The 144,179-nt window shown below is 46.0% G+C and overlaps 1 protein-coding gene across 1 annotated transcript; it reads left to right on the forward strand.

Annotated features, from left to right (window-relative positions):
* The first annotated feature begins 29,257 nt into the window (after positions 1-29,257).
* LOC142591443 (uncharacterized) lies at positions 29,258-91,580 on the forward strand. Its single transcript, XM_075703771.1, has 3 exons — positions 29,258-29,559; positions 30,637-30,798; positions 91,519-91,580. Exons 1-3 carry the CDS (start codon positions 29,325-29,327, stop codon positions 91,578-91,580), a joined length of 459 nt encoding a protein of 152 aa, XP_075559886.1. The 5' UTR covers positions 29,258-29,324.
* The last annotated feature ends 52,599 nt before the right edge of the window (positions 91,581-144,179 follow it).

The following is a 144,179-nucleotide window of genomic DNA, read 5'->3' on the forward strand; positions in this document are numbered from 1 at the left end:
AATATTAAAGTTAAACATTAAACTGGGTATGATAACAAAACTATAAAGAGCAGCCTGCCATAAAATGGGGTGGGCAATATAAAACTAGTGAATAAAGGGAAAATCAGACATCCACCCGTTCGTAGCAATTGCTACAAAGGAAACACATACAGGTTCCTCGAAAGAAAAGCCTCATACTTGAAGAAAAAATCGTCCTGGTCCGGGACTCGAACCCGGGACCACCGCCTTTCCGGGGCAGCAGCTCTACTATCTGAGCTAACCAGGCGGCTAGCAGATGGCAGGGCGTAGTCGAATTTGTCGTCAACGCGAAGCAAAGCCAAGTGTTTGACGTAGTAGTTCTGCGTAAGCTCGCAAGGTGGAGAGAATTAATGAATAAAGGGAAAATCCAACATCCACCCGTTCGTAGCAATTGCTACAAAGGAAACCCATGCGGGTTCCTCGAAAGAAAAGCAGGGCCCAAAGTCGGGTTTGTTGCATGCAAGTAAGTGGTAGTATATCGGGTCCCCTTGTCGTGCGGCAATTGTTATATCGGCCAAACCAGCCGATGCGTAAATGAGAGGCTAGCAGAACATCGCCGCAGGGTGAAGCAAAACATGAAGGCCACGTGGCAGAACACTGCAAGTCATGCAGTGGTTGCTATCTTATCTTTCACAAGTGCACATTTTTGTGTTCTCACATAGATCGATTTACGAGGGAGATAGTCGATGCGCGAGAAATCCATCGGCGTGATCAGAGTCGGGTGAGTTCCCCGTCCGCACCATTAAGTCATAAGAAAGTGAGGTTTTTGGATGGTGAAACGGTATGATAGTGAGATGTTTTTGTTTTGGCGGCACATGTGGCTATACAGTTTTTCAGTTATTTTTAGCTGTTTTAGTTGTTTTCTTGCCTTCCTGTTTTTTTCGTGATTTTGAAAGCGTAAATATATGTCGCTGTAACAAGAAAAGCCAGCTGAAGTTTACGCATGGTGTGTGTCCCTTCTTCGTTCGACGTCATGTCATTGTGCGCGCATAAGTCTCTGAAGAATCGCCAGAAAGACACCAGCTTATGTGGAGTACACCCTAGCTATATACACCAAATAAAGCAGTTGTTACCACAATACTTAGGCACCATATGAAAGTAACAATCAACGGCTTTCAGAAGAATATTCACGCAACTAAATAAATTGGGCCTTGAATATTCTCGATTGGAATCCTCAAGAACTTTTTCTGGCATTTGATGTGTTGAGATCATTCTGTATTCTCAAAAGCCGGCACTCTGAAAGCAAGCTCACAGCCACAACTTCTCTAAAGGCCACATCAGCTTAAGTCTCAAGATAAGGTTGACCTGCAGATAAAATGGATAACTGACGGAAAACACCATAACAACTTTTACATGTTAACCAGTGGGGCCACTCATGCAGCCATGAAATTATGCGATGCAGACGTCCGATATATTGAAGCTGATTTCCTGAAATGTCGTATGCATCCAGTTGTGAAAGCTGTGTCCACAACAGAAATTGAGAAGAATAAAAAAACAAAAGCGATAAGAATAAAAATAGAACATGCTAACAATACGTTGGCCATTTGCAATAATCCAGCAGTCTTTCTGGCTCCTAACTTGGCTCGTCCAAATCTGCTATGCCACAGTACTTGCTTTCCCCAGTACCAGCAACTTTAAAATACAGGGTGTTCAGAGCCCTTCTCCTCTGTTTATCTGCTTTGGAAACAGTTTACCATCTGTTCAGTTGGTGTCGAGACAGGGAACACATTACACCGTGTACCACTGATTTCTGATATGTTTTGCTGGATGCCGCTTACTGCGCCAGATGTAGGTGAAGCCAGTGAAAATGCGGTTTCGTGCAGCGGGTTGTCCCGGAAGCAGGGCGTATGGTGAGCTAACTATTGCGTGTGATCAGTTAACGTTGCTACTGTAAAACTTTTTGTTCGTGGTTTTCAACATTTTATTAGATGTTGTCTCTACATGCCTAGTAAGCGATTTTATGACAATCTGAACCCATATATGACAGTGTTTTCTTGCGTAAAGTGTTTTCGCATTTACCAGTGTTACCAGTGCGCGTCATTTATTTTATCGACGCTGTGGGCGCTACAATCGAAAAACTCTGGACATCTTCTCGAAACACTGCTGTGGCGTGCTTGGGTAGCTTACGGCACAATAGGTAGGTATTTAAGGAATGCCATACACACGTGCAAATGAAGTGCTGCTGCAAAGTCGTGAAGCGCCGACTTCCGGGACAAGGTTAGCTTCAGTTGAGGGCGCTCGATGTGCTATCTACCCCCTGTAGTAGAGATCAGTGGTGTGAACCCTTTTAAACTGGTTTTGCTTTCTGGTCGGAACATCGGCAGCAGCTGACACTTTAATCTTTAGAACCTGCAACACGTGGAGAGAAAGTCACATCACTCTGCGTTGATCCTATGGCTTTATTTTTCTATGCGAACTGCGTACATTTTCTATCACATCATCAAAAAACTACTGTTGGCACATTTTTATTACTGTTGCTAGACATGTGAAACATGTTACCGGCCCTCTGACATAATCCAACAATAGAAGGATAAACTTGAAAGCTACACTACAATTTAAATTTACGGGACACTATATGAGCATACAGTATGGTTACTGCATGCCTTAGCCCTGTGTCAAATGAAAGTTAATTGTCATGTGTTTATGGCGTATTTATACTTATTCTGAGTCATCAAACTGCACAATCAATGTTCCAAGTTTACACATTGTTGGCTTTTCATTGCCCATGTGATTTGTTGCCTACTTACACATGCAGCAATCCCACCACCATAACAAAACTGAGTCAGATAAAGAAACGCCTCCATATTATTACACATTTGCTCAGGGCAGGACCAATAGCCAATAGCACGTCTTTGAAGCTGCATAAATATACAACTTTCACACAGCCTGATTGTTCAGCAAGCTATAAAGAGGTACGCTGTGCACCTCGGCATAACCAATGTAATCTGTCTATTTGAGACTGCACTAAGGCTGTTACTTGGTACTGTTCGGCAGTTCGGATTTGGTATTCTGCTATACAACATTATGTAGGTACTAGTAGCTAACTTTGCAATAAAATGTAACGTGGAGCACGTCTTCTGCAAATAAATAATAAGACTGCAAATTTAACGCACGCGAAGGACTATTGATTTCTTAGAAAAAGAACATATATATTCAGATTATATTGTGATATGATGCCACAATGAAACTGAAAGCAAAGCATAGAAGTGGATGGTGCTTCCATGCTACCAAGGTGATTGGACAGCCAGTACTTCAGAAGTGCCAGCGACACTGTCAAACTGGGCTAAGTTGTTTTTTCTCGAGTGTGTTTGAACACAGCTCCACAGGTGCTAGCGATTCCACATTGCAGCCCAGTTGTTTACCTCGCCGCAGTTTGAAGTGCCAGAATGTATAAAGACAGAAAACCTGCAATATATTATTGTCGCGAACAAGAATATAACGTGAAGTGTATTCCCATGCCAGTAACTATCAAAAAGATCTAGCATTACATTAATTCAAATTTGTAAGCTGCATGTCATGTTTCACATGATAAATTTTTGATGATGGACCAGTGTGCAGGGTTTTATAGCCAATGCCAAATACATTTAGTGCAAATACCACACTATGATGGTACGCAATAAAGTAATCTCTCACAATATAAAAGACATTGCTTAAATGCTACAACAAAAGTTGACATTATTATATCGGAGCCCTGTAAATTTTAGCATGCACGGTCGCCACTTGGTTAAACAATAGCGCTGTAATATCTATGTATACAAGTGTTACCCGTGCATTTCGGTCATTTTCCTAAAAAAGTTCCCATTTATGTCTGCCTCCTACAAGAGTAGAACTAAAGCACAAATTATATGTAGTCACCCTAACAGGAACACCCTATATGAACTTCACAGCAAATAGACCTGTGTTTATGCCAGCTTCTTACAATGCTGAGTCTTGATGCATGCTTTACAGATCAATTATAGTGGTATCATTTAACTCTAAAGCATTCAGCACTGCAGCATTGTAGAACACACCTACAAGTGTACCCGTTCATGTGTAACAGTTTAATTGATTTGTCTGAAAAACTTAACGCAAATTGAAATTACTTCGCCTTGTTTAGCACTTTTGCCTGTTAGATCACAATCGAATAACATCACTATATTAACATATTAACTCAGAGAACCTGATTTGGCTTATGCGTTGACACCCTTGCATACTGCCATGGCTGCACTCTGTTACATGTGAATGAATGAATGAATGAATGAATGAATGAATGAATGAATGAATGAATGAATGAATGAATGAATGAATGAATGAATGAATGTGTGTTTAGTGGCGCAAGGGCCAGGTATGGCCGAAGAGCGCCATGACTGTCTGTTATATGTGGTGCAATAATGAAGGGGTGTTTGTCCACCAGCATTCCAATCTCCCTAACCGTGATCGAATAAACAGCTAAGTAGATGGTCATGATTGAGGTAGCAAAATGCTGAGAGAAATAAAAGTCCACTCACTTTGAGAGCAACAATACCGCGATAATTCGAGAGAGATGGATTCACTGCAGGCAGCAGATCTCTTCTCAGCTGCAGCAGGACAAAAGAACTAGTCTTTCAGTAAAAGAAAATGATTAAGTAGTGATGATGTTACCCTGTTCCTACTGATAGCAGAAGAAGCCAGCAAACACTGACACCAAGGACAACATAGGGTAAATTACACGTGCTTAGTAAATGAAACTAAAACAATAAATTAATGGAAATGAAAGTGGATTAAAAAACAATTTGCCGCAGGTGGGTACCGAACGCACAACTTTCGCATGGTTCAGTTGTTTTTTGATCCACTTTCATATCCATTAATTTATCGTTTCTCTATTTCATTTATTAAGCACCAGTAATGCCCCCTATGTTGTCCTTGGTGTCAGTGTTTGTTGGCTTCTTATATGACTAATAGAAATCGGGCCCTTTGGCTGACCCTCTTTTCGTTCTTGTTCCTACTAAGTATCAATGGAATCAGACTTCCATGCATAGCTGCTCTCTGATTTAGTAATACAACTGAATTCTTCGTAAAATACAGTCTATAATGAGGGCATCCGCTTCTCTTGTAAGTCAAATTTTTTTGCAACTGATACAACATTTACAACTTGCTTACTGACTCGAATATCTTGACTGCCCAGACATCATTCGAAGCAAAACCTCCTGCTGCACTGCAAGCAATTGCGCCAAGGAAACACAGCAGAGCAACCAGAGTGAAGAATTTTTTTTGGTCAGTAAAATAAAAGCGTGCATGCAAGCAAGAAACTAATCATCGCATGAAGTCAGCCACTGCTATTATCTCGAACGTTTAGTTCCTTATTCTATCAGAAGTTATTGCGCTATCGGATACAGTATGCTCTGAAGTCGGTACAAGCGTCAATACAAGTGCGCAAGTGAATGCAGTTTTATTGTACGCTTTTAACGCAACAGAGCAAGAGGTTAAAAGTGTCACGCGGAAAATCGCAATTGCGATCGAGCTGATCGCGCTACCATCGAAATTGACCTGAAAAGATAGGTGAAATTTTCCCCATTCATGCGTCATTTCTGCCCTAACGCGCTGCTTATTGACCTTTTGAAACACTATTTCTGTGCGCTACGCCGGCTTACCACACATCATTTTAACACCTAAGTTATGCAAATCAAATAAAATCAAATGTGCTTACCTCATGAGCAAGTCACGAGCGGGCGTAGAATGTTGAACATCAGTTTAAAGCAGGCTATTGCGTGTCCAAGAGCATAAGTGGTACCCGAGCACAGGACAACCTCGATGCGTGCAGTTTTGTAGACGACGCGAAAACATTCAGTGCAAATATCCACGCGCTAGGACGGCACATGACGTGCATCACACAGCAACAAATCCGGAACTTTTCCCATCCGAACATGCCGAAACTCAAGCAGCGTAACTATTCATCGGTTCTGTTCTTCGCCTGATGTGTCAATATCTCTTACTTTTGGAGCCTGCTCCACTCTTGAGCACAAATCAAGTCATATTTACGGTAATCTAACAATTTTTACAACATGAAACGATAAATACGGGCTAACTACACATGTGCAGCTTTGTCTACCGCTCCTTAGTTTGGAAGCACAGTGCGCGCCTGCCCCTGGTCCCGGACTCTGTGAGCACACAGAACAAAAAAATGGGTTTCACTTTTCGCAGTTGTGCTCTAGTTGCTGGAACAGTAAAATAATGGCATGTAAAATAATTTAATTCTGAAAACGAGAACGCTTTTTCTCCCACAAGGTAGTGCATTTTATACAGTGATAAAGAATACAAGAAGAAAGGGAGGGAGGTCAACCAGACGGTTTACTGCTGGGAATAGCAAACCCCAGTGCTGCAATGAAGTGCACAGCAGTGCACTGTGATGAGTCAATAAGCTCTAGTATAGTGCGAACTTGGGCTCGTTGGTTCATGTAATGAACGAGTAAATAGTGAGTTATGTCATAATATTTATCCATGGATAAAGCACATGGAACAAAAGGCGTTGCATGCTGGGTCAAAAAGAAATAAGTAAAATCATTACGCAAACTAGGCACTGGGCGTTCTTTCTTTTATTTGTTTTTGACAGGACACACAGTACTAGTATGGTACTGGGTCCTCCATTTTCAGTCACCTTCCCCTAGTTCGCGCCCTTGTCGGTGCAGGTTCGCGATCATTATTCTGCCGTACAAGAACATGTGCTCTCAGCGGTCTTGTTTCAAGGTGAAGCGCCAAATATTTCGTTTACATCTCACCGCAAGAATTGACAACACATGGACAGCGAATATTATGAGTAATCACTGTGCGCCGATGACTGGACAGTTACTGACAGAGACGAGATATTCTGGAATTATTATGGTAATGAGTTAAACCAACTACATTACAATTCAGCATTGCCCTTTCACTCTTGTGGTAATAGCTTCCCGCACTCGAAAATTTCATCCAGCTGTTGTACTTCGATCTATAGACCGTCAGCTCCCTTCGATACAATTTGTTGCTAAATGTAAATGCAGTTAGGGTCATTATGCCTCTCCCTGCGTTTCGGTACTGACTTACGATGCGCACAATTTTTAGCGTAGAGCGCCAGTGTCATTTACAGTGCACCAGCATCGGAGCGCCGCAAGTTTGTTTATATTGGCACGTATGACTACGGGTCTTCGTTCACTTAAACATAAATGCTGTAACATCAACTACAAAGCGCTTAATTTCAGAGCATTGGAAACACACGCGTATATTTGCGCATGTGATCAGAGTTACAAGGCCCGTATGTGTGACAAACTGTGACTCGTATAGAGCATGCGTATATATATTTATGCAGTCTGTTATTGCAGCTTTTGGTAGAACGCTAGCTCTCACCTTTTGTACGTATCTTCGTAATGCGTACAGTTCGCGTGTTCAAAAAGATATTCTTAGATGAAACTTTGTGTGCACAAGCGCTCATTCAGACAGGGGGTGTAGCTTTCCTCGCAAAAATACGGATGTTCGTATAACAAAAAACACGCAATTCTGTCTGTTTTGCGCAATACAGTGTAGCCACTGTATTATTACTGTGAAATGTCTGTAAAATAAGAAACGTGGTGAATTTCCGTATTTAATGGTAGCTTTTGCCGTATTTTAAAAAATGCGACATACTTTCCGTATTTTTACCTTTACTTCCCTTGTATAATGGCGGAAATCCTCCGCATTGTGACGCAGTTTCTTACAGCGTAAGTCAGCATTCGCAACAACAACGAGTCACATTATTAATGTCTCGTGCCTTAAACAGTACCACTCTCGACCCGAGCCCTAATTGCACCGGGACGGCGCTTCTGCCGCCAACGGTTAACGTCACGGGAGGCGATGCTGAGGTCGGTGCTTGGAGTATGACAACGGTGCGGCTATCTGGTGCCCACGCACCAATCCTAGCAATGCGGCATAGTTGTGCGCCTTGCCTTGTAAATATATCATTTGTATTAAATTCTCCCAATAATAATATTATGTGACCTAATAAACAACCAAAATACCGATGGCAACTTATGTCAATAATATTGACAGAATTTAAAGATGTCATAATTCAGATATGTTCAACACGCTGCCACCTCTGTACTAAGTGAAAAATAGTCATCATTCTAAACTATATGGGCTTTCGAAGGCAGTCAAACTACAGCAAAGTTCGTGGTGACCTATGCAATTACCGGAAGATAATTAAGCACATAAGTAACGTGAAGAGACAGCAATATAGAGGTTTGGATCAGATAGAAGATGTGGATAGCCGTTAATGCTGTTGACACTAGGAAAAAAGCGAGCTGACCACTCCATTCAATGCCTAGGGCGAAGAGCCGGTAGACCATTATAGCTGTAGAATGGGTGACAAGGGGAGGGAAACGCAGTTGAGGACTACAGAAAACTAAGTGTGGTGGTGAAATTAAAAAATTTTGCGGCGCAACAAGCGATCTGCTAGCGCAAGACAGTGGTGATTGAAGATACTTGGGAGAGGCCTTCGTCCTGCAGTGGACATAAAAATTAGCGGATTATAATAGCGCGAGAAAACAAAATAGGATGACTCAGAGGTAGCCCGTGTTTAAAGCTTTAATATGCTCACAATCCTCAACTAGCTGCGTTGACAATGAAAGTTTTTTTCGGTGCAAGAAACAGACCTCCTCTCGGCGGAGAGGCAACTCTGCATAAGCAGTAGCATTGCGTGAGGTCGCATCTTTTGCTTATAGGCAAGCGAGCACCCAGACTCGGAAATGGAACATGATATTCAAGAAAGTTTTATCTTCTATAGGTGCGCGTTTCATTGTGAAGTCATGTGTTTAGAAGCGGGACTGGTTGCTAAATATTCATCTTTTTCTTATTTTTTCTTTATAAATGTGTCATTCTCGCCTTATTATTACCAATCCTATATTTTATTTATTTGTTTGTTTATTTATTTATTTATTTACTATACCGTGAATGCCAAGTGACATTACATTAGGTTTTACAACCTGACAGCAAATATGGTCACTGTGAAGCAGATAAATAGACGTCCCACTTTTTAATAACATAAATTAACAAAATATAAATCTTCGAGCGCGCGTAGAGGCTAGGCCATCATTTTATATTCCCTATTTTGCAAGAGTGTTTCATGTTCTGTGGAAGCTAAAAAGTGTGCTCCAAATAATTGAATCATTCAGTGTGTTTGTTAACATGCCCAGTGTTAGCAGACTCTGGTCGTCAGAATGATTAGCTACTATAATGTACATACCTCTCTGTCGCGTCGTGGTCTTAGTTCCACGAACATTTTCAACACATTTTTGCGTTTTAGTTGCGCGTTTATGTATAAAGCACCACTTAGTCCGCATTAGCATTTCATGATATCCATGACAAATCTTTACCACACAACTGGTTTCATCAGCATCAGTGATGTAAGAATGTGTTTCATTTACTTTTAAATAGATGTCCTACTGATAGTCGTCGGACAGTTGTTTCTGCTACGGGAGAAGACAACGTTTGTTCTTACCCAGAAGCTGTTATGACTAAGCAATTCATACATTTTCACCGACAACAAGTAAATTTCAAAAATAGCCTACGAATCAGCTTGCTAAAATGCACCAAAGCTTTGATAATATTGATTCCCCTGTGCGATGGTAAATACAATTAGCTTTTTCTAGGAGAAAAAAAAACGTTTTAGTAAAAATACGAGCGAGAACAGCTATGAATGACGAGAAGAGTAAATCTTCGTTTTGAATGTGCCGCAGAACATAAGAAACGACGAATAATTGTTCAGTAGTACGAACTTATTGCAGATTTACTTTGAAAAGCAAGAAAAATGCAATCTTGAGGTCATTTGCGGGTTCTGAAATGGCACAACAGAGTTCCACGCAAATAATTGATATGGATTCTCCTTGAATATTGTGGAATCAGTTGCTGTCAGTGTGAAGGTCTCCGCCTATGTGTGCGACCAATTATTTCCAGCCTTCATTTCAGTAGAGGCAAATATTCTAGGAACAATTAGTTTCCAAGCGAGGCCTGGAGTATGGGCGGCATCTTGTGCGTGCGCGCTTGGAGTACAGTTGTGTGTTCACAGCAAAATTTTGATTATTCAGTGCTTTCAGTTATAGCAGATGGTATAACTTATTCAATCTCAATATTTTAAGTGGCCAATCCCAGTATTTCTTTCTTTTCCTATCAGATGTACCACTACTAAACCTGCACCATATGGAAGCTGCGTGCACACACGTAAAGCTGGGCGTTATCTAATTAGCTGAAAATGGGAGCAAACTTGTTAGTTCCCACTAAGTCAATCTATCTTCGCGTGCCAGTAATTCTCACATATCTTTTTGGATGAAAAGATCATAAGGTGTCATTTTATGTCAACTGTCATATTTTATGCACTTTTACCTACATGCAGAAACCCAACATCTTTATGGAGTATGTGCGGATAAATACTTGCTATATGCTTCCCATAGAACCATTGTTGAAAGATTGAAACCGTATTGTTTTCTGTGAAGAATCGGAATGTCGAACCTGCTGTGAAGCACGTAACTTCATTCGATCCATAGCATGCCTAACAAATATCCAATAGCATAATTTTGACATGGCTAGGTTTAAGTGGCGTTAACCCAATGTAAGGAGGACATAAATGCTGAATATCATCATTTGTTATCGCGACACATCGTTTTGCCACCGTCCAAACGAGCTCTGTAAGAGGCATGTGCTGCAGCAGCACTCCTGCGTAGCGTTTCGCTCAGAATACTCGACGCCATCCAGCCTTGCCGTCACAAAGCCTAAGCGTGGCATCCGATAAGCATCGCACGCCGGTGTGTGAAAACGCGTAGGAACGCGTCATGCGACAACCAGGCTCCTCTCTCACGCTTCTCCCTGAACGCGCTGCCACATCTAGTGGCAGTGCCGTGAAGTCTCCATGTGGCCTCTGATATGAAAAGCGTGGCTTTCCGGCGCCAGCGAACGCTGAAAATTGTTCCCGCGCTTCCAGCACACTCAGTAGCGTGTACTCAGTGACCCGAGTTCGCGACAGGTTCACTGAAAAGCGGCCCATAGCCAGTGCATTTGTGGCGCAGCCTACTAATGCACCTGGTTGCTGTCCTTGAGGAAAACTTGTGACGTGGAGTCGAATCCACTAAGCGTTGGAGAAACGTAAGGGACCGTTCTTTAGTTATTGCAGAGAAGCCCATTCCGAGTACTCCATACCCAGTTACGGAAGTTCCCCAAAACAGACAGGTTAGGCAAACAAAGAGACAGGTAGGCAATGGACAAATACCCGAACTGCGTGAAGTAGCTTAGCAATGCGAACGCAATAAAAATTTATTTTTGGCTGCCTACCAAAAGCATGATACCACTTCTTATTCTGCGTGATCGTGTTCACAATTATTACGCTGCCGAAAATTGATGCCATCAGTGAAGTAGAATACATTTGGTAATCTGCCGTAACAGTTTTGTGTTTGTCTCGTTGAGCTCTGCGCCATGAGGAGACTGCATCGTGCGGGCTACTCACGTTTACGCCTCCACTCGTCCGATATTCCGTTAAATATGCCAGCGTTCAGTGGAACACTGCATAAGCTAAAGCTTTATCAAAAAAATCTATTATCAAAAAGAAGGTGCGCTCGAATCCATGCTGGGAAAGTGCCTGACCACAGAAAGCATGGTATCATCTGATCCGATGCACCAAGATGACGTAAACTTCCAAAGATCATCAAATGACTGACAGCAAGACAATCAAATGCACTATGCCAAAACTTTATTTCTTTGAAAGGAAATTGGCAGCTGCTTTGTTATCGCTGCGGTCAACACTGACGTTTGCCATGGCTACTTTAGGGCGCTATTACAACACAAACGAAACCAGTTGCTAGGCGGATTATTATAAATATTAACGTGTAACGAAGTCACTCTGTGCTTTGCATGCTACAGTTTCCGCTTCCCAGCTACTGCACCTTTACCGGGAAAGGCAAGCGGTGAGGTCCACGTGCTTCGCATCGTTAGAGCGCACCTTATAATGTGGTTTTGATTTTTTTGTGCTTTCAATCATTGAAAGAAATACTGGGGTGTGTCTTTCGTGCATAATCCTATAGGAGGTAGCACATTTCGCTTAAATTCGTAGAATTATTTTTTTTCGACTATTCTCATGACGGAAATTATAAAATCATTGGAGGTGAGTCGTATACAGCTTCGCTGAAAGACGCCCAGCGTAATGTGGACCGTAACAGCACGGTGTTTTTCAAGATTTATTCACCGTACACTTTCGGGTAGTTAAAGCCCGGCAGCTTTATTTCATTTTTTATTTCATTTTTATTTATTTAAGCACTCAACACCGCTTTATAGTTTTTTTCCTGTTTTTTGTAAATAACGACACAAACATACTTTATTCGGCTACTTTCAATATTTTATGTAAGGCGGTTACTCCACTTTACTACAATGAGAGAAATTTGCATAAGAATGTTCCTTTTTTTTCTCATTCTGAAAAATACAGGGAGAACATTCTTTGTGCCGCTGTTTTGCTGGTCTGAGGAAATAAGGCCACAGTAATTTGTCCATTTCATCAGTAGATCATTTTTAAAATATATAACATGTCTCATTTTTCTATGACACCAGGGAAAAATCAGACTTGTTAAGGTGGCCGGCTTTGTGGCATTTGTCAAGGCAGAGCTTTCGGTCTCTGTCGAAAGTAAGAACAAGGGGAAGGCAATTTCAGGTAATGGCAATGGTTGGAGAGGCTCTTGGAAGAAACAAACTAGCGATTGCATTGCAAAGCACTATGGCCTGAATTTTATTGAACTAATCTCTAATATATAAATTTAGAAAATATTTTTTGAACATCCTCAGCATTGCTCTTTGCAACTGCTGTACCTTAAAAATGTGTTTTGTATCTGACACGTTTACGAAAATTGGTTGCACATACTGAACGAAAAGAAAAGTGTTCACTGCAATGCCTTTCTTTTAGCTCTTAAAATCGCTTAGACAAAAAGTTCAAAATTCAGGCTTGTGCATCAAAATTTGTTTTTGCGTGTCATCACAACCACATTTTAGTTTTCGTTGAGAAGAATGCTCATTGCGTCAGAGATCAATCGAGCTTCAACTGCATACTAGAAAAAGGTTTTTAAAAGTTCCCTACCCGAAGAACAGTAGAGTGTAATATCCTAAGTACGTTTCATTATTTTTGTGTAATATTCGGTATTTTGTTAGATTAGGGGAATTAAAGAAAGCATGGAATCTTGCATCTCGTTAAAACCTCAATTCGTGGATCCGTCAGGTGCTTATCCCTCTCTGACATGCCGTTTCCATTGTCCTCAGCGTAGGATAGCTCGAAATCGCCTCCGTTCACAAGCTATCACAGCTTCGGGTTAATGTCAACAGAAGTTACCTTCAGGCACGTATTAAAGTAGCCCTTTCGAAGATGGGGTCTTTGGTTTTAAAGAGTATTAACTCATTGCCTCTTTCGCGCCGTTCTTGTAGATCGTTTATCGTCGGTAGCAAAAACCTTTGGAGCATGCTAACATCGCTGGATATTTGTGCGTGTAGCTGGTATTTCCTCATGACAGAAGACGCTGGTCAGGTGACGCAAAGCTCGACTCTGTGCGAAAGACCGGATGGGGTTGCCTTCCACAAAGCAAGGGATACGAAATAATTACTTGCAGAAAATCATGAAAATGCGGCCTGTTATTTTGCCGCCACATAGCTATGCTGAAGTATTATTTAGGAAACAGCACGTCAAGATTGGAAACGCAGATCAAGATTGTAGACGTAAAGCATTAATCTTCCACGCCTCCAACGCTTACATATTCGCGTTACACGCTCGTAACCGGCGTGTGAGCTTACTGCAGCGAATATTCTCACTTTATCGTGCTTCATGCTTTTGTATTTGCTTGCACAAAGTTATCGTAGTCTTCATCAGTTTGAATGAGCAATGATATTTGAAGGGCCTACAGATATATAAAACCTAATTACTTCAAGAAGACGGTTCTTAAGCTTACCGTTTGCAGGCGGTATATCATCTAGGATTTTTTTTTACAAAAAGAACAAATAGAACGCACGAGTAAGGCATTTTCTCAACTCCACTTTTTTTAAAAGCCGCGTTTGAGGGAGTTTCCCACTTGCATTTCTAGTAGGACAAGGCTACCTCACCTATTACGGACTTAGAAGTTTGAAAGAATGCTGAGACTGGGGCAGTCATGGCGTGAAGAACAATGGCGATTCAATTCTGGCTTTCGCAAAACAACTACAGCTCTTAGTCAGTCTTATTCCTCGCCATCCAGGAAATGCATGATCAAGCATATACGAGGCACAGGTTTTCTGTTTACTGCGACAGGAAGTAAATGCGCGAAATTTTGTTTGTCCTGCATCCTGTTCATTCTCTTATGAAGCAACAGTGCAAACGTACAGCAAAAATTTATATCACTCAGATCTCGTTGGTGGCACAGCGTCAATTTGCGTGTACCATCAGTTGCAGTAGAAATTGTCACGCCAGAGTTGTTTGTTCCCAAGACAGGGCATTCACACGGACTCACTGAGGCTGAAAAACATGAAGCTTTTAAAACAGCAACTGCTTGATTAGAAACGGCTTAGATATGGATATACACAAAAGCTGAAAAAATTGCTTGAGGTAACCTGAAATTTGAAGACCTTCTCAATTGTCCCGCTGCACTAACGTGGGTGAACGTTGTCCTACTGAACGATGAAAATAAACTGAACTCTGACTGTATTATACAAAGTGAATGAGAAAAAAAACATGCACTGTTATTATTCGAATCAAATCTATATCGATATTACTAGCCTAGCAAATATTGCCATTACTCGTCGGCCTATCGTCTGTGAATACAAAATTCCATGAAGTTATGTAATTAAGATAAATAAATCTAGCCAACTTACTGTGTGGGGGACTCCAGCAGGCACAGACGTGAGCACAAGGAAAAGAAACGCGTAGGACAACGCTAGCCTTACAATTAAAGTTTATTGCAATAACAATCCATAAATCTCCGCCATGCATGCGCATAAAACCTAAAAATATATGTAATTCTCCATGATAACATGTGTTGAGGAACTTTTCGGGAGGGGGTGGGTGGCTTGGCTTTCTTGCGTGTTCTTTCGCTATAAAGTTTTGTCACTGCACATAGTTGTCTACGCATGCGTGGCGGAAATTTATAAAATGTTTTCGCAATAAACTTCAGCCGTAAGTCCAGCGTCGTCCTGTACATTTATTTTCGTTGTGCTCGCGTCAGTACGCGCCAGAACACCCCCTCCCCCACACACACACACGCACGCGCACTGTCAACCTGCACGAAATGGCCCAACAAATCACACTAGTATATTAGCCAACTAGGACCGGGCTAGTCTGAAAGTATCAGGTATCTCCATGTGTTTAGTTTGGATTAAGCCAGATGCAATACTATGCCACGAAGAGAGGAACTTGTGTACATGAAAAAAAATCACAACGTACGTTTTTATTCTACTCTCACTTCTTTCGGTTCTCGAAATTAAATGAGTTTTATATATTGTTACGGTTAATGTTAATCCGGCTTTATTTAAAGGACGAGATTGATGGTGAAGTCAAGATGGCGTCCCGAGGCTGCACCAGCTAACGTCTTCTTCCTCTTCTGCTCGCCCGGCTCATGCCGTAGCAATCCCCGGCTGCCAGACGAAGCCCGCTGGGCATGTCCAAATCACTCAGAAAGCGCAGGGTGAAACCGCTTAAGACGGGCAACATGTGCTAACTGGGTCCGGCTAGACCGACGACCACCGGATGTCAAGCGTGCCACCACGTACGTCAAGTCACTGAAGCGATCTACAATGACGAATGGGCCCGTGTACTGGGGTAAAAACTTTTCGCATAAGCCACGTTTACGTTCCGGAGTCCACAACCACACAAAGTCTCCTTTAGCGTACGAGACAGACTGGTGTCAGCTGTCATAGCGCTCTTTCGATCGGTGTTGCGATGCCACAGTACGAAAGCGAGCATACGCCGGGCTTCTTCGGCAAGACAAAGCGTCTTGGCAACAGAGTACTCGCTGTGAAAGTGAAACGGTAGTATAGTGTCAATGCAGCTTAGCGGTGAACGTGCGTAAAGGAGATAAAAAGGACTGTAATCGGTCGTCTCATGCTTTGCAGTATTATAAGCATAGGTGATGAAGGGGAGTACGTCATCCCAGTCCACGTGATCGGAAGATACGTACATGGCCAGCATGTTAGAGTTCTGTTCGTACGTTCTACAAGCCCATTTGTCTGAGGGTTGTAAGGCGTGGAATGACGGAACTGCGAACTGCAGAGACGAAGCAGCTCTTCTACGGCGTCCGCAACGAACTGATGACCGCGATCGCTAATAATGACACGGGGGGGACCATGTCGAAGAATAATGAATCGAAGCAAAAACGTGGCAACGGACGCAGCTGTTGAAGATGGTACAGCCGCCGTTTCCGCGTAACGGGTCAGATGGTCGACACCTACGATCACCCATCGGTTGTCGTTAGACGATCGGGGAAATGGGCGCAGAAGATCGATACCCACTTGTTCAAATGACAGGCAAGGTAGCGGCAGAGGTTGGAGAAGACCTGGCGGAGCGGTCGTAAGGCGCTTGTAGCGTTGACATAGTTCGCAACTGGCGACGTAGTGCTTGACTGTGTCCCGCATTTTGGGCCAATAGAAACGCTCCTGTGTCCGGTTCAAAGTTCTGATGAATCCTAGATGGCCAGAGGTCACATCGTCATGCCTGGCTCTCAGTATGTCCGTTCGCAGACTCTGCGGCACTATGAGAAGGAAGCGTGCGCCTTTAGCTGAACAATTGGTCTTGTAAAGCAGGCCGTCGCGGACACAAAACCGCCCGGTGGCTCCAGGACGCGATGCGGCTACAAATATAGGTTCCAAACTAATATAATTTTCCTGCTCAGCTTTGAAAGTCATCGAGTCAGGGAATGTAGAAGAAATGGGAGCAAAACAGTCATCAAAATTGTCTTCGTCACACTCCGTCGTCGTCAGAGGAAGGCGGGAGAGACAGTCCCCATCTGCGTGGCGAAGCCCGGACTTGTAGGAAGTAACGAAGTCGTACTCCTGCAGTCGAAGAGCCCAACATGCCAGTCGTCCACTCGGGTCACGGAGATTCACCAACCAGCATAACGCGTGGGGGTCAGTAACGATAGTGAACGGGCGTCCGTAGATATAGGGCCGAAATTTGTGGACAGCGAAAACAGCTGCCAAACATTCTTGCTCGGTCATAGTGTAATTGCGTTCCGCCTTAGTCAAAGAGCGACTAGCATAAGCCACAACGTCTTCAGCTCCATGATGACGTTGCACTTGTACGGCACCGATGCTGATGCCACTGGCATCAGCGTGCACTTCCGTAGGTGCGGATGCATCGAAGTGACGCAATATGGGCCCTGACGTTAGTAGAAATTTTAGCTGGCGGAACGCGTCGTCGCATGCCGATGTCCAGTTGAAAGGGATGGCTTTTTTGAGAAGACATGTTAGGGGGTACACCACGTCGGCGAATCTTGGGACGAAGCGACGAAAATACGAGCACAGGCCCAAGCAACTCCTCAACTCCCGCACTAACTTCGGTGCTTCGAAGGAGCTGACTGCCTCAATCTTCCGTGGATCTGGCCTCACACCGTTTCTGTCGACCAGATGCCCAAGTACTAACGTCTCAGTTTCCCCGAAACAACATTTCTTGGAATTTAGTATCAAGCCGGCTTGTTTGACACAATCCAGAACAAGACTGAGACGGCTGTTATGATCACTCAATGTGCTGCCAAAAATCACGACATCATCGAGGTAGCACAAACGAATTTCCCATTTAAGTCCTCGGAGTATAGTATCCATGAATAGTTCGAATGTTGCTGGCGCGTTACAAAGGCCGAACGGCATAACGTTAAATTCATAAAGACCATCTGGTGTCACGAAGGCCATTTTCTCCTTATCGTCTGGGTGCATGGGTATCTGCCAATACCCTGATCGCAAATCCAGTGATGAAAATTAGGCAGCGCAATGTAACCAATCGATGATATCATCAATTTGGTGACTGCATTCAGTTTCCTGTAATCAACGCAAAACCGCTACAATCCATCCTTCTTCTTTACTAAGATTACTGGTGCTTCCCACGGACTAGAGGACTCTTGAACAACATTTTTCCGCAGCATGTCTTTCACCTGTCCAGCAATAACTGTCCTCTCTGTTGAAGAAACGCGGTAAGGCTTTTGCCGAATGGGGTGCGCAGATCCGGCGTCAATTCTGTGGCGAGCATGAGAACGCGGGAGTGAAGCCTGCTTGTCGCCTTGTGTGAAATCAAATACAGAAAGATGTGCCCACAAAACTTGTGCGAGAGCGTGGCGCTCGTGTGAGGGCAGCGCCTTGTTGATCATCCATAGGATCTGCTCTTCAGAAGTGCTTTGTTGAGGATCGCTAGTATGAGACTGCTCCTCCTCGCTTAGAACTGTAATGGAGCTGTAAGTAATCTCGTCAAATTCAGTGAGCTTCATATCACGCAGATGAAGAGCAGGGGCGCAAGAACAATTGAAAGCCCACAAATTTGAGGCGCCATTCACTACTTTCACGACAGAGCGTGGTACAAGTACATCTTTCTTCGCGCAGCTCGAAGTAAGTGGCTTGACTTGCGCGCAAAACGATGAAAGGTCGGCAGCAGCGAAGTTGACAGGGATGCGTGACAGCGACAAAGGCGGTAGCAGCAAATCGTTGGAGACCACACAATAGTTTTTCACTGGTAAGGATGTGTCGGCAAGGGCGGCGAGAAGCGCGCTATTCAAAGTAATTTCGCCTGTGCCACAGTTAACGGATGCACCGCAATCCTGAAGAAAGTCAATCCCGAAAATAACATCATGAGTGCACCGCGTTAGTACGAGAAATTTTGTTTTAAGGTCTCCTCCGAATAAAACACTTGCAACACAAATACCAAGGGGAACTAGGCACTCTCCACTGACACCACGAAAGTCACATCACCATTACACGGGAACATAACTTTCGGACCCAGCCTCACTTTGAAAGTCACACTCATGACGGAAACGGTAGCACCAGTATCCACTAATGCTATTGCAGGTATACTATTAATTAACACACGCACTTTGTTCTTCACCATCATAATAGGCGGAGGAGTATTTCGAAGAGACGCAGACTGTCCGGCGACCTCACCTCCATCGGCCGCACCTGCTAGTTTCCCGACGGCGGTGGTGACGCAGCACGTCACCGTGGCGACGGTGAACGGCGTTGGCGACTGGTTTGGGGCGTCAGGCGGCGGTCTGAAGCTGGCGAGCCACTCCTTCTACTATATTGACGGAAGGTATTCCGGGGTGGCGCACCTGTGGTGTTTGCAGTATCAGGGTCTGCCGGCCAACGGTCGTCATAACTGTCACGTTCGAAATTAGGCCAAGTTGGTGGTGGGCCATATCTTGTTGTCTGTCGAGGCCGGCGACAAAAACGAGCAATGTGTCCTGAGGCGCCACAGCTGTAACACACAGGTGATACGCGACCGTCGTTGTAAACCTCGGGGTCAAACCTGGGACGCTGCGAATAATAAACGCGATCTTCCGAATTCCGATTCGTGGTGGTAGCTCGACGAGTTCGTTGATCGTGCGTCATGTCGTCGGGAAAGGTACGTCGGTGCTGTCGCAGCTGATCGACTCGATACTCTGCAACGCCTGGCATGGCAGACAATGCGTACACAGGAGATGCATGTTCTTGAGGTTGGTTGGGAGCGCCGCCAAGCTGTTCGACATCCGCCCCTTTGGTGTGTCTTTCAAGTTGTTCGCGGACAATTTGCCTTACAGTTGCCGCAAGGTCAAATTGAAAACTGTAGTTGTCATTGTCTTCAACGCTTGCCACCGTTGTGACATTTGCTAACCTGCCGAACTTTGGCGTGATACGGCGCAGCTTCAAGGCCTCAAATGTGCGGCAATGCTTGATGAGGTCGGTGACCGAGGCGAGACTCTCCTTTCCTATTAAATGATTATACACATCCTCGGCTATACCTTTGAGAAGGTGTCCAACCTTGTCTTTTTCGGACGTTCGAGGATTGGCCGTTCTGCAAAGCTTCAGGATTGCCTCTATGTACGTAGTACAGGTCTAGACTAGAGCGCGCTGAAGCAATGTCTGCTCCGCCCGCTTCGTTTTCGTGGTGGAATCGCCGAAGCACTCTGTAAGGTGAGAAACGAAGCTGTCCCACGTTGTGCAAATATCTTCATGGTTCTCGAACCACACTAGCGCAGTGTCTATGAAGAACAGAACCACATTGTCGAGCTGAGCCGTGGAGTTCCAGCCGTTGTACTTGCTCACACGCTTGTAGTGGGTGAGCCATTCCTCCACGTCCTCGCCGAATTTTCCTGAGAAAGGGCGGGGCTCCATCTGATGCATCCAGGCGCCGGTTGTTCGCACTGAAGCTGCCAGAGAAGGCTGCTGGTCACCGCTGTGGGACATCGGGATCTCAAGTGGTGTTGGGGGCAGTCGAGCGAGGCGTCGGCTCCGGCGTGGTACATGCTGCAGTAGCTCCGTCGTCTTGGTCGATGTACACCGCACCTCCACCACAAAATTGTTACGGTTAATGTTAATCCGGCTTTATTTAAGGGACGAGATTGATGGTGAAGTCAAGATGGCGTCCCGAGGCTGCACCATCTAACGTCTTCTTCCTCTTCTGCTCGCCCGGCTCATGCCGTAGCTATATTATATATCTTTGTTTGTAATCGTGAGGTTTAAATTTTTTGGTTTTTTATCCCATGGCAAATTACAACTCCCGCTGTAGAGTTCGCCACCTAAATGTTTCCTTCATAGATCTGGTTTATACATGACTGACCTCTGCTCCTTGTGTAATGAGCCAGAAACTATTGAGCTTTTCTTTCTTTCTTGTCGCCGCTTGCCCTACATCTGCAGAATGGTCCTCATATTTGAATCTAGTGATCTGCATTTAGCATTTACAACACCAAAGAATTTGTCCTTGCTTCCTGTCAATAAGGCACATGCCATGGTTCGATGATGTCTGCTACTCACAAGTTCATTGAAGCATCCGGAAGGCTACCCTTCTATGGTACCGACCGTGGGGCATTTTATTTTGTTTCTTATTTTCTTCTTGTATAATTTTTTTAATTTATTTAATTTAATCATAGGTCCTCCCAAAATCTGCGATATCGTTTAGTTGCCAGATGCTTCGTTCTGAATGTTCGCATTTACTCCTTATGATATGCTGTCCGGTGTACGTTTAATCCATCCAGTGGGGCCAATACCCTTCGTGGGTACGAGCGATGTTTTTAAGCAACAAAAGCAACAACAACAACCACTCTGTATCACTACATGTTTGCCGTGTTTTTAGCAGTCGGTTAGTGCAGTTACTTCAAGAGAAGCTGACAAACAAAAATTGAAAATGGGATAGTAATGTTTTCCTTGGGAGAACGCTGCTGCCGCGGTAAACGAGTTCATTGCTGAAGGTGTCGCTAGTGCCTGTTGTCTCTTGGGTAAATATAGACGTACTGCTTTATCTGAATCGACGTTTTAAATTCAGTATTATACATACAAAGAAACCACACGAAACACGCGCGGAACGTCACAAGCGCCTGGGAATACTTTAAATATAAATAAAGCACGCACGTGTAATAGTCTGTTAGCGTATTCTTGTTGAAACATAAACTATACCCAGATAAAATATTGATGGTCTTTAGTGAGTCTGACTCAAAATAATTTTACATCCACATGTATTACATACATTTATTTTACCTCTATTGCATCTAACCTTGTATTGCAATGAATAATATATATGCAGCATAATCGCCACAGTATCACATCGCCAAGGTTTCGCTTTTAATCGCAGAACAGGGAGATGCGGTGGTGCGCTGTTGGCTACAACTAAATTATACCGACGAAAGTTACGTTAGAAATGCGTTCGGTACCTATCTGCAAAAAAGCACGCATTTCTCTTCCACTCGGTAACGAATACCTGAGCTGCGGACACACTATTTTAGAAATATTTGCAGTTGGCCTCAATTTACAAATGATTACTAACAGCGAAAGGCTATCGCTATGCGGCCTGAGGTCTGGCTGTAGCAAACAACACCTAGCGAAATGGCGCAGGACATTTTCTCAATCTATTTTTGCAATGTTCACGTGGGATAACGGATGGCGGCTTTGAGCGGCATTCGTTTAACGACCTTCCAAAGCCCGCTGCCACGCAAACATATGGATGCAAGAGTGATACTGCCGTCTAAAGCAAATGCAATAGCAAAGCCACAGATTGACGTGCACGAGGCATCGATTATGCGCTGTCTGCATCTACCCGAATCCCAGAACACGCAGACAAGTTGACGAGCGTTACTCACAGCATTCGTCGCACGGCACGCAGACGCCGCTCTTATTCCTACACGCTGTCGCCAGGCAGGCACAAGGGCGTCTCCTAGCAGATTCATAGTTGTGCTTATCGCACCATGACCATCCAACTTCTGGGCAATATTCTTCGCTTATTCCATATAGGCCACAATCTCCTCTATATTCAAGTGGTCCCGGGCAAGGAACTTTTCAGAAAAAAGGCAAATTTCCACTTCAGAGAACTGTTCAACTTCTACGCAATGCGATATGTCGTTTCTACAGGACACGGTGAAGATGAAAGAGAATATTGCGCTTAAACGCACCCACGACAAAGGACGAGCGGATGAGAGGGAAAAACTACTGCCTAAAAGGTGATGCAATCGGCATTATTACCTAATTTACAGAAATATAACGCGAATGTTTTCAAATGATTTTTGGCGAATAGAAGGCATTCATCTTTTTTTATTTCATTATTTTCAATTAAACATCTATTAGGCGGCGCTACCGTTTAGGAACATACCATGTTCTCGGCAGCCTCCGAAAGCCACATTCAGTTTTTACTAACGCGTCGAGCGGCCGTTTGGCAATGTGCTGATTTTTTAATCCTGCTAGTAGAGGCTCTAGCGCTTTGTGCCTGCGAGTTGTTGATAAAGGCGCTAACGTACGCGCTCGTCACTTTCTTTTAATGTTTCACTTGGCAACTATTGTTGTGTTTTCCTAGCTGCATGACCATTAAATTATGTGCAAGAGGAACAATAAACAGCGGGTGCAATCATAATTTGAATTCTTTGTCACTCTTTACACAAGTGAATCAGAATTTGTGTTAGTGATTGTATGGTAACGTGGCGCAATAGGGCGACACATACTGTCTTTTCTTTTGTCGAGATCTCATCTTTCTTGCTTTTCTTGATTTTCTTGCATTTCAGGCTGTTTTTTAGCAATATGCATTCTTCAGTGCTGTACAAGGTCACAGCAAGTAGAAATATATGCACGTATTTGTTTAATCATTGCTACTCCAAAAAAAAAAACGCACTACCATTTGTGTTAGTCACTGCTTAGTAATATGGCGCGTTTTGGTTCTAACGATCGCATGCTTCCCTGAATCAATGCAGTCCAGCTTTTATAGTGCGTTCAGCGTTCCTTAAAAATTGACTGCTCTTTCCCGTGACCTTCTAACCATTATCGTGGGCCGACCCCAATAAATCACAGTTTCGCCCCACGCATAAGCAGCCATCAGCTCGTACTACTTCGAACACCACTTTTTCAAATACCAATTCAGAACCCTGTGCAGCATCACCAAATCAATAAGTAATCCACCCATCATACATCACGTACAAGGCCAATACCATCAGCCACAACACACAGAGTGACGCAGTGGCACAAATAAACACCTATAAAACGCGCTAAACACATTCTTCGATAGCACCCGGCATTCATTCTTCATAAATTTTATATGTGAATGTCGTAGTTTGCCGCAAACGGCCAACGCCGAGCGTTCAGCGCATAGCTAGTTACAGTGACAAGCACGTATTTGCCCTACAATGTGGTACGATATTACCAAATGTTAATATACAAATGTATTATTTATTTTAAATATAAACGAAATAATAATTCTCTAATGACTGACAATTCCTTAACTTAGCGCAATAAGCCAGCAACAATTTTTACAGCAAAGCTGTTAAGGGCTAGTTCCCTCAGTATCATGTCCGTAAGCATACACAAAACTCTCCATACGTAGGACGATACCGCAGTTAGCGCAATACCGGGCTGAGTCGCGACGGAAGTGAAGCAGCCGTTAAGCAATCCCCATATGTGGGCCAACCCGTGGCGGAGAAGAAGCACGCGTTAAGAACTCTCGCTCTGTGCGCCGATACCGAAGATAGTGCAATGCCGAGCCGACCCGCGTCGAAGTCATTAGGGGCCCACATACGCAGCTTCGCTGGTCATCCTTCTTTACAGAGTGGAAGGCCGCTGAGTTTTTTAAAGGGATTTTCTCCATATAAGCTTCCATATAGGCCTAATGCTTTCACTTCGGCTTGCCCAAAAGCGGTTGAGACAGAAGTTTACATTGTGCATTTCGCGCTATCTTTCTTCTCCAGAAAGCAATTTTGAAGCGTCAGTGTGCTTCCGGCGTATAATTTACAACCTTAAGCAAGACGATCAAATTTGTTATGCAGGTTTGTCAATCATGTTGTCACTCGGTTGATCACCAGACGGTGCCTGAAAGGCTCCGGGTGCTCGATTGTATTAATGGAATTTCTGAAGTACTGATTTCCTGAAAACTGTAGTTTCATGGAAGCTGCAGCCTTCTCACCGCCAGTGCCAAAGACGTCAGCAGTAACAAGTAAATTGTGCATACATATGCATCGTTTCATTTTATTTTGCGACAAGAGTATGTAGTAACTATGAATATATAGCCTTGCGGTCAAGTGCTTCTTATGTTTTATCCTTTTTCCTTTACGGCGTAGCTCTGCGTTACAAATCTAATATTTTTTTTATGTTCCCTCACATACCGAAGGCCTCCCTTCCTTTGTATTAGTTGTCGCGACATTTCCGTGTATGCAGATTGTTCTGTTCAATTTTGATTGCTTTATATAGAAAGCTGCTGGGCCATATTCGTATTTCGCAGTTACTTTTCAGAAAAGATAGCACACTCGGCGTAGTTGATTGATTGACTGAAGTTATATTTTATCCTACACAAAAATTATACGAGCCGAATGGGGATCTAGTCGGATCTGGTCTTCGCCTATGTTTCCTCTGCTGCAGGGCGTGACCGACGAGCCATTCCAGTGAGTGAGAGTCGGCGCTATGGAGGATGGCCTCCATTTGCTCGAAAGTGCGGTTTTGGCTGTGGTCATCCACGGGCAACTGGTGATAGCGTTAACCACAGTGACAAAGCCAGAAGCAAATATGCCCACGGACTCGTAGCAGGCTTGCTGATACCCAATCACCTGCCACTCCTCGAACATGTGCCTGGAACTTAGTCTCTTGACACTCTCAACTGGAAAGTCTCTTGACAGTCTCAACGGCATTCGCGCGATAGAAATGCATTAATTAATCCACGCTAAGCAGAAACTGCCACCTTAAAATCGAGCAACGCAAGTAAGAATTTCGACCGTTCATTTGGTTCAAGTTGTTTTCACTTGAAGAAGTCATGCTTTCATTATATCCATAGAGCTCCCAATTCATAGCAGTAATTTGCGGTTCAGCTTCATCATGTAGTCAAGCAGGTGCGTTTTCGTTAGACGCTGTCAGGTTACAATGGTGATGTAAAAACACGCCATTTCAACGATAGAGAGATGACACGTACATGTGGTTCTTACAAGTCTTACTTTTAACTCGTAGTGTAAATTTCATACCGAAAACTTCAATATTGTCACCTTAAAATTATCAGGAACACGACAGGCAAACATTGCGACAGAACCCATCCAAAGATAAGTGTCGACGGTAATGCAATATGTTTGAAATATTATGGTGAGACTGCGCACGGCATTCCAAAAGCATGGCGTATCACTGCATGTGAACGCTAAGAAACGCGTCATGCATCAACCGGGCTCCTCTCCCGCTCTTCTGCCTGAAGACGCCGCACCATCTAGTGGCGCTAGGTGTGAAGCTTGTTCCCTCGCTTGCCACACACTCACTGACACATACTTAGTGAAGCAAGATGGCGAGAGATTCATTGAAAAGCGGTACGTTCGCACTGAATTTGTGACGCAGCCTCCTAGTGCGTCGAGTAGCTGTCCTTTAGGAACCCTTGTGATCGGAGGTCGATTCTGCCCAGCATCGGAGAAACTTGAGAGTTTTCTGTATTGTACAACTACACTTTCTCAAGGTTTCGAAGAAAGTTCGTCTAGTCAGGCAGGGAAATGAAGGGGATCACGGTCACTGACGAAGTCTTCTGAATAATCCGTCGTTCCGGAACCGCGTACGGGTTCCTTTTTCACTGAGTTGGATTGGAAATCGTCGTCACTTATACAGCCAGCACGTGACGTAACGAACGTGCGTAAATGGCAAGCACAGTCCCTGGTTTCCGGTTCATCGTAGCTGGCGTCGATTCGACGCCATGGCGACAGGTCTCAGCTATATGCCGGATGTTGCAGCGTTTCCCACTTGAACTTTGCCAGATTTGTATTAACCACATCGGAAACATGGAAACGGGCATTGTCATGTAGCAAGATGACGCCATTCCTCAATTTCCCACCTCGCTTGCTCTTGACTGAGAGACGCAGCCGATCCGTCGTTTCGCAATATCTCAAACTATCGATAGTCTCTCCAGATTTAGCAAACTCGATCGACACTGGCCCCCGACGATCGAAAAGAAATTCGACAACACCTTTCCGGCAGAAATGACGGCCTTTGCTTCGCTTGGGGGTGGTGAATTCATACGTTTCCACTGCAAGATTTGTCGTTGTGTTTCAAGCTCGTCGTAGTGGCACCATGATTTGTACCCGGTCCCAATTGCAGACAAAAAGTAGTCACCATCATTGTGATACCAGATTAGATGAGTCAAGGCAGCGCTGAACCTGTTCGCCTTGTGGCGGTGGTTATAAATTTGGGCATCCGTCGCGCACACATGCTCCGATAACCGAGATGTTTATGAATAATGGTGCGGTCTGAACCGGGACCTATGTTCACACGCCCTGCCAATTCGCCAATACTTATCCTCCGTTGTTGTCTAATCAGCTCATTAGCCTTTGAAATTGTTTTGGGGGTGATTGCGCGGTGTGTCTGGCCCACTGTTGCATTCTCTTTGCATCTTTCACTTCCTTCGTTGAACCGTTTGCTCCAACACTTTAATGTGGCGAATGAAATGCGATATTCTACGTACACGGCTGCCATACGGCGAATAATTTCTTTTTGAGACACAACTACAGCTGTCAAAAGCCTCACGACGCCACGGTCTTCAAATTTTGGAGCGTCCATTATGTCACGCAAACATGTTCAATTCATTGTATGAGAGAATTAAAGAGCCTTTATACTCACACCAACGTGTCATTTTTGCAAATGTGAGATGCCTTTGTGCTTCGCGCATGCCTCTCACATAATGATTCGAACAATTATAGCATAGGGTCGGCTGCCTCACTTTCATTTGACTCACCCTCGTACATTAGGAACGCGAACATACAATGGAATATATGAATGCAAAGATACAGCTTGATTAAGGGCAACAAAATTTTACTGAAAGGAAAGTTCACTGCGCGTATGCAGAAAACCTCCCAACAAGATATTTCAATATATGTATATGCTCCAATAAATCTAGGTTTCTAGGAAAAAGCCATTATACACAGTGCGTCAAACAAGGCAAATAAACATGTTGCGCTACCACAGATCCACAGATCGCAGCTCCCCTTCCTTCCGCTTCCCTGGATGTATCGCGGGCGACGGAAGGCGGCGTGCTTCCTCCCTGCTTTTCTCCCTTGCACACACAAGCCTGAGACTCAATCGTCGTCTCACCCATGCTACACTTTCACTGCACATACAGCATGCGGCGCGCACTCACGACGTTATCACCCTTGGGCTTTATACTGAACATGAGGGCGACGGCGATGGCAGGTATGCGCCTGCAGTGTCCATATAATTGCTAACACAATAGTATTATAAAAGTATGCGGCTACTGTAGCGACCCATGGCCCATTACTTTCCGCAAAAGAAGAACTAAGAAAATGGAACTGTCACCATGCGACAATTCGCTGCGCCGCACCAATGTATAGATTTTTTTTTCGGGCGCGGGAGACCGAAATGGAAAAAAATGCAAAGGAAAGCATGTTGGCCACAATCGAATGCCTACTTTGGGCCCCAAATGTAGTTACCGAAGAAATATCGAAGCAAACGTGAGACGCCTGGTCCACAGAGAACTATACGCATAGTGCGTTATCCTACGCCGGCCAGACAAAGTTTTCCGGAGAGGCTGTGCTCAAGCGAACGCATTGCAATCCGTCGAGTCCCCGCAGTGATGTCGGCGAGCGACCTTGCATTGTTTCTTTTTCTCGCCTGCTAACCGGAAAGCGTCCAAAACTCTGCGAGGCGAAAATCCACTCGGCCAGAAAAAAATGAACGCGCATCAAAGTGCGCCGTGCCGTGATCGGGGCAACACAAGAAAAGCACATGCGCTTTGGCTGGCTGCGGCAGCCCGCGTGTAGCGTGAAAAAAAGAAATGAAGAGGCTCAATTTGTCTTCGCGAATAAAAATCAAAGTAGAAAAGTAAATAAGAACGTAGTTACCTTTGCTGGCTTTAGTGTCTTGACATGGACCCTTTGGCGTAGGCGGGAAAAAAATGTTGATGTTCTTTCCTGTGACCTTACGGCAAAAAGGAACCACCACAGCGCTTCGTCTCATCGGACCTCGCTGCGTGCTTTGTCAACTTGTCGGATAGTGTGATTTGGCTTGTCTGGTTGTGTGGTCCGATGTACGACTTTAGGAATGTCAATGCACTTTTTGCGTCAAATGTGTATAACAACAATAAACCAACAGAGTTCCGGAATTGAAAATCTAAAGCACGACTTTAGAAATGCCAATGCACCGGACGTATATGAGAACTTGATGTACATAAAATTTCAGAATGAAATCCATGCGCTCCGTAGATTCCATGGTCTCCACGAGACGCCGCGACGAGCTCACTCGCCATCAAAACGCACTTAAAGCTTTCTGCTCCTATGGGCGCAGCTACTGCGGGTTACGGCGAGCATGGGCTTGGTATCGCAACAGAGTGTACGATGGTGACTTGCTGCTGGACGGTCTTCAGATTCCTTAGTAGACTCACTAAGGGAAGACGACGCCATTAAAAACGGAGACTCTTCGAGAGTGTGTACAGATGGTCCTGATGTGAACTCGGACGTTTACCTTGCTCTCGCATGGAGTGGGCTACCTTAAACGGAACCGTGTATCTACAGCCCAATAAAACCTTTTCCCTTCATTTTTCAGAATCTGACGTAGCAGTCGATGGACTTGGTGGATTACATACCCTGAACGTCACCCTAGTCACAACAAACTGGTTGGAAGTGGTGAGATCAAGAAGGCAGTCCTCATGATCTGGGATTGGCGGGATTGTGCTGGTGGCGCGGTGGGACATGAACTTCTCAAGATCGAGGAAAAATACGGACGCAAGAGCAGCTTCTGTGGATCCGGGATCAGCAGACCTCCTCTTCGTGGCTAGGAGAGGCACAACCGACGCAGACGGCATGGAGTCTTGGACGACTCGGGGAAACTGGAAGGAAGAGCAGCAGAAGGAAGTTCCACCATCTTGGATCGGCGGACCTGGGAACGTAGCTCCGGAAGGCACTGCCTTCGCAAGGTCAACGTTGGGTGAGTGCTTGAGCGGCTACGTTTTGTCGGACGATAACGACAGGGTTCTATTATGCAATTAGCTGTGACTGATCGCCACCGTGTGCGCGGGCAACACAGGGGAAGTTGTAGTGAGCTCTCAAAAAGCATGGGGATTACAGCGTTAAAGAAATAGGAGCTGTTGCTCTTGGGAGTAAAGCTCGGTATGGAGATTGGTCATAGGTTGAGGAAACCCGAAATCCGGATGGTGATTGACAAAGTGGGTTTTGATGAGGACGAGCTCACACAGGCATGGTAAAAGATATGTCGCGTTAGGGAGGAAAAGGAGCGCAAGAAGAAAGAAAGGGAGGAAGAGAAAGAGCGCGAGAGGATAGAAGGAGTGTAAGAGAAGAAGTGCGAGATAATGCAGCGCGAAGAACACGACAAGCAGAGGTAGCATGAAATGGAGCTCGCGAAAATATGACGAGAGATAGCGAGATTCACGTGCAGGGCGGATACGGCACCGCCGCAAACGCGAAGCGTGGAAATCACGAGTTTGCTTCAGCCGCACGAAACAGGCGATGACATCGGCGTCTACCTGATTAATTTTGAACAGATTTGTGAGAGGTGACCATTTCACCAGGATGCATAGCCAGAGTGGTTGTTTGAGTTGATACCGGGAAAAGTCGCGAAGGTCGTAGTCCGACTAAGCGCAGCCGAGGCAGGCACGTGCAGTTTAGTGAAGGCAGGTTTGCTCGCTAAATACAAGCTCTCCGCAGAGGAATGTCGGAAGGAACCAATTTCCTCGACCGCAATTAGTGAAGAAAATGTAGCGCTATGTTACGACGTGGCACAGAGTGCAAAGAAAGAGGATGAAACGGCTAGCTCCTTTAGAATTTCGCGCGTGCAATCAAGCGTGTGGAGGCCCTTGAAGGGTCTTATGAACACCATGTAATTTTTTTCTCGTCATCGATAATCGCATGTAAAAATATTGATTCCAATATTTTAACAACTTTCCTGTCGAATATTACTCACATTTTCTTTAGCATTTCCCTTTGCATCAGGAAGTGAACGTTAGGGGGTGAAATATGTCTCAACGTGTTCTTGTTCGCATCGCAGAGACCTATGCAAAGGAGAAGCTGGGGCCGTATGCTGTAACGGTTCTCTTTGGAACCGGTTCGCTCTGGCTGTTAGGTCGGCATTGCGTCACTCGCAGAAAGAGTGGAACGTCGCGGTGCGAGGGAGACGAAAGGAGACGAACGAGAGGCGTTCTGCCGCAAGGTCAAGTTCTTATTTTTGCTTGTATTTTGGGAACGTTGTAGTAATTGAAGAACACTTTCTTTAAAAGAAATATTGGTTTGTGCACAACACTTCTACATTTGATTTCCAGTAATACCTGTCACCTTCCGGCACGTATAGCTAGTAGTTTAAATTAGCTGCGCTGTTTTATTTTATTCCTTTGTTGCTAGGCGGTGCCCCATACGTTAAGCAGAAAAGCGGTTCTCTAGGTGTAGGCCTCGGCTTTACTAGGGTTTTGTTTAGCTTTAGGCCGGAAGACTGTGATCACAGCTCCGTCCACACATCCTACAACACTGTTAATCTTGCCGCCGTCAAGGAAGCGTTCACAGCTGCGGATATCTCTATCTCCGTGTGAGACTGTGATCACGGCTCCGTCCACACATCCTACAACACTGTTAATCTTGCCGCCGTCAAGGAAGCGTTCACAGCTGCGGATATCTCTATCTCCGTGTGAGACTGTGATCACGGCTCCGTCCACACATCCTACAACACTGTTAATCTTGCCGCCGTCAAGGAAGCGTTCACAGCTGCGGATATTTCTATCTCCGTGGAGATAGAGATATCCGCAGCTGTGAACGCTTCCTTGACGGCGGCAAGATTAACAGTGTTGTAGGATGTGTGGACGGAGCTGTGATCACAGTCTCACACCCAGTTTCCTTTTCCCTCAACCGCAATTGCCCTAGCGATGGTGCTCATCATGCGACTGGTACTTTTGCTACTACCCAACACTTTCTACATTCCGAACGTACTGCTGTAAAAAAACGTGGCAAAAGAAAAACAAACAAATGGGCACGCATTCCACCCTGAAGGTGGGCTGCAAGCGGAGCAGGAAGAAAGACAAAGCACACCACTTAGTGTAAAAGCCTACTTATTTCGGGCTTTTCCCTTCCGCGTCTGTAGAATACTCTGTGAACGCACCCAATCGCAACTAATAGCGACTCAACCTGTCTAGGGGCGCGATAACGTAACTCTATTCCAAACAAAACGTATTCCAAACTCCGGACGTCAAAATGACGCGACTGTTTCTGCGTACGGGGGCGGGAACCTGCGACGTTTTTTAATCTGCCCAATCAGCAACCTCCGTCGTTGCCGGAAGCATGTTTTGCTTGTTTTTTACTTGCAAAGGAACCGCATAGCAACTAACATTTAGATAGTAACGCCTAATAAAAGAACAATTGTATGTCGCTGAGAGCAAAATTCTTTTGTAATCTTTTGACGCAAGATAAGTTGAAGCGCGCTTGAAACTAAACACAAATATTTTAATTTTTCGAGTCATAGCCACACATGCGCCAATTCCGCATCCAATCCATTTCGCTACGCACACCTAAGATGGCGGCTACGTGAAAACAGCTGATCGGCTGTGTGGGCCGCACTTGGTGTGTTTTTGCCCGTAACGCTGCCTGATTAGATGAAATCTCGGCGTGCGAGATGTACTTTCGCCCCAGAAGAATTTTGGAAGCTGCGAACATCATGAATACTTTGAAAGCGTAGTGCTCGGTGAGTAAACGCATCATTCTTTCTTGTGCTTAATAACTGAGCAGTAGCATCTGAACATCTGCGGTGATCGCATGGTGTTCACTTTTTCTTTTATTCGCATAGGATACGGAAGAATTGATGAAGGTTAGAAGGCATCTCAACAGATAGCTGGTAAGTAAACGTTTTCTATAGACGATCGCAACTATCTCCGAATGTAGGTCATGATTTAAATCGAAGGTGGTCTGTAACAGAGTCTCATTTTTTTCTTCTCTGCGACACACAGCTGCACAGTGGTACATTCCTCCATGCGGGCGGTACAGAGACTCCACCAACCCGCCAACAGCCGCTGGAGGATGCGGCCTGCAGGGCGGCCGCCGAGTATGCGCAGCAGGGGCAGGGGCAGCTCGCTGAGGCAGCGAACGCGGAGGCCGCCAGTTTCCAACAGCTGCTGCTGCAGCAAAATAGGCAGGTACGTACAACTCGGCCAGGTCATTCTTTAAAGACGTGATCAGTGCGCATGGTAATGTACATTACAACCACATTACACATCAGAGCCATCTGTAGTCATTTGGCTCATTGGTTATTGCACGTTTATACATCTCCTTTGAGGTGTTCTTTAACACATAGCAACTTACAAAACATTTCCATGGTTGCATGTATCACCACAGCATGATTTTTTTTTATTTATTTATTTCATAATACCCCTAAAGGCCCCCGAAGGGGTATTACATAGGGGGTACCGATACATGAAAAAAATGTGAGCTTTGCGCGTTACGGAAAAAACAACTGAAGTACACAAAAGTTATACAAAATTTTTACAAAAGAAAACACAAAAGTTATACAAAAGTACGATATTTAGCAAAATACACATGTAAACAATATACGAAACACAATATACGAAATACATTAGGCAAGTGAAACTCAGATAGAAAATACAAAACTGACAGAGAAAATAAATTAAGGGAATTAAATAGGTACAATGTAAAAGAAGTAAAACGGGGTGTTGCTCTAAACTGCTTCAGTTGTCACGTTAACAAATTAATGGGACATGAATCCACTTGTACAATGTGCACGCAGAATGGTAAGACAATGATCAAAACAATATATACAGTGAACAACGTATGAAGAAACGGTACATAATGGATATTTACATGTAACTATTGCGTAAAAGTTCCTGAAAGGTTGCGAAATCGGTTTGAGTAGCAATGTGTGATGGTAGGTTATTCCATGCAACAATTGTTCGGGGAACGAAGGAGTTAGCATAGTTAGCTGAGCGACAACTGATGCGTTTTATCTTGAAGATATGGTCTGTGCGTGGAAAGAAGGCTGTCGCTGGTTCGAAGATATGGTGAAGGTGCGGATGATGATAAAGTTTGTGCAGCAGTGAGAGGCGGGCAATTCTGCGGCGATGAGATAAGTCGTCAAGCTGAGCGCGAGCTTTTAGTGCTGAAATGCTAGTATAGGTGAATAATCAGAAAAAATGAAACGGACCGCACGGTTTTGCAGTGATTCGATTTCTTGGGTGATATATGTTTGAAAAGAATCCCAGATGGCTGATGCATACTCGATTTTGGGGCGTATTAATGCGATATACGCTAGTCTGCGTAGTTTAGCTGGAGCATGCTTAAGGTTGCGTTTGAGGAGGCCTAAGGAGCGGTTAGCTGATGCCAACGTCAGGCGGATGTGATGATGCCACGTTAGATCAGACTGTAAGTGAACACCAAGGTACTTATATGAAGTTGTAAGTTCAATTATGTTGTTAGATATTACATACGATGTTGGAATACGGTGGTTGCGCCTAGTAAATGATAATAACTTCGTTTTAGCTGTATTAAGAGTCATCAACCATGTTGAACACCATGTGTTAATAGCGTCAAGATCGGTTTGAAGAATATCTTTGTCATTGTCGCATGAAATTAATCGATATACTACGCAGTCATCGGCAAAAAGTCTGATGTGGTAAGACACACAGTTAGGCAGGTCATTAATATAGATTAAGAAAAGTAAAGGGCCAAGAACGCTGCCCTGCGGAACACCGGAGGTTACTTTGGTAAAGAGGAAGTACTGCTGTTACCAGACGTATATTGTACTCTGGATGAGAGGAAATACTTAATCCATCCAATAACGGTTGGGTGTATGTTAAGGTTCATTAGCTTCAGTATTAGTCTATGGTGAGCAACGCGATCGAAAGCTTTCGAGAAATCCAGGCAGATAGCATCAACTTGAAAGCCTAGGTCTAGGTATGAATGTATGTCATGTAAAAAGCCGGCTAACTGTGTTTCGCATGAATAACCACGACGAAAGCCATGTTGGTAATCAACAAGAATTTTGTGCTCTTCTAAGTAGTTAATGATTTCAGTATACAAGATGTGTTCAAGTAATTTACAAATAGTACTAGTTAAGGAGATGGGGCGGTAATTTAATGGGTGAGTTCGGTCTCCGGACTTAAAAATGGGTATGACTTTTTCCACCTTCCAATCGTGCGGAATAGTGTTAGTTGATAAAGACTGCGAGAAGAGTGCACATAATATAGGTGATAAACTAGGTGACAAATGTTTTAACACTTCATTATTAATGCCAGTGTGATCAGAGGCGGAAGAAAGTTTAAGTTTATTTAGTAAAGAAGAAATACCTGCTTCGCTAACAATTATTTCTGGCATTGATATGTTAATGAGATTGTCAAGGGTTGGTGAAGATATGGTGTCTTCCTGTGTAAATACAGATGAAAATGCGCTATTCAATAAATCAGCACATTCCGAGTGGTGGACCATATCACCGTGCTCATCAACTAGTGTTAAATCGGGATAGCTCTTCGGGTTTATTACGCGCCAAAAACGTTGAGGATTGTTAGTGAGCATAGAATATAGGTCATGGGCAAAGAAATGTCGTTTAGATGATTTTAGCAGTGACTGATATTGCTTATCGCAGGTCTTATAACGGTGCCAGGAATCTGAGTCGCGGGCTTTATCGGCTTTACGATATAAACGCTTTTTCTTATTATTAAGGCACCGAAGCTTTACGGTAAACCACGGGGCTGTCGGGGTGCAGGCTATTTTGGTTAGAGGAACGAATCGATTAATTAGTTCAGTAAGAGTGGTTTTAAGTTCAGCCCAGTTATGTTCGATGGTTTGAAATTGGCATCTATTGAGGAAATGTAAAGAGAAGTCAGATAGCGCGGAGTTTATGCTGTCAAAATCCGCTCTATTGTAACATCGGATGTACTTATCAGAGCACGGACGTCTTGGAAGGGAAACTGCAAGACTACCTGTTATGATATCATGGTCAGATAGCCCATCTTGATGAGTCAAGTCGAAGCACACGTCAGGATCAGTGGTTAATACTAGATCTAAAATATTAGCGGATGTAGCCGAAGATCGCGTAGGACGGGTGATAAGCTGTGTTAAAGAAAAGTCGAGACATGACTGCAGGAAAGTGTGGGCCTCAGATAGGTAGGTTGCTGTTGAAAGGTTAGCCCAATCAACTTCGGGGAAATTAAAATCACCGAAAATTAGTACTAGAGATTTAGAAAAACGAACAGTAATGATTTCAAGGAGCCATTGGAATTCACGAGAAAACGTATTGCCCATGTCAGGAGGTCGATAAAAAGCACCAATGATTATTAGGCCTGCTTTATGTTTTATGGAAACCCACACACGCTCTAAAAAAGTGTCAAGGTGAATACGTGTGGCGAAAAGATTTTTTTGCACTGCCACCAAAACGCCACCACCTATTCGATTTGTCCTGTCACATCGAAAGTAGTTAAATGAAGTCCAGCTTTCCAGAATGCAGGTATCGGGGACAGTATCGGTAAGCCATGTTTCGGTTAGTATCACTATCGATGCTGAACATGAGTCAATGATGGATGATAGCTGTACTGTTTTAGAAATGACACTTCTTATGTTTGTGTAAAGAAAAGGAATGCGGTCTTGGGCGTCATTCTTCCTCGATATCGGTCCAGTGGATTGATGGTTAGTGTGATCACATAACACTCGTCATTCTGTAGCTCTTTCAGACACTGGCTTTGCGCGTTTCTGATCGCTATCCCAGATATAAACGTCATTATTAATAAACAACTTGTTGAACACAAGTCGCACACGATCGCCTTCCTTTCGTATTGTTTTGGAAAATAGCAGAAGGTTGCGGCGTTTATTTCGCACTGTTTCAGAGTAGTCGCGGGAAATGCTAAAAGGTTTATCTTTTAGTTTGTAACCATAGCCAAGTAGTGCATCAATTTCTTTGTCATTGGAAAACTTCGCAATAATCGGTCGCTTTTTATCGTTAGAGAAACGACCTAATCTGTGCGCTCTTGCTATTGAGGACACTTTCATACCAAGATGATTGTCGCAAAATTCCTGAACCAGGCGCTCAGAAGTTTCCCATCGTTCGCTCTGTTCAGAGTCAGAAAGCCCGTAAAATAGTAAATTGCACCTGCGGGAGCGGTTTTCTAAATCGTCGACATTATCTTCTATTTTGGAGATGCTCAATTCGTGAGTTGGAAGGGAGTGCGCATTAGCCTCCCCTGACAAAAGCCCAGAAGTTATCTTTCGCTCGATATCATCGAGTTGATTCTGCATTTTAGAAAAGCGTTCTTCGCAGTTTAGTGCTACTTTCTCAGAAACATTGGACAGAATTTTAGTTTCAAGTTCAGAAACACGTCGACTTAGTTGGTCTAGGTCGCTTTTTATGCCGATATGGATTTGTAGTACCTTATTAACAGATTCTAAAATACCTATACTATTAGAATCTAGTCTCCGAACAGTGCTGAATACAAAATCAAGTTTTTCTTCTTGTGGTTTAGTCATGGGACCCGGGTTTGCCTCTACGTCGCCCCCAAGCAGCAAAAGGCGCCATAGATGCAAGACACTATCACAAAAACACTTCATTGAATCGGGTGGCCACGACACCGCTAATAAGAACACGTCGTTGTTACGAAAAGAAAAAGCACCATTTAGGCTCACCTGCACAAGCATGTAAAGTGAGCGTGGCATCACAGCTGCGGTGTCGTGGCCCGAAGTGCTGTCGAAATGGGTGTGCTTTAGTACTGTGCATGTCGTAGATAAGTTTCATGTTGCCAGCCGAGTAATGCAGTCGTATCCAGAACTGGTGGTTGATCCGGTGACGGACTCGACGATTGACTGCGCATCCAACGTAAACCTTTCAGCTCGGTGTCTCCATTAGGTCCGGTATTTTCCGATGGATAAGCCAGGCGCTGCAGTGCGACGGCCGACGGTGAACCGAGTATCGCCATCAACACCTGCACAAGCATGAAAAGTGAGCGTGGCATCACAGCTGCGGTGTCGTGGCCCGAAGTGCTGTCGAAATGGGTGTGCTTTAGTACTGTGCATGTCGTAGATAAGGTTCCATGTTGCCAGCCGAGCAATGCAGTCGTATCCAGAACTGGTGGTTGATCCGGTGACGGACTCGACGATTGACTGCGCATCCAACGTAAACCTTTCAGCTCGGTGTCTCCATTAGGTCCGGTATTTTCCGATGGATAAGCCAGGCGCTGCAGTGCGACGGCCGACGGTGAACCGAGTATCGCCATCAACACCTGCACAAGCATGAAAAGTGAGCGTGGCATCACAGCTGCGGTGTCGTGGCCCGAAGTGCTGTCGAAATGGGTGTGCTTTAGTACTGTGCATGTCGTAGATAAGGTTCCATGTTGCCAGCCGAGCAATGCAGTCGTATCCAGAACTGGTGGTTGATCCGGTGACGGACTCGACGATTGACTGCGCATCCAACGTAAACCTTTCAGCTCGGTGTCTCCATTAGGTCTGGTATTTTCCGATGGATAAGCCAGGCGCTGCAGTGCGACGGCCGACGGTGAACCGAGTATCGCCATCAACACCTGCACAAGCATGAAAAGTGAGCGTGGCATCACAGCTGCGGTGTCGTGGCCCGAAGTGCTGTCGAAATGGGTGTGCTTTAGTACTGTGCATGTCGTAGATAAGGTTCCATGTTGCCAGCCGAGCAATGCAGTCGTATCCAGAACTGGTGGTTGATCCGGTGACGGACTCGACGATTGACTGCGCATCCAACGTAAACCTTTCAGCTCGGTGTCTCCATTAGGTCCGGTATTTTCCGATGGATAAGCCAGGCGCTGCAGTGCGACGGCCGACGGTGAACCGAGTATCGCCATCAACACCTGCACAAGCATGAAAAGTGAGCGTGGCATCACAGCTGCGGTGTCGTGGCCCGAAGTGCTGTCGAAATGCATCATCTTTGTTTAACAGTTGAACTAGTCACGAATACTGTCTTCTGACAGGCAGAGGCTGCTTGGTAGGATCTGCTACGTTTCACATGTTTTAAACATAACAGACCATATACGTTTGCACGGCCATTTCTCATGTCATATGTAAATGATCTCGCTGCCTTCAAGAGTAACCTTGCTGAACCTGTAACACTTGCAAACAGTGCGAATCAAACGTTTACATTGCATAACCTGCAGCTGAAGCGAGTGAATTTGTTTCGCAGCATCATCAGCAGCTGGTGGAGGAGCCGAGGTCGACCCGGGTGGTGCAGCAGCAGCTGGCAACAGAGATGCGTGGTTTGAGAGAAGCCACTGGCCTCATTGCGACAACACTGCGCCAGCTCCTGGCTGCCCTGGCTCGCCACCGCAAGCAGCCTCAGCCATGAGGGACAGTTCCCCCCCGCCCATATTATCCTTTAGTACTAGTAGGTACAAGTGTTGCCCATCTTTCCGTTCAAATCACCGCTGCAGCATTTGGTGGTGGTGCCCATACGTCCTCGAAAGCTGTTGTGCCGAGTTGTAGCCAGTCTTGTGAAATTATGTGCAGGTCATGTGCGACCGTGGCAGCGAAAACTGATATTGCTGTGATGTCACTTGAAACACGAATGCGTTTTCTTTTGTATGTAGCACTAAAGGATGATATGACTGTTTTCCCTATATTTCTGTCCCTAATCATATTTTTTTTCAAGGTAATTTCTTTTCATGTGTATTTTCACTTGCAGTGCAAGTTTGCCCAAGTGAGACGTTATAAATTATATGTAGAATTTTCGCCATATCTCCGTTAGGTGTTGTTCACTTCTGTTTTGCTGTTACTGATATGTTTCAATGCGCACCGTTTTTCCAAGGAAGATATACACTATGGAATCACTTTTACAGCAACTTCGACATTGTCTCGCACACATACAGGTGCACTTAACTACAATGCTGTGATAACTGGAAATGAATTTTCATGCCATATGCATGTCGTGTTTGCAATGTCAAACATTTCGTACCTACGCAATGCAAGGTAGCCGAATTGGAATTTTTTTAACACCAAGCGCCTGTTACTTGTGATAGTTATTGTGATATTTCAGGTGTCCTTACCTATGATAGCAGTAGAATGTATTCCCCATTGTAGTTGAGCACAGTTTGTGACATACATAATGGAGCTATCGATGTGGCCACTATTTTGACATTCGCTGCCAGGCTACTCTCGCAGCCGTTATATGAAATACCGTTGAAGTGCCAAACGATTTCTCACTTGTCCTTCCTTAAAAGCATGTAAATGACTTTTTTATATTGTGATCTTATTACGGCACTATTCATTGAACTATTCCGTGCTACAAACACGCTCACTACATAATAGACAAGACATCTTTCTTGCTGTTAAGTTGCCGGATGAAGATAAATGGTTGTGTGCGAGTTGAAAAAAAACATTATGCTCGTGTCCTATTTATGCAGTTTAACATCGGCCAACAGCCCATTGGTAGTGTACTGGGTCCCATGTAGGGAACATCACACGGCTATTTTGGCGCCATGAAGTCATGCTCTGTGTGCTTGTCTGTCATTTGCTTTGATGAAAGATAGCATTGAAGATCGATCAGATGGTTTTATTTACAATGCAGATATAAATAAACGATTTTAAACAATGCAAGTGGCACTTGAAATGAATATTTACAATTTATGTTCCTTCAATTTCAGAACTATTAACATATGTACACTCTCCCAAAGGAGAATAACGTGCTTGCCATGCCAGGCCATTGTTTTCGGCATAACTTGGCCTTCTGTCAAGGAACTGTGCGGTGGCTGTGTGGCGAAACAGCGCAGGGCCTACAAGGTTCGTGAGAACAGTACAGATTGTAAAGCGAGAAGTGTTGTGCTTGGCAGCAGCCCAAATAGGAAGCGAGGAGACGAAGACCAATATCCTCCCATGCGCAGTGCAGATGGCGGTGACAGTGTCGTTGATTACAGAAGCAACAGCAGCAGCAAATCATTTGGCAAACCCCAGCTGCCCAGAGAATTGGCTACAACATTCTGCTGATGAACACAAAGTGTTCTATCCACAGGTACTAAATTAAAGGCTCTCATGTAGTGTCACAGTGGAATGATGCAATCATCTCCGGTAGTGACAGCTCACTGGCAGAGGACACGTGAAAACGCTGGTTATGATTGAGCAGATTCGATAAAAAAACAGCACGCTATCCATTAATTGCACACATTTCTTCACATTCGTTCCTGCTCTCTATTAGGTGTGTAGACAGCAGTAATAAACATCTGCCTGCAGTGTCAGGCATGTGTTTATTGCTGCTGTCGGTGCTGCTCTCGACGCAGCCGCCTTCGCACCCTTTTCAGGTAGTGCTGGTGCTGCTGTCGTGTCGTGCCGAATGAGCTAATAACATTATCCCGGGCAGCACAGCCTGTCAAGTACATTATGCGTGCTGCCCTCACTCGGGGAACTCTCTGTGGGGAGGGGTTGCCACTTTCATCGTCACTACTGCTGCTGCTGCTGTCATCACTAACATCATCCAACACGCCACCTTCGTCAAGACACAAGTTGTGCAACACTGCACATGCTGCAACGATGTTGGCAGCACGGTCTAGTTCGCAGTTGAGGGCGCGGTACCGCTGAAGGCAGTGGAAGCGGCTCTTCAGAAGCACAATGCACCGCTCCACTACTGGCCGCATGGCAGCATGTGCAGTGTTGTACCTGCCTTCCGCAGTGTGTATGGGAGGGTGGCCTGTGACTGGGGTCAGGAGCCATGGTTCCAGGGGGTAGCCGCTGTCACCTGCAGGGTCATAAAACATGGTATGAAATCTGCACAAAGTTTAGTAGGCGAAGCACGGGTCATGTAAAATGCACCTACTACAGAAGGGATGCAATAAAGGACTATACAGGCTGAGCACCTGACGCAGCTGTGATCACAGATAAGAATAGCTGGGACATAGTAGCATTCATTTTGCAGCAAGGCAGCTCTTTCTGTAGTCTTCATTCACAAATGACTATCAGTGTAAAAAAGAATGTGACAACGCGTGCACTGTACACTCACATTAAAGATTAGTTTAAAGTACAGCGCAGCTGTGTTGTCACTTGTTTCGTGCAGATACCATTGGATAATTTCTACATCTCACCTATACTTAATAACCTGACTATAACATAAGGGGTTCGGGCTTGAATATTCTCTTACGGCGCGAGCACGCTTTGCTGCATGCTGCTAGAATTGCAACTGTAAAAAATTTTCCCGCTGCTCACCGAGGAGGTGTTCGCCGGCCTTGGCAATATGCCCCTCCAGGAGCCGACGACGCAACCACGTAGTTCTCCAGACGTAGGCGTCGTGGTCTGACCCCGGTTGCAGAGTGTCGGCGGATGTCGCAGATCTGACGAGAGCGCGCACAGCATAAGTCACGCGTTGCTATGACGGGCAAATTAGACAAAAATTAGGATACTTACGAACATTGTTTTGAGGGCGTAGTAGCCTTTGCGGAACCTGAATGCCGCCTTCTGCTCGCCCTTCGGTGCGATGATGGCTATAAGGCTGCCGTCCACGCATCCGAAGACGCCAGGAATGGAGCCACGTCGAAGGAACCCTTCCTTGTCAGCCGCCTTCTCCTCCGACGTCCTCGGGAAATGGACCCACTAGTTCGGGCTCCGGCGTGGACGATTGCCTCCGCCACGCGTCGCACACACTTGCTGACCGCAGGCTGGGTCACGCCGATCGTCTCCTCGCTCCCTACCGAGGCTCGAAAGCTGCCCGTTGCGAAGAATCGCAACGCGCACAACACTTGTCGCTCCACCGACAGCGCCGTTTTTATCATGCCTCCGAGTTCCTCCGTCACTTCGTCGCACAGCCACCGCACAGTTTCTTTCTTCAGGCGAAAGTGACGCCGAAACAGTTCGTCTGGCATGTAAAACGCATCCTCGGGCTCCCTCCTCCCGCGCCCGCGCTGACGAGCCGCCGGCGCCGCCGCAACGCAATCAAGAAGGCCGCCATTTTTTTTCTATTCCAACCGGAACGGGGCACTCACCGGTTATTCCACGAATTTGGCGGGTTTGTTCGGCATAATTTAGCATAATGAATGCGTAAACGTCACTTTTACGTGGCAGTTTTTGAGCATTCCTGACGTCGCTTGACAGGCAGGAAAAATGGGCGCGGCGTCAAAAATTCGGCCAATGAGCGAGCGATGTCGACCATTTCGGAATAGAAACAGAACGGAATAGTTTTACGTTATACCAACCCAAGTGTCCGAACTGAAACGCCCTGAGCGTCTCAAGACGCTGGCTTACCCGCAAGAAATTTACAAGGGCGTTCTATGCCGCTTCTTAACGGACGCCCCCGTGGAGAAATATTGGCGAGCAGCTCTGGTTCTAACGTCGGCATTGCGGACAGCCCTACTACATCTCCCCACTCTGTGCAGTACAATGATCATGAGTGGTTCGTGAGACAATCCATCTCCCTTATCGATAGCCAAAAACCGGATTTCTTGAGTGTGCAGCGGGAAATCTTTCTTTGGGGTCCTGTGTAGAATTCCTACAGAAATACAGCGTCGCAACTTTCTAAAAACACATGGTTGATTGTTTCGTCCGGTTTACATGTTTGGCAGAGAACTCCACAAGGCACAAAAAGCGTCCTTTCCGCAGTCCATATTTTCATGGTCACTGCTCGTGTGCGTAAACGAAAGAGACAGGTTTTAACATCTGGTGGTAGCAATACCATGATTCACAGATATGTTGAGCAAAAGTCACAAATACCTGAGCGATCCTGGTTGCCTTATGTATAATTACTTTCGAATATGAAATTTATTTAGAAATGCGTGCTCCAAGAAAGGAGAATGTTTTTTAGCACTTGCAATAGGTTAATGTATTTCTCTTGTGTTATCTTTGTCACATGTTATAAGAAATCAGAGGCGTCCGTCGCAAAATTGTTTCAATGTCAGGCATCCGTGCTAGTCGTCCTTTGCTTAAATCCAGCTAACGGTTCATTTTCATAATGATTATTTAATTATCTTTTACACAGTACTTTGTCGTAAGTGACGAATTTACAAAAACGAAAATATGTGTAAATCAAGAAGGAAGAAGTCTAAGCGAATCCATGTACTACTCATAAATCCCGTATGCTGGCTTAACCGCCCCAATTCCTGCTCCCGTAGACACAAGTAACAAAGTTCCCTCTGGTAATTACTGCGTGAAACTACTTATTGGGCCGTTTCTTAACTTTCCTCTCACTACGACAGGTGTCACCACGTACCTGACGGGTTTGCTTTGCCTTCTCGTAGAAGGCTTGAGAGCTTTGAGGCAAAGACAATGCAAAATGGACTGGAGGGTATACGTATACATTGCCGCACTACGAAAAATTATGCAGATCCCACGCACTGTGGGAATCAATGTAAGCGAAGCTTTCAGTGCTCGTTGCTTTGATTCACGATAACTAGCCGTGATGCTGACGGCGAAAGCTTCATTTTTTCAACGTTCAGTCTAACAATGGAGTGGTGAGTTGATGTTAAACGTTACCTTACGTGCGCCAATGCTGTTTGTCTGCGTAGTACACAGAACACACAGGGAGAGGTGTTGGATGAGTTGTTGTGTGCCGTATTTCATAACCTTAGATATGGTTGAGCATTGTCATTACCACACATGACACATCCCAACGCGGCAGAAGTATCAAACTTGAATTGGATTATGGAGCAGTACATGCCTAAACCCCAATCAGGTTATGAGGCAAGCCGTAATGGTGGAATTTTGACATCGTGATGTTCTTTAACGTGCCCCAATACCTAAGCGCCACCTAAACAACCTACAGACGTGATAGCGTCAACGTTTCATTATAACATACCAAAAAAATGCAATTCGTTAACGCTGCAACACGCACAAACCCCTTTTGCAGCGTTGCTGCCATCTATAGAGTGGCGCAGCCCGCTCAGTTCCTTCCAACACCATCGCGCTCGCTTTTACTCAGTCGTAAGAAACCTGTGGTTACTGGGAAGTGGGAAAAGTAGTCAGGAATCTTTGAGTACAAGCGCGTTCCAATTTTAAAGTCGAAGCCTAAGCGTCCTGAGAATGTTCCTACTCCTAACAGAACCTCGCGACTACGCCATTATCGTGGGCGCGTTCGTTGAGGCCATGCCTGCGCCCCTCCGCCGCAAGATCGAGCCATGCGGTTCCAGCTTTAGACCTCTGGTCGGACAACTTCACTTTCTGGAACAAATTGTGAAACAATCTACGCGAGACTATGCAGACCATGATGACCCTGTGGGCTCGTGCACTCGCCTTCTATTTCCTTGGCACAAAAAATCGTTACATACTAACAGGCGTACGCTTAAGCCATGGACCACAAGTGTTAAACGGACCTGCATTTTACTCTACGGCTATGACACTTTGTCGCCACGTGCAACAGGTATGTCCTGATGTAGACGTTCTTAAAAACCGTGGCGTGGATACAATGCCTTACTGCTTTCTCCAGTTCCCCGAGCGCGCCGTGCACGCTCCAATAATGTGTCGTGGGGTGCGATAACGGCGTCATTTCTGTCAGGCCACATACGCGACTTCATGTGGTGTCTAGGGTGGCGAGTGCTCCCAATGTGCGACAGACTAGAGTAGTGGGGCATAATCCCATCCTCGTTGTGTCTCAATTGCCCCCAACAAGAATCCATCAAGCATGTGCAATTGTAATGCATCATTGCTAGGGTATTTTGGTGAGCCGAGCGTGCTGGTTTCCGTGGCCTTGTAGTTAACGTTCTATTGCATCTGGTCGTTGCTCACGTGGACGCTTTGCGCGACTTTTATCTGCTTCGGGGGCCTTTTGTTCATGGTGTAACTGGTGTGAGGCCGTTGCCGCGGGACGTCGTCGCCACGCCCTGTTTCCACTTCTGTAGAGGCTCTACTTTGAGCTATTGCCGTTTCTGTCAGAGAACGTGCTCTTTCTCTGGAAAGAGGGGTTCGTTCGACAGTGCTCATGCCGTTTCCTGTCAGTGGCTGATGGACGCGTATGGCTTAATTTTTGACCAACCTGTTGCTAGTAGGCAGGCTATCAAAAATTGTCACTGAACATACATGTATGTAGGTGCCCGTGATTTCTGTGTGCTCTCGTATGCATGATCATGTTTGTATATACACATCTCATAGCATCGCTACAAAACCATGTAATGTCATATCATCATTGTACATAACCATGGTGTACACTGTATATATTGAACACCATTTTGTGTGATGTGACAATCAGTTCATGTGTAACTGTGCGTTTCCATGGGTCTATGTGGTTATATGTTAGTAAGTGTAGACTCGCACACTTGTTTCAAAACGTGCCATGTATACAATGCTTCGTACATTGTATATGTTACCTTCCTCATGGAAATGTCCCGTCATTGTGACTCGTTGTTTGTACCGTTGTTTGTTGAAATAAACTTTTTCTAAATAAGCAGGACGCTCACGCCGACGCCAGAGTTTCTGCAGCACGGGTTCTTTAACGCTATTGCGTTAATAATTGTAGGCATTTATGTAAGACACAGGCATTGCAGCAATTTTTAAAAAGCGACACACCCTTTTCGCGCAATATGTGACTAGGGCTTTCTGACCAGAAATCGATCCGAAGATGTCAGGCTCCAGTAGAAAGTCCAAGCTATTCAATTATGAGTAGGTGGGTGAATAACTTTCTTGAGGTCCCTCGATGCGCGCGATTAGCGCGAAGCGCGCCGCTCCCATGTCGGAACAGAGAGGTCATGTCCCTCCGCCGCGTCGCGGGACCGATGGACAGCCCAGAGCTTTGCTTCGAGGTCTGAGCTGCATAGAGCTCGGTCCCACTCTTGCTTGGTGGTCCTGGCCCCAGATGCCCGAGGGCGACCCCAGAGCATGTGAGGAAGGCTAGCTATATCTTTACAACAGTGGCACCCAAGAAGGCGGGGCATGGGTAGGTCCCCGTCTGAAGCCGCCTATACGTGACTTCTCTAGCTTTATTGAGTGGTTTGTGCGGTAGCGGCACGATTTTTTTTTGATTAACTTATAGTGCTCCGTGAGATCGTTGTAAGGGACGAGGGGGTGGCGCTCGCTTTTCCATCCTGCCGAGAGGGAGTCCGAGCTCACACGGTGAGTTAGGCCTCGTGCGACCTCACACGCCCTCTCGTTGATGTTCGGGAGCGGCCCCTCTATAATGGTCCCAGTAGCAGGGAACAAATCGATGTAGTGTGCGGTGGTGTGTTGAGCACCAAGCATTCTGCCGATGGTCAGGGATATGGTCCCTGTTCCGAAGAACAGAATTGACCTATTGGAGCTGCACTATACCAAACTTGAATGTTGGAATACCCTTTTATCGTCTTCTAGCAGTTCAAGGTTGATGGCCGCCTGCTCGGCCACCTCAGGACTATCAGTGCGGGACGTGCACGCGTTGACGACCGTGCCAGCTTTGCAGACCACCGCTGCTACATAGGCTCGTCTGCCAGGATATTTGGCTGCATCCGTAAAGCAGCATGCTTTCCCAGAGGCGGCTGCCTGTCGAAGGAGCGCTTTGGCTCGAGCAACTCTTCTGTGGATATTGTGCTCTGGGTTCATATTTCTGGCCAGAGGGGCTGCCCTGATTTTTTCCTCTGGTCGGCTGTTAGCCCGTGGCTGTTACACTCGATCTCCTGGGGCGCGACACCGAGTTCTCGTAGGATCCGTCGGCCCGCGCGTGTGCCGGACAGCCTGGTGATCTGTGCCCGTTCCTGTTCCTCCACAATCTCGCTCAGCGTGATGTGCATGCCTAATGCGTCTAGTGCATCCATGCTCGTGTGCAAAAGAGCCACCCATGGCTCTTTTGGCGACCTTACGCAGGAGCGTTTCAAGCTTGTCTCGCTCCACCTTGGACCAATTATGCATGGCCGCGATGTACACGAATTGACTGATTACGAAGGCCTGTACCAGCCAGGCAAGTTGTCCTCCTTGAGCAGATGATCCCGGTTCGCCACTCGTCTCAGTAGGCGTGTGGCGCTCTCGGCCTACGTCGTGAGCTTAGCGACTGCGATGGTGTTCGAGCCATTCGCCTCTGTTGTCATGGTCAACATCTTGATGTGACGGACCACCGGAATCGTGTTGCCTACTGCGGTGTACATGCGGATACATGGGTCAGTGGCTGTGTCCCATCCCTTCGGCTTGGGCCCTCGTCTCTTGAGCCTGTATAGCAGAAGCTGGCTTACTTGGCAAGCATCGCAGGCCTGTTGGTTCGAGGTTCTCGATTCGAGTCGGTTGCCTAGACAGTCCTGATATGGCCAGGTTTAAGAGGGTAGGGGACACCCCCAAGCCCTGTGGGGTATCCTTGTCGCACAATATCACTGGCTCCGACTGCAGGGAGCCGACTCGTAGCGAGGCCTGCCCTCCGCTCAGGAAGTCACGGATGTAGTCATGGAGACGTTGACCAAGTCCGAGTGTTGAGACTTGTTGTAGAATGAAGGAATGCCGTATGTTATCAAATACCTTTTCTAGGTCAAGGTCTAGGATGGCCTTGACGCCTCTTGTGCTGTCTAGTATCTGGCTTTTGACCAGCTTCATTGGCTCTTGCGTCGCCAGCCCCTGGCGAAATCCAATGATGTTGTGAGGATATATCTCGTTGTCTTCCAGGTAAGCATTCATATGGTTAAGCACCGCACACTCAATGGTCGTACCCAGTCATGACGTAAGCTAGATTAGACGCAGATTGTCCATGCTTATAGGTTTGCTGGGTTTCTGTGTTAATACCGTTCTGGCCGTCTTCCATTCTATGAGAACTCTGCCTGAACGCCACATCTCATTAACTATCGCAGTGAGCTGTTCCGCGCCGCCCTCGTCCAGATTGTGGAGGGCCTTGTTGGTGATGCTTTCCGGCCCCGGTGCGGATCGGCTGTTGAGACCTCTGAGCGCTTGTATGACCTCTTCCATGGTGAAGTCGGCATCAAGCTCCGCATTACGTCGACCCGAGTATTGGGAAGTCGCGCCCTCGGAAACAGCCGCATCCAGCACGGGGAAAGACTTGGCCGTCAGTCTCGCTATGAGATAGCCCAGTGTTTCGGTCTTGCATGCCTCGTATAGCAGCTTGCTCATGCGTCCCTGCGCTAGGTCTTAGTACTCGCGCCATCCAAGAGGTGTTTCAGAAGGTTCCAAGAGCCGCCTCTACGTACCTGCCCGTCAGTCATGTTGCCGATCTGGTCCCATTTCTGCCTATCTAGTGTGGAACAGTGCTGTTCGATGCTTTGGTTCAGCTCCGCAAACTTCTTGCGCAGCCGATGGTTCAGGCGTTGCCCTTTCCATCTTTGCAGTAAAGATTGCTTGGCTTCTAGCATATGGGCGAGTCTACTGTCCATCTTCTCAGTTTCCAGGTCGGTGGTGACCGTTCACGTTGTTGCCTCGAGATCTATCTGGAGTGGTGTCATCCACCCGTGTAGGGATGCGTTCGAGTCTTCCGCGGGCCTACCGGTCCCCAGCTCTCTGAACTTGTCCCAGTCTACTAGCTTGAATATCTTTTCCTCGGTCCTGTGCGAACCTACCGTCATCGCTGCGATGTAGTGGTTGCTTCCCAGATACACGCCTGTGTGAGACCACGACTTTCAATTAATGTCCTTGGGGAAGGCGAGGTAGGGTGTGGTGTCCATGCTGGTGGAAATTCGTCGTCTTCTGTGTTGTATCGAGTTTGTTTTGAGTCCGAGGTCTGCCTCGATGCTCTCTTCCCATAGATCTTTGCCCTTAGGTGTACTCTGCACGTATCCCCACGTCGGATGCGGGGCATTAAAGTATCCCGCCACGAGCATGGTGTTACGGCCTGCAAAGTGCATGGCCTTAGCTACGAAAGCCCGAAACCTCTGCCTGTGCTGTTTTGGGCTGCTGTATGCATTGAGGATAAATATTGGCTTGATACATACATCTCCCCTTGCCTGCTATCTCTGCCATCAGATATTTGATGTTATTAGACGGCATGTGGATGTCGTGCTGTACGAAAGTGAGCGTGTTCCATACCAGAATGGCGACCACGCTACCGTCGGAATGCTTGGCCGGGGTACGATAGCCTTGGATTTTAATGTGCTCGGTGAGCGTCTCCTGTAGCAAGATCACGCTAGGCATCATTTCGTGTGTCCTGAGGTACTGCTGTAGCGTTTGTCCCTTGCCTCCCAGTCCTCGACAATTCCACTGCCATAGTTTATATAAAGCCTGTGATGGGTTCTGGCATCATGAGGGGTTCTATGCATGCTGGGATGACTGCATGGCATTACTCGTTGTTTGACTGGTCGCTATCCCAGAGGCGCTGGTTGCTCGGGGTCGTAGTGTAGGGGCCACCACATTGTCTAGGAAGGCCTCAATCTTTATGCAGGGTTTATTGTATCTTTCTTCCATAGCCACCATATTAGTTTGGAGACTGTTCATGTTAGTGTGTAGGTTGGCTACATTTGTTTCGAGACGAGCGATATTGGATTGCATGCCGGCTACCGACTCCGTTAGCTCCTTGACACTGTCACTGAGCCCACTCCGCATCTCGCGAATCTCGGAGCGAGCGCACCAGGCCGCCGTCGATTCTTGTTCGCCATTGCGAGCCCTGCGTTTGGTGGACCTCTCGCTATCGATTTCGTCATCTGCGTCGTTACTGATCGGCCGTGCTTGGGATGTAGGCTCGACCGTAATACTAGCCGTATTGCCGCTCCTAAGTTCCTCTACTTCTCTCATGAGGTTTTGAATCACGGTCTCATTTCGGTAAGCGGCAAGCATTAGTATTAGTTCATCTTTTAGATAAACTTCGCATCCCACTGCATCCACAGAACACTGAAGCCGTTGAAGCGTTTCAAGAACCACCCTTTCTTCTGCCGCTTGATTCAACGGTTTGCTGTTGCTGACGTTGCTTACACGCTGACATGTGCCCTACGAAAAGGTGTACCCTTCGATAGGACAGCCGAGATTGACGGCTCTTTTCGACAGCTTAAGTTGCTGGTGAGGCCACACCCTATTCTCCGAAAATTTGACTCTCTGCGCCAACAGAAATTCACACAGGTGCAAGTGGTATTTGTGCTATTCTGGGTACCGCTGTGGTGGCAGAGAACAACTTGTTTCATGGGCCAACTGCTCGCTAAGCAAGCAAGAACGTAATTGCACCGTAACCGAGCGCGAATTTCCTGCCATATTCTCAGTAATTCAAAGGTTGAATTCGTACTTGTACTACCGGCAGTTTACGGTTGTCACGGGCCACCACTCATTCTGCTTGCTTGTGAACTTGCGTGATTCTTCTGGTTGACTTGTGCTCTTAGACTTCACCAGTATCACCTCAATGTCTTGTATAATGCCTTCAGCGCTCAACAGCTGAAGGACCAGAATTTGCAGTCGTGGTTTTTCGCCACGCGAAATTCGTGATTAGGCGCCGATCTTGTGTTTACGATGGCTTTCTGCAGCTGGTGTATCCTACTGCCAGTCGTTCCGGAGGTCCTCCGCTCTTTTGTCCTATATATAAGGTACGATGACCCAACCTCCGGCCACTTGGTATCAGTGCAGAATTCGAACCGAGCCACGCAACGCTTTTATCAGGCGGAAATGCATCAGACTAACGAAAAATAAGTTGCCAGCTGCGCAACGTGTCAGCGTCATAATGCCAGAAGAAAGCTCCGGCCGGTCAACTACCTGCTTGAGCAAGTTGGCGTTGATCTTCTCGGCCCTCTTCAGCGATCATTCGCCAGTAACCACTAGATAACCGTGTGTGTCGACTATCATACCCTTTACTGCGATACGGAAACCATCCCTCCGTAACTGCTACTGCGATTCCTCCTTTCTCGCTTCACTCCATTGTCTTCCCACATGGGCCGCCATGAGTGATAATCAGCGACCTTGGGGCCGAGTTCACCTCAAATGTTATGGATGAACTGCAAGGCACGTAGGCGTCAACCTTCCGACATTCGACCTCATACGAGCCTGAAAGAAATAGACTATTAGAGTGCACCAACCAAACGCTACCCGCCGCGGTTGCTCAGTGGCTATGGTGTTAGGCTGCTGAGCACGAGGTCGCGGGATCGAATCCCGGCCACGGCGGCCGCATCTCGATGGGGGCGAAATGCGAAAACACCCGTGTACTTAGATTTAGGTGCACGTTAAAGAACCCCAGGTGGTCGAAATTTCCGCAGTCCTCCACTACGGCGTGCCTCATAATCAGAAAGTGGTTTTGGCACGTAAAACCCCATACTTTAATAACCAAACGCTTGCCAACATACCTGAAATGTACGTCGCGTTGTATCATAGGCGTTTGGATGCGATTCTACCGTCAATATCGCATGCTATCAACACTGCGAGGCACGACATTACTTGTTGCGGCCCCTTCTTCCTTCTGTATGAGCGCCCGCCTCATTGTGCTCTACATAGCATCCTCCTTTGGTCGATTACTGACAATCATTCTATATCTGAGACACTGTCGCAGCGAAGAAACTTGTAGGCTTCCTTATCTACGTATGCTACCTTCGCAGGATAGACACAGGGAAGACACGACAGGTGTCACCACCCCGTTACCCATGCCACTGATGAATCGGTCTGGTTGTGGACTCCAATTCAGAAGCGCGGTTTGTTCACAAAGGTTTCGGGGCAAACTATGATGGCCCGGTTGTGATATTCAACCACTTGAGCAAGGTTAACGAAAACAACAGCGCGCATCACCGCCAACGGCGGAAGTTTTGACCGGACTCTCACCGAACGCGTGTCGCCAGGCTGAAACCATACACCCATCACGACGCCACTTTACTCGCCGAACTGGTATCGTCTGCACGAGGAGCAATGTAACGGCGCATTTGTACCGACGACGAAGAGGATAAGCAGCAGTGGTAGAGAAGAAAAACGGGAACATTGCATTTGGTCTGGCGGCCATGCCCCATGTAGTGCTTTAGCGCCGAGCTTTCTAAAGAAACGCCTGCCGCCTTCTAGCAATATTATTTCCAATTCGTCAGTCCGGGATCAATTCGTCATCGTCATAAATTGTTTTCATGCCTCCAGGCGCACGGGCGACCTTGGCGAGTGACTTCTAGAGCAAAGTTGGACGAAACCTTAATATGTGTCATATAGCCGATGTGACGAAAGTATAAGAAAACAACTACACCCGACTTCAGGACGCGATTTCAGATATGTGATCAGTCGGTAAATTGCTTGAATGCTATTCGCATGACCGTCGACAGTCAATACAAGGTGAACGCTGATGTAATTTTAGTACACACGTTTTAATTTCGCGACGTTTGCGACAAAATTGCTTCAGTTTTGCAGAGTTGTGTTGTGAACTCCGGCTGCGTGTATTTATCACTAGTTAGCGCAACCTCCTTCTTCTATATTCTCTCTAGTCTGTTAGTGTTTTGTTTTGTGTACGTATACTGAACAGCACTGACATATTCCAAGCATGATCTCCCCTAAATACCTTAAGCAAATATTGTATTATCAAGTGTTTCTAGCTGCAGGCGGCACCGTATGTACGTAAGCCTCTTGAAAACAGTTAAGGTGACGTTCTCTACGTGAAGATTTCATCAAAGCTGATGTGCATTGCTAATCCGATGTACTTATGGTATTCCACTGAAAGTAACACTGAATCATCTATCCTGTATTCATCGATGGACTTTTACTGGACGATGGATTTTTACTGGTTCATTGAAGCATTGCGCTCTTACTAGCAGTTCAAGATCGCAAAGGTGCTGCCAATACTTCAATCAATTTCAAGGAACCTGACTGTAAAAGTTACTGAATTGCAGTACATTAAGGATACTGTACAATTACTTTTCTACCCATCTCCGAAAACCACCTGCGACATGGAGCCAACTTATAATCTTTTGTGCCCTCCAACAAATTCGCAGGCGCCATTGCGAGCATCGGTTCTTGCTCATTCCTCACAGCAGCAAACGCAAGAGCACTTGTCACAACGCTGTGATATTGCAGAATTTGGTGTCCGAAGCATTTAGGAAAAAAAAACATGCTCTATCAATTGTTTCAGCATTTTCTTCTCCTACCATAGGTGTTGATGCTCGGTGCGGCGCCAGGCTGCGTCACAATTTTTCCGGAATAGCTGATCAAATGCGGTAATTCTGCCCGTCATATTTTTCATATTAAGTGGAAGCTTTAGCTCGGGTGCTCCTATCTAAATACATGTAAAAGCAGAATTCGTTTTTCTCAGCAACCACTGCACCAAATTTGACGAAATTTGTTGCATTTAAAAGAAAAACATAAAATCTAGTGACTGTTGGTTTCGGATTTTCAATTTAGGTCGTCAATTTTTTATTAAAATTTGGCAAAAATCGAAAATTTTTAGAAAACGAAACTATCAAGTTTACAACTCTGTAACTCAGCAACGAAAATTGATAATACAATTCCGTGAACTGCATCTAATAGTACATCTAAAGCGGAGAAAATTGATACGTTACACATGAATGTCAAAAAATATAGTAAAATGTAAATACAGGTTTTGAAGAACCCAATGTAAACAACGTAATAAATTCACGTAAGATATAAAATGACTTCTCGAATTTGTCCGCTTTCAATGATCTGATGGATCTCGTTTACAGAACCGCGATATCTGCTCTTGATGCAGAGTTATGAATTTGTAAACTTCGTGCTTCTATTTTTTTTCAAACTTTCGAATTTTTGAAAATCTTTTTAACGAAATTCAGGACTTAAATATAAATTCCGCGACCAACAGTCACTACAATTTCACTTGCCCTCTCAAATGCAACAAATTTCATTAAAATTGGTCGGGGGGTTATCTCAGAAAAACGGTTTTGCGTTTTTACATGTATTTGAATAGGCCGCGTCGGAGTTGGGCCCGAGCTAAAGCTTCCTCTTAACATAAAATATATTGTCAAACACTCTGTGCGGCTGGTGGGGTTGACGAGATATTGTCAACTGGTAGCCACAATAACCAAAGCGCAACCCTCGTTGCATTGTGACGATGGAAATCTAGTCATGTCGTGTATTGTGCATTATGGAGCATGCGTAGAGAGGGCTTGGCCAGTTAGCGCGACTTGCAGCTAAAGCGGAGGCTGTGGCGAGCCAGCGCAGCAAACGCACGGCCGCGAAACATGTGCAGCGTGAACGTTTGTTAAAGCTACTGATGCGCTTGAAGGTTTGCTTTGAAGCTTTTGTAGCGTGCATGTTATTCTTAAGCCTAAATATTGATATATCGTTTCGAAGTCCAACAGCACTTCTTCCTGGTAAGTAGCCGAGAATAAAAGAGGAGGCTACGGTTTTTTGTAATACCGGACATTCACTCGTATATAGTGTGTATTTTTCTCCACTGGCCGTTATTTATGCAGTAATAATTATAAAAAAAATCTTGCGGTGTAAGATGTGGCATCGTCCGTCGTAATTTTCTCATATGTTGTTGGCATTTCTATAGCGAAAGCAACTTGTGTAATCAGATTTCGTGTATCATGATAATTATGTTGTGCTTTCTGAACCAAGCAATATCGCCAGAGTATAACCTGGAATTTAAACGATGATTTACGTATGGATAGCCGATAGACTTGACCCGTTAGTCGGAATTTGACAACTGACAACTTTGACGTTATCTATGTGAATTGAGCGTTGGTTTTCTTGTGCAAAATTACTTCAAATAAAAAAAAACAATTTTGAACTAGATCTATTCGCCGTTTCTATTCCTCCATGTCACTAGGAGGTGTCAATACTGTCCCAGAAAGAAAGGGCATTGATATAAAACCAAACAGGACGAAGTTCGGCATCACCGTCTTTAGGGCGTAGGCGCTATATTTTACGTAAGCATCAGGTCGGGAAATGTAACTGTATCCTATTCTAGCCCTTTAGAGAATTCAGTTCACAGAAGGTACACAAGGTTGCTGAATCACAACAAGCATACGAAACATGGAGTTTTATTGTCAAGAAAGTTTACTTACGCCATGCGTCTTCAGGAGGAGATGCTCCACAGATTGCCAGAAAAATAAGCAGAACACACCGATATATCTTCATTTTCTGCTGCCACGAAAGCAATCGAATTCAAGATGTTTGAAGGAGGTCAGGAACAGTTTCTTGTTGGGCGAAAGCTAATTCTGGAAAGCACCCGTGTGGAAATTACTGCATTGTAAGCTTGTGTCGAAGCTAGCAAAATGACCGTAGCGCTGCTCGTCATTGAGTTGCCTAAGAAAAGTTTGCGCTGCCGTATCGACATGAATATCCGCTGTGAGAGTTGCGTTTTTTTATAACGACGACGCCATTTCTGGGGTGTCAATGCAGAACTTCGAAGTAGCACTGGGCGACAGGGCTTAAAACATAAAGTTGGAATGTAGTTTGCGACACTCTTCGACACTTTCTTTCAAAGGTGTTGAAAGAAGTGGGTTGACGCAGATGTCAGATGCATGCGCCATGAAAATATTTGGGTAAATGCTTACAGTCAGAAAAAATTCAAATCGCACACAACGTGTTGAATGGGGAAAGCGAAGCTGTCATGAGTCGGCAAGGGAAATTGATACAATACGACGAGAAAACCATTGCTGATTTCAGTGAAAAACGTGTGCTTTCGCCACCATAGAGAACGTTGCAGATAAAGTGGAAGATTATTGAGCAATAAAAGACCTTTGATCAATACATAATAATAATTTAGGTTCCCAGTTTAATTTCTGATACTGAAGTCCGTCTACTTACGGCTTCATTCATTACCTCTATGTTAAATTCACGTTCATTCTATAAAGCTACATGTTGCCTCATGCGCATCAGCCTGAATTAGACTGCTTATATGCTCACTCCATCTAGGTTGGCTTGTTTCTTCTTGACTAATCTTACTTTTTCTTTTTGCAAGTTGAGAGAAATTCAGGACCTCACTAACCTATGGTCCCTGCACTTTACCCTACATCCTAATTCTACATCCTGCACTATGCGGAGATCGGCAGAGAGTATGACATCCTTTTCATTTCTTGTTGCTCCATTCGATCTTTTTCAGGTGCACTTCCCGGTACTGAGCTTCCTGGGAAGGTATTCATAAATTGGAGCGTGTACCTCTCCTTCAGTTCTACCGACATCTCTCCTCTAGTGCTCCTAGAAATGATGCCTTAGTTGGCAATTGCTTGTTCCCAACGTTTGCATTCCGGTCTCCCATGACGACAGTATATCCAGTTTGCAACCTTCTCATCGCTAATTCAACAGCTATATAAAATTGTTCTCGTTCATCATTGGGACCGAAGCTTTGAGCGTAGGAGTGTATGTATATTACTTCGTTATATCACATAATTGCTTATAAGGCTGCTACCAACAATTCGGTCGAACGAAGAAACGCCACCTTAGTTTCTATACGGAAGTTGCGTGTGGATCAACCGTCAGCGTGGCCGAACAAGCTCAAAGAACCTGCATTTGCTATTAATAACAAATAGAAAACCAGCGTATGGTGTGACATTTCGTGGCGTCACCGGAGAGCTTCTTATTCTCCTTGGTATTTGTCCTGCGTGTGTTTGATTCTGAGGAGAAAGTTTTAAAACAGAATTTCTTGAACTACTGCGTTGCACTCATCACGTGATTCTTGAGATTCACTTGGTTCAAGATTGTAATGCTTCTGTGAACTGCGGCACAGGCAAACTTACTTTGAAAACCGCGCTTTTCTACATGCATGCTGACATATTCTTGTCAGAGAAAAAGTATTTTGTTGTTTCGAAGAATTTTCTAATAGCGACTTGGTCACTGTCACATGTCCCTATCGATCTGGCTGCTGTCAACCCTGTCGATTGTTTGACGCGCAAATCTAATCACTTAAGTCATGCTGCGCAAAGAAAGATGTACTTGTGCCACGCTCTCTCGTGACAGTAGGAAATGGCACCTCAAATTGGAGGGCTTTCAGTTGTTCTTGCGTCGCTGTCGTTCTCTTGCACGATATGAAGCTCCCTGAATTTGGCGAAATGACTTACAGCTTCATTACTGTTCTAAGCAAGGATGAGCAGTCTCTTACTAGCTATCCCCACCGAAGCACTCCCAAAGAGCAGGTACTACAGATTATCAAGAAGTTGCTGCCCTCACGTGAGCACCACGTCCTCGCACAAGCTTTCCTGGCACACCTTCCTGTGTCCGATTTTACACAAGGTGACAAGCAGGCTTCACTCCCGCGTTCCCGTGGTCGCTACAGAATCGACATCGGATATGCAAACCCCATTCGGCAAAAGCCTTACCGCTCGTCTTCAACAGAGAGGACAGCTATTGCTGAAAATATGACAGATCAGCTACGAAAAAGTGTTCTTCTCGAGTCCTCTAGTCCGTGGGCGGCACCAGTAAACTTAGTAAAAAGAAGGATGGATCGCAGCGTTTCGGTGTTGATTACAGGGAGCTAAACTCGGTCACCAAGAAGGATGTGTATCCGCTTCTTAGAATTGACGATGTTGTCGATTGTCTACAATCTGCTCCATACTTTCCATCACTAGGCTTGCGACCAGGGTATTGGTAGATGCCCATGTACCCAGACGATAAGGATAAAACAGTCTTTGTGTCGTTGGATGGTCTCTATGAATTTAACGTTATGCCGTTGGCCTTTTGAATGCGCCAGCGACATTCTAACAATTTATGGACACTATCCTTCGAAGACTTCAATAGGAAATTTGTTAGTGCTACGATGTGGGAATTTTTGCTCGTACATTGAGTGAGCACAAAAGACGTCTTATTCTTGCTCTGAATTGCGTCAAAAAAGGCTGCTTGAGACTGAATTCCAAGAAGTGTCGTTTCGATGAAACTGAGACGTTAGTGCTTGGGCATCTGGTTGATAGAAACTGCGTCAGGTCAGATCCACAGAAGATGGAGGCAGTGAGCCCTTTCGAAGCATCGAATTCTGCGCACGAGTTGAGAAATCTCTTGGGCCTGTGCTCATATTTTCGCCGCTTCGTGCCAAGGTTCGCCGACGTGGTGTATCGCCTAACAATTATTTTGCCAAAATACGCACCTTTCAATCGGACATGGGCTTGCGATGACGCGTTCTGCCAGGTAAAATGTTCACTAATTCCGGGACACATATTGCGTCACTGCGATGCATCTTCGCCTATGGATAAGCAAGCTGATGCTAGTGGCATCGGCATGGACGCTGTACTACTACAACGTCATCAAGGAGCTTAACACGATGTGGCTTATGCAAGTTATTGTTTGACTAAGGCGCCACGTAACAAAACTGTCACAAAACATGAATGCTAGGCAGCTGTTTTCGCTGTCCACAAAGTTCGTCTCTATACCTACGGACACCCGTTCACTATTGTTACCGACCACCACGCCTCGTGCTGCTTGGGCAGTCTCCGTGACCAGAATGGTGGACTACCGCGTTGGGCTCTTTGACTGCTGCAGTACGAATGTGTTATTTCTTAGGAAATCTGCACTTCGCTACGCAGAGGAAGACTGTCTCTCCCGCCTTCCTCTGATGACAGTGGAGTGTCACGAAGAAAACTTTGATAACTGTTTTGCTCTATTTCTCCTACTTTCAAGGACTCGGCGACTTTCAAGGAAGAGCAAGAAAATAATAATAATTTGAAACCACCATTTCTCCTACTTTCAACGACTCGGTGGCTTTCAGGGAAAAGCAAGAAAATTATAATAATTTGGAACCACTATTTGTACCTTCATCGTGTCCTGGAGCCACCGGTCGATTTTCTGCCCGTGACGGTCTGCTTTACAAGACATACGCTCTGTTCCTTTATCTGGCTGACTCGATTTGTTTCTTCCGTTGTACGTTGCGCTGTAGCACTTTTAGAATTACAAGAACAATTATTCGGCCAAAGGCGTGCGCTTCCTTCTAGAGCTGCCGCTGACTCTGCAAGCGCACATACTGAGAGTCCTGCACGACGATGCGACCTCTGGCCACCTAGTGTTCATGAGAACATTGAACCATCCACAAGAGCGTTTTATTGGCCAGAATGCGAGGCACAGCCAAGCACTACGTCGTCAGTTGCGAACAATGGTAACAATACAAGCATCCTAGACCGCTGCACCGGATCTTCTCCAAACTCTGCCACCGCCTCGCCTGCCATTTTACCAAGTGGGTATCGATCTCCCAGGCCCATTTCCACTATCACAGTCGATATGTGATCGTATGTGTCTACCACCTGGCCCGTTAGGCAGAAACGGTGACCATACCATCTTCGATAGCTCCATGCGATGCAACGTTTTTGCTTCGATTCGCAATTCTTCCGCATTGTCCCCCTGTATCATCATTAGGGATTGTAGTAGTCAGTTCGGTGCCGATGCCGTAAAGGAACGCCTTCATCTGTGCAGTCCACAGTTCTGCCATTCAACACCTTATCACCCTCAACCAAATGGGCTTGTGGAACGTACGAACAGAACATGCTGTTCATGTACGTGTCTTCCGATCACAAAGACTGCGATGACGGTCTCCCCTGCATCACTTACGCTTATAATGCTGCAAAGCATGACATGACTACCCGCCGTGGTTATCAGTGGCTATGGTGTACTGCGGCTGAGCACGAGGTCGCGTAATCGAATCCCTGCCACGGTGGCCACATTTCCATGGGGGCGAAATGCGAAAACGCCCGTGTGCTTAGATTTATGTGCACGTCAAAGAACTCCAGGTGGTCAAAATTTACGGAGTCATCCACTACTGCGTGCCTCGTAATCAGAGAGTGGTTTTGGTACCTAAAACCCCATAATTTATTTTTTTAAGATCAGACGACTGATTACGGTCCTTTTTACCACCTTTACGCACGTCCATCACTCAGTTGCATTCACATCATACTACCGTTCGACTTTCACAGCGAGTACTCTGTTGCCAAGACGCTGTGTCTTGTCGAAGAAGCTCGGCTCATTGCTCGTCTTCATACTATGGCATCGCAACACCGATTGAATGTGGGATATGACAGCCGACATGAGTCTGTATCGTGAGCTAAAGGAGGGTTTGTGGCGTTGTGGACGCCGCCACGTAAACATGGCGTATGCAAAAACATTTACCCTAGTACAAGGGCCCATAGGTCATTGTGGATCGCTTGAGCGACTGGACGTACGTGGTTGCACGCTTGACATAAGCTGGTCATCGGTCTAGCCGGACCCACTTGGTACATGTTGCTCGTGTTAAGCCGTTTCACCCTACATTTTACCAGTGACTTGTACTTGCTGAGCGTGCTTCGGAAAAGGGAGATTATTACGGTATCAGCCGGGTAAGGAGAAGAGGAAGAAGTTGCCAGCTGGCGCAGCCTAATGACGCCTTCTTTACCTGACCATCAACCTCGTCCTACAAACAAATACTGTTCAACTTTGGCCATTACAATATACACATGCATTTACCAGGAGAAACGAAGCCGAGAGGCCCAATTTTCATTCATCTTATTATATGAAGACAACAAAAAAGACACCAAGGTCAACATAGAGGCAATTACTTGCACTTAATAACTGAAATAAAGAAATTATAAATTAATGCAAATGAATGTGAATGAAAAACAACTTGTCGTAGATGGGATGCGAACCCACGTCTTAACATTAAGCGTGCCATGCTGTTAACCATTGGGCTTCTGCGGCACCGCCATGCAACCCGCCTTTTTGGGTATTTATGTTTTACTACTGCAACTAACCATGAGAGTGTTAGACGTAAGTACATCCGCAAGAGCATGGTACGAGTAATGCGAAGACGTGGCTTTGTATCCCTACTGCGGCCAGTTGTTTTCCATCCACTTTCATTGCGAATAATCTAATTTTTTCTTTATTTCAATTAGTGAGCACAACCACCTTCCTCAGTATACATATATATAGTAACAATAAAATTCATACAGCGCTAAACGAACGGGACCACAATGAGGAGGAGACAAACACGGCGCTGAACTTACAACTGATTTATCTGAAGTAAGAAGTCAACATTTATACATACAAAACTGGGCACTCATGCGCCCAGTCATACATCGATGATCAGATACAAGCACCGGACAGCCAACATTCGCACGCGCTGTACCTGCCTTGCAAACTACCCTTTATGCAGCAATGCCATTTCTTTCGCTGACAAGATTAAAGATGTTTTGCTAACGCAACTATTAGAATTTCTGATCATAGCAAATGCTTGAGCGACTTCTCTGGTAGTCTTGTCACTATGAAAAAATAACAAATATATATATATATATATATATATATATATATATATATATATATATATATATATATATATATATATATATATATATTTATATACGGATCACATGAATATATTTACGAAGTCAACTCGAATATGCCTCTTCCATCTGGGATTCCGGCACTGTTCTATTAACCTCTGCTCTCGAGCTTGTCCAAAATAACTGCGTCCGCTACATTCTAAGAAACTACAGTCGTACTGCCAGTACCACTTTAATGAAAGAGTCCCTACAGCTTGCATCACTCGCCTGTCGCCGCAAGTTTTCTCGCCTATGTCTCTTCCACAAGATATACTACAGTCTCGCCCTACACAACGACCTTATTCTTCCTCCATCATACATTTCCCCTCGTTTCGATCATGCAAAAAAGGTGGGAATAATATCGTGCTTAACGCAAGCTTGTTATCAATCATTTGTATCCCGCACCTCACAGGACTGGAACCACCTTCCGGCAGCAGTCACGTCCACTGTTCACTATTCCCAGTTTCATAATGTTTTAAACACAAGTGTATTGCAATGTAACTAACCAACTATGTGATTATACTTGCTATCGGTCAATTGTTCGAATTTAAGTTGCTTCCCGCAATTATCTCATCGTTTTAGCTAACATTGTATTAGAAGAAGAAAAACCTGTATAATGTCTCTTTTCCCGTATGTTCCACTCCCCTCTGTAATGCCTCTGGGCCTGAGGGTAATACTAATAAATAAATAAAGTGATCGGTGGGCCTATTGACGAGATCGCATGCAGTCGAGCCTTTGTTGTTGTTCTTGTAGCCTATCACATGCGTGACTCAAAAAAAAAGCGCGACTCTTCCTCCGGCGCAGACGAAGGTCATTGTGCAAGTTTCAAATTAAATTATGGGGTTTTACGTGCCGAAACCTCTTTCTTATTATGAGGCACGCCGAAGTGGAGGACTCCGAAAATTTTGACCTCCTTGGGTTCTTTAACGTGCACCTAAATCTAAGTATATGGGTGTTGTAGCATTTTGCCCCCATCGAAATGCGGCCGCCGTGGCAGGGATTCGATCCCGCGACCTCGTGCTTAGCAGCCCAGGACCATAGTCGCTGAGCAACCACGGCGCGTCGAGCAACTTAGGAATCCCATTATTGGTAGTTCTTGATTAGGGAACCATATTATGGCAGTGCTTCCGGCGGGCCACATGAACCACTTGAGCCTTCCGCGACCGGCGATTATTGGCGGTCAGTTTTGCAATGACGTAGTTGACGTCACTTATTCGGCTGAGTCTCACAAATGGATCACTGCAGGTGGAGACGAACTTGCGATATAAGCACTTCTTCCGTAGAGGTGTCCTAAGTAACACATGATCGCCAGTAGCGAAAGTAACATGCATATGCCGGGCTTCATAGCATGCCTTGGTTCACACATGCGAAGACAGTGTTCTTAAGTGGGCGAGCCGACGCGCTTCTGCGGCAGGACACAATGTGTGTGGAATGGATGTGTCTTCGTTCAGTGGTAATGGCAAAATTGTCTCCAAAAACGTTTGGAGACTGCGAGCGTACAACAGACAGAAAGCCGCATACCCGGCTACTTCGTGCTTGGCTATATTGCATGCGTACGTGACAAAAGACAGCATGGCGTCCGGATTCCTGTGATCAGCTGAGACGTACAGTGACAGCATGTTGGTAAGCGTACGATACGTATGTTCGCTGAGGCCATTTATTTGTAGGTGGTACGGCGTTGAATGGCGATAAGGCAACCACGAAGGTGCAGCAGTTCTTCAATAACGACTGCGCTGAATTGCTGTCCACGGTCACTTATAACAACAGGTGGAGCACCGTGACGCAGGATGACAGAATTACGCAGAAATCATGACACATCGGCGGCGGTAGCAGATGTGAGCGCCGCAGTCTCAGTATAGCGTGTCAAGTAGTCGATGCACACAATAATCCTGCGACGACCGGTAGAGCTCATGGGAAGCGGGCCGAGCAAATCACTACCAACTTTTTCAAATGGTAATGCAGGTGGTTTCACTGGTCGCAAAATCCTGCAGGAGGCGTCCCCGGCTTCTTATGGCATTGACAACCTGGACAACTTGCAATGTACTGTCTTGTGCTGTTCCATAGCTTCGGCCAACAAAAGCGCTGGCGTAATCGATGAAGTGTGCGAGCAAAGCCAAGGTGACCCGATGTGATGTCATCATGCATGGGGTGAAGAATGGCACTACGCCGGCATTCGGGAACGACTAAGAGGAACGAAGAGCCTTCGGCAAAGTAATTCTTTTTGTAAAGCCCGCCTTTGCACAGCGAGAAGGGCATTGTCTGACCTGGCGCGCGGGCAGCATCCAATAGGGGTATCAGTGTAGGATCACTACGTTGTTCACGTTTAAAGGTGCTGAGGTCAGGAAACTCGGTAATCCTGGCAAGATAGCCGTCGAAGCCATCATCGTTAGCGACGGGAGACGAGACAAACAGTCGGCATCCGTATGACACCGACCGCTCTTGTAACAGACAAAAAAGGTATATTCTTGAAGGCGTAACGCCCAACGTTCCATCCGTCCGGAAGGATGCCGCAGTCCAACAAGCCAGCTGTGAGAATGATTATTCTCACTATCTTGAAATGGTGACCTACAAATATGACCGAAACTTCTGCATGGCGAAGTCTGCCAGGCATTACGATTCGGATGCAGTGTAATTTAGCTCGGCTCTCGTCAGTGTTCGACTTGCATAACCAACGACGTGCTGGCGCCCACGAGGAAGTTGAACGAGGATGGCGCCAACGTCCAGACCGATAGCGTCAGTGTGTAGCTCATTCATGGCCTCGGGATCGAAATGGCGCAAGACAGGCCCAGAATTTAGTAGATAATTCAGCTGACAGAATTCGTCCGCGCACCTTGTAATCCATACATATGGATTGTCTTTGTGAAGGAGGCACATGAGTCGGTGGGCAAGTTGGGCGAAGGTTTTAATAAACCTACGGAAGTACGAAGACAGGACAAGAAAACCACGGAGGTCATTCGCTGTCTACGGTTAGCTAAAATCTTGCGCTGCATCGATCCTTTCAGGGTCGGGTCGAATGCCATCTTTGTCAACGAGAATACAGAGCACGAGAGTCTAGCTCTCACCGAAGTGACACTTCCTGGAGTTTAAATGCAGTCCAGCGTTTTGTATGCGGTCCAGTACGACGCCAACGCGCTGATTCTGCTCCTCAAGTGTTTTCCCAAAAATGATTACATCGTCGAGGTAGCACACGCAGACTTCGCATTTAAAACTGCGCAGCACTGTGCCCATAAACCTTTCAAATGTTGCTGGCGCATTGCATAAACCGAAAGGCATGACATTAAACTTGAAGAGACCGCCTGGATTCACGAAGGCAGTTTTCTCTTCTTCTGCCGGGTGCATCGGTATTTGCCAGTATCCTGATCGCAAGTCAACGGAGGAGTAGTAGGAGGCTGCATGAAGGCAATCGATAGCATCGCCGATTATACGTTATAGATTATAGGTTATACGTCCTTCTTTGTGGCTGCGTTAAGAGTTCGCAAATCGACACAGAATCTCCAAGAATTGTCGTTTTTCTTAACTAATATCGCTGGAGCTGCCCAGAGACTGCAGGACTCCTAGAGGACACCATTCCACAGCATTTCTTGAACTTACTCAGTGATTACTTTTCGTTCTGCGGGAGATACATGGTACGGCTACTAGCGTATAGACATCGCTTGGCTCGTGTTTATGCCGTGTTGCGTTCGCGAGTCAGGAAGCAAAATTGAATGCTCATCTTGCGCGAAATCGAATGCTGGCGCATAACGGACGAGCACCCTTAGCAATTCTTTCTGCTCTGAAGAGAATAGCAACTTGCTCGTAACGCGGAAGAATTCCATAGGGTAATCGCAATTTGCTGCCCTCGCGTCGGTAGAAGGGTCAACGGCGTCTATACTGACGGTCGCTTGTGAGACAAAGGTAGCCAACTCCAGTCCTACCGGCCGTAAAACTTGCTCTAAACACGCGTGTTCGCCGTCCACACGTGCGCACTAGCATCTACACATTCTATACCGGATCGAGGAGCCAGTACATGTTTCTTCAACATAGTATGGCAACACGGCTCAATTAAAACGTGACAGCGAGGTGGAAGGCAATGTGTGGAAGTCACCCGAATGAATTCCGCAGTCTGAGTCGGTAAAAGAGCATCATGAGACACAGAAAATACACTCTGCTTGCCCACTCCAGATACTGCTGGTGTGGGTGTTATCACGTGACTTCGAAGAGAAATTTCACCAGCCCCACTATCTAACATTGCACCACACTCACCAAGAGAGTCAATCCCAAGGATGATGTTGTGAACGTTGTGTTCCAAAACAACAAATTCAGTTAGAAAATCTTGTCTACTCACACTAACTATAGCAGTGCAAACTCCCATGGGCCGCAGCGGTTCGCCCCCAACTCCACGAAAAGTAGTCTCGTGGTCCCATGCGAACATCACTGTGTGTCCAAGACGATTCTTAGACAAACGATTCCTTACAAAAACTGTAGCTCGAATATCGACTAATGCATCAGTATAAAGCATCAACAAATACATACACTTTGTCTTTACGCATGGCGACAGGCGGAGGACTACTTGACCGTCCCGCGACCTCACTTCCACCGGTCGCACCAGCTCGTTTCCCAGATGGGATGGTGGTGAAAGTGAGTGGTGGCGAGGCGATGGTGAACGTCGATAGCTGATCGGAAGAGGAGTAAGGCTGCGGTTACAAGCTAAAGATTCACACCGGAATGCACGTTCACGCGGTTGTCGTCGAAAAGGAGCAGTGTCTGCCACGGCACGCTGTCTTGGCCTCCACATTGATAATCGGGTATGCCTGAAACTGGCTGCTGCCGTCGGCGACAATACCGGGCGGCGTCCACGAATACCGCAGTTATACCGCAGGTACAGCAGGTACCGCATTCCACGGATACCGCAGTTAAGCAAATAGGTGGCTCGTCCTACACAGGATAGTGATGAAATGGGGCCTGGGGCTGGCCATACCAGGGAGCAAGGCGTGGAGGTGGTGCGTTGTGACAATGTTGGAAGGTACACGAAGGATGCTGTAACTCCGCCGTGTCAACGTGGACACGTTCACCATGCAAAGGCCGAATTTGGCTCTGAGTTTGCAGTTGGCAAAGCACCGGCTGTTCAGGACAGTGTACGTCAAGCGTGCATTGGGGGTACTCCCGTCCTGTGTCTCTTCCTCCACCTTGTGCTTGAAAGTGCGCCAATTCTTCTTTAACGAGTTGACGTACTAGCAAGGCGATGTCGCTGGTGTAGGAGACGTCCACGCTTGCAACCGTGGTAACGTTGTTCAGTCTACCAAATTCGGCACTACACGATAGTGACGTCTTAGATAAGATGGAGCACGCAGATCTTCCATTGATATAAGGAAATCGTAGACATCTTCAGCGATGCCCTTCAAAAAATGTCCAACCTTATCTTGATCCGACATACCCGTGTTCACAACTCTGCACAGTTTCAATACTTCTTCATTGTAGGTTGTGCATGTTTCTCCGCGCAAGTGTGGTCTACGCGAAAGCGTCTGTGGAGCCTTCTTTCTTTTTGAAGGGGATTCTCCGAAGCAACTCCGAAGCAACGAACCTTTCCCTCGTTGTCATTGTGCTTTCGTTATTATCGACCCAGAGATGTGCGGTTCCAGTGAGAAAGAAAACGGCGTTACCAAGTCGCGCTGTTGCGTTGCACCCTTTGTGACCGCTTACGCTTTGAGTAAACTTCAGCCATTTGCCGACATCCTCCCCAGCTTTGTCGGAAAAGCTGCACGGTTCTTTCTGAGGGATCCAGCAGATGACTTGCCATGGGTCATCGTGCATGCTTGCGTCATGGCTGCCGCCAGCTGCTTCAGGTTCGTTCATGCCCGGGTCTTCAGGCGGTAGTCGGAGCAAGCGCTGGCTTCGTCGGAGGGTGTGTAGAAGAACGTTGTCCAGAGTGATTACCGAGCACCTCCACCAAAGTTGTTACGGATGAGATGGATCTATTTACAAAATGATCGAGGGGCGTAGAGACGAGATCGGAGGCAGTCGGCCTCTTTCTACACCACGCGCAGTTCTTAAGACAAGCATACATCACCATCAGCAACGGGTCATACGCCCGCAAGCAAGCCAAAATGCAATAGCTCATACCCCCGAAAGGCAAAGGCTATAAGCGCTCAGAAAAATGACGCAGACGGTGCGTACATTCATTGAAATCACCCAAACAATAACGACAAGCATACGTTTCAGTAAAGAACAAGCTTAAAACAAGCATCTGACCGGTCAATAAAGCATTGCATACTCCTCTATAAAGATTCAGCCAGGATGGTGAGTCAATATCTCTGTTTCAGAACAACGCAGGCTAGGCACTAGTACTTGCGTGAGCTTTACCCGTACACAATGTATGCACCAAATATTTGTTGCACCAGTTAGGAAGATCTTGGTTTCCATATAAAGGGCGCACATTTCCGACCATGTCATAGAAATTTGAGCACAATCCATGTGCCTACTCACCGAAGCTCACAAGATCGCCTCAGCGATCAGTTCACCTGCAATGGTTCTCTTTACTAGGTGCTCGCTCCGGAGTAAAAATGTCTCGAAGTGAAAATGTCTCCAGTCTTATAACGCAGGCTGACGCAGATGGGAAGAAAGTTCAATGTTATTTTAAGGACTGCAATGGAATTTATTGGGCGTTTTTTCTCATGTTATTTTTTGAAAGCTTTAAAATTCATCTTCGTTGACGCTCTGCGCGTTCACAGCTGGTACAGCGAACGACATACCTAACCGCAGGCTTTCAACTGATGCGTCTTCAGAACAGATGACGCAACCTGCCCAGAGCATTAACACGAGCGTCCGCACTCGCATGCTTTCATGGAATGTCATCATAGCACGGAGGACAAACAAAACATCTTGTACGCAGTGAAAGGAATCTAGTGGTATGAATACCATCGACCGCGACCAAAAGCCATAGGGGTAACCGAGCTCAGAAGCATTTTCGTGGATGTGTACCTTTCCTTGCGCACAAGGCCAGAGTTAGAAAAGCAATAGGGCAAAATCCAAAACGCAGTGATAGCAGTAAAAATAAGATTAAGATGCCAGTGCACTCTAAGGTTTTATAGTCAATTATTTTGTAGGAAATAAAGCGATGTACTTGGTCACGATTCATAGACGATCTATATAAATAAATTACGGCAGAAATAATTTGCCCATGACTGTCGACATCGTCGCGATCGACATTCAAGCAGTCTGTGGCACACTGAATTGCTGAAGGTACGTTTACATAGAATCTGTACTGGTAGTTTTCATGATTTTGTTGATCAGCTGTATGCGACATAGAGTGTCACCATATTCTCAAAAGTGCCTTGAGTTGGCTTGAAGATCTGATTTTTATAGAAGCAAAGGTCTTGGGAACATATCATCACAGCTCATCAGCCCAGAAACTGAACGAGCACTTCTGTAGCACATGTTAGCGTAAAATTTTACCCACAGATTTAACAATACGCTTACTTTTTCTCTACAGCATTTTAACTTTGCGCTTGAACCTTTATATATTTATCTAATCTTGCGCCAGGCGTAAAACGGACATCAGGCAGCAAACTTTGCGATAGAGTCATAAATTCTGCCGATACTGATCCGACTCTAATTTTATTCATCGTAATTATCGTACATTATAAAGTACAATAAATTCAGGAACTTTTGTGATGGAGAGAAAACTGTACCTCTAGTAAAGCATTGGCGCACCCACATCAAAATGTTATTCCTTATTTTTACGTAAAAATGGGTACAAGAAGTCCTAGTTCATTAAACTTTGTTCTCCCGTTGGTTTGAGTAGCTGTACTCGAGAAGGCCTCGCTGTAATTATGCCTAGAATGCGCAGAAGAAATGCAGGGAGGTTCACGAGTCTGGCAGGAATAAAAAGAACAGCTATCCATCCTGGCTCTTGACAGTAGTTTTCATGGCATATGAGCGGCACCAACGTCAACAGCGCAAAATGTCAGGGGCCCCTATAACGTAAAGGAATTCTAATCTGTTTCTGTTCCAATTACCTGATGTCATCTTTGTGTACCCGTAAACGCCATGATCAAGCGGTGACACACCGAGTTGTTCGAATCGCCCAACGAAACCCTTTTCTCCATGAGAGAAGGTCACTTTTGTGTGCTTCCAAAGCTAATGCGCCGCTTCTCGTTGTTTAGATTGCGGTAGCTGGTGAAATAGCACGATGGCGTGCAACGGAAGCTTAAAAATGCCGCTCTACTGGATCCGCAATGAAAAAAGAATTGGCAAAGCGATTTCTTTGGCATGCCGAAAGGGCTCATGAACGTTACCCTGCCGCGAAAGGTTACTTATTCTGCGCAAACGATCCATTTTCCCCGACAGCTTCACGCAGAGCGTAACAGAACGATCAGTAGACAGACGTGTTCCTTTCCCTTCGGAACGGGACAGCCTCCCGCTATTCGGTAGCAAACTTCAGTTTTGTGTGGCCTAATAATAAATATTTAATGCGTACACGCAACCTTGACGTGGTGAGGTTTCTCGGCTTAGTCAGTTCTGTAGAAAGGTAGATGAAGAGGGCAAAGTACCAAAAACATTTTGTCTAATCTCGAAAGGCTAATGGTGAGAAATGCGTGGAACAGAAAAAAAGTCTTATTTTCCTTCCTTCGGTGTAACCATGCGCAATAATTGCGTACACGTTGTATCAAATGGTGAGATTTCGCCCATTTTGTTAGTGCCCAAGAGGTATAAGCAAGAATTTCCAGCACCTATAGGTGGTCGTCATGTCTTTGTTATAGTGATAATAGTGATGATGTCGATGAGTGAACAGCGAAGACAGCGTGAGTGGTAGCGGGCAATAACGCGTTAATAGATTCCAGTCGCTGAGGTGAACGGAGCGTGAACTAAATGGAGTGAACAGACCATGTGCTACATAGCTGACGCTGGTGTGTCCCATTGGGCAAGTGCCACTCCTACGTGCCGAAGAGTACATGTAGCATTTTCCCCGTTCTAGCCAGAAACTAAACCGCCTAATATTGACGCGCATTCGTGTTTATAAATTTTTGGTAACTCTTTTTCAATTGCTTACAACTTACAAGCTTGTCGTTGACCGTATTACAACGGTTGCAGCCTTACTTCTTAGCGCCGGGTGCGCCTTCATCACGAATGTGGTCGTCGACACTGTCGTGATGGAGGTTTCTCTAATCTAATGACGTGCGCGAGGCGAAGAGCGGTATAAATTCGGCGACGTACCCGAGCACTAGCAAATATTCCAAAATGCATGACGAGTAACGTATAAACAGCCGAAGCCCATGAACCGGACACCCTAGTTCGACAATCGAAAGCTGCGCTAGCCGCCATTGTCGTAGTTCCAGTGTTTCTTCTTTTAATGCGAAAGCATTAAATGGCCCATTGAGCGTAAAAGCCGACGTCTGGAGTTTCCTATTGGCTGTGGCGGTGCGTCATGTGCTTGCCTCTACGAAGCAGAGTGGGTAAAATGGGAAACCGCTGCCACATGGCGTTCCATGCGTTGCGTGAGAGGACAAGGCATTGCTCGATATAAGGTCACCCTCGCCCTCGCGCTCAGAAGCCAGTGCTATCAGTGCGTTGCATGGCAGCGTAGGATCTCGCGTCCGTTCTAACTAAGCCTTCGTATTCGCTGTTAAGAAATTAATGTGTAAAAAAGCGTAAATTCAAACAGCAAAAACATTGGCGATATCCAGTTTTGAACTTAGGACCGCACGCTGAGAAGCAGAGTGTCTTGTCTACTTGGCTTAACCGGCGCCTTATAGACACTAAACCTGTGTCCTCTTCTTTTTTACATGGTAGTATTTGGAGGAAAATTTCCATCGCCAAGCTCGGCGGGTTGAAAGAGGTCAAAATCACAGCGGCTTACTCGAGAGCATTCTCATTAGGTTCTATGGCAATGGGGCAAAGTCGCATGACGTCTTGTATCGAAGTGCACCGGTCTTGTTCTATCCAGGAGGCGTTGGTCACGTGTCTCAACGCGCTCGCTTGCCACAAAGAGTTGATAATTCGCAGAACCGCTCAGCTGTTTTCAGATGTACCAGAATACTTTCGCATTCCGAACTTGTAAGAAATACTTGGGAGTTCTCTTGTGGTTTTTTTTTCTCCGGGCGAAAATTCATCAACAGTCTTCATCTTTTCTCAAACGTTTGGCAATATATTATTCTGTGCAATCACGAGAACGTGGCAATGTATGATCTGACATTCTTGCTTAAATAAATAATGACACGCCTTCTTAAGCGCGGGCTTCATAGCATCACTGCTAGATGACGCGGCGTATCCAAAACAAAGCGAGAGTGAAAAGCCCCGTTCGCATACTTGCACTCGCCTCGTATTTGGCGCTTGACATGTTTCCACAGTTGTGAAGTGTTTGTCAGTACACTGCTTAAGGGGTAATGGCAACAATACCGAAATTCGTCGTGATCGGCTTTCTGCAGGATTTATTTCTACAATCAGTGACTGTCGATGAGAACGTCGGTGAGACCTAAGGCCTCTTCGACGTTCTCGTAGGATCCTCACGTGAGATGCAGGATCATCACATGAGAACTCTTCAGCGAGAATCCAGCAGTGCAGCTGAAGAACATTCTGCTGAACCGAAATTTACCGAAACATTATTCGTAGTTCTGCACGTGGTTTAGTCGACTGTAAATACTTTCTGAGACAAAGGCCTGGTCGATAGATGGCTGTCAATGTACGCACTGCAATGCGACATTTTTTTTCTGTCGCCTACTGCAAGGTTCTGTTCATCAAAAAGATCAAGTATATCGGAACCGCTGTAATCAATATGTATGTATGGCTATTCCAAGTGCGCAGTCAACAATATCACTTTGATCAACCTTCCAAACTCAATATTATCGCATCTGCTACGCTCAATCAGCTCTGCAGTCAGACCTTACTTATGACTAGTGCTTCATAGGTAAGCTCTACTCTCAGCCACGCCTTGTCCTTTCCCCTAAGCCCGTATTATCTAAATGTTCCTTGCAGGCGTCTCTTACCTATTACCACTTTCTACAGCGCCTAATTATCATGCCTACGCATCCTCTTGTTTTGGGGGACAAGTCAATCTAGTGCCCCCTTTACATAAACACTTCTCAATATGAGGCAACTAGGGAAAATCTGCTAGATGCACTTCGTTAAATCTGTAAGCGCTGTTAGCTTGGCCATTCAGCTCTTTAAACTTGCACCATTCATTCTGCTTTCGAGCACCTTCTTACAATAAACAACTAGTAATATCTAAGTAATATTCTTTTTTGCGTTTTTGTCTCACTTATTGTTTCAGTTGAGTTGCTAGGTGCGGAGTGTCTATCTCCAATATTTATTGCATCTTTCTCATTGCCACAGGTCTGCTAATGCAAGTGATTAGCGAAATTAGTTAACGGACGTCCTACCGGTACAACTACATTCTCAATGAAGAAACATCTGGTCTCGCTTAAGCAGTCGTGGCGGGTTGCTCGGTGAACTTTGCGGTTGACGTCAGTGATTTCAAAATTCTGTTTATCGCAAGCGCTGCTCTCTCAATTTCTCAACCGTGCCTTTCAAAGCGCCGTTACCTCGCAGAGTGCCGTGTGCATTTCCCCGAAAAGATTTCTGAGTTCGGTAACGCTTTAGCCAATTGCTTCGCGATTCCTGCCCCCAACCATGGACTACGTCGATTGCCACTACGTCACCAGCATATTTGTTCCGTCTTCATCACATGCCCATATTTTTCATAAAGGTAATGCCGTTTTAGAGGAATTCATTACGTGGACAGCATATAACCGTTTAAAGACAATATGAAAGTAATAACTAAGGCTTTAATTTTCATTCAATATGTAGGAATCTTTCTGTAAAACGTAACGTTCTTACTCGCTGCTCTGAAGTAGGGCTCGTTAGCTCTAACAGGGCTCTCGGTGGGCATTTTTTACAAGCATTCCAATGACGTGACTGAGTCCGCGCTATATTACAAATGTTAGGTGGGATAATAAGAAATCTGAGTCAAAACTGCTAGCAAATTCTAAGTAGGGAAAACTCTATATCTATAATTCCTGGCTTGTTTCGAATCTAAACTAGTCATTTGGTCTAGGAGGATACTAAAGAATCAGGCCTCTCGTGGCTATTAGCAGTGGAAATAAATTTGTAAGGATAATTGAGAATGTTTCAATTCTGCATCCTACTGCCCAGCTGTTTAAAAAATATAGAACAGTTATAGCACAAGGCACTATTCAGTGCAACTTGCTGCGTGACTATCACGTGAAATGTGACCCCCATAATTATCTTTTGATGGTGTTATTAAATCTCCACACGATTGAAGTATGCTATCTTTCTAATTGTCGCGTTAATAGCGGTAAGAAAATGATTTACAATAAACTTTCGTGTTTCTTAAATGAGTATAATAAAAAATAGGCATTCGCGAACTAAAATTATTTGACCTGCACGCGCTCTTTACCGACTAAGCGTGACGTGTAGACCAGTCTTTAATTTGTATATAAATATGCTGCTACATGCCACTATGGCAAAGCGTACGTTGTAACGAAGAGCTTTGCTGATGTATGACGCTTATATCAAGTGATGTATGCTAATGCATGACGCTGTGTATAGGGCGGTAACAAGCCAAGTGTTTATTTTGGTGCTTTAGTCAAAGTGTATGAAAATGTTGTGCACAATCCGATGTTTTTGTCAAAGTGTTCAACTATGTAAGCAAACTGCTTGTGCCTCTGCTGCAGTATTTATCAGTATGGGGGAGAGCTCCGTAAAGCCATCCCTGAATGGCTTTTTCCTTCGCCTCCCATCACATATATTGTGATAAACCAATAAACAGTCAACCAATCAATAAATAAATCAGTTACTTCAACGATTCGCATAACTAGGTTCCCTGCCTTATTGTTTCCCACACGTTTCGATGCAATTAGCATTTTAGGGCACTTCGCCCAGCTTTCTGCGGCTTGCCCGCTTCACGCCAACTTGTGTTACTATGTGCCACTGCTGATATACCGCTCCTAAATGAACATATTGGACGCCAACATGCGTCCATGGTTATGTGCCAGTAGGTACATGCCGCCCTTCAATGGACTTCGATGGCCATTTCCGTAACTATCCTCCATTTAGTATATGCGCCTCTTGAATGGCAAAAGAAATAATGAAAAATTTTTCGGTGCATGGGCGCAGTTGAATCCGCATCATCTTTATTCATAGCAACTTTTTCTGAATACATATCAACAAATGTGCTATGCGTGCGCTTCGCCGTGACGCCGCTGGATAACACAGGGTGTGCAGAGGCGAGAGCGAGAGAGGAGGCCGGCTTCACATACGCCTCATTCATGACGCGTCTCCTTGGTGGCAATACGGTGCCTCACTGCCTAGCTTCATGGGTAATCGTATAAACGTTGAATTTGATGAAGAGATGGGTTCAGCCGCATTGATTTTTGCCTTGGCTAACCCTTGCCTGGAGCAGTTTCCATGGAAGCATGCTAATCTTGGCTCCCTTATCAGCACCTTCGGTGCAAGCAGCTCCATCGAGTGGCTCCACCAAGAAGTCCGTGATGGGTCAAATTAAGTGCTCTAATCTACGTTTAGTGCATTACACAATTACTTTTGGCTTGCTCAGCAGGTGTATGTAGCTTTAAGGGGTTGTCATGCAAACAAAATGGACTTTTTCAATTATGGTGCCCTTAAAATTGTACACAAGTACCCATAAATAATCTGAATGCAGCCACAGAAAAGGAACTCAAGTTCATCTCCTTTTTTCAATATCACCGCGCGCTAAAAAGTTCAGGCATTTTCTAATAGATAGGAATCAGTATAAGCTATTGAAGGGCAGCTTAACCAGTTCAGAAGCAGGGCCACTGTTTGCTGAGCATATTTAGTGTTTTGCCGTTGAGGCATATGAAACTGTATTTTTATATTTTGTATAAGATTGAAAGCGTAAAGTCTTGAAAATGGAAATGAAAATTATTGTGATATCGTGCAGTGATATTTTAGCCTCATAAACATTTGGCCTGACTGTTTGCCACGCCTGAAGGTCACGCAGATACCTGTACATAGTCTATATTACTCCACCCTTTGATGGTGACATACCGCCTACTGGGCAAAGTTCTCGTCACAGGAATAAATACAAACCTACATTTATGAACTAAATTTATTAAATCAGTAAAGCAGCCAGTTTCAAGTCGGCCACATATTGTCCACCATCGACGTGCGGCGCCTGCCACACTACTAGTGGTGCTCATCTCGCCAGCGATGTGAGTAGCCTCGTTATTAGTGGAACGTTGTTCCTTGCACACGACAGCAGTGGCCTTCCCTGCAGCGTCAATCCAGCATGTGGCACCCTTTTTTAACACCATCTCAGCAGCTCAAAGAGCCATATACCTTTACCTTGTCATTACTTCGCCCAGCCTGTCCGCTTACGAGCTTCATATTATGCGTCAGAATTGTTCGGATGCTTCACGCACTTTCTGGAGACTATCTATCTATCTATCTATCTATCTATCTATCTATCTATCTATCTATCTATCTATCTATCTATCTATCTTTCTATCTATCTATCTATCTATCTATCTATCTATCTATCTATCTATCAATGTTTGTGTATATCTTTGTATGTAGCCGTATTCTCACCTATATAGGCCACTGAGTAGTCGATGGTCATGTGCGAAACGCACTGGGAATTTGTATTGTGGTGCACCAGGTTCAAAACCAACCATATGACCAATATGGGGGACTGAGTATGTGACACTGTGTATGCTGCAAGCGAGCGAAAAAATTTGAGGGTTGACTGGCACCGGCCCGCCACGCTTGTCGTCTCGGTAGCCACGCGCAGAATTCTCGGCAGTGCAGCGAGATGGCGCAGCTTGTCAAGAAAGACGCGGGAGAGAGGAGCACCATTTGCTCAAAACGAGTTTATGCTATATGCAGCCTGTGTTATACGCACGTTCGTTGTGCGCGTAAGCACCCGTGTGCATTATACCTTCGCCTCGGCAATCCCTATCAAAAAATCATACAATAAAAACAGAATAGATTCGAATGGAAAAACGTTGGGGGTAGTAAGATTCGAACCAAAGACCCTACTTTCTGATGCCGAGTGTCATACGCACCCGTCGAAACTAGCGCCTAGAGATAGCAGACCTCTGCACTCTGCTATATGACATTATCGGGCGTGGCGAGAATTTATTGATGTCGGATTCCAGATAAATGAAAACGGTTACTACAAATTCACACACGATTACGCGGGAGAGTCCCAATTAGCTACCATGGCAAACGGGCGCAGTAGCATCACGTCACAGATCAAAGTTCATAGGGCCTCTGTCATTTATACTGGCAGACAACTTTCCGTGGCTATGAAAGGAAATCTATGGAGGCAAAGGGAACACAAGTTTGAACGCTTCTAAATAGAGTCCCGAATTTTAATCCACGTTCGTTTAGGCAGTGCAAACGAAAACATACGCACCTCATCAGCAACAGTTAAGGCAGAACACACAATTTAGTGTTAAAGTTTACTTGTTTTGTAGCTTTTCTTTCCGCTTCTAGGCAATTGCGAAACCGTTGCACGTGGAAGCTGCGTCGACTCAGATTTTGTTCCGTCCAAACAAAAGCAATGTCAACGCTGCCGAACTACTTGGTGCTGCAACATATGTGCAGCAGTCACCCGCCCGTGGCCTTCCCATTATAGCCACAGAAAATTGTACCCGAGTAAAGGAGCCGTAGGACAAGTGTGTCAAAGAGCCCGCTTGGCTGCGAGGAGTTCATAACTCATCGGATGACTAAGCAGTATTCAATTGGACATTATTGCTTTTACATTCACGACTCATGAGAAATGCTTAGGCACCCTCAGATTTTTTTTTTTGCTCTGGGAACAAGTATGAGAAGAACAGACAACTTACTTCACGCCTTTGGCAATACGTTATTAATGGCCCTAGCACCCAGTTATAGTCTTGTGTGTTGCGCAGCCATTCCGGTTCACCTCCTGAAGCGACCGGGGTCGGAATTCAAAATAAAGGAGAAAAAAACTGAAAAAAGTATAACGCGAAATTCATGGAAATCATTATGCATATATATATATATATATATATATATATATATAACGGAACACAGTTGCCTGGCATAGACTGAATATCGCACTAGCGGAGCGGACGTGATGTCGCTCCCTCCTCTCTCCCTCCGCTCACCAGCTCTCTCGCACGCTCTTTTGCTCGCAACAGCAGCGCACGCGCGCTCGTTACAAGATCTGACGTCTGGAGCGCATAGGGCGTCTAAGGTGGACTTCTTGCGACGCTCGCTAGGGGGCTACGCTCCGCCAGGCGACGCGCGCTGCGATTCCTCCTCGCCATCCTTCGCTCCTCGGCCGCATGTTATGACAGGGGAAAGACGTTTGCTCGCTTAGGCAAAACAACACCAACGCAGAGGTGCGAGTGCCACTAACAGAAACCTCAGTCAAAGATTGGGGTCGCCTAATATTTTTGTCACAGACACGAGAACTTGATAATATATGTCGTGACTTTGACGTCTAATTAAATATTCATACACGCGCCGCCACGGCCCTTACAGTGGCACCGCTAGCTACCGCAGCGTATCCAGAATAAAGCGAGAGAGAAAAGCCCCGTTTACATACTCGCACTCGCCTAATGCTGGGCGCTCGGAATGTTTCGACGGTTGTGGAAGGTTCTTCACCACATTGCTTCAAAGGCAATGGCAACGATATCGAAAGAATTCGTGATATGCATTCTGCTGGAATTATTTCTGCAATCCGCTACTCTCGGAGAGAACGTCCGTGAGACCTAAGGCCTCTTCGATGTTCTCACCAAAACGGCTGAGCAAAATTCGCCCGCAGGATCATTACAAGAGAACTCCTCTGCAAAAATCCAGCACTGAAGCTCAAGTAGATTCTCCCGAACCAAAATTTACTGAAGCTTTGTGCATAGTTCTGCACTTGCTTTATTTGGCTATAGATTCTTTCCGAGAATAAGGAGTGTTCGATAGTTGGCTGTCAAAGTACGAATAGTCATGGGACATTTTTTCTGTCACCTACTCCAAGGTTCTGTTCATCAAAAATACAAAGCATTTCGGAATAGTTGTAAGCAATATGTAGGTCTGGCTCTTCCACGTGGGCAGTCAATATTACCACTTAGATCAACCTTCCAAACTCAATAGTATCGCACCTGCACTCAATCAGCTCTGCTGTCAGATCCTAGTTATGACTAGTGCTTCAAAGGTAAGCTACTCTCAGCCATGTTCCTTTACTTCCCATAGGCCCCTATTACATAAATGTTTCTTGCAGGTGTGTCTTACTTATTACCCTTTCATACAATGCCTAATGACATTGCCTACGCATCTGCCTTTTTTTTTCGGGACAAGTCAATGCGGTGGCCCCTTACATGAACATTTCTGAATAAGAGACGATTGGTGAAAATCTCATATATGCGGTTAGTTAAATATGTAGGCGCTGTTAGCTTCGCCATTCAGCTGTTTAAATTTCCACCCATTCATTCTGCTTTCCAGCACCTTGTTTGATATTATGAAAATTGTTTTCTCTAAGTCATATTTTTTTGCGTTTTTGCCTCTTTAACTGTGTTTTCGGTTCAGTTGCTTGGTGTTTAATTGCAATATTCAATATTTATTACATCTTCATGATTGCCAGAGGTCTGATAATGTAAGTGATTTGCTAAAGCAGTGAACGGACGTCTCACCGTTAAAACTACATTCCCACTAATAGTAATCTTGCCTCGCACGAAACAGTCGTGGTGCTTTGCTTGGTGACCTTCGTGGCTGACGTCCGCAATTTTATAATTCTGTTTATCGCAAGCGCTCCTCTGTAATTTGCCAACCCTGTCTTTTGAACCGCTGCTACATTGTGGAGTGCCATCTGCATTTCCCGGAAAAGATTTCTGGGTTTGATGACGCTGTAGCTTATAGCTTTGCGATCATTGCTCTTAACCTTTGACTACGTCAATTGTCACTACGTCACCAGCATCTTTGCTCCGCCTTAGTCGCATGCCGATCTTTTTTCATAAAGGTAATGCCGTTTGAGGAATTCGGGACCTGGACAGCTTATAACAGTTTAAAGATAAATACGAAAACACTGGGTAAGGCTGTGATTTTTCATTCGATAGCTAGGCATGTTTATGTAAATTGTAACCTTCTTTCTCACTGCTCAAAAATATAGCTAGTTAGCTCTACTAAGATTCTCGGTGGCCATTTTTCAGAATAATTCCAGTGAGATGACTGTGTAAACGCGATGTTACAAAAGTGAGATAATAAGACTGCTGAATTGAAATCTCTGCCGAATTCTTAAGCAAGGAAAGCTGTTGATCTAGAATGCCTTGTTTGTTTCGTGTCTAGAATATTGTCGTTTGGTCACGGAGAATACTAAAGAATCTAGACTCTAACAGCTATTAGCAATGAAAAAAACTTTATAGAGATACTTGAGAATGTGCCGATCCAGCTCTTTAGAAAATATATAATAGCTAAAGCACAAGGCACATATGAACGCAAATTGTTGCGTGACTTTCACCTGCAATATGACCCCCAATAATTATCTCTTTATGGGGTTAGTGAATCTCTACCCGATTGAACCATGGTATGTCCGAATTGTCACATTAATCATCTTCATCATCATCATCATCAGCCTGGTTACGCCCACTGCAGGGTAAAGGCCTCTCCCATACTTCTCCAACTACCCCGGTCGTGTACTAATTGTGGCCATGTTGTCCCTGCAAACGTCTTAATGTCATCCGCCCACCTAACTTTCTGCCGCCCCCTGCTACGCATCCCTTCCCTTGGAATCCAGTCCGTAACCCTTAGTGACCATCGGTTATCTTCCCTCCTCATTACATGTCCGGCCCACGCCCATTTCTTTTTCTTGATTTCAACTAAGATGTCGTTTACCCGCGTTTGTTGCCTCACCCAAGCTGCTCTTTTCTTATCCCTTAACGTCACACCCATCATTCTTCTTTCCATAGCTCGTTGCGTCGTCCTCAATTTCAGCAGAACCCTTTTCGTAAGCCTCCAGGTTTCTGCCCCATATGTGAGTACTGGTAACACACAGCTGTTATACACTTCCCTTTTGAGGGATAGTGGCAACCTGCTGTTCATGATTTGAGAATGCCTGCCAAACGCACCCCAGCCCATTCTTATTCTTCTGGTTATTTCAGTCTCATGATCCGGATCCGTGGTCACTACCTGCCCTAAGTAGATGTATTCCCTTACCACTTCCAGTGCTTCGCTACCTATCGTAAACTGCTGTTCTCTTCCGAGACTGTTAAACAATACTTTAGTTTTCTGCAGATTAATTTTCAGACCCACCCTTCTGCTTTGCCTCTCCAGGTCAATGAGCATGCATTGCAATTGGTCTCCTGAGTTACTAAGCAAGGCAATATCATCAGCGAATCGCAAGTTGCTAAGGTATTCTCCATCAACTTTTATCCCCAATTCTTACCACTCCAGGCCTCTGAATACCTCCTGTAAACATGCTGTGAATAGCATTGGAGATATCGTATCTCCCTGTCTGACGCCTTTCTTTATAGGGATTTTGTTGCTTTCTTTGTGGAGGACTACGGTGGCTGTGGAGCCGCTATAGATATCTTCCAGTATCTTTACATATGGCTCATATACACCCTGATTCCGTAATGCCTCCATGACTGCTGAGGTTTCGACTGAATCAAACGCTTTCTCGTAATCAATGAAAGCTATATATAAGGGTTGGTTATATTCTGCACATTTCTCTATCACTTGATTGATAGTGTGAATATGGTCTATTGTTGAGTAGCCTTTACGGAATCCTGCCTGGTCCTTTGCTTGACAGAAGTCTAAGGTGTTCCTGATTCTATTTGCGATTACCTTAGTAAATACTTTGTAGGCAACGGACAGTAAGCTGACCGGTCTATAATTTTTCAAGTCTTTGGCGTCCCCTTTCTTATGGATTAGGATTATGTTAGCTTTCTTCCAAGATTCCGGTACGCTCGAGGTTATGAGGCATTGCGTATACAGGGTGGCCAGTTTCTCTAGAACAATCTGACCACCATCCTTCAACAAATCTGCTGTTACCTGATCCTCCCCAGCCGCCTTCCCCCTTTGCATAGCTCCTAAGGCTTTCTTTACTTCTTCTGGCGTTACCTGTGGGATTTCGAATTCCTCTAGGCTATTCTCTCTTCCACTATCGTCGTGGGTGCCACTGGCACTGTATAAATCTCTATAGAACTCCTCAGCCACTTGAACTATCTCATCCATATTAGTAACGATATTGCCGGCTTTGTCTCTTAACGCACACATCTGATTCTTGCCTATTCCTAGTTTCTTCTTCACTGTTTTTAGGCTTCCTCCGTTCCTGAGAGCCTGTTCAATTGTATCCATATTATAGTTCCTGATGTCCGCTGTCTTACGCTTGTTGATTAACTTAGAAAGTTTTGCCAGTTCTATTCTAGCTGTAGGGTTAGAAGCTTTCATACATTGGCGTTTCTTGATCAGATCTTTCGTCTCCTGCGATAGCTTACTGGTTTCCTGTCTAACGGCGTTACCACCGACTTCTATTGCGCACTCCTTAATGATGCCCATGAGATAGTCGTTCATTGCTTCAACACTAAGGTCCTCTTCCTGAGTTAAAGCCGAATACCTGTTCTGTAGCTTGATCCGGAATTCCTCTAGTTTCCCTCTTACCGCTAACTGATTGATTGGCGTTTTGTGTACCAGTTTCTTCCGTTCCCTCCTCAAGTCTAGGCTAATTCGAGTTCTTACCATCCTATGGTCACTGCAGCGTACCTTGCCGAGCACGTCTACATCTTGTATGATGCCAGGGTTCGCGCAGAGTATGAAGTCGATTTCATTTCTAGTCTCACCATTCGGGCTCCTCCACGTCCACTTTCGACTAACCCGCTTGCGGAAAAAGGTGTTCATTATCCGCATATTATTCTGTTCTGCAAACTCTACTAATAATTCTCCTCTGCTATTCCTAGAGCCTATGCCACATTCCCCCACTGACTTGTCTCCAGCCTGCTTCTTGCCTACCCTGGCATTGAAGTCGCCCATCAGTATAGTGTATTTTGCTTTGACTTTACCCATCGCCGATTCCACGTCTTCATAAAAGCTTTCGACTTCCTGGTCATCATGACTGCATGTAGGGGCATAGACTTGTACCACCTTCAATTTGTACCTCTTATTAAGTTTCACAACAAGACCTGCCACCCTCTCGTTAATGCTATAGAATTCCTGTATGTTACCAGCTATTTCCTTATTAATCAGGAATCCGACTCCTAGTTCTCGTCTCTCCGCTAAGCCCCGGTAACACAGTACATGCCCGCTTTTTAGCACTGTATATGCTTCTTTTGTCCTCCTAACCTCACTGAGCCCTATTATATCCCATTTACTACCCTCTAATTCCTCCAATAACACTGCTAGACTCGCCTCACTAGATAGCGTTCTAACGTTAAACGTTGCCAGGTTCAGATTCCAATGGCGGCCTTCCTGGCCTGTCACATTAATAATAGTCAGCAAATGCTTCACAACAAACTTCGGTTTTGCTTAACGCCTAATATAAATAAACAAATAGGTAATCGCGAAGTAAAGCTATTTGCCCTTTACGCGTTCTTTATCTATTAAGAGTGATGTGTAGAGAAGTAGTCGGTTTGGATGTAAATGTATCCCTACATGGCACTATGACAACACATGCGTTGTAACGAACAGTTGTGCTGATTTACTATTTGCTGATATCAAATGAAAAACCGCCAGGGGGCCGAGGAGCACAGTCGTACCTCACATGGGCTCCTGCTTTTCTCGCTATTTTTTGCGGAACATTGCTTGCAAACTCAGCGAATTTGGTAACCTCGGATTCCTGAAGTTTCAAGGCATCGTTTGACACCAACCACGACGCAGTGAGTCGATCTTCACTCGAATTATCGAACCCTGAACATTGTGTGACCGTGCGCTCCAGTATAACCCTAACGCTGGGGCACCCGTGGCACGAGCGGGAGACCAGCGGCTCGCGCCTGCATGCGCGCGGTGCACGCGCACGGCGCTCTCGCAGTAGGAGTGAATCGCGCAGAACCAGCATCTGAGGCGAAGCGCGCCCGCTTTTCTGGAAACAGAGATGGCGAACGCTTTACCAGAAGAGCCGACAACGGCGCGAATGGAGGTGACCGGGGCTAACACCGATACCATACCACAGTGGACATACGACGCGAATAGCGGCAAAACGACGGGTAAAGCCCACATCGAGTGGCTACGAGTTGGTCGTAAAGGCCGATCAGCAAAAGAAGACAATAAATCCACCGAGGAAAGAGCCATGGAAGTCCTGAAACCGGACCCCAAACCTCAAGCACAACCACTGCCGCAGCGTCAACGCATTCTGAAGATGCGCCCCTTCCCTACTGATGACTTCAAGGTCGTCTTCCGCCCTCAAGCAGGTCTTGACCTCTCGAAGCACACACTCGTCGCAGTGACACATGCCATCGGAAGATCCAGCGGTTTGGTCCAGCAAGACTTTCACGATAATGTCCGAGTACAAGTGCAGAAACTAGAGAATGTGATCATCGCGAGCACGGCAAGTACGGAACGAGCTTCCAAACTGCAGCATATCAACACCATACAACTCGGCGGAACCGTCTATCAAGTAAATCCCCACATCCGGCACCCAGACGATGTGTTCCGCGGAGTGATATACGGCCTCGAACCGGGTACAAGTCCAGCGCAGCTTGTTGCCGGCCTTCGAGTGGACTCAAGATACACGGTTCTCGGCGCGCGCATGCTAGGATCTTCAACAGCCGCGATTATCACCTTCGACGAACAGCACGTCCCTTATTACGTAACGTACCAGAGTGGTAACTACAGATGCAGGCCCTGCCGAAAATCCGTCCAATACTGCAGAACCTGCCGCGCCATCGGACACAGACAGGATACATGTCCTCAGCCGAGAGCCAACTTCTGCTACACATGCGGGCGCGATGGGGTCACGGAAGAACACGATTGTCACCCGAAGTGCCAAATTTGCGGCGGAGACCACGAAACGGCAGGCAAGGAATGTAAGAAGAAACTGCATAACAACCCGCCTCCCTACCAAGTAAGAAGAAAGCAACTTCACAACGCTCGCGCCCGAGAGAATCACTGGAGCTCGAGCACCGAAGACTTCCCCGCGCTGGTTACCACATCAGATAGCTCCCACGGGGGCCCTCGCCTCGACAAAGACCTGGCCGGAGTCGCTCTCGCTCCATCCTGAGATCGCGCTCTATATCCCGCTCTCAGTCACGGTCTCGCTCCGTTAGGCGAATCACTTCCGTCGCCGTGGCGAACGGAAGCAGCGCCTCGAATTGCTGACGCAACCCGAGCAGTTCGGGTGAGACAGCGACGATACGGACTCTCGAACATAAACTACAGGATCTAGAGAGGACGATACAACAACAACCGGTAGCCGAGTGCAACATGTCAGAACTCGAGCAAAGAGTAGCGAAGAGAGTGGAAGAAAGCATACTAAAACATGTAGAAACCAGAATAATGAAGCGAGTAGACGAATGGCTGCAAGCACATGGAGCGAAGATTCTCGACCTTGTGGAACGACGCCTTCAAGTCTTCGAGGAAACCCTCACGACAAAACTTCTCGCATCAGTAGACAGGACCATACAGACAGCGACAACTAAAATCATGGAAAAGGTAGGGCCACTAACCCGTACGGTCACCACACTCGACGCCAAACTGGATGGCTTCATGGCACAACAGCACAACTTCATGACCTATGCTTACAAGAATTTCGTTACTCATGAACATCTGACGGAGCAGTTAGGAACCAAACGAAAAGCACGCAGGACAGTACAATGGGGAATCCGCGGAGGATTCTAGCTCGACAACGCCAAACCACCTACTCCAGGTGGCGGACAACCACCAACATGGCGGCTCCCAAACGTAGACATACCGAGCCGCTTCCCACCCTCCGCATTTGGCACTGGAATTGCAGATCCTATAGACCCCGCTCGGCCAACCTGCAAGAATATCTCAAAGCAAACAATCCTGACATAATCGCGCTACAGGGAACCAACACCATGAAAATAAAGCTCCCCGGCTGCAACACTAGGGCACAGACTGCCCGCACCGCAATTCTTGTCAAGAAGACACTAACCGCACAGCCTCACGAAATTGAAGACACTGAAATCGAACACACCATAGTGGAGGTGTTGCCGACTCGCAAGAATCAACAAAGCCCATACCTCGCCAATCTCTACAGCCCGCCGCGGGAGCAGCTACTCCGCTACGACCACTTCGTCCGGGACCTTCGCAAGAACGTAAACGGCAACCGGCTTGTTGTAGTAGGGGACTTTAACGCCCCACACGCTACCTGGGCCTACCCCAATACCACCAAGAAAGGGGCACGGGTTCACGATGCCGCACAGCAGCAAGGTCTTACGTTATGGAATGACCTGCTCCAACCCACCCGAGTGGGCAACAGCGTGTCCCGGGACACCAATCCTGATCTCACGTTCACTCGAGACGTGCGAAAGGCCACGTGGACCCGACTCCCGGACACGCTAGGGAGCGATCACCACATAATTCAAATCGAGGTTGAACAATCTCACCGCGCGCACAAGACAGGAAAGGCGCGACTCACTGACTGGAATGCGTATAGGAATGAGCTTGACAACGATTCGGACATCGAAGACGTTGAATCTTCGCTAAACGGTATCGTAGGTGCGGCTGACGGCCACACCAGGACGATTCAACTAGACGAGGACAACCAGGTGGTTGATAAACACCTACTGCACTTACGGCAGGCTCGGCGATCGCTCCTCAAACGATGGCGACGCCAAAAGCTCAACTGCAAGCTCCAGCGCCGAATTGCCCTATTAAGCATGCAGGCACAGGAGTACGCTGAACAGCTAGCGAGTCAGAACTGGCGATCCTTCTGCGACCAACTTCAAGGAACCCTCAGCACAAAGAAGACGGCATATACTTCGATCCCTGGTCGACGACACCCACACCAAAACCTAACAAAGACATACAATTCACCGACTAATCCACAACTATGGCGGCACACAGGATCAGCTACTCCAAGAACTTCAGACGAAGCTACACGGCTTAGCTAACCCGCAAACCACTGCCACCAACCTTTCCACCCCCAGGGAGTACCAAGGAGCGCCGAACGAAGAGCTAGATCGGCCTTTCACACAGGCAGAGTTGCAGGCGGCCCTCTCTAGGATAACGCGCAATACGAGCCCGGGCAAAGACAGAGTAACCAACAAGCACCTTCGACAGCTACCCCCTCAGGCGTTGACGGCTCTCCTTCGGTATTATAACGACTGCAGGATTACGGGCAAGCTACCAACAGCCCGGAAACACTCGGAGGTAACCATGGTACCCAAGCCAAACAAACCCATCTCCATCGCGAACCTCCGTCCCATCTCCCTTACGTCCTGCGCCGGGAAACTGTTTGAACACATGGTCAACGAGCGGCTCACCACACATGTCGAGGGAAACGATCGCTATCCGCACACCATGTTCGGCTTCCGCCAGATGCTCTCCACGCAGGACGTCCTTTTCCAGCTAAAAGAATATATTCTTGACCATTTGAGCAAACACAGCAAGTCTTCCATTCTAGAGCTAGACGTAAAGGGCGCCTTTGATAACGTGGGCCATGAAGCCATTTTCCGTAATCTAGAAGATATCGGCTGTGGTGCCAAAACATACGCCAACATGCGCGCTTTCCGCACCAACCTTACGGCCACGGTGGGGATTGCCAACCTCCGAAGCAAGTCATTTCACCTACCTAACAGGGGTACGCCACAACCTTCGGTAATCTTGCCACTCCTCTTCAACGTGACCCTCCTCAACCTTCCCCGCCTCCTAGACACCATCCCAGGGATATCCCATGCTCTATATTCAGATGATATCACACTGTGGACGAGAGGCGCGAGCACGGGCGAACAGGAGACCCGTCTTCAGGAGGCGGTCAACATCATCGAACGGCACCTCAACACCTGCGGCCTCCACTGTGCCCCAGATAAATCCGAGCTGTTAGTACTCGGGGCACGCACCCGGGGCCGGCCCCCAAGCCACGACGCACCGGACCCGCAAGTCCTTCTTCAGGGAGTCCCGATACCGAAGGTCGACTCACTTCGAGTCCTCGGAGTCCATATACACAAGGACGGGTCCGGCTCCACCACATTCCACACGCTACACAACACCGTGGCACAGCTTACTCATCTTATACGACGGGTGGCCAATCGCCGCAATGGCCTCAAAGAGCACGAAACTTTGCAAAGTGTACAAGCCCTCCTTTACAGCCGCATATTACATACGCAACTCCTTACCTCAACCTGAAGACAGCCGAGAAACAAAAGCTAAACCTTCTAATGCCAAAGGCCACGAAGCTCGCCCTAGGCCTTCCGACAACGCCTCCACTGACCGATTGCTTCGCATGGGAGTTCACAACACCTGGGAAGAACTCGCGGAAGCGCACCTCATCAACCAGATCGAGAGACTCAAGCTTACAACCACAGGCCGAGCAGTCCTCCGACGCACAGGATACGTAACCAACATAGAACACGATGGCGAACGTAAGGAAAAGATCACATCGAAGCTGCGAAAATGCTTACAAGTTCTTCAGATCCCTCGGAACATGCATCCAGAACACCATCGAGGCAGGCGGTTTTCCAGGGTAAACGCCATCAGACGCAAGCACCGTAACGACTCGCACGCTCGCTACGTGGACGCAGCCAAGTATCCGGGCCGAAACGCCTTCGCCATCAGCGTCACAGACTACAGGGGGACGACACTAGCGTTGGCGACAATTCTCGCCAAACGCGCGGACACAGCTGAGGAGGCCGCTATAGCACTCGCCACCCATACAAGCGAGGATGCCATAGTGGTCTTCACCGACTCTCAAACAGCGGCACGCAACTACATGAAAGGCAGGGTCTGCACCAAAGCGATCAACTTACTGAAACGTGGCGATACTCCTCCCCCCTACACCTGCATCATGTGGGTTCCGGGACACGAGGGACTCGAGGGGAATGAAGCGGCACACACCACAGCCCGCGCAAGCGTCAACCGGGCTTCCCCGCACGGTATTCTAGAAAGGTCCCACCCACACAAATCAGTGGAGGAAACGGAAACAATACCGTTAACTTACCAAGCACTACTACAAGACTATCGGCTTGGACGCAGGGTGTACCCTACACCACATCCCAAACTAACAAGCTTACCTTTACCCACGTAATCTTGCTGCATCATTTCCACCCGACGCTATACAGCTACACCTGTCCACACTGCAACGTGCCTGACACCCTGGCGCACCTCCTCCTGCAATGCAAGAACACCCGAGCAAGCATCACAGCGACTAATAGCAGCAGACGCAGATAAAAACCTCCTCGCTGAAACATGGGAGGCTGCGATCTCCAAGCCGGACCTGGTCGACCAGCGCGAACTAGTCGCCCGGGCCCGGAGGGCGATCCAAGCCAGAGGGTTCCTGGAATAAGGGACTCTCCCACCTCGACTGACAAGTCACGATTTCAAATAAAGGTTTCATTCTCTCTCTCTCTCTCTCTCTCTCTCTCTCTGATATCAAATGATGTATGCTAATGAATAACGATCTCTAAATAGTGGTAAAAGTTTTTATTTTGGTGGTTTATTGAAATGGGGGGTATGAAAATGTATAAAATCTGATGGTTTTGGCGAAGTGTAAGACAATGTAAGCAAATTGCTTGCGCCTCTGCTGCTGTCTTTGCCAGTATGGGGGACAACTCCCTAAAGCCATCTTTGAATGGCTTTTGCCTTCGCCTTCCATCACATATATTGTCATACACCAATAAACAGTCAATCAATAATTCAATCAATCGCTCACTTGCCCGAATCGTACAACTAGGTTCCCTCCCTTCATTCTGTCCCACAAGTTTTAATTCTATTAGCATTTTCAGGGCACTTCACGCAGCTTTCCATGGCTAAGCCGTTTCACGCCAACTTGTGTTGCTATGTGCCACTGCTTATATGCCACTCTTGAATTAATTTATTTGATGCCAAGCTGCATCCATAGCTATGTGCCAGTAGGTATGGGCCGCTATTCAATGAACTGTCATGACAATTTGAGGAGGTATGCGCCATTTAGTATGTGCATCTCTCGAACGGTAAAAAAACATTAATTTTTAGCTGCTTAGGCGCAATTGAATGAGCTCCATGCATATTCAAACTTTTCTGAATGATTATTCAAGCACTTGTTACGCGTGCACTCCGCCGTGGCGCCGCTGGATAACACAGCGCGTCCAGAGGCGAGAGCGAGAAAGGAGGCCGGCTGCACATGCGCCTCATGCATGACGCGTCTCTTTGGTGGCAGTACGGTGTCTCGCTGCCTAGCTTCATGGCTAATCGGAAAAAAACTTTCAATTTAATGGTGAGGTGGGTTCCGTCGTATTTATCTTTGCCTTCGCTAAGAGTACCTGGACCAGTTTCCGTGGAAGCATGCTAACCGTCACTCCCTTATCTGCACCCTAGGTACACGCAGCCCAAACCAGTGGCTCCACCACGAAGTCCACGATCGGCGAGGTGATGTGCTCTGGTTAAATTCCCCTCCATTACGCAAGACTTGGTATTTTACTTTTGACGTGCTCAACTGAGCAGGTGTCTGTAGCTTTAAGACGTTAGCAAGGAAACACGATGGACTTTTTCAAATATTGTACCATTAATATTCCACACAAATGCCCATAAATATATGAATGCAACACAGAAAAGGAACTCAAGTTTATCTCATTTTTTACAATCTCACCACCAACGAAAAAAAATTTCAGACATTTCCTAATGGGTAGGAATCAGCACAAGCTATTGAAGGCCATTTTAACCAGTTCAGAAGCAGGGCCACTGTTCGCTGAGCCTTTTCGGGTGTTTTGGCGCTGCGGAATCTGTACTGTATTTTTATATTTTGTATAACATTGAAAGCGTGTTGTCTTATAATTGAAAATGAAAATTATTTTGATATTGCGCAGTAATCGTCCCATAAATATTTGGCATGAGTATTTTCTACACATAAAGATCACATGGGCACCAGTATTTAGCCTATGTTACTCTACGATTGGATGTCGAGGTACCTCATATTGTACGCAAGCTCTGGTCAGAGGTGTACATGCAAGGCTAATTTTATTTTTTCTTCAAGTGGGCGTTGAATAAAGCCGAAGGATTGAAGTCCGTCTCATATTGTGCACCATTGACTTGCCTAATCACCGCAATAATCACGAATTTCAAATAATGAATTTGCCAGTAAGTTATATTCCAGAAGTAGCCAAAAAAGCTTTTCAATACGTTGTTGCATGCACATGCACTTGCATGCTACCTGGTCAATCGTTATTTTGCCCAAGTCATGACATCGCTACAGATAAAAGCATGCACAAAATCTACATTCTCTGGCAACATGAACAGAGATATACTTCTCGCTACACTTCAATGACCATGGGTTAGTCCGCAAGAGTCATTGTTTCCCACTTTTCGGGATTCAGCATAGACATTAAGGATAGAGTTGGCACTACTTAAAGCTGCTTTATGACAAATTGTAACCACAGTAAAAGAAAATAAAGAAGAATGGGTTGCTATTTAACACAAATGAACACTTACATCGATTCCCACAGATGAGTACGAGATCCACATAATTCATTTATGGGAAGCTTTCTTAGTGAACCTGCCTGCACCTCTCTTGCCGACGGTGGCTGCTGTTTGTGCATTCTCGCTGAATGGCTCGTACTCGTCGGTGGGACGACGCATTCATGAGAACAGTCACATATGTATCTCTTAGGAGTGGTTGGGTGCCCCCAAACAAATAGTGCAGAAAGTCAGCTTGCCTCTTTCAACTCCTATAAAACTGGTTGTATTCACAGGCGCATTGCATTCTTTGCCAACATTCCACCTAAATTCACTTTGCACTCACATTGACTAAAATAGAACAAACACGCGTTGTAGCACTAAAGCCTTAATCATGCATACTTGTGGAACGCTTCACTGTATACATACACATTCTAACAGCTTTTATAAACATGTTTTTAAACTTTCTCCTTTCTTTTTCCTTGCAGCTTTCTTAGGTATATATACATGGGCAGCGATGTTTCCGACGCAGACCAGAAACAAAGGATGAAGAATGTTCGAAAGCACCTTGCACACAAGCCGGGCGACGTGCGACGGAAGTGATTGATTGTGCCACAACCTTTTTGACGACTGTGGTGATTTCTGTAAACAAAAATAATTTCAAGTATTCAGATAAAAATTTATTTTCTGCTAAATAACACAAGGCTGTGTATGTGAGGCCTAATAGGCTTCCATGAGCTTGAACAGGCCTATAAGCATACAGGCGAATACACCAACAGGCCGATAGGCCAACATGCCGATACACCAACAAGCCGATAGGCCAACAGGCCGATCAGGCAAAAGGCCGATAAGCCAACAGGCCATAAAGCCGACATGCCTAAATTTGCGCATAGCCAACAGACTACAGCTTCATGACTGAATGAATCATTACTTCATGAAGTAATGATTCTGTGAGCATTGCAGAAAAACACGCTCGAGGTGCAGTGGGAAGCTCGCGCAAGCATGGCGCAGAAACTGTCGCATACGCACTACGCTATAAGCCTGCCTGGAAAGTCGACGACAGTGCATGTTTATCATTGTAATCGGCTCAAGCCTTGCAGGGAACGGGAAGCCGTGGTATATGTGATGGTAAATGTTCTCGTACCGATTCCTGTGGAGTTTTCGGGGCTCATGGTGGTCACTAACGAAGAGGATAGGGGTCAACTAATTAGGGAATTGGTCTCTCAAGCGCAGCTGGCGCCTGAACAAATGACGAACGTGCAGGAAATCTTGAATCTTGCCGGACATATTTGAAGATGGGTAAGCAAAGGTATCACTTCTTACACACAGCATCGAGCTCACTTCTCCGGAGCCGGAACGTTCAAAGGCTTATCGAGTCTCACCCCGCCAACGGGAGTTTATGGATGCAGAGGTAAAAAAGAAACGTTGACTCTAAGTGTGATCGAGCGTTGCGAGAGCGACTACACCATGCCTTTGATCTCAGTTGAGGTGTAAGGCAAGGCTCCGTGTTCTTGCATAGATTACCGCAGGCTAAGCGCGACCACTAAACATTACATTTATCCTATACCAGACATAGAAAAGCGCATAGGGTAAGTTCATCATCAGCCTGGTTATGCCCACTGCAGGGCAGAGTCCTCTCCCCTGCTTCTCCAACTACCCCGGTCATGTACTAATTGTGGCCATGTTGTCCCTGCAAACTTCTTAATCTCATCCGCCCACCTAACTTTCTGCCGCCCTCTGCTACATTTCTCTTCCCTTGGGATCCATTCCGTAACTCTTAATGACCATCGGTTATCTTCCCTCCTCATTACGTGTCCTGCCAATGCCCATTTCTTTTTCTTGATTTCAACTAAGATATCATTAACTCGCGTTTGTTCCCTCGCCCATCTTATCCCTTAACATTACACCTATCATTCTGCTTTCCATAGCTCGTTGCGTCGTCCTCAATTTAAGTAGAACCCTTTTCGTAAGCCTCCAGGTTTCTGCTCCGTACGTGAGTACTGGTAAGACACAGCTGTTATAATCTTTTCTCTTGAGGGACAATGGCAACCTGCTGTTCATGATCTGAGAATGCCTGCCGAACGCACCCCAGCCCATTCATATTCTTCTGATCATTTCAGTCTCATGATCCGGATCCGCAGTCACTACCTGTCCTAAGTAGATGTATTCCCTTACAATTTCTAGTGCCTCACTACCTATTGTAAACTGCTGTTCGCTTCCGAGACTGTTAAACATTACTTTAGTTTTCTGCAGATTAATTTTTAGACCCACCCTTCAGCTTTGCCTCTCCAGGTCAGTGATTATGCATTGCAGTTGGTCCCCTGAGTTACTAAGCAAGGCAATATCATCAGCGAATCGCAAGTTACTAAGGTATTCTCCACTAACTCTTATCCCTAATTGTTCCCAATCCAGGTCTCTGAATACCTCTTGTAAACACGCTGTGAAGAGCATTGGAGAGATCGTATCTCCTGCCTGACAGCTTTCTTTATTGGGATTTCGCTGCTTTCTTTATGGAGGACTACGGTGGCTGTGGAGCCGCTATAGATATCTTTCAGTATTTTTACATACGGCTCGTCTACACCCTGATTCCGCAATGCCTCCATGACTACTGAGGTTTGACTGAATCAAACGCTTTCTCGTAATCAATGAAAAGTATATATAAAGGTTGCTTATATTACGCACATTTTTCTATCACCTGATTGATAGTGTGAATATGGTCTATTGTTGAGCAGCCCTTACGGAATCCTGCCTGGTCCTTTGGTTGACGGAAGTCTAAGGTGTTCTTGATTCTATTTACAATTACTTTAGTAAATACTTTGTAGGCAAAGGACAGTAAACTGATCGGTCTATAATTTTTCAAGTCTTTGGTGTCCCCTTTCTTATGGATTAGGATTATGTTAGCGTTTTTCCAAGATTCCGGTACACTCGAAGTCATGAGGCATTGCGTATACAGGGTGGCCAGTTTCTCTAGAACAATCTGCCCACCATCCTTCAACAAATCTGCTGTTACCTGATCCTCCCCAGCTGCCTTCTCCTTTGCATAGCTCCCAAGGCTTTCCTTACTTCTTGCGGCTTTACCTGTGGGATTTCGAATTCCTCTAGACTATTCTCCCTTCCATTATCGTCGTGGGTGCCATTGGTACTGTATCAATCTCTACAGAACTCCTCAGCCACTTGAACTATCTCATCTATATTAGTCATGATATTGCCGGCTTTGTCTCTTAACTCATACATCTGATTCTTGCCAATTCTTAGTTTCTTGTTCACTGCTTTTAGGCTTCCTCCGTTCCTGAGAGCATGTTCAATTCTATCCATATTATACTTCCTTGTGTCAGCTGTCTTACGCTTGCTAATTAACTTCGAAAGTTCTGCGAGTTCTATTCTAGCTGTAGGGTTAGAGGCTTTCATACATTGGCGTTTCTTTATCAGATCTTTCGTCTCCTGCGACAGCTTACTGGTTTCCTGTCTAACGGAGTTACCACCGATTTCTATTGCACACTCCTTAATGATGCCAACCAGATTGTCGTTCATATCTTCAACACTAAGGTCCTCTTCCTGAGTTAAAGCCGAATACGCGTTCTGTAGTTTGATCTGGATTTTCCCTCTTACCGCTAACTCATTGATCGGCTTCTTATATACCAGTTTCTTCCGTTCCCTCCTCAGGTCTAGGCTAATTCGAGTTCTTACCATCCTATGGTCACTACAGCGCACCTTGCTGAGCACGTCCACATCTTGCATGATGCCAGGTTTAGCACAGAGTATGAAGTGAATTTCATTTCTAGCCTCGCCGTTCGGGCTCCTCCACGTCTACTTTCGGGTATCACGCTTGCGGGAGAAGGTATTCATTATACGCATATTATTCTGTTCCGCAAACTCTACTAATAACTCTCCCCTGCTATTCCTAGTGCCTATGCCATATTCCCCCACTGCCTTGTCTCAAGCCTGCTTCGCGCCTACCTTGGCATTGAAGTCGCCCATCAGTATAGTGTATTTTCTTTTGACTTTACCCACCGCCGATTCCACGTCTTCATAGAAGCTTTCGACTTGCTGGCCATCATGACTGGATGTAGGGGCGTATGCCTGTACAACATTCGTTTTGTACCTCTTATTAGGTTTCACAACAAGACCTGCCACCCTCTAGGTAATGCTATAGAATTCCTGTACCTTACCAGCTATATTCTTATTAATCAGGAATCCGACAGCTAGTTCTCGTCTTTCCGCTAAGCCCCGGTAGCACAGGACGCGCCCGCTTTTTAGCACTGTATATGCTTCTTTTGGCCTCCTAACTTAACTGAGCCCTATTATATCCCATTTACTGCCCTCTAATTCCTCCAATAGCACTGCTAGACTCGCCTCACGTAGCCAGGTCCATATTCTGATGGCGGCCTGTCCGGAGGCCCCCCAGTTCATTTTTTACCGTGGATCTATTTGGAGGCTACTGGCAGGTTCCACTGATAAAGCGAGCTAGCAGATAATCCACAACAATACCTCCGCCGCGAGCGTTCCGCCCTGACTCCCTAATCTTAAGTTTGAAAAATGCACCGTACTGGTTTTTCGAGCCTAGGGACAAAGTCTTGCGAGGACAGTAAGGTTTCTCTTTGTGTTACTTGGAGGATGTCGCGATATATTCTGCATCGTCGACGGAACATATGCAACATCTGAGGCCAGTGTTCTACTGCTTGCGTGAAGCAGGCTTCACCGCCAATGCTAATAATGGCAAATGGCGCAAGCTGAAGTGGGTCACGTGATCGGACAGAGCCGTCGCCGATCCTCTGAGCTAATCGCGGCTGTGATACAAGAATTTCCACAGCCGTGCAAAGATTGACATCCAATCTTTCTTAGGGACCAGAAGGGAACGCATGCTTGAAAGCAGCTAATACCTCTGTGCAAGCGCTCCATCACGTGGCTTTTTTTTCATATTTCGCTGACTTTCTATGAAAACCAGAAAAAAAGGAATGCGTGAGACCTATCGTAAAAGCGACAACTCTATCGGTGGTTTCTGAAGGTGGCTCTACAAATCTGCGTAACATACTTGCGGTCCTCAGCCAATAATTAAGAAGTTGGGGAAATTATTTCATTAGTGAGTAACAGGCAAAACAAAACACTGTCTCAGTTACTTTAGGCTATTGCGAATGGTATGCGTTTAGTTCAATTCACTTTCGACGCGCCTTTCAATACACATATACATGGGGATACCTTGTATATGTGTGTTGTGGCAGTGAATAAAAATAGTTGTTAGTAGTACCTCACTGGTTTCCCTCTCATTTTGTGGTCGTCCTGGTCTTCGGTATTTTCTTTTACTGGACATGTACCAACTCGTCCCTACAAAAGTTCTACTGAAGTTTTACCTTATTAGGAAACACCGTTTTCCTTTTGGAACCCTTGCCTTATCACCCACTGACCGAGACATAACACTGGCGACGAGGGTGGGACGAAGTCAGCGCTCAGTTTGGTGAAGAAGGCAACTCTTTTCAAAATCAGCTTGTGTTTCAAGTTGGATTTTTGAAGAATGCTGATTTTGCTGCTGTCTGTGCATGGATAACAAAGAAGCGACAATGCAGTCGACTGGACAGCTTGGCCAGATAGAGTCATTTGATGTGACCTCAAGTGACTGGACGGCATACAAGGAGAGGTTGACATCTTTTCTGATTGTCAGCAAGGTTCCTGACAGCTACAAGGTGTGCGCATTCCTCAGCGTCATCGGCCCACGAACGTCTCTTGAGTTGCTGAAGTCGTTGACGGCGCCTGACCTGTCGTCGGCCAAACGTTCCGAACAGCTGAAGAGCATCCTGGACGCCCACCTGGCCCCAGTGGCGTCCATAATCGGCGAACGAGCCAAGTTTTACCGCAGAACACAGCATGAAGGTGAGCCCCTGCCGGAATATGTTGCGCAACTTCGCAAGTTGTTCTCAGGCCTGCCAGTTTGGAGACAGTTTAGACGAAGCGCTGCGGGATCGTTTCGTTTGTGGACTGCTCCGTGAGGACGTGCAGCGACTACTCTTTACCGAGGGCGACACATTGACGTTCTCGAGAGCAGTGCACCACGCCCTGGCCATGGAAGCAGCCCGGAAGAATGTCGCAGAGACTAGAGTCGTGCAGTCACCGGCTACACAGCTGCACAAAGTTGAAGACAGTAGAGAGGCACATGGGTGATCTGTACGAGGTGAAAGCGAGAGCAGGTGAGCCGCTACTCGTTTTTTACCGCTGTGGTTCCCCGAGCCACACTCACGCAGTATGACCTCACATTAACGATACCAGTTTTAAGTTTTCGAAGAAAGGACACATTCAAAAAGCCTGTCGGAGCAGCAACAGGCAATCTCATGACGGGTATGAGAAAAAACGGAGCCTGAAAACGCTAAAAGCTGTGACACAGGAGCCGACTATCAGCATTTCCAAACAAGGGGCTGCCAGCCGCGCTCCCATTTTTGTTAAACTAAACATAATTGATTCACTGGCAGAAATGGAACTTGACACGTTAGCTGCAGTGTCAATCATGCCTTTCATGCAGTTCAAGAAGCAGTTTGCGTCAATCAACTGCGGATAAACTGACGGCACCCTACGCACCTATACCGGAGCACTCGTCCAACCTTGTGGCGTCGCGGTTGTCAACGTGCAGCATAGTGGACGGATGGCGCAACTGCCGTTCCACCTCGTCGATCAAACAGGACTACCACTGCTGGGACGAGAGTGGCTACACACACTACGTCTAGACTGGGACAGGATTTGAGGTCTGAACCACATCTCAAGGTCTGTGTTTGACTCGTCTTCCCGAACAAAGGAAATGCTCGATTCCTTGCTAACCAAGTACGAAACTCTGTTCAAGGATGAGTTAGGTACTATGAGAGACGAACGGGCAGAGCTGTTTTTCAAACCGTACCACCGGCCGAAGTTCCTAAAAGCAAGGAATGTGCCGTTCGCATTGCAGTCAACTGTAGAAGCCCATATAGCAAAATTGGGTGAACTGGGAATTCTCACGCCAGCGAATACAGCGGAGTATGCGACGCCCGCAGTGCCCGTGATAAAGAAAGATGGCAGCATACGCCCATGTGAGGATTATAAGACGACGATAAACCCCTCACTTGACATCACGTACTACCCGCTGCCTAAGATAGATCACGTACTGGCAGCGTTGGCCGGGGGGGCTGCATTTTACGAAGATCGATCTGAAGAGGGCATACCAGCAGGTATTCATGGGGGAAGAGTCGAAGAACTACTTGACATTAAACACGCATAAACTTCTGTTTACAGTTAACAGGCTACTTTTCGGAATTGCGTCAGCACCAGGTATTTTTCAGAAAATAAAGCAAACCATGCTGAAGGACCTGAGCGGAGTGTGTTGTTATCTCGATGACATTCTCGTCACGGTAAACAGCACTGAAGAACATTTGACAAACCTAGAAGCTCTGCTGAAACGTCTGTCAGAGCCAGGTGTCAGGGTGAAGAAAGAAAAACCTTTTTTTCTTTCTTTGGTAGCAGAGCTCGTTTTCGTAGGTAGCAGGTAGCAGAGCTCGTTTTTTCAAAACGAGCTCTGCTACCTGGGGCACAAAATAAATGCGGAAGGAATAACTGCGTCACCCGACGAAATTGAGGCAGTTATCAAGGCTGCTGCACCGACAACAGAGCAGCAACTGCAGTCCTTCCTAGCTGTCGTCAACTATTACGGAAATTCGTACCTAATATGTCAACTGTTGCTAACCCCTTTTATCAGCTTTTGCAGAAGGATGCTTCGTGGTACTGGGATGACCACTGCCGCGCAGCGTTCGAGTCAATCAAAACAATGTTATCATCACCACAGGTGCTGGCCCATTACGACCCGGATAGACCGTTGAAGCTGGCCTGTGACGCAACGCAGTACGGAGTAGGTGCCGTACTTCCACACGTTTTCGAGGGCGCCAGGTCTAGACCGGTTGCTTTCGCATTGCGCATATCGTCCGAGTTATAGAAGAAATACAGCCAGCTTGAAAATGAGGCATCGGCCATATTTTTTCGCATAAAGAAGTTTCACTACTACATTTATGGTCGAGCATTGACTCTAATCACGGACCATAAGCTTTTACAGCAAATTTTGGGGCCAACAACTGGAGTCCCGCCTATTCCAGCTGCGCGATTACAGCGTTGAGCAGTGACGTTATCGGCGTACAGCTACGAATTTCTCTTTAAGAAGTCAGCCGATAAAGCCGAAGCTGATTTTTGCTCCCGCTTGCCGCTTCTATATGTGAAGGACGAGACGCAAGAGAGCGAGGAAACTTTTTATACATTGCGACTGGCCTCCCTGCCCATGTCGAGTAAAGAAATCGCGCGTGCCATGCAACGCGACAACGAGCTGGTACAAGCAAAAGAATTCATAAGTACAGGTTGGCCAAAATCCGTCGGTCCAGAAAGGCTGAAACATTACGTCACCAGGCGCATTGAATTAACCTTGCATCAAGGATGCATATTGCTGGGAACACGAGTAGTCATCCCCGCAAATCTGCAGAGTGCAGTTTTGGACTAGTTACGCGAGGGGCACCCAGGTATAGTTCGCAGCGAGGCGCTCGTGCGAAGTTATTATATCGAAGGAGACCTCGAGCGTATGGTGCAATCATGTACAAAGTGCCAAGAACAATGCAGCGCCCCTTGCAAAGCACCATCGCACCCGTGGTTCTCGCCCACAGCGCCATCGCAACGCATACACATTGATTTTGCAGGACCATTTCAACAATCCATGTTTGTCATAGTGGTCGGTGCCCACTCCAAGTGGCCAGAAGTTTTCGTGAAGCCGTCGACTACTGCAGAGGCCACAATTCAGTGTTCAAGGAGATGTTTTTGCACGTTTCGGTTTCCTTGAGACAATTGCGTCGGATAACGGCCCGCAATTCACGTTACAGGAGTTAAAACAGTTCGTCCGAGAGATGGGCTGCCGACACGTGCAAACAGCACCCTACAATCCTAGCGCAAATGGGCTCGCGGAACGTTTCGTGCAAACTCTGAAGAATTCGCCACGAGAGGGTGACATGCGCCAACCACTCAAGGTAAAGCTAAACAAGTTTCTGCTCGCCTATCGGAACACTCCTCAGGCTATAACGCACGATGCACCGGCCAACTTGTTGATGGATCGACGTTTGCGTACGCGCCTTGACATGCTCAAACCTATGGTGGGGGAGAGGGTGGCTTACGAACAGTTCAAACAGACGGTGAACCGACCATGTTGAGTGCGCGAAGTCACTCTCGGTGATGATGTTCTCGCACGCAATTACAGGGGAAAGCCGAAATGGATGCCAGCAGTTGTAATGGCCCAGACTGGGCCAGTGTCTTTCAAGGTTCGTGTATCAACCACTTCAGGATACTTGGAGGGGCGTCGTCACAAGAACCAGTTACTTCAAAGCACGACAGTGCCTGCGGAAAACGTCGTTCAAGACGATGAGTTCTCCGTGGGGCCACACAGCGACCTCGGATCGGCACCAGCTGCGCAAAGCGTCGTAGAAGACGATGGGTTCTCCGTGAGACCACACAGTGACCACGGATCGGGACCAGCACTTTCAGTACCACCAGCTAGTGTTTCTCTTGCACCACCGACGTCGCAGGCTGGCACTTGACGGGGCGACGAGGATTGACACTACCCAATTCGAAATCGTCGACCACCTGATAGGTTCCAAGCAGGAACGTGAACGTGAACTTTGATAGTTTCATAATAAAAGCGGAGGAAGTGTGTCGGCGATAGCCCGCCTGATAAGCAGACTGCTGTTAGTGCTGGCTGGTTCAGCAGCAGACTTGATGTCCAGAACCCGCGAAGATTTGCTTTATTAGTGGAGCGAGCCGTACTCAAAAGTAGAAGTCGTTAGCATTTTTAGTACGTTTTGATAGGTTAAATGAGTACCTCTGCGTCGCTGTTCAACAAATCTCTTTTATACCCCCACGGATCACTCTAGACGCCGAACTAGGCAGGTACCACTCTTTGAAGAAATTTTTAATGGCCTCTTGAAGTACTGGGTATTGGGCATTTGATCAGGCCTGGTCTATAATCTCTAAGGACTTCACTTTTTGGACATGGGCATCTGTGATGTACTTTTTATTCGAGACAAAACTGTTACAATTATTATTCGATTAGATGACACTTTTCCTAATATAGCAAAATTAGTTCCTCATTGTATTCTAGGCGGCCTGTTACGAAAGGATGTGCATAGCCTTCACACTATCGTCCTGATTGTGACGACAGATGCTTCCCAATCTGTCAGATGTGCCCACTTTTTTCATTTACCCCAATTTTTGGGGGCGTTTTCTTTTCAGCTACCAGATGTTAAACCCTTCTTTCTAGGTAAATTCTTGGCATTCGTTCGTGGCCCAGGCAAATTAGGTCCATCCGTTAAATCAGCCTTGACAGTCACTGATTCGTTACCACTGTGCTAATCCATTATAGTTGCTCGTGTCTCTTGCGTATGAGGACGCTTCATTCATTTGCACCTGGATACTTGAGAAGTGCGCTTTTCATTTTGATGCCTGGCATAAAGACTATATGTAAATGACACTGCAGATTATGTAGCAAATGGCATCAATGAACGGCCCGATTCTCCCGTAGTGCCCGTATCCAGTCGGTCTGCACACCGAGATCTAACGAATGAAAAAGATCGTCGTTGAATTCTAGGAGCTCTTTCGAAACCACTACGTTTTTTTTTTTTCAGACAAATGTTTACATGGAACATCAGTGTCAACCAACTGCTTTAGTGTGAAGCGAAATGTATCTCTTAGGGTACTGGAATATGTGGAATGAGCTAAGTGACTTAATTTCTGCAGGAATATGGCAAGGTAATGAAATAATGAAACATAATTGCCTTTCTAAAAAATATATATACCCTCCTTGGGTGATCATGTGCACATGAGAAGGGGAAGATCTTAACATGTGATGCAATGCAGTTATGGACACTAATATCAGGAATTACCGACTTGTCAGACACAAGCAATGGTTGGTTTCAAAAAGGAGATCTATGACAGAAGAGCTATCCCGACCACACCTAGTCGGTTGAGTAACCAATTGAAAGACAACCAGCGTCACAAGAGTTTCATAAATTTTCCAGTTCAAGGAATAGTGGTAGGAGTAATGTTGCTGCCGTATAAGGACATCGGTAAATACTTATGCGCGGTCATGCATCAACATTGTACTACGCGTCAATGAACACAAGACAGTAGACATAGCAAATATTTATTACCTTCTCCTGCGGGCACGACAAGCACAAGAATTTAATTCAAGACTGCACGCGCTGTCAAAGACGGCAGTGCATTACAAGTCCCACACATCTAATTGTCCAAGAAAATTTGCGTGAGTGCGTAATGGAATCTGGGCCAATAAGGGAGATATCTTCTTGTTTTCCTTCTTCAACGTCATAAAGGTTCCTCTTGGTCAATAGGGGCCTACGTGAAAAAGAAATTACAGTATGGACTTGATAATGTCCCTATGTTCTCGTGATTATTCTGGATGATGCTGCGTAAATTTGTCTGAGCTCTTTTTTATCTGCGTTGGATGCTGTCTAACAAATGGTACAAAATTTATGTATGCCTTCCTATGTGAATGAACTTTCGTTTATGGCAGACATCACAGAAAATGGTTATGAAATGAAGATTGCGTCGTCACTTCGCACTGCCAAGAAAAATATTGCGCGAGAATCGCGTCCAAGAATTTTGTATATTTCCCCCTTCGGCACTTTCCAATATTCACTGCAGTGCACCGGCGTAACTCAGTAGGTAGTATTTTAATAACTGAGTGAAGAAGGCTGCCACAATATCAAGAACTTTAAGTTAGCAACAACGTTAGGTTACGGCCTTTTAATAAAAGTCCTATCTAGTACACTTTGTCGACCCGTCTTTGCAGTGTTAAAGCAGAATTTTTTTGTTCAGGAATAAAACACTGCTATAACGAAACAGGAACGTTATGGATAAGTGCCGAAAATGTCCATAATATTAGAAGGGCGTGCCCTCTTCATGTTTACTACTAAAATTTTCAAATTTCACGTGGCCTTTTGAAATCTTATTAAAAATACCGGCAATTCACCTGTTCTGGTGCATTTGGGCTAAGCTCAACAAACGGCCCCAATGGTAATCTCAAAAATTCCTGCGTACGACGACAATATCACGTATCCAAGAGCACGCTTTGAAGTGTGGAATTTCGTGCGTTGTTGCCTCTTTCCGATTTGCCGCTAGTAATTCAAACCGCAAAAATAGGATAATAACAATTGCTACCTTGTATTTGCAAGAAAGACGAATTCATCTGTTTATTTTAAATCAATAGATAATACGCCTAGCCGTTTATCTCACTATAGTTGACAGCCCATCTCAATTTACAAAACAGTACTAAAATTCTAGATTTTCGTTAAGTGGCAGGAAGTATGATTGTCGCAAGAAGCAGCGAGGCAGAGAAGACAGATCATTTCGGCCAATTGTTTTTTAGCGGGCGCCTGGAGGAACGCGGAAGGCAATTTCAAGTGAACTCGTTTGATGTTCTTCATCAGCTGACTGCCACTGTATCATTTAGGCGCTAAAAGCCGTAGAGCTTTGCAAACAATATACAGTGGTGCATTCACAGAGGAAAGGGCCTCACGCACTGGATCGCTCGAGTGCGCGTTCGCAACAAAATCACAGAACGTGTTGTCAAAGTTACGGCTTGTACCCACCGCATACATGGCAGGGACGGCACTTCCCGTTTTTATGCCTACACCATCCAGGCTTGCAGACGCAAGGGCTCTCTTTTGGTGAGTTACACTTTGCTCTTCCAACTCCCAGGCATAACTTCTCGATTTTTGCACAGAACCCGCATTGCCCTCTCTGTTCGTTGGCCGGGCAACTCTCTGAGCCGACAAAGTAAAAAAAAGGTGCGTTAGAAGCACGTTGGCCTTCTATGAAATGTTACACCTCAATTGTACAATGCTTCTCTCAAAATACTAAATGTGTCGCAATTATCGAAGGCAAACACAAAAGGGCAGACGAAAAAGACTGAAGAACGGTGTATACAAATGGGTGCAGTGGGCAGTCTTATTTTTGTGTGTTGCTCTGTTTTGAATAATATGCGTGAACTGTTAGTGACGCCTATTCGTATATTTTAGTTTCCTGTAGGCAAGTTTGGGTATATTAAATTAATATTAAACTCATGGAAGTCTGAGGGGCATCCAATCCTTGGTACTGTTTTTGCTGACGCAAGAACAAACCTCATTTGGATGAAGGAATAGAATGCCTGAGAAACTATGTTCTTCGCCATGTCTCAAGTTTTACTTCGTTTCAGGAAACCTTTTTCTTAGCAGCTCTTGCCTTTAGGTGTCCTATTATTGACTCGACGTTTGCGAACGGCCTAGTTATTGATACGTAAGTGCACGCACCTATATTTTCACCTAGATTTGCACCTATATTTATGCACACCCATATTTAAATGTGCACGCAGGTTACAAGCTCCAAACTTTGAGACATCATGTGACAGTTTACTGAAACAAGCAAATAGATAGTACATAACACACGAAATGCTCAATTTGGGCAAATGCACTGAAATGTACTGCTCATTCATCCATTTGGAAAGGGCCAAGGCTTCTCTAATTAGCTTCACTGTGTAGCCCTGCAGCAGTGTGCCTGGTCTGTCGCCGTCTCTCGGGTGTGGTTTTACTCACGGACGGCAGGAAAGCTTGGTGATGGCTTGTGCAACGTCAGCAGCCCCCGGTTTGGTGGCGAAAGATATAAAGTTCTAAAAAAGCATTCGGACCCTTTACCTACAATTTTCTTATAAGCTATTTTCTTTGCACGAAACAAGCATTGCGTAGGTTCTGTAATGGTACTTACACAGCCCACGTCCACATAGTGTTCGCCTTTATTGTCTCTTTAAGAAGTCGATTGGTTAGGGCCCTTCGATAGGTGCAAGTTCTTTGATTGTATTCTGTAGTTTCCTTGTAACATCGCTTTGCACGACGCCCTGCTTAGCGGCAGAGATGAACGTTTCGTGGATTCACAAGACTTCAATTTCCAGTACTAATCTAATGAATGACGGTGGTTGCGTGGTAGAGAGGCGGTTGGGAAGACAAGCATGTTGCGATAAGTTTTCTGTAAGTGACGAAGACGTTTTCTGTGCATGATTAAGGTCAGCAGCTGTCACCTTGTACATTGTGCGGTAAATCAAGAGACTATACTGGAGCACTCTAGGGCACTGTGGGTAGTTGTACAAACATCCATAGCGAGCTAGAAAACTTGGGACTCGTTCGAATACTTCAATCGAGCCACTGCACTATCATTCGGACGCATGTGCGTTGAAAATACAAAGTACGCGCATTGGTCGCAGTGGCATTGGCCGCAATGGTAAGAACATCACAAGGAAGCGCGTTACTGTGGGCGAAAACGACACCAATGAGAGGAGAGATTACATAGTCAGGGTCAGGTACAGGCAAACTGAAGGTGAAGAAGAGATGTAGTGGCTATTTGAGCTATCTCCGCCTCGGTGTGCTGCGTCTGGTCATTTCTTAGCTTGCCTGATCCACGCTGTCGGCTTGCGCGCGGAGCGCTTAGAATGCAGGAGCGCGAGTTAATTGTATCGCACAAAACCGTCCCCACCATGCCGGCACTGAATGTCTTTCAAGGATGCCCCTTCGTTCCGCTGACTACGACGCTGACATCCCTGACCACTAGCTCCCTTTCCTAGCACCTGCATTTTCTGAGAGCGAAGCGTTAAAGGCTCAACTGAAGGATCCCTGTATGCGGCCCGCTCTTCCGCCACGCGAAATTCGACACTTGCGGGCTATTTTCATCTTAGTGATGGCTCACTCAGAGAACTGCAGTACAAATAGTGCATCCGTGCTACCAGTGGTTCCGGAGAGCCTCCGCTCTGCTGTTCGGTGTAACATGCTCGATGACCCCACCTCGGGCCACTCGCGATCAGCGCAGACTCTATATCGGGCTAAGTAACACCTTTATTAGCCAGGAATGCGCCCCACTACCGGACGAACCTCCTGTCGATCAACTCCAGCATGGGCTGTCTCTAAGCTCCCGGCTTGAACAAATTGGAATGGTGTTTTGGGACGTTTCCGCGATACTTGGTGGGTAACCAGAGGATAATCGGGTGCATCGACTACCATAAGCGTTACTGCGATACAGCAGCCATCCCCTCTGCAAATGCTTCAGCGGTTCCTATTTTCGGGCTTCACTCCATTGTCTTCCGCACGGGCCGCCTTGAGTGATAATCAGCGACCGTGGGGCCCAGTTCACCTGGTACGTTGTGGAAGAACAAATGGATTTCTACACAGTACCAGGCGAGCGCATACCAACATGCTTGGAATGTATGTTCCGTTATATCATTGGAGTTATGATGATTCTACCGTTATTAAAGGACGCTATCGGTACTACAAGGCATGACAAAACTACTTAGAGCTCCATCTTTCTTCTGTGTGAACGCCCTTCTCAGTGCACCCTTCACACTATTCTCCTCTTTTCGACTACTGACAATCATTCTATAGCTGAGACACTGTCGTCGCGGAGAGGCTTGCAGGCTTGCTTGCTTATGCACGCTATCTTCGCAGGTTACAGAGGGACGACACGACAGCTGTCATTACCCGGTTTCCCATGTCGCTGGTGAATTCGTCTGAATGAGGACACCAGTTTGGAATCGCGGTTTCTGCACAAACCTTTCAGCATGCTATTACGGCCTTATTGTGACACTCGCTCCCCTGAGTGAGGCTAACTAAACCGTAGTGTCCTTCACCGCCCACTGCCGACGTTTTGCCCGGGCTCTTACCGAACGCATGTCGTCAGGCTCAAACCGTTCATCCTGCACGACGCCACTACACTCACCCAGCGGACACCGTCTGCGCATGTTTGCACACACGACAAAGAGGATAAGGAGGGTAGCAGAGAAGGAAAACGAGAATATTGCCCTAGGTCAGGCGGTGTCGCCTTATGAAGCGCTTTAGCGCCGAGCCTTCTAAATAAACGCCTACCACCTTGTAACAATATTCCTCCCACTTCGTCATTTCAGAGTCAATGCGTTGGTGTCATCAAACCATTGCCATGCCTCCATGTTCTGGGCGAACTTGGCTACCGACTTCTGGAGGAAAGTTGGACGAGATATGTGCGATGTAGCCGAAGCGACGAAAGTATAAGAAAACAACTACACGTGACTTCAGGATGTGATTTCACGTACACAGTCAATCGCTAAAATCCTCGAATGCTGTTCACATGATCGTCGAGAGTCATTGTGAGGTGAATTCTGACGTATTTTGGGGCACATACGCTTTAATTGAGCGATGTTTGCTTCGTACTCCAGTGATGAAATTGCTTCAGTTTAGAAGAGTTGTGTTGCGGACTCCTACTGCGTTTTTATCGTTAGTCGTCGCAACCCCCTTCTGTATTCTCTCTAGTTAGTATTTTGTTTGGTATATGGATATCATAGAACATTGGCATTTCTAAACTTGATCTCCCGTAAATACTTTAGGCTACTGGTATAATATCGAGTGCTGCTAGGTGCAGCGGGCGCCTTATGTGCGAAAACCTCCTAAAAGCACTTAAGGTGATGTGTTCTCTATCAAGACTCCATCGAAGCTGATTGTTTTGGTAATTGCAGATGCGTATGGTATTGCACTGAAACTAGTACTGAATCGTCTATTCTGTATTACTCCATGGGCTTCCATTTTTCCACAATTATGTAAAGCATCGCGCTTTTACAAGCTTGATCCCGGACTTCAAGGCCGCCGAAGCTACCATCAATGCTTCAATGAATTGCAAGTAGCCTAACTATAAACCTTACTGAACATCAGTAACTTTCAGGGTACTGCCCACTTCCTTTTTTACCCATCCCCGTAAGACACGTGCGACATGGACCTCAGTGAGAATTTTTCGTGCACTGGAGCAAACCCGAAGGCACCATTGCGAGCATCAGTTCTTGCTCATTTTTCACTGCAGCAGACGTCTGAGCATTTGTCGTAATAATGCTGTGACAATGCGTAATTTGATCTCGAAGGAGTGAGGAAAGAAAACACACTTTCACCACACTTGGAGCATTTGCTTCTCCTACCGTAGGTTTTGCGCCAGGCTGCGCCACAATTATTCATAAACGCTGATCATATGCGGTAATTTTACCTGTCGTATTCCTCATATTACAATGTTATTGTGAAACTCCCGTGTGTGGCTTGTGAGGATTGGCGAGATCCCGTCGACGGTTGGCCACAACATCCTATGTGCAACCCTCGTTACATTCTGACGATGGAAATCAATAATGACGAGGTGCAGTGCGCCTTATGGAGCATGCGTAGACAGGGCTTGGCAAGTCGGCGCGACTTGTGACTAAAGGGTAGGCTGATGCGGGCAATCGCAGCAAACGCGTGGCTGCCAGATATGTGCAGCACGGGCGTTTGACATAGCTGCCAGTGTGCTTGAGTGTTTGTTTTCGACCTTTTGTAGATTGTTTGTTATTTTATGCATAAATATTGAATATAGTTTCGATGTCCAACGGCATTAATGCCGAGGCTAAACAGCCCAAAACGTGTTGTGCCCGCAGTACATCGTTCGTTGGCGCAACAGCAAATGGTCCTTGGCGCAAAAAAAAAACACGTAAACGGATGCAGGACTGGATAAACTTCTGGAGCGCCCGCAAGATGCGCAAGACAAGTATTTGGAAAGAGGCGGCTTGGCAGAACAAACTGTGGAGCAATTGCCACAGTGACTTGCTGCTTTCTAGGTGGGCACCATGCTTACAGGGCAGAAGTAATTAGGGGAGGGCAAGTCTAAAATTATTGCAGGATACATCAGAAGGATAGAACAGAAGTATTACTGACAATGCCTAGCCGCCCTATACGGGGGAGATAGTACCTGGAGTCAGTGCTAGTACTTGCACACTTAGAGGCCCGCCATGTGGAAACATACCGAGATTATCGCCGACGCAAGGCACCGGTGACAAAGCTAGCGGGATTGATACAGCTTTTGTAAATGCCTTACCTAGAGTTCCTGCGTATCGGGCAGACATACGGGACCCACTTCGACTACGCTGTCTGGTAATAATTGTATCGTTGTGGCTGCCCCCATAAAAGCTTGGCGTGAAAAATTGGGGCACCCGAACTGCCCAATTACATCAAGCTGCGACATGGTGCCCCAGAAGATCGTCGTCACCGACAGAGGAACGGTTTCTACATCACAGCTTGTTCAAACCTCATTGCAATACAGCCAGACAAGTTACTGCAGGTCACGCGCCCACCATGTACACTTGAATGTCGTTAGGAAGCTAGGAATGAAATTATCGGCGACACCTTCGCATTGTACGCCGGCGTCCAACACAACATATGGTTCACCGTATCTTTTGCTTGAAGCGCGGCCATGCAAGAAACAATGCAGACGATCCTATTCAAACAAATCAAAGGAACTTGTCGGCAATGCTTCAAGCCAAGCTACTGAAAGTCAACGATGAAGACAATCTCGATGCGACTGCCTAAATATAATAGACTGGCGAAGCCCGGTAACTTACCTTGCGCCTTAGAAAGAACCACAAAATGGCGGACGATCAAGCTACAATAATCAGCGATGCCACGCCGAAATACCAGCCCTCTGACCGTGTTTGGTTTTGGACGTCAGTGCGCCAAGTGGATTTAGTAAAAATTACGACGACTTCACTATATACCATTCAAAATGCTAAGACGATGGCACAACTGACGATGAGCTGCTGTTCCACCGCGTTAGGCAATTACTGCAAGGCCGCGCACGCCCTGTATTCGTCCATGCGGTGTGTCCTCCTGCGCGAGTTAACAGCTCCCCAATTTCATCTCTTGCTTGTTTTGTTATATTTTCTTTTTCGAATCATATTTTGTTTCTGCGCTTTCATGTTACTTTCACAGCATCGAGGCTAGGTGTTTTTCTAGTAACGGACATTCACTAGTATATATTGTTTATTTTACTGCTTTGACCATTCCTTCACGATGAACAATTGCAACAAATTAATCGAGCGGTGTAAGACGTGCCATCGCCTATCCTAATTTCTTTCAATGTTGTTCGCATTTATAGAGCGAAAGGATATTGTGTAATCAGATTTCGTGTGTCACGCTGTCTTGTACTTTCTGAACCAAACGCGAGCACCAGAGAATACGCTAGAATCTAAACGAGCATTTACGTATGAATAGGCGATGTACTTGACCCCTTAGTGGCAATTCGACAACTGACGACTTTCCCATTATCCATGTGAATTGAGTGTAGGTTTTCTTTTGCACAACTCCTTCAAATAAAAGATAAAATTTCTAACTGGATCTGTTCGCCGATTGTATTCTTCCCCTTCACTAGGTGGTGTCAACGCTATCCCAGAAAACAAAACCGACTGAAGAGGACAAAATTTGTTATCACCTTTTTAAGAGTGCAGGCGCCATACTTTATGTAAGCATTGGATATGGGAAAATGCAACAAAACATGTGTGACATTTGGACGCTCTCCTATTCTTGCCCTTTGGAAGATTCAGTTCACAGCAATTAAACAAACTAGCTGAATTACAATAAACGTAAGAAACATGGAGTTTAATTGTAAATGAAGTTTACTTACCCGATCGTTTTTCAAAAAGATAGGCTCCACAGATTGTCATAAATATAAGCAGAATACACAGGGACGTCTTCATTTTCTGTGAAAAGAAAGCAATCGAATGTAATATGTTTGAAGGAGGTCTGGAACATTTTCTCTTTCGGAGAAAGCTAATTCTAGAAAACACCGGTGCAGATATGACCTTATAGAAAGTTTCTGTGGAAGTCTGCAAAATGACCAGGCCGCCGCTCGCGTTTGAGTACCCTGAGAGAAGTTTTGTTTGCGCTGCCGTATCGACCTTAATATCTGTTGTGAGAGTTGTGCTTTTGTAACAACGAGGCCATTTCTGTGGTGTCAGTGCAGAAATTCGAAGTAGTGCTGGGCGACCGGGTCATAAAAATGAGTGTCTCTTGCGGTTTCAGGCATTCAATGAAGCTTTCTTTCAAAGGTATTGAGAGAAGTTAGTTTTAACAGATAGCAGGTTTATGCGCTATGCAAGTAGTTGGCTAAATGTTTACAATCAGAAAAAAATGCAAATCTCACGCAATGTGCTGAATGGTACAAGTGAAGCTGCGATGATTCAGGTGGCAACCTTACACAACACGACTAGAAATGCGTTGCTGATTTCAGTGAAAAACGTGCGTTTTCGCCACCATGGAGAACATTGCAGAGAAACTAGAAGTTCATTCAGCAAAAAAAGACGTTTCATCACAACATGTAGCACGTTGAAGCTTGTAAAACTCCGCTGCAGCGCCATGCTGCAATTGGAGACAGAAAAAAAATCTCGCGACCAACTCATCTCACAAATCCTCTCTTCACTGTCATCTAGTAGATACGCGCGTATATTTATGCGAGAAAGTTCAATGGTTCATCAGGCGAAAAAGCCGGCGTACGGCGTCCGTACCAATGACACGACACCTGAATTCCCATTGGCTGCGGCGCCATGGTACGAGCCCGCCTCGAGGGAGGCGAGCGGACAAAAGGGAGCACCCGTTGCCGCAGTAGCGCACCATATGTTTTGTGAAGAGAGAGAGCTTCGCCGCGACGCCACATCACCTCGCTCTCAGAAGCCTGTGTTATCCGCTGGTTCCTTCACTTAACAAGCTCTCGCCTGCGTTCTAGCTGTGCCTCGGTCAGACCAAATTAAAACGCGCCAATTAGGCGTCTCATTGCCCTCGCCTGTCTGTCAGGAGTTCATAACACGAAGGACTGTTCAGCGGTGTTCAATTGGACATTATTGATTTCGCATTCGCAACTCATGATAGGTGCTCAGGTAAAACAATTCTTTTTCTATTCCTCGCGGACGGGCGTGCATGGCACGGAGGTCGGAGTATCAGGCTTCTATGTTGGAAAAATTATTGTTAGGAAACAGTCATCGGAGATTTTCGACGCGAAAGAATCAAACGGCCCATTCAGAGAAAAAGACATCGTCTGTAGCAGCAAAATCACGCATAAATTCAATTGGTATGACTACGACACGTGCGCGCTTTGGCGGAGCAGAGCCGTTGAAAAGTGACGACTGCTGCCTCTCTGGCTCGCAAAGGGGGGCTTAAGGGAAGAGGGCATAATCGCAGCACTACGTCACCCTCGCACGCAGAAGATTGTGTTATCCGCACGTTCCTTTGTCGCGCAAGCTCGCACCTTTTTTTGGTATTGCGCCTTGGTAATCGTATGAAGAAGTTCTTGTATTAAAAAAGAATAAATGTTAAAGGAAAGCGCGACTCCAGCCTATGACCCAATGCTCAGAGGCCGGGTGTCTTACCAACTGTGTAAGATCTAGTGTGTCCTAGATAGCAGGCGCTTGCACTCCGTTTCATGACCACGCAATTGGGCCCAATTTTCCGTTGCACGCCCGGCGTGACGAAAGCAGTGGCGTCAAAATCACTTCGGCTGAATCGGGTACGTTCCTACAAGATTTCATGGCCATGGGTCAAGGTAGCCTGACGTCAAAGATCAAAGTGCACCAGCCATGTGCTATATAGGAGGCGCTGGCCAACAGTCTTCACACGCTCCCTCACCCTTCGCATAGTTCATAACTCGGAGGACTGCTCCGGGCCGTTCAGTTGAACATTAAAGCTATCGCATTCACATCTCATCAAAAGTACTTGGTTGTCTTCGGATTTTTTCAGCGAAGTTTTGTGTATCCCTATCCCTCAATGCAGTTGCCGTGTCCCTGTGCAGACACTTGACCACTTGCAACGGGAGCCGTGCGCCACGTGCGCCTCTGGGTTTCTTGCAGTGCCCTCAGATTCCACTTGCCTGTGCACGTCCGCGGCTCCGTCGTGATCAGTCGAGCGCGGAAACGTTAAAAAAAACAACCAGAAAGCAAGCCTTCGCGCACAGCGCTTACCGCAAGTGTTTCCTAGTAAAGACTAATGTTACATGAGCTGCAGTTATCGGTAATCGGCTACTCTAGCCTATGAAACAGGAAGTAACAGAAAGACACTTTCACATGTAAATTAAGAACCCTCTTAACAACGGATTTCATTTATGTTCCGATTGCGCCATGGAAGGGCCACCGCAGTTAGGACGGCCGAAGAGCAGCGCGGACACTATGAATGGCGAAGGGTCCAGCAATGTCAATATACATAGCGGCTTTGTGTTCAGGAGAGGTAGGACGCAGTATTTCCTTCCCGGAGCAAGCCACACACAGTTGGGACGCCCGAAGAGCAGGGCTCACACGATGAGTGACAAAAAAAAAACAGCAGCGTCCATACACTGAACCGTGTCCTGCTCAGGCTCGGCATGAACCAGTTGAAGGCTATGTCACATTAGTCTACTGATCGATCAGGTGCACAACAGCTTCGCTGCCACACCATCTTCACACCATGGATTGGGCCCCACGTTTTTTTTCTGCATAAAGGGCTATGCGTATATATATATATATATATATATATATATATATATATATATATACCATAATCAGCCTGGTTACGCGCACTGCAGGGCAAAGGCCTCTCCCATTCTGCTCCAACTACCCCGGTGATGTACTAATTGTGGCCATGTTGTCCCCGTAAACTTCTCAATCTCATCCGCCCACCTAACCTTCTGCCGCCCTCTGCTACGCTTCCCTTCCCTTGGAATCCATTCCGTAACTCTGAATGACCATCGGTTATCTTGCCTCCTCATTAAGATATCATTAACTCGCGTTTGTTCCCTCACCCAATCTACTCTTTTCTTATCCCTTATCGTTACACCTATCATTCCTCTTTCCATAGCTCGCTGCGTCGTCCTCAGTTTAGGTAGAACCCTTTTTCGTAAGCCTCCAGGTTTCTGCCCCGTACGTGAGTACTGGTAAGACACAGCTGTTAACTTTTCTCTTGAGGGATGGCAACCTGCTGTTCATGATCTGAGAATGCCTGCCAAACGCACCCCAGCCCAGTCTTATTCTTCTGATTATTTCTGTCTCATGATCCGGATCCGCAGTCACTACCTGTCCTAAGTAGATGTATTCCCTTACCACTTCTAGTGCCTCACTACCTATCGTAAACTGCTGTTCTCTTCCGAGACTGTTAAACATAACTTTAGTTTGCTGCAGATTAATTTTTAGACCTACCCTTCGGTTTTGCCTCTCCAGGTCAGTGAGCATGCATTGCAGTTGGTCCCCTGAGTTACTAAGGAAGGCAATATCGTCAGCGAACAGCAAATTACTAAGGTATTCTCCATTAACTGCTATACCCTTATATATATATATATATATATATATATATATATATATATATATATATATATATAACCTGACTTGCATCGCCCCGCACATTAGCACACTTATCTGTCGGAGGCTGTGCCTTCCAGAGTAGAGAGCGCGCCGCTCGGGCTTTGCAGTCGAACGCACTTGCTGCTTCTGCCGTGGTAATCCATTGTCACGCCTTTTGCTCCCCTAAGTTTCAGCCCCAGCCGCTTAGTGAGCTCAGATGCAGCAATAAAATCTCTTTTGATCTCTACGCCTTGCCCAATCCCCTCTATACAGCTCGCATGCTGACTTCATAAGTTATGTTTGTTGAATTACGCCCGTTCTTACTTGAGAAAAGAAGAGGGCAAGCTTAGTGCGGCGGGGCTAGTGGGTGTATTAGGTCGGCCTCATGAGCTATCTTCGTTTTCACCACTGAACCTTCTCGCACTCGCCAACACACTCGCCAACGAAGTCTGCCGGCCCGGAACGTATTTATGCTGCCACCCCAACTCAAAATGTTCGCGATTTCACTCATAGCCTTGGAGCGGATCACGCCTGAAGACCCAGAGAATATTAGAAGCGAATTCCTTCTTTGTGTTCTCGCAGGCAAGGAAGTGCTCGGTTCGAGTGCTTGAGCAGCAGTGCTAGGACGCATTTTAGACCACCTACAGAGCAACCTAAACTATGCCATTTGAATGGACGAGAGGAATGGTCACTCCTAGCCCTTCCTGAACACTGTCAGACCCCAAGCCACGCGTGAACAATATTCATATATTTCGCACAACACCCAGGCGATACTTACAAATGTGTTTGGTGCAATGTTCTTCATACCTAAGCACGCTACCAATGAATGAATGTGTAGTGTTTGGTGGCGCAAGGGCCAGGTATGCGAAAAGAGCGCCAAGCCAGTGTTGATGAGTTTGCAGTGGAGTTATGACTTCTATGAAGTTGATGTGACGTGGATGTAAAGGGGCCCTAAAATGGTCGCTCTAAAGTGCATAAAGACTATGTGTAATAAGAGTATGGCGACGACAAATGACGTGTACTATGAGCGTTAAGGTGCATTGCGAAATAATGATACGATATACATAATATGGAATAAATTGACTAGAGCCCCTCTGCCTCGGTAGAGCCCTTGAGACACAAGGGCCTGGAAGCGTGTGCTATACAAAACAACTAATACAGTGGCATCCTCTGGAGAAAGGATGTGCTAAGAATTTACTGGGCTTATAACATGTAGCACAGCATCATATAAGAAATTGAGGAGTGCTGTGGCATTAAAAAACGGTTCTTTACCAAGAAACATAGCCGTGTGAAGGGGCACGCAATAATGATATGCAAGAGGAATATGTTTGTTTCTCTCATATTTGGCTTTCCGACACTCAAAGAGGACGGGGAGGACGGTCAGCCTATCATCACACTTTAGTATTTATTTCTGCGTTCCACATGCGTTTCCAGTGCTTTCGCTGTTTCGTTCGTAAGAAAGGTTTCAGATCTGTGACAGGAACAGCAGCCGTAGGTATAACAGCTAGTGATGTGAGTGATGTGGCCATTTTATCAGCTAGTACATTACCCTCGATGCCTCTATGGCGAGGAACCCTGCATATAACTACATGTCTATGTGATAGCTAAGTATTGCATAAGAGTGAGTAATGTTCAATGAAAACAGGATTTCTATGCTTTTGTAAAAAAATTAGCGCTTTCACAAGACTTCACGAGTCTGTGAATGCTATTGCTCTGTCGAGTTTTAATTTCTTTACATGTTTTACTGCAGACAGTACTGCAAAGGCTTCTGCAGTAAAGATACTTGTTTGCTGGTTCAATACATCAGATTTAGAATAAGAGGGACCAACAGCAGCATAAGGCACACCAGCATGTGATTTTCACGCGCCTGTGTCGAATTCGGAGCAGGAATACGTCGATTGAAGTTCACGGGAATGCACAGCCATTTAGAGGTAAGGTGCGTGTTTGTGGCCTCTGCAAAGTATACATTACAGTCTATTACCTGCCACTCCCAGGGCACTAATACCTTAGCTGGAGGCATTAGGCGATCTTCGAGAACTGGGACATTCATTTCCTCGGTAAGTTATCTTGCAAGCAGTGACATGGGAAGTGTCATGGGGCTCTTGCATTGCCCAGGGGGCGCTGCGGAAATGGAGCTAAAAAGCTTCCTATGTCCTGAACTGGGTAGTACCAAGCTCGGTCGTCAGCTTAGGAAAGCACGTTTACAGTATGGACCCGCCACTTTCGGTTTTGTTGTACTACGGCTTGCAGCAAATATCGGGCGCCGAAGATTTTTTTCAGGGTTGGTACGCTGCGTAAAGGCAATAAATTATGCAACGCCGAATACGTGCACGCCGTTCAAGAAATAAGCAGCGAAGTTTTAGCGCGGTGTTAATCGCAATTGAAGCGAGTCGCATACGAAGTTGAACTTCAGGTAAGGTTTGCACGTTGCTAGATTCAGGCGCACAAACGCGAGGAAATCCCTGCTTTAAATGAATTCACAGCGGTGATAAGCACACATCCTGTGTACGGAACAGCTCGAGCGCACGACGGTACGCGCCGCCACGGCAGCAGTCTTTCAGCACGCCGCGATATACGAACTGCTCGAGCGCACGATCGTACGCACCGTGACGGCAGCGGTCTTTCGGCATGCCGCGAAACGGCGGGCCTCCTGCAATCTTTGCTGACTGCGTGCCGCTAGACAAATAGTTATGCCTGAACTGTAGTAGCAGCCATCTGTCCCTTTAGCAACTGATAAATAACTGATGCAATGCATATCAGCTCGCAGTAACGTACGTGCGAGTCGCACTGCAGCGCGAGCTCGTGCGCTGCTCGCTTGATATAGCTTTTAATAACAGCGCTCGAACATCGCTGTGCTGCAATCAATACTACCTCGTTATGCTGCTGGTAGTGGGGTAGTGAATTGTCACCGAATCAGCCCAACCATTTGAGCTCATTTGGACAGACCTGGGGTGCGATCTTGTACGCGTTCCAAAATAGAACGGAGGCGGTCCGTTCCACTGAGTCGCATACGATTGGTCAATTTGAACCGTGAAGAACGCCATGACGTCAATTGTGACGTGATATCTTGTGTCAATCAGTCCCCGTAGTCTGCTATCGGACGAACGCAACGAAACGGACAGCCTATTTCGTGACGTAAAGAACGGACCGCCTTCGTTCTAATTTGGAACGCGTACAAGATCGCATCCCTGGTCACTTCACCACTTCGCACTGGTCGAATTGTTAATTGTCACTGTGGCCGGGTCTGAAATCGTGAATCACCAGCCATGCCTGTTGATATGTCGGTTTGCCGTCGGGACTGTAGGTGCAAAAGTAAAAAATTAAATTATGGGATTTTACGCGCCAAAACTACTTTCTGATTATGAGGCACGCCGTGGTGGGAGACTCCGGAAATTTCGACCTCCTGGGGTTCCTTAACGTGCACCTAAATCTAAGTACACGGGTGTTTTCGCATTTCGCCCCCACCGAAATGCTCTCAGCAGCCCAACACTATAGCTGCTGAGCAACCACGGCGGGTGAGGTGCAAAAGAACGAATTTTATAACCCAGATAATGAAGCAAGCTTCAACACATGCGAAACAGTCAGCATGGCGCGAAGTTTTACTGGCCCCGGCTTTTTTCTTCTGTGCAACGGTACGTGAAGACCTGCCATGATTGTTAGCCCCCAAGAAACCACCACTTAAACCGGCTGGCTTTCTCCACCCTCCTGAATCTCCTCAAGCACCGTTCCAACAAATAAGAATGGATCTACTTGGGCCATTCCCAGTGACCTCCTCGCGCAACAGATGGATAGTCGTCGCTACCGACTGCTCAACTCCGAAACCGAAGCTATTCCGCAAGCGAATTCCTATGAAGTGGCCAAGTTCTTTTACGCCACATCGTCCTACGACATGGTCCACCGTCTGTTCTCATCACCGACCGCGGTACAGCATCTCCAGCCGAATTTATGCAGGACTTTCTCCAGCCGAAGCATAGCTCTCACCGCAAGAGCACTGCGTATCACCCTCTAACCAATGAATAAACGGAACGTCTGAACAGAAATCTGGCTGATATGCTGTCCATGTATGTCAATGTAGAGCACAATACGGGGGAGCAGATAATACCCTATGTGACCTTCGCGTATAACACTGCTGTACAGGAGACTACACAGTTTACGCCGTTCGACGCGACGTCCATTACAATGCCAGCGCCTTCGTGTGGGTCTGGACATAAAACTTAGAACGACAGAAAGCTGAGCTAGTTGGTAAGGATTCATTATGCAAAAAAGAGGTGAGGCGTGCAGACAGGGCACAAGAGTAGAGAAGTGGACAACACGAATGCCGTGTTGGCATAAGAATGAAGATACGTGTCTTATGGTAGGAGCATGACATATCTATAATGGTGGAAGTGCGTGCGTGAGTCAGGCTTCGATTACATTCGATAAGGAAGAGATAAAGTGTGTTAACAGTTATCTCTCACCTAGACCGGCACATGTACCCGACCGACACGCGGTGATGCCATTCCTGAGCTTGCGGAGGGGAGTTTTGTGTCTTCTTTCTTTTCCGCCTCAGTGCTCCCTTCAGTTGAACGGCGTTCGTGTTGTCCACTTCTCTACTCCTGTCTGTCTGCCTGTCTGTGTGTTCTGTCTGTACGCCTTACCTATTTTTTGCATAATGGGTCTGGATGCCCATCCGTCGCTGTGGACTCTCGGAAAAGTTGCTCCGCCGGTTTGGTTCCTAGAAGGTTCATGTTTATATTGCGCTCAGTTTTACAAACACGATATTTGCGACACAAACACGATATTGAAACATATATTTGCGCTTCGTCCGTCCACGTCCTGTCCTTCCTTAATATCGTGTTTGTAAAACTGAGCGCAATATAAACATGAACGTTCACCAACTAGCCCCCTTCATTGCTTTCCTAGAAGGTTACACGCCGCCTCAGTGGCGTGACCTTCAAAGTCGTCCAATGCAGTTCCGACCCCGTTCCTTCCGTCGTCGTCCTTGCGCTGAAGTTACTCATGTAATGCGCATAAAACCATACTATGCGCGTACGTGAACTCCGAGATGCACCTAAGGAGCTGCATTACTTATCGTAGCTGAAAGAACTTTTGGCGCGACCGAGACGGTTCCTTTTCGAATGGGGGGCAACTGACACAATGATGTGAGGCTCCCGCACCGAGGGACGGCGCGCGCGAAGGTCGGCGCCATGAAAGACGAAAAAGCGCGTAAGCTGCACCGCCTTCTTCTGGCCCGCCATTAAAGAGAACCGTCTATTCTGCAAAGCTGCGTCTTCAATCTACGTTACAGTATTCAATGCGCCTCATTTATAAGATCACAGAAAAAGATGCAACCCTGACCCACCCTTAGTAATGTACCTGACGCCACTAACAGTGCATCAAGCGTATTGTTTTACGCAAGCAAACTGTATTGCTCCTCTAGGGTCATACTCAGATGGCAGAATCTGCACACCATAGGAGTGAAAACTCGGCCGCAGACCACTATGAATCTGCTCGCAAGCTGCAAGCTATGCAACGCAGTTATAGAGTGGATTAGTGCGGTGCAGAGGGCAAGCCGTCCAGTTTAAAGTAAGGGTAGTGACACAGAAGGTGTTTCGCTGTGTCTCCTCACCTACAACATTGCAATAGGCGCTATTGGCCATGTTTATATTGAATTAGTCATAATTAGTGAAATGCCATAGTTGGTCGCACATGAAGGGCACCGAAACATTTATACTACCGCAGCTCTTCAAAGGGCAAATGCGCATACACTGTGGCGGTCGACTAGAGCATAGTATGAGAGGAATGGGAAGATGTATGTAGTCTGTTTTCTTTTAGTGCCTTATTTTTGTTCTTTTATCATGAGGTAAAACCAATTATTCTATACTGCGCGTATAAGCAACCTTTCATGGTGAGCTTACCCACGGTTAACGATTCCGATAACACGGGCTAAGCGTCACTACGACCTCCGTAAGGAAGTGTAAGAAGATTGCTCAGAAAAGGCATCGCTATAATATCGCGGCTGAGACTTGTGCTGGCGTCACCTGGAAGACTCACAGTTCAGTTACCAACAAAGATTATTTTTTCGGGAAGTTTAAATGAAAAATTGAGTCGCCTGCAAAAGAGGGACATACTTTCAAATGTTTCGTGCACATTACAGAGAAGCTTGAAACGTTGTCCACACATAACGCCTTTCAGAACTTGTAGAACTCCAGAAAGCCTACGTGTCATTTAGAAATATTAAGCTGGGAGCTTTCACCGGCAACGTATACGATCTGACTATGAGGCATGCCATAGTGTGAGAACCTTGATTGATTTTTCGTTCCCTGTGGTTTTAAAGCGAAGCTTTGTACGTCTCACAGATTCGTCCCTGAGCGCTGAAAACACTCTGCAAGAAAGCCAACTTACGCACCTGCGTAGAACACTACACTCGCGGACAACTTTCTGTGGCAATGAAGGGAAAGCTACCGGGGCGGAACTTCAGCACACGTCTTAACGCGTAAAGTAGTCCGCCAGCGTTTGACAGTAATTTTGGTTGCTCGTCACAGACGGTGAATCGACGCAGACTCCACGAACAACGGTTTCGCGTTTGTCCAGACGAGAAAAGGAAAAGCCGCAGATTTAGTGAATTTTTACATACCGTGGAGTGTTTTGTCCCAAGTAACTGCTGCTAATAAGGTGTTTATGTTTTTTCTTCCCGAGCTTGAACTAATGTGGATGAAAACACGCGACTCTTCAGAAGCGCTATCTCTTGAGCGCGCTTTCCCTTCATTGCCACAGAAAGTTGTCCGCGAGTATAGAATTTACATTCGCAGTACTGAGCCAGCGTCGACTGGCCGGCTGGTGAGTGCCTGATGACGGCACGAAGCGATGATCTAAGCAAGAGTAGTGCATGCGCACAAATTTGACTGGAAGCGGAAGATAAGTTCCGTCTGCTAGGCATAAGACAAACCCTCTCGCAATTAACTGAGCTCCTCTGCTTTTCGGAGCCAGAAAGTACGCTTGAACACGTTCTCGTCTTAGCAACTGGAAACAAAATCAAAGCCCCCTTTCTTAAAGAAAGATGGTTCAACGCCATGATACCTAGACGAACTGTATATATCTGCATTGCATTATACGCGTCACGCAATTTATCCCCGGCCGTCACCATGGGTAAGCCGCGGGTGCAGCGTACGGCACAAGAAGATGCCGTGCGCGAACGCAAGTGCAGAGACGTCCGTGGAAGTGTGAGTGTGTGCGTGTAATCAACAGCTACATGATATAAAATAAAGGCTATGCAACTTAACGAAATGTGTCTTCATTAAACTTCAACGTTATAAAATACCATCCAAAACAAGCAATCAAATCACATCGGGCTGCTAAACATTTGTAGGGTTTATTGCGTGGTCGTTGGCTTTGGACTTTGATTCAGTTTGCATTGGGGGAAAGCTTCGCGTTCTACCGTCTTTCATTAAGAAAGGTGCTTTTTTCATGTACTCAATGCACGGTACAAAACAGTGCTTGCATTATATGCCCATCGGAATGCAGGGATCAAACTAGCGACATTGTGCTCGGTATTGCAACGCCCTGCCCACTAGAGTTATACCCGAAAGTGAATATAGCAGCTCGGGAAGCGTAACGCGATTCCCCTACTACAGTAGCGTTTCGGATGAGTTGGAGCAAATTTTCAGTTTAGGATAGTTTAAAAAACCCATCAACAAACTCTACTGTTTCACTAATTTTTATCCTGAAAATATTTTATTGTTCCTTATTCAAACGTACCAATTATTATTCAACATTACTTCAATTGACCGAAGTAACCTCTACGGGAGTAACGCGATAGTTCACGGGGAATGTTTGCTCATTAATAACGTAGCGTTCAAGGAAGCGGGATTCAAACTTCTCACAGAAACCGGGTGTACGAATGGGCGTCCAAAGGAGCACTTCCTTTCCGGGAGAAAGCGAGACGTCGCGATGACAGGTGTAATAACGTTGCTTGCGATCTAGCTTATTGACTTCTGTGTTGAAGCGAGCCTGTTGACGGCAGTCCTCCCGTCTCGAGACAAATTGTTCGGGTCGACTGGCCGAGGTGTTAGTAGGGTATTTAAGAAAGCGGCGTCGTTGTTGAATGTCGGTGAATGCCCGTAAACTAGGTAGAGAGGTTAGTACCCCGTAGTTCTTTGTATACCGGTGTTGTGAGCAAACATCCCAAAAGGAAAAAGTTTGTCCCCGTTGTCGTGGTTTGGCCCGATATACATTGATATCATATCTGTTATTGTGCACCGAAATCGCTCTGTTAAGCCCTTTGTTTTAGGGTCATATGCAGAAGTCGTCTTATGAATTGTGCCACAAGCTCCGAGCACTTCTTTGATCATTGTCGGCATGAACGTCTTGCCGCGGTCACATTATAGTACACTAGGTGCGCCATGACGCAGCACAATGCCATGCAGAAAGAAGGTGGCAACCTCTATGTCCGAACTAGAGCGTAGAGGACCGGTCTCTGCGTAATGTGATAGCTAGCCAACAGCCGTCACGATCCATCGATGGTCTACCAGCGTTATTGGCAGAGGGCCGACTAGGTCTATCCCAACGATGGCAAAGGGTGTCTCGGGACATGGTATAGGCTGTAAAAGCCCAGCAGGAGAAGAAGTCGGTCGTTTTCGCCGTTGACAGTGGAAGCAAAAAGCGACATACTTGGCCACAAAGGTAGACATGCCTTGGCATAAGAAACGGCTCCTAGCGTGGTGATATGTTTTGTGGAAACCGAAATGGCCAGCAGATTGGTCGTCGTGAAGGGCTTCAAGGACTTGTGTGCACAGCGAACGTGGAAGAACAGGTACACAGCGCTGTCCGTCGGACTTGTAAATGTATCGGTGCAGCACATCGTTGTATAGCTTGAATAGTCGCAGTTGTCGACGTAATCTGGCATTTGGTGCAGTAGTAGTTCCGCACAGGCTATTGAAGTAGGGATCCCAACGTTGACACGAGGCTAGCTGAGGGATGCGATTGGAAGATAACGTGCCAGTAACCGCTAGAGGTAATAACCGTAGTGGAGACTTAGTCGCATCATCTAGTGGCGAGCAATTGATACATGTACTCGAAGATAATAGTGACAGGGGGCAGCAAGAGAGAGCGTCAGCATCTTGAGGCTTTTTTCCAGACTTGTAGACAATGCCAAATTCGTAGTCTTGTAAGCAGACCACCCAGCGACCAAGGCGTCCAGACAAATTTTGCATTGACAACCAGCATAAGGCGTGGTGGTCTGTTATGACCGTGAAGTGGCATCCATAAAGATATGGTCGAAATTTCTGTATGGTCCAAACTACTGCGAGGCGTTCCTGCTCTGTGATCGAGTAGATCTTTTCGGCAGCCGTTAATGCGCTACTGGCATAGGCAACAACAACTCTCTTTCGTGAATTAGTATCACGCTGTAGAAGGACAGCACCGATCCCATGGCCACTAGCGACAGTGTGCAAACAAGTTGGTGAGTTCTCATCGAAGTGACAGAGCACAGGGTCGGTGGTTAATGTTTGCTTGAGGGCTTGGAAAGAAAGTTCGCAGTCGTTTGCACGAGGAAAAGCAGTGTCTGACGTGAGCAACTTCTGCAGTGTCGACGCCATGGCAGCAAAATGACTGATGAAGCGGCGAAAACGGGATGCTAGGCCCAAGAAACATCTTAATTGTTTTTAATTTTCAGAGAGAGGGAAGCGGAGCACGGCAGCAACCGTGTCGGAACCTTGTCGTCGAATGCCATCTTTACTGATAAGGTGGCCCAAGGCTTTGATGTTCTTTCTGCCAAAATAGCATTTCTTTGTTTTGAGTTGGAGTGCAGCGTTGAAAATGCACGTGAAAACTTCGTCCAAACGCTCCAAGTGCTGACAAAAAGTGGTAGAAAAAATGACGATATCATCTAAATAACACAGACAGGTCTTGCACTTGAGGCCGCGCAAAATTGTGTGCTGATCATGCGTTCAAATCTTGCAGAAGAATTACATAAACCGAAGGCCATGACGTTGATCCCGTAAAGTCCGTCTGGCGTTGCAAAGGCTGCCTTGTCCTTGTCAGCTTCGTGTATGCAGATTTGGCAATAGCCGGATCGGAGGTCTGGACTTGAGAAATATTCTCCACCCTCGAGGGAGTCAATGGCATCGCGGATTCTTGGCATCGTATATACGTCTTGGTGCGTGATCTTATTAGGGGCTCGATAATCAACGCAAAATCGTACAGAACCGTCTTTCTTGCGAGCCAACACAACAGAAGATGAACAAGAACTGGACGATGACCGGATGATGTATCTGTTGAGCATGTCACCAACGCTGTTCGCAATGGTTGTCTGTTCTGCGGAAGACACACCATAGGTGTAGCGGCGTACAATCGAACTTCCTTCGGTTTCGATGCCATCTACTGCGATGGAAGTGCGCCACAAACTTGGACGGAACGTCAAATAAGGCGCTGTGCGTTTGCAGTTGTTTCAAAAGGTCTTTCTACGCAGCAGTCAGGTCGGGATTTATCGGGGATACTAAAGCAGCGGCAGCAGTATTATCATCAGTTGCAGTAGGCAAAGGTGGTGATTTGGTGTGAATCGGTACCAGCGAAAGAGGTTTGGTGTCAGTAAAGCAAGTGACAATGGTGCCCTGGGAGAGCACAAAGGGAGAAGAAGTAATGTTACAAACAGCGACGAACGCTCTACGGTTATAAAACGGCACCAGGCTAGCAATAAGGCTAAGCCCACCAGAATTGCAGCGACCGCCCAGCGCAAGGAACACATCGCCAACAACAATAGTGTCGGAAGTCAGTGTGAGAATGTGCTCATATATATCTTCACTGAATATTCAGAATAGTTCACTGACGCCAAGAGATGAAAGCTGAGGCGGAGGACAGGACGTCTCATAACAAGATCATCGCCTAGGTACACGAAGATAGCAAGACAAACTGAATGTTGTGAAGGATGCCATCACTGAAAACACACGCAGTGCAAACACCGGAAGACTGAACAATAACTGCATGAGCACAACGAAGGGGAGGACCATTATACGGTGTCCTCACTTTTCGCAATCGCGAACACAAGTCAGTACTAATGACGAAAAGTGATGCACCTGTGTCAAAAAAGGAGTCGGTTCGGACACCTTCAACACACACCAAAAGTAAATTTGAAGGGGGCTCCGGGGGAGTTTAACTTTGGCCAACGAATGCAGCTTTCTCTCCTACAGCTGCACCATTTAGTTTTCCGGGCGGCAATCGGAGGACGCAGAAGCCGGTCGAAGAGGGGAAGAGGAGCGCCACATCGGTGATGGAGAGTGACGACGCGGGAAACGCAATGAACCGGCAGCGTTGAAGTCCTGTAGAGATGGGGAACTTCGTGGATAATAATCATAGTAAGATACCGGCGTTGTGGTACAGGGCCAGAAAATTTATCCCTTTCAAACGCGTTATAGCCACGCCTTTCATTTTGCTGAAGGTATCGGCAACACCGTGAAATGTGGCCACGGATGCCACTATAGTAGCAAACCGGTCGAGGAGGGCGCCATGCATTGTAAGACGGAAGGGGTGGTGCTCTTGTAGCGATAGGATTCAGGCACCCGTGCGGTGCAGGTGCCTGTTGTGGTGGCTGTTGGGAGTGTGGCACTATAGAGGCAACCTGAGCGTAAGTTGGCATAGTGATAGGATACGGGCTCGGGACTTGCGGGTAGGTAACGGCAGCTATTGCTTCCCTCACGATATGGCGTAGGCCGCCACCAGGAGGCGTCATATGGACATCAGGGGGTGGGGGTTGTCGGCGAAGCTTGGGTGTGCAATTCCTCACGTATGAAGGAGCGAATCGAGGCACGTAGTTCGCTGTCGTTGGGTGCCTTCAAATCAGATGTGTCAGGGTGTAAGTGGAGCATATGAAGGTCATCGAAACGCTGACACCTACTGATGATGCCTGCGACGGTAGTGGGGCTCAGCACTACAAGAGCATTGAATGCCACAGTCCCGATACCCTTGAACAGGTGGCGTACAAGGTCACTCTCTGCCATAGAGGTGTTCACGCGGCGGTAGAGGGCGAGGACATCCTCTATGTACGAAGTGTACGACTCACTCGAGTGCTGAACACGCTCAGCAAGCTTCTTCTTGGTGATATCAGCTCCTATCAGCTCAATCATGATCGAGCTCATGATTCTAAAACTAAGTTTTCGCGACGCTGGTTAGGTATAAGGTGACGTGAAGAAGTTTTGCAGATTCGTTCCTGTGGGTAAAGTCACTCACGCGCTCATATAGCTCTAATCAGTCTTCAACGTCGCCACCTGGAAGTCCAGCATACACCGGTAGATGCTTCTGAGCGGTGGTGACCGTCCAAGAAGGAATTCCTGCAAGAGCAGGCAAGATGGACTTCGTAGTATTGGCCTGCTGGTCTAGGGACATTGCCTAGTCCAGTTGGTAGAGGCGGCGACCCAAGCGGAGCTCCAGGTATATAGCGTAGGTGAAGCTGGAGAGATACCGGGAGCGAAAAGACGAAGGAACCGGCCAGCACACTCCACCACTTGGGAGACAAGGTTTAGGCAGCCAGTCCCTTCTTTTATTTTCCCGAGTGAGAGCGCCACCGCCAAGCCCCTAAATGATGATGATGAGTATGGGCAGATGAAACTATGAAGCGTATGAATATTGCTCACAATATATATTGTAACAGATACGAAAGGCACGGACAACAAGAAAGAAGAGAAGACGAAGAGAACGAGGAGCTTCAGAGGCCGAGCTGCGCTACGATCATCGTCCATCTCCTGTAAATAAAACGATTTCTTCGCAACTCTACGTAACAGTTGTGGTGGTCTCTATGAATTTAACGTTATGCCCTTCGGCCTTCGTAACGCGCCAGCGACATTCGAACGATCCATGGACACTATCCTCGGAAGACTTAAAAAGGAAATTAGGCCGCATATAGAGTGAACATAACAGACGTCTCAGTCTTGCTCCGGATTGTGTAGAAACAAGCAGCTAGATTGTAAATTTCAAGAACTGTCATTTTGGTGAAACCAACACGTTAGTAGTTGGGCATCTGGTGGGCAAAAACTGTGTGAGGCCAGATATACGGATGATTGAGTTAGTCAGCTCTTTCGCAGCACCGAAGTCAGTGCACGAGTTGCGAAGTTTCTTGGCCCTGTGCTCGTTATTTCGTCGCTTCGTCGCTTCGTCCTAAGGTTCGCCGACGCTGTGTACCCCCTAGCATGTTTTCTGTAAGAAGACGTCCCCTTCGACTGAAAATGCGCTTGCGACAGCTCTTTCCGTTAGCTAAAATATCTACTAACGTCAGGGCCCATGTTGCTCACTTCGATGCGTCCTCGCCTATGGAAGAACGAGCTGATACTAGTGGCAGCGGAATCGTGCCGTACTACTGCAACATCATCAGGGATCTTAACACGTTTTGGCTCATGCAAGTCGCTGTTTGGCTAAGGCGGAACGCAATTAAACTGTCAAAAACAAAAATAATGTCCACAAATTTCCGCCCTTTGTCTAAAGAGGTCCGTTCCCTATCGTTACCGACCACCACGCGTTGTGCTGCGTCGACTGTCTCCGTGAACCGACTGGTCCACTGGCGCGTTAAACTCTTCGACTTCAGCAGTAAGGCTATGTTATTTTTTACCAAGTCTGGGCGTCCCCACGCTGACACAGACTGTCTCTCCCGCTGTCCTCTGACGATGACAGAGTGTGACGAAGAAAATTCTGATGGCTTTTTTGCTCCATTTCTTCTACATTCACAGACTCGGTAAGATCAGACAGAACAAGAACATTATATTAGTTTCCAACTACTATTAGTAGCTTCATTGCATCCTGGAGCCACCGGTCGATTTTGTGTCCATTACGGCCTGCTTCACAATAGCAATTATTTAGCCAATGCCGCACGTTTTGTTCTGGTGGAGCCGCTGAGCTTTTTAGCGGACAGAGAGCCACGCCAGATGATGTAACATTTGGGCAGCTAGGCTTCACGGGAAACTTGAACCGGACACAGGAGCGTTTTGACTCGCCCAGAATGCGATACACAGACAAGCACTGCGTCGCTAGTTGCGAACAATGTCATTGCTACAGGCGTCCTACAACCGCTCCTCCGGGTCTTTCCCAGCCTCTGCCACCGCCTCGTCTGCCATTTTAACAAGCGAGTATCAATCTTTTGGGGCTATCTGCACTAAAGACAACTGATAGGTGATCGTATATGTCGACCACCTGAGCCATTACACAGAAACGCCGGCTGTAGCATCTTTGACAGCTGCGTTGTGTTGCAATGTTTTGCTTCAATTCGTGATTCTTTGTCATGGTCCCACGTGTAGTATTTAGTGATCGCGGACGTCAGTTCGTTGCGGACGCCATAATCGAACTGCGTTATGTCTGCACTTGGCAGCTCTGCCATTCAACACCTTATCGCACTGAGACAAATGGGCTTGTGGAACGTACGAACAGAACTCTAACATGCTGGCCATGTACGCATCTTCCAATCACAAACAATAGGATCCCCTTCATTACTTACGCTTATAATAATACAAAGCACGAGACGGCTGATTACAGTTTTTTTTACCTCCTTTACGCACACTTACCGCTAAGCTGCAATAACACCATACTACCGTTCCACATTCACAGTGAGTGCTCTATTGCCAAGACGTTCTCTCTTAAAGAAAAAACCTGGCGTATTGCTCGTCTTCCTACTGTGGCATCGCAACACTCATCGAAAGAGTGCTATGACTGCCGACATGTGTCTGTCTTGCACGCTAAAGGAGGCTTTGTGTGGTTGTGGATCCTGCAACGTGAAATGCGAAGAATTTTTTACCACAGTGCGCGGGCTCATACGTCATTGTAGGTTGCTTTAGCGACTTCACTCACGTGGTGGCACGCTTGACCCTACGCTTTCCCAGTGACTTGTATTTGCCCAGAGGGCTTCGTCTGGGAACCGGAGATTGCTACGGCATGAGCCGGGCAAGGGGAAGAGAAAAGCGATATATATATATATATATATATATATATATATATACAAAGCATGTACATATATTGTTATGGTTTATGTTGAACAGGGTTTATTGATGGTCAGGTAAAGATGGCGTCACTACGATGCGCCATAAACCATAGCATAAATAAACATAAACCATAACAATATATGTACATGCTTTGTGTATATATATATATATATATATATATATATATATATATATATATATATGGTACCTACGTCTCTACATATTTTTTACGTCATGAAGTATTGCGCAATAAATTACTTTTAGTGAACTTTTTAATCATTGTTTGAATAGCAAACATATCAATTACAAAGTTGTAGCGCACTTTGAATAGCCTCCGAATGAAGCATTTATTTCGTGCTGAAGTGGTCCTGGTTGCTTTTTGCAAGAAAACAAAAACAAAACAAAAGCCCGCGAAATACGTGAAATACCAAATAGATGCACACTCGCACGCCGCTACTCAAGCGCCTACAAGTAACCCTCGATAGATATACGGCTGCATTCCCTTATCGCCGCATCGTACGAGGCTCCGCTATGCTTATATATGTGTCAGCGGCTTGTTCTCTTGATGCCACGACCATCTCATAGCGTGAAGCCCTGTATCAAGCTGCCGCCGCTGGTACGGCTGTGTATCCGTGGCTATTCGCTTGGTAGCGCTTGAGTAGCGGCACGCGAACCCGTATCTATTTCCTGTTTTGGATGTTTCGCGCTCTCTTGTTTTTATCTCGAAAAAACTAACGAGGTAAAGTTGATCACTACAGAAATGCTTTATTCCGAGGCTATTTAAGGCGCCCTACAACTTTGTCATAGATATGTTCGCGATTCATGCAATAATTAAAAAGATCACTAATTAGAAGTAATTCATTAAATAGTACTTCGTGATGAAAAAAAATACTATATACAGCATCTATTGGCGAAAAAGTCGGTGGTCTACTCCGGACCATCGTCACTTGCACTTCGCTCATCGAAGAGGTAGGATATGTGTCGACTGAGCTCTTCTCTTAAAGATAACGTTATAATGCAGTGCACCCGTTCTCACTCACGAATGCGAAACCTCAGAGGGAAGCGGCGTATCGCTAAAGTGCCACTGCCATCTAAAGTGCCACTGCATTTTTATTTCGCCGCCTCTTCGGTTACACTTGCCGATGCAACCTACGTTCTGTGAGAAATTTAAAAAAAGCTCTCCACCTGTTTACGGGGCAGATAATAACTGTACCCTGATGCGTACAGCTCAGACCAGAGTTTGAACAGAATACATCAGAAGGAAAGCTGACGCGCCTATATTGTCCGTGAGTTATAGTGCGCGTAATATCAATGCGGGAGCGAAAGAAAGAATGCTGCCCTGGCTGTGCCACCGAGGCGATTAAGCGCACTATAACAATGCTGGCGGCACGTCCATTTTGTTCCGTTGATTTTGCAGCCAAACGCATTCTGCATCTCGATCGAGAGAACATCTCTCTGCAGTGCAGGCACTGTGAGCAGGACAACTCACCGACCGTAGCACCAGCGCAGATGGATGAAATGTGCTTCGATCGCCAGTGTGATTCTCACCAGTAATCAAACAACAATGAATGAGCTATCACTCAAGACCGACAGGGCACTGTTGGATAGCGTATCAGTATTTAACATTACGAGTACAGCTATAGCTAAGCTAAAGAATCTGCATAGAGTCATGTAAATGTCGGTTTCCACGTCACAAGCAAGTTGCCTCGGTGAAGAAACTGCATATATTTTGACAGATTTCTACTGGAAGTCTATGTTCATTTAGTATAATTTTCGTTTATAAACACTGTAGCACGGTGAAGCTCCTAGAATCTCGGCGGTCGGCGTTTTTTGTGTCTGTTTGGGAACAAAAATTACCATCAGCAATTGCTCATACTTCCCTAAGCAAACAAAAATGCCACCTCGTAAAGCACAGGCTACAACCGCTCAGCCAACCGAAGTGAACAGTGCATGCATATATTGGTACCACCTGCACGGCACACAGAACAGAGTACGTTTCAATAAAAGAGAAGCTCAAGACAAGCATATATCATCCCAAGCAATGGCTCATACCCCCGTAAGCAAGACAAATGGCAATAATCTCATACCTCCGTAAGCAATGGCACATATCCCCGTAAGCAAGCAAAAAGTGCAACGACTTATAACCCCAAAGGCACAGACTACGAACGCGCGGAATAGTGAAGTGATCAGTGCATACATTGATTGAAATCACCCATGCAACACACAGACTAGCACGTGCTTCAATAAAAAAACAACCTATAGACAAGCACCTGAACCATCAATAAAGCATTCCATACTCCCCTATAAAATTGCGCGGGTGGTTTTGCGGCAGCTTCGCTGGGCATCCACTTTCTCAACTTCAGAACAACGCACGCTAGGCACTGGTGCTTTCGTGATCTTTAGGCGTATAGTATATATGCACGGAACATTTGTAGCAGCAGTTAGAAAGATTTTAGCCACACATTGTCGAGCATACCAAAGTATTTGGAGCAGAGTCCAGTTGCCAACTCACCGAAGCTCACAAGATCTCCTCAGCGATCAGTTCACCAGCATCCGTAGTTACTCGGCGCTGGAGTTGCTCTGGAGCAGCTTATATTGTTTGATATCGAAGCGAAAATGTCATGACTCTTGTTTTTCACAGGAACGCTGATGGAAATGGCATGAAAGGTTAAGGTTAATTTTAGAGACTACAATGGAATATAATGCGCGTTTTTGGAATGTTTTCATAGAAATGTTCTAACGTTCATCTTCGTTGACGCTCTGGGCGTTACGATCTGGTACAGCAAACGACCTACCTAGCCCTGATGCGTCTTCACAAACCGCCAGAAGGTGCATCGTGCCCAGAGCATTAGCACTAGTGTCCACACTCGCGCACTTTCGTGGAATCTCGTCATAGCGCGGATAGCGAAGGGCAAACAAAACTTCTTCGACACCAGGAACGGAACCTAATGGTATGAATAACAACAACCGGGAAGCCGAAAGCTATACGGGTTATGGAGCTCACGTGCATTTTTGTAGCCCTCATTGTGCAAAACGCCTGATTTAGAAAAGCAATAGGGCAAAATCGAAAACGCAGTGTATGCGGTAAAAACAAGATTAAGACGCCAGGGCACTCTAAAGTTTGAGAGTAAAAAAATTTATAGAAAATAAAGCGATGTACTCGATCACCGTTCATACACGATCTATATAAAAAAATTACGGCAGAACTCAATTGTCCCTTACTATATCGTTGCGATCGATATTCAAGCAGTCTTGCGGCACATCGCATTGATGACGGCACATTTACGTAGAATCTGTTCTCGTAATTTTGTCGCTTCAGCTGTATGCGAACATAGAGTGTTGCTATATTCTCAAAAGTGCCTTGAGTTGGCTTGAAGGTCGGACTTTAACAAAAGCAAAGGTATTGGGAGTATAGCCTCGCCGCTCACCAGCCCGGTGACTGCACAAGTTTGTATTAACTTTTACCGAAAGATTTAACAATATGCGACATCTTGGTACAACATTTTTACTTTGCGCTTAGCCCTTCTTATATTTATCTGCTCTTACGCCAGGCATAAAACGGACAGCAGGCAGCAAATAATGCCATTAAGTCATGAATGCTCCCGCTGCTGTAATGATCGCCATATCGATAATCCTAATTTACGTGTATGTTTCTAGAATAAAGCACAATAAATATAGTAGATTTCGTGACTCAGGTAAATCCTTAAAACAAGTAAAACATCGGCACACCCACATCAAAAGGCTTATTCTTTATTTTTACGTAAAAAAGGAGTATAAGAGGCCCTACTTCATCCAACTTCGTTTTCCCATTAGTTTTAGTAGCTGTACTCGAGAAAGCCTCAGAGTAATTATATGCGTAGCAGAAGGATTAAAAAGAACAGCTATTAATCAAGCTCTTGGCAGCAGTTTTCGTGGCATATGGAAGGCACCAACATCATCAACGCATAACGTCAGGGGCCCCTATAACGTAAAGAAATCCTAATCTTTTTCTATTACAAGTACCTGACGTCATATTTGCGTACCCGACAACGCCATGATCGGGTGGAGACATGCCGCATTGTTCGAATCGCCCAGGCAAACAATCTTGTCCGTTAGAAAAGGTCAGTTTTGTGTGTTTCCAAAGCTAATGGCCCGCTTTCCCTTGCTTAGCTTGCGGTGGCTCGTGAAACATGGTGGCCTGCAACGGAAAGGTGAAAATGCCGCTCTACTGGATCCTCAGTGAAAGAAGAGTTGGCAAAGCGCCTTCGTTGGCATACCGAAAGGACTCAACAACGTTACTCTGTCGCGAACGTTTATTTATTATACGCAAATAATCCCTTTTCCCCTACAGGTCCACGCAGCGAGCAACAGAACCATCAGTAGACACACGTCGCCTGTTCCCTTCGGAACGGGAAAGCCTCTGGGTATTCGGAAGAAAACTTCCATTTTGCACGGCAAAATAATGAATCCTAATGCGTACACGCCACCTTGACTTGGTGAGGTTTCTCGGTTTAGTGAGTTTGCAATAAAGGCAGACAAAGTGGGCGAAGACCGAAAACAGTTTGACTGATCACGAAAAGCTAATGACGAGAAAGGCATGGGGTAAAAAAAGTTTTGTATTTTTTTTTTTTTGCTTCGATATAACGATGCGTAAACATTGTGTACACGTCGTATTGAATGGGGAGATTTCGGCCTTTTCGTTAGTGCCCCAGAGGGATAAACAAGAATATCCAGCAGCTACAGGCGGTCGTCGTCTATATGTAATTATGATAATGAAGGTGATGGCGATGAGGGGACCGCGTAAACAGCGCCAGCGGCTGCGGGCCAAAGCGTGTTAGAAGTTTCCAGCCGCCAGGGTGAACAGAGCGTGAACAAAGCGGAATGAACAGACAGCCTAGGTGACGCCGGTGTGTCCCACTGGGCACGTTCCACTCCTACATGACGAAGAACTTATATAAGAGTTTTGCCGTTCTAGCCAGAAACGAAGCCGCCTAATATTGCACGCATCCGTGTTTATAATTTTTGGTAACTTTTGTTCAAGTGTTTACAACTTACAACCTTATCGTTCAACGGCTTACAACGGTTGCAGCGTTATTTCTTAGGGCCAGGTGCGCCTTCATCTCTAATGCCGTCGTCGATAGTGCCACGACGGAAAGTTTTCTGATGACGTGCGCGACGTGAAGACTGGTATAAATTCTGTGGCGGTCCCGAGCACTAGCGAATAACCTAGAACGCATGACGAGTGACGTATAAACAGTCGAAGCACATGAACCGCACATCCTATTTCAACAATCGAAAGCTGCGTTAGCGCTTATTGTCGTGGTTCGATGTTGCTTCTTTTGATTCGAAAGCATTAAATGGCTCATTGAGCGTTAAAGCCGACGTCTGGAGCAGGGAAACGGCTCAAGTTTCCTATTGGCTGCGGCGCGGCGTCATGTGCGTGCCTCTATGAAGCACAGCGGGTGAAAGGGAAAAACCGCAGCCTCATGCGTTCCATGCATTGCGTGAATGGAGAGGGCATCGCACGATATTAGGTCACCCTCGCTCTCGCTCTCAGAGGTCTGTGCTATCCGCGCGTTTCACGGCAGCGTAAGTAGTCGCGTCCGTTCTAGCTACGCCTTGCTAATAGCTGTAAAGAAATTATAGCTTAAAAAACAGCATCACTTCGAACAGAAAATCGTAGACGGTGTCGAATTTAGAACCTACGACCCCACGCTCAGTATCCGAGTGCCTTATCCACATGGCTAAACCAGCGCCTTCTAGATAGTAAACCTGTGCACTCTGATTTTCGACATGGTGCTATTTGGAGCGAAATTTCCATAGCCAAGCCCGGCGTGCTCAAAGAGGTCAAAATCACAGCGTCTTACTCGAGAGCATCCACATTAGATTCCTTGGCAGTGGGGCAAAGCCGCATGACATCACAGAGCGAAGCGCACCGGCGTTGTTCTATCTAGGAGGCGTTGGTCACGCGTCTCCACGTGCTCGCCTGCCGCGAAGAGTTCGTTAATAATTCGCTGAACCGCTCAGTCGCGTTCAACTGGACAACAATAATTTCTCATTCAGAAGACCTCAGAAGTGCCCAGATGTACTCTAATCTTTTTTCCCTGGGCGGAAATTCAACAAAAATCTACAGCTTATCTCAAACCTTTGTCAATACCTTATTCTTCGCCAACACGAAAACTTCATAATGTTTAATCTGGCATACGTACCTAAATAAATAATGACACACGCTCTTGCGCGCGAGCCTCACAGTATCGCTGCTAGATGCCGCAGCGTATACAGAAGAAAGCAAGACGGAGAAGCCCCGTGCACATTCTCGTACTCGCCTCGTATTGGGCGCTTGGCATGTTTCTACGGTCGTGAAGGGTGTGTCAATACATTGTTTGAAGGGTAATGGAAATTCGTCGTGCTATGCGTTCTGCAGGAATTATTTCTACAATCACTGACTCTCGGTGAGAACGTGGGTGAGACTTCAGGCATCTTCGACGTTCTCACCAAAGCGGCCGAGAAAAATTAGCCGCAGGATCATCACATAAGAACTCTTCAGTGAAAATCCAGCACGCAGCTCATGAAGATTCTGCGGAACCGAAATTTACCGCGGCTTTGTTTGTAGTTCGGCACTTGGTTTAGTCGGTTTTAAATTCTTTCTGAGACTAAGGCGTGTCCGTTGGATTGCTGTTGATGTGCGCATTACCATGTGCCATATTTTTGTGTCACCTACTGCAAGGTTCTTTTCATCGAACAGATGAAGCTGTCGAGAAGCGTTGTTATCAATATGTACGTATGGCTCTGCCACGTGCGCAGTCATATCTCCTGCCAATATCACTTGGATCAACCTTCTGAACTCAACTATATCGCATCTACGGCACTCAATCAGCTCTGCGGTCAGATGTCCAGCGGTTTATAGGTGAGCTACTCTTAGCCACGTCTGTCTCCTTCCCATAGGCCTGTATTACATAAAAGTTTCTTTCAGGTGTCTCTTACCTACTACCACTTCATTCATTGCCTAATGATCGTGCCTACGCATCCGCCTTTTTTTTTCGTTGAAAGTCACTCTGGTGCACCCTTTACACGAACACTTCTCAATAGGAGGCGACTGGTGAAAATCTCATAGATGCGCTTCGTTAAATACGTAAGCGCTGTTAGGTTGGCCATTCAGCTGTTTAAATTTTTCCCCATTCATTGTGCCTTCCCGCACTTTCTTAGATATTACAAAAAATCGTGTTCTCTAAGTTACATTCTTTTGCATTCTTGTCTCACAAATTGTGTTTCAGTGGAGTTGTCTGGTGGTGAGTGCGTATATTCAACATTCATTGCACCTTCCTGGTTGCCAGAGGTATGCTAATGTAAGTGACTTGGTCATGCAGTGAATGTACGTCGCACCGGTACGATTACGTTGTCAATAAAAAAACATCTCGTCTCACACGAAAGAGTCGTGGCGGTTCGCTCGGTGGACTTTTGCGGTTGACTTCACTGACTTCAAAATTCTGTTCATTGCAAGCGCTGCTCTGTCAATTTCCCAACCCTGTTTTTTGAACCGCCCTTGCCTCGTGGAGTGCCGTCTGCATTTCCCCGAAAAGATTTCTGCGTTCCGTAACGCTTTACCCAATTGCTTCGCGATTCTTCCCCCAACCCTGGACTACGTCAAATGGCACTACTTCACCAGCATATTTGTTCGGTCTTCATCACATGCCGTTCTTTTTCATAAATGTAATGCGCTTTTAGAGGAATTCAGAACGTGGACATCTGATAACCGTTCAAAGATGAGTGTGAAAATAATAAGGCTGTAACTTTTCATTAAATAAGTAGGCATGTTACTATAAAATGTAAGGTTGTTTCTCGCTGCTCAGAAGCAGAGCTACTTAGCTCTACTAGTTTTCTCGGTGGTCATTTTTCAGAATCATGCCAGTGAGATGACCGTGTAAGCGCTATATTAGACAAGTTAAGTGCGATAATAAGAATTATGATTCGAAACTGCTACCTAACTCTAAGTAGGTAAAACTGTTAATAAAACGTGTTTGTTTCGTATCTAAACTACTGCCATTTGGTCTGGGAGAATACTAAAGAATCAAACTTCTCGCGTCTATGAGCAGAGCAAATACATTCGTGAGACTATTTGAGAATTTTCCAATTCTGTATGCTATTGCCCAGTTTGTTAAAAAATATAGACTATTTATGGCACAAGGCACATATGAGTGCCAATTGTTGCGTGACTATCACCTGAAATTCTACCCCCATAGTTATCTTTTCATGGTGTTGGTAAATTCCCATCCGATTGAACTATGCTATGTTCCGAATATTCACAATAATAGTCGTCAGCGAATGCTTCATAACAAACTTTCATGTTTGCTAAATGGCTATCATAAAAAAAACAAATAGGTATTCGCGAAGTAAAATTATCTTACCTGCACGTGTGCTTTGTCGACTAAACGTGACCTGTAGAGCAGTCTTTGGTTTGTATATAAATATAACTTCATATACAACTATGACAACTCGTACGTTGTAACGAAGAGCTGTGCTGATGCATGAACCTGATATAAAGTGATGTATGCTAACACATTACGCTTTGTATACAGCCGTAACAAGACAAGTGTTTATTTTGGTGGTTTAGTCAAAATATATTAAAATGTTGCGCGCAATCTGATGGTTTTGTCAAAGTCTACACCAATGTAAGCAAATTACTTGTGCCTCTGCTGCTGTCTTTGCCAGTTTGGGGGAGGACTCCCTCAAGCGATCCTTGAATGGCTTTTGCTTTCGTCTCCTATCACATATATTGTGATAAACCAATTAACAGTCAATGAATAAATAAATAAATCACTTCCCCGATTTGCGTCACTAGATCCCCTTCCTTCATTTCGTCCCACAAGTTTTATTGCTATTACATTTTAGGGCACTTCATGCAGCTTTCTGCGGCTTACCCGTTTCACGCCAACTTGTGTTATTATGTGCCGCTACTTATATGCCGCTCTTCAACGAACATATTTGACGCCAACATGCGTCCATAGTAATGTGCCATTTTGCATATGTGCATCTTGAATAGCAAGAAATAATCAAAAATTTTTCGGCGCTTGGGCGCAATTGAATTCGCATCACATATGTTCAGACAAACTATCCTCAATGCATATTCACACACGTGCTACGCGCGGACTTCACCATGGCGCCGCTGGATAACACACTGCGTGCCGAGGCCAGAGCGAGAGAAAGGAGGCCGGCTGCACATACGCCTCATATATGACGCGTCTCTTTGGCGGCAATACGGTGTCTCGATGCCTGGCTTCATGGCTAATCGCATAAACGTTGAATTTCATTAGGAGACTGGCTATGCCGCATTTCTTTTTGCCTTCCCTAAAAGTGCCTGCACCAGTTTCTGCGTAAGCATGCTAATCTTGGCACACTTATCTGCACACTCAGTACACGCAGCTCTATCCAGCGGCTCCACCACGATGTCCACGATCGGTAAGGTTAAGTACTCTGATCAAATTTCACTGCATAACAGAAGACTTGCTGTCTCTCTTTTGGCGTGTTCCACTGAGCAGCAGTCTGCCGCTTTAATGGGTTATCAAGGAAACAAGATTGACTTTTTCAAATATTGTACCGGTTAATATTCCCCACAAATACCCATGAAAAACATCAATGCAGCCGCAGAAAAGGAACTCAAGTTCATCTCTTTCATTTAAATCACCACATGCGAAAAAAAAAACTTTATACATTTCCTAATCGATAGGAATCAGAATGCGCTAGTGAACGGTAGTTCAGAAGCGGGGCCATTGTTCGCTAAGCATTTTTGTGAGCTTTGGCGCGGAGGTATCTAAGCTGTATTTTGATATCTTGAGTTACATTGAAAGTGTGTGGTCGTAAAAAGAGAAATTATAAGTATTTTGATATTTCGCAGTATAATTTAGTCCCATAAAAATTTCGCTCGAGAGTTTCCTATGCATATAGGTCACAGGTACCGGTAGTTAGCCTATGTTACTCCACGATTAGATGGGGTGGTTAAACGTATTGTGCGCAAGCTCTGGTCAGAGGAATAAATGCAAACATAAATTTATTTGTGCTTCAGCTGGGCGCTGAATAAAGCCGACGGTTTCAAGTCGGTCTCATATTGTGCACCATTGATGTGCGGCGCCTGACACACTACTAGTGTTGCTCATCTGGCAAGTGTTGTGAGGAGTTTTGTAATTGCTAGAACGGTCTTCCGTGTACACGGCAGGTTTGGCCTTACGTGCTGCGTCGAGCCAGCATGTGCGACCATATCATAACACCACCTGAGCAGTTTAAACAGCACTACACCTTCATATTGTACTTACTTCAATCCTGTCTGCACACGTGCGAGCTTCATTTGATGCGTTAGAATTGCTAGGGTGCTTCTCGCACTTACCGGAAAGCATATATCTATCTGTACGTCAATGTGTGTGTATATGTTTGTATCTAGCCGTATTCCCACCTGTTTAGGCTGGGTAGCCAGTAGTCGTGTGCGAAACGCACCGACATTCTGTGTTAAGGTGTACCGGGTTCGAAACCAACCATCAGACCAATTTGGGTCACTGAGTATGCGCCACTGAGTATGCGGCAAGTGAGGGTAAAAATTCTGAGTGTTGATGGCACCGGCGCCCCACGATTGTCGTCTCGGAAGCCACGCACAAAATTATTGGCAGTGTCACTAGATGGCGCAGCGTGTGCAGAATGACGTCAGTGGTCGTGTGCAAAACGCACCGGCATTCTGTATTGAGGGGTACCGGGTTCGAAACCAACAATACGAAACCAGCCGATACTAGGCTGCAGAAAATGGAGGCTTTCCAGGAAGAGCTTCTCCAACAGGTGGAATAGCTCAAAATGAGCTAAACAGGGAGCGTGATGCACGGAAGGTAGTTGAAAAGGGACTTGAAGCGGCCGAAGAAAAGCTGAACTGGGCCGCCATTGTGAACGAGAATGTGCGTGACAATGGAATGCAGACCCCCGACGGGACAGGCGAGGGGGTATGAATGAATGTATGTTTTTTTATTGGCGCAAGGGCCAGATATGGCCAAAGAGCGCCAGGCCAACGGTGATGAGTTTGCAATGTAGGTATAAGTTCTATGAAGTTGGTGTGGCGTGGCTGTAAAGGGGCCTTAAGATAGTCGCTATAGAGTGCGTAAAATCTATCTGTAATAAGATTATGTCGATGACAAATGACGTGTTCTATGAGCATTAAAATGCATCGTAAAAGAATGATGCAAAATAGAAAATATATGAGATGGTAAAATTTCCTGGACCACTGCTGCCTCGCCAGAGCCCTTAAAACACAAGGGCCTAGAGGCATGTGCTATACGAAAGAGCTATCACAGCGGCATCCTCTGAAGAGAGGAGACGCTACAAACATGTGGGGCTAACAACATGCAACACAACATCCTTCAGACAACTTAGGACTGCGTTTGTGTCAGATAGCAGTTCTGGGCCGAGTAACATTACGGGATGAAGCGGGGTATGCTGCAGGTATGCTAAGGGAAAATGTATCTTTCTCTCAGATTCGGCTGCCCGACACTCCAGGAACACGTGGAGGACGGTCAGCCTGTGCCCGCATCCACCGCAGGTTGCAGGTTCATTTTCAGTGATTAAAAAATTATGCTTGCCAAATGTGTGTCCTATCCTTAGGCGACAGAATGGGACATCTGTTCGCCATGATTTTGTTACGGAGGGCCAAGAACCTAACTGTGGCTTTATCACGTGCAGTTTGTTAATTACTTCTGCGCCCCAGATACGTTGCCAGTGGTTTCGCAGTTTCCTTCTTAAGGAAAGCTCCAGGTCTGTGACAGGGAACAAAGCAGTATGATTAACTACATGCCATGAAATTGATGTGGCCCTCTGGTCCGCTAGAACGTTACCCTCGATGCCCCTATGTCCAAGCACCCAACATATGATCACATGTTGGTTAGATATATATGCTTTAAACAGGACAGAGTAGAGTTCAATAATTACCGTTTTTTGTGGTTACAGAATGACATCAAGGCCTTCACAACACTAAGGGAGTCCATATATATAACTGATTTCTGGAGTTTTGATTTCCTTATATGCTTTAGAACCGACAACAGTGCGTAGGCCTCAGCCGTAAAGATACTAGTTTCCGGATGCAGTACATCGGATTCCGAGAAGGATGGACCGACGGCTGCATAGGTCACCCCGTCGTGTAACTTCGATGCGTCTGTGTAGAACTCCGTGCAGGAGGGTTTGTATGGAGCTCCCGGAAATGCATTTGGATTTCAATATCTGGAGCGTGTTTTGTAACTTGCATGAAATATATATTCCATTGTATCAGCTGCCAATCCCAAGGAGGTAGCAGCTTGGCTGGATGCATTAGGCGAAGCTCGAGGAGTGGGACATGCATTCTATGAATAAGCTCCCTCGCACGCAGCGAGAGAGGCTCTCTTACGGAGGGACGATTACGAAAGAGTGTAGCATATGTCATATCGTTAACGGTATTAAAACACGGATGTTGAGGATTGGAGTGGACTTTCAGAAAATATGTTTGGGTGATGTATGTTCTCTGCAGATGAAGTGACCACTCATTTGATTCTACATATAAACTTAGTATGGAACTTGTTCTGAAAGCGCCAGTGGCCAGTCCGATTCCTAGATGGTGGACTGGGTCTAGCATTTTTAGCGCGCTCGGGGCGGCAGACTGATAAATTACGGCACCGTAGTCCAATCGTGATCGAATGAGGCTCTTATAGAGATTCATTAAGCACTTCTTGTCACTGCCCCACGTAGTCTGGAATAGAGGTTTTATTATGTTCATTGTTTTTAGACATTTTTCTTTAAGAAGTTTAATGTGTGGGACGAAAGTAAGTCTGTAGTCAAATATAACACCTAGAAATTTGTGCTCTTTGTTTACAGGTATCTATTGTCCACACAGTTCTAAGCGAGGATCTGGGATCAGGCCTCTCTTTCTTGTAAAAAGAACAGAAGAACTTTTGTTAGGATTGATCTTAAATCCTTTTTTGTCTGCCCACTTTCACACTTTGTTCAGGCCATGCTGTACCTGTCTCTCGCACACTGCGAGGTTACAGGATTTTAAAGCTATTTGAATGTCGTCCACGTAATAAGAATAAAATATGGCCGGTGGTAATGAAGCACGAAGCGTGTTCACCTTCACGATGAAGAGCGTGCAGCTGAGCGCGCCTCCTTGGGATACACCCGTTTCTTGCGTAAAAAGACGTGAAAATATATTGCCGACTTTTACCCAGAAGGTACGATTGGACAGATAGTTTTCTATTAGGTTTAGCATATTACCATGGATGCCCATTTCTGACAAGTCTCTTAAGATTCCGTAACGTCACGTTGTGTCGTATGCTTTCCCAATATCGAGGAATATGGATAAGAAAAACTGTGTACAAATGCGTCCCGGATATTTCCTTCAATACGTACAAGGTGATCAGTTGTGGAGCGCCCTTCTCTGAAGCCACACTGATAGGGATCAAGCATATTGCTCAGTTCAAGGAAGTTAATGAGTCGCCGATTAATCATTTTTTTCAAATACCTTACAAAGGCAACTTGTGAGGGCTATCGGGCGGTAGCTTGCCACTGAGGAAGGAACTTTGCCTTGCTTCAAAACAGGGACCACAATGGCTTCTTTCCACGCACTTGGAAGGTATCCTACAGCCCAAATGGTATTGAAAAGTGCGAGTAGTGTAACTTGGGAGTCATTGTGTAAGTTTTTGATCATTTCATCTCAACTCGGCAATACTAAAAGGACGGTTGTAAGGCTCATTCTCTCGACTTTTTCTTGTGAATGGCTTACGTTCTTCTATTTGTTTATGTTCGAGAAAAGATTGTGACTAATTGGTTGAACTCGACACGCTCTCGAAATGCTCCCCAAGTGAATCTGCCTGGTCATTCAGGGTATCGCCTTGTGTGTTTACCAAAGGGAGGGAGTAAGTTTGTCGCCCTCTTAACCTATGAACCCTGTTCCATACTTTGGCCTCATCTGTATACGAGTCGGTACCCGATAAATACTTCGGCCAACTCTATCTCTTGGCCAGTCGGCGCGATCTCCTGCCTTCGGATTTTGCTTTTTTTAAAGTTAACAAGATTCTCCAAAGTGGGGAAGGAGCGTACCAGCCCTCCCGCTTTGTTTTGTTTCTTACGAGCGATCCTACATTGGTCGTTCCACCTCGGGACGCGCAGTTTGCATTCCAAGCCCCTTACTTCAGATGTGCATTTAGATACGGCATCTATTATGAAGACATTAAAATACTCCACAGCAACATCAATTCTTAACAAAGACATGTAAGCCCATGAGATACTAGTAAGAGTTCGGAATTTCTCCAAGTCGGCTGTATCGATCTTCCACCTAGGAGGCTGTGGTGGATATTTGTTTTCTTTTGATGTTGTTAGCAATATCGGCAAGTGGTCGCTGCCATAACGGTTGTTGGTAACTTCCCATTCAAGTTCAGGCAGTATAGAGGGAGAAACTATGCTAAGATCTATTGAAGAACAGGTTCTGTTTGCAAGAGAGCAATATATCGGTTTCTTCTTATTCAACAGGCACGCACCAGAAGAATAAAGGAACTATTCAACAAGTCGTCCTCGCCCACCTATGCGAGGGTCGACCCACAGGTAGTTATGTGCATTGAAATCGCCAAGAACAGCATAGGGTTCTGGCAATTCATCTATAAAGAACTGAAATTCATGTTTGCTTAGTTTGTAACGTGGGGATGTATAAAGCGAGCAAATAGTGATAAGTTTGTTTAGCAGAACAACTCGAACCGCCACTGCTTCAAAAGCTGTTCGTAGCTGTAAACTTTGACATGTTATGGTTTTTTGAATTACAATTGCAACACCGCCCGATGATGCGATTGCATCACCGCAATCTTTGCGAAAAGTAACATACTGTCGAAAAAAGTTTGTGTATTTTGGTTTTTAAGTGTGTTTCCTAAACACAGCACTTTTTGATTGTGTTTGTGGATGAGTTCTTGCACATCATCAAGGTTTCTAAGGGGACCTCTGACGTTCCATTGAATAACTCCTGCTAGAGAAACCCTGCCAACGCCAGCCGTACATCGCTGCTATAACCAAATACAGC

This window comes from Dermacentor variabilis, chromosome 8 (assembly GCF_050947875.1).
Source record: "Dermacentor variabilis isolate Ectoservices chromosome 8, ASM5094787v1, whole genome shotgun sequence".
NCBI lineage: Eukaryota > Metazoa > Arthropoda > Arachnida > Ixodida > Ixodidae > Dermacentor > Dermacentor variabilis.

Bases quoted from the DNA above. Each gene is read 5' to 3' on its own strand.
- LOC142591443 (XM_075703771.1), top strand. From the start codon at position 29,325: ATGAACTTCTCAAGATCGAGGAAAAATACGGACGCAAGAGCAGCTTCT. The intron at 29,560-30,636 runs GTGAGTGCTTGA...TTCGCATCGCAG, and splicing joins CTTCGCAAGGTCAACGTTGG to AGACCTATGCAAAGGAGAAG. The intron at 30,799-91,518 runs GTCAAGTTCTTA...TTTTCCTTGCAG, and splicing joins GAGAGGCGTTCTGCCGCAAG to CTTTCTTAGGTATATATACA.